Source organism: Atractosteus spatula, chromosome 4 (genome assembly GCF_055471065.1).
Source record: "Atractosteus spatula isolate fAtrSpa1 chromosome 4, fAtrSpa1.hap1, whole genome shotgun sequence".
NCBI lineage: Eukaryota > Metazoa > Chordata > Actinopteri > Semionotiformes > Lepisosteidae > Atractosteus > Atractosteus spatula.
In genome coordinates, this window is record NC_142709.1 from 56,602,169 (window position 1) to 56,746,347 (window position 144,179).

The 144,179-nt window shown below is 41.5% G+C and overlaps 1 protein-coding gene and 1 pseudogene across 2 annotated transcripts; one reads left to right on the top strand and one right to left on the bottom strand.

Annotated features, from left to right (window-relative positions):
• The first annotated feature begins 24,195 nt into the window (after positions 1–24,195).
• Positions 24,196–25,422, top strand: LOC148836636 (uncharacterized; annotated as a pseudogene).
• Positions 25,423–50,664: 25,242 nt separating this feature from the next.
• On the bottom strand, positions 50,665–114,115 carry ephb3b (eph receptor B3b). Of its 2 annotated transcripts, XM_088913836.1 has the most exons (16): positions 113,456–114,115; positions 75,365–75,429; positions 70,312–70,984; positions 67,723–67,878; positions 65,990–66,325; positions 63,857–63,981; positions 63,352–63,514; positions 62,506–62,614; positions 60,810–60,862; positions 60,135–60,257; positions 59,546–59,793; positions 56,871–57,086; positions 56,429–56,578; positions 55,982–56,175; positions 53,882–54,037; positions 50,665–52,174 (listed from the first exon to the last, which is right to left on the bottom strand). In XM_088913836.1, the coding sequence occupies exons 1-16, from the start codon at positions 113,511–113,513 to the stop codon at positions 52,066–52,068; spliced, it is 2,934 nt and encodes a 977-aa protein (XP_088769962.1). In that variant the 5' UTR covers positions 113,514–114,115; the 3' UTR covers positions 50,665–52,065. The 2 variants fall into 2 exon arrangements, with proteins under 2 accessions (XP_088769962.1, XP_088769963.1); XM_088913837.1 differs by lacking the exon at positions 53,882–54,037 and having other exon boundaries at positions 52,009–52,174.
• Between the last annotated feature and the right edge of the window lie 30,064 nt (positions 114,116–144,179).

A 144,179-nucleotide genomic window follows, 5' to 3' on the forward strand; every position in this document is an offset into this window, starting at 1 on the left:
TTTTGTCATTAAATCATCAGCTTGGACTGAAGAAAGAAAAAACTATGGCCCTATTTAACCTCTACTTTAATTGAAGGTGAGAGCTGCTATAAAGAGGAAAATTTACTTTATGTAATATATTGCTAACCTGCTGCATGTGGTTTTTGAAATTGTCATTCTGCTACTTTTACATTCTCCAGCTCAATTGCTGGGAGAAAGAAAATCGCCACAAATTACCAGCCAGTTCTGCAGAAGCTACAGTACTGCAAAGGGATTTGGTGAAGAAACAGCTCAATGTTGCAAGAAACTATGTTTGATGGGCTGCGTGGTCTATTCTCATGACAGAATTCATCTAGTACTATTATGTAACCCTGGCTGCAATAGCCTTTTAGACAAAATTCCAAGCACAATACAAATTGAGCAATACCTGGTAAAACTGTTCGGTCATAAAGTCAGGCATGCTGTCTGCCAGCTGGATACTGTAAGTCTCTCCATCCCTATCTCTTAATCTTAGTATTTCAGTATTAACTTATCCACTCCTTAAAACTGTTTCACATATTATTTCTTTCAAATAACCAGTGAATCGAAAATATGTGTCATATGTAAAGAATGTTTACACTACAATGCCCTCCCAATGAAATAGGAACAAAACATCATATAACAGAAAGATTTACAGATTAGATCATGAGTCTAGTTTAAAGGAATTCTAAAAATGTGATACCTTAATCTTAATTGCATTGCACAGAACAAATGCATATTTGTTACAAATACAGTCCTTTAAACACAAGAGTCACATTTATTTGCATGCCTGTTGTTAGTGCTCTGTTAATCCTCCTCAGGCAGGGATAATACTGAAAACATGCATTCTGTAGTGTGCTATGAGGCTCTGGCATTTTTGATGGTAGATATTTGATAGTTTCTCCTGGTAGAATTGTTCTGTGTATTTCTGAAATGGAACTTGTTTCCATTTGTGAACTGCTTTCTTGAGTATACAAAGTTTCTATTGGACTAAAGTCTGAACATTGTGTCTGTCCAGTCAGGGACATTTATTTTGTTTGCAGCTAACCACTTTTTTGATGATTTGTATCATTGTAAAGCTGGAATATCTATTTTCAGCCAAACTGGAGCTTAATGTCAGAGGGAACCAGGAGTGTTGACAAAATGTCCTGGTACTTGTTGAAGTTCATAATTTCTTATCAAAAGCTCCCAGAAACTCTACATTTAAAACAATTGTAACTGCATGATGGACTGGATTCCTGTGAAAGGTATTGTACTACAGTATGTCACCACAGAATCTCTCTATATGATCAAGAGGCTGTGAATAAGGGATGGAACTATTTCCAGGGATGGGAACTGTTAATATTGTATTGACATGAGTTTGCTTCACAGAGCTCAGCTAGTCTGGAGTACAAAGGGCAGTGAGCTGATCTCTGAGGAATCCTCATATTGTCATATTGAAACCCAGAGTGAAAACTGAGACTACGGTAGCTGGGAAAGCACTGCACTCTCACACCCTGTATTTCCACCTGAAGAGTGATATTCCCCCTGTCAGGACAAACCCACGCAGCCTGAACTGTAAGAGCATTCTGCCCTCTCTGAAAACAAAGAAAACAATGTTCTTTTTTATAGATGGCTTTCTTTTGTTTGTTTAGGCCAAACTGTTGTGCATTGTTAGGCAGCTTTCCTCACGTATCACGGGAAAAGTAGCTCACAAAGAGAAACATGAAACAGTAGGATGCACACCTGGTTTTTTATGTATCTTTCTTCAGAATGCAAAGAAAGTTAAAAGAAGGGGATATCTGTAACCTTGTTTCGACACTGAAATCAGAATGGCACACCCTTGCATACACATGCCAACAAATGCGCATGCACATAGAGATTCTCTTTATCACGAACAGGGTCAGAGAAGATAGCTCTTACAAAACTGTGACAACGACATACATCCATAGTAAAGCCCAATAGGATTGTGGTAAAGGCATGGTGGAGTGTACTAAAGTATATTGTCACAGTGGTAAAAGCACAGTAATATGTAGTAAACACAAGTGGAATTATAGATAAGGCTTAGCAGATTGTAGTAAAACCCACTGGAATTGTAGTAAAAGATTGCAGTAAAGTGAGATCATGGTAAAGCCCAATAATGCTGAATTAATGTTTGGGGCTAGCATGGTAAAGCCAAGGGGAAAGTGCAGAATGGGGACATTTACTATAGTAATCATTCATAGGCCTCTGACCCTCTGGCCTTTGTGTTTCTGTTGCCGTTCTCCATTCAGCCACTGTCAAGTTATATGCCACATCTCCACCGTGATGCTGAAGTCCAGTGAGTATTGTTGCACGTTTTGCTCAGAGGCACCATGTACGGGAGGGAAAGGAATCTCATGAATTCTTAATTGTCAAAAACAAACACTTCATACACACCCCCATCCATCACACCTGATGGGTTTTAATGAGTCCAAGAGCATTAGCACTGTGAACAAAAATAAACAGCAAAAGCAAATCGAGGGGAGGACAGCTGAAGCCAGGCTTGAGTATTTTACAGAAAATACACTGCAGTCTGAAAATCATACCTAAGAATCACAACAGAATAAAACGGAATAAACTGGGTCGAATTTTATGGCATGGGAGATCCTTACCTATCTTTATTTCACCTAACCTCAGGTCTCTTCTTTGTGTCAATAGATTGACATGATGAATAGGTTAATGGCCTCTACTACCTCAAATTTGTAGAGAGCTCTGGTTTGCAGTTGAAGACTCCAGAGTACATGTTTTTATCCACTCGCCAACAGCTATAAATGAAACTAGCCAAAATTGGTCATCTCAGGCCTTTAGACTGGACCCCCGGTTGACAATTACAAGTTCTGAATTATTTATATTTCAGTTAGACCCTTTTCCAGGTGAAGGTTATGGCACGTGAAGCCTGTCTGCTTTCCCTTGACAAGACACTTGTCCATTGTAAAGCCATGGAGAAGGGGACAATTTGGAATAGGCAATCACACCCAGCCAGAATGTCTCCCTGGAAGGCAGGAGAGAATCATAGCAGCTGAAGGAAAAGCTGACCAAAGCCAAAATCAAGCCCAGGGTTCTGAAGCTGGAAGGCAGCAGTGTTAACTGCCATGTGCCCATGTCTCCCTTTACAATCGCTTTACATTTCAACTACATGCAAGCCAGTTTGGATTGTTTTATTATACAGAATCATAAGACGATGTATCTTGAAAGGACTTGCATAAAATAAAGGTTATTAGGTTTATGTACTGACAATCTTGTCACATCAGCCTACAGCCATATTACCCTGCAACTCACAACTGACAACCCACTGAAGCTAAACAGGTGTGAACCTGGTCAGTACCTGGATGGGAGACCTCCAGGGCAAAAAAGGTTGCTACTGGAAGTGGTGTTAGTGGGATCAGTAGGAAGTGCTCACCCTGTGGTTTGTGTGGGTCCTAATGCCCCAGTATAGTGATGGGGACATTATAATGTAAAAAGCCACCATCTTTGGGATGAGAAGTAAAACCGAGGTCCTGACTCTTTGTGGTCATTTCTTGAAAAGAGTAGGGGTGTTACCCCCAACACCCTGGCCAAATAACCCATTGGCCTTTACCAATCATGGCATCCTAATAATCCCCATTTATGAATTGGCTTCATCACTCTGTGCTCCTCCCCACTAATAGCTGGTGTGTGGTGAGCGTACTGGAGCGCTATGGCTGCCATCGCATCACCCAAGAGGGTGTTGTGCATTGGTGGTGGAGAGCAGTCTACATTATCTGTAAAGTGCTTTGAGTGGAGTGTCCAGAAAAGCACTATAGAAGTGTAATGAATTCTTCTTCTTCTTCTTCTTCTTCTGCTTCTTCTTATTATTATTATGAGAAGGGGATGAGGATGCTACATGAATAGCATGTAGACAAAAGAGCTTAGCAACAGCTGATAAAAAACATAGTCGTTTATTGCAAGACAGTCACTGTAACACATCTGTACCAGCCTTTAAAGAAAAGCTTTTGCTCTTAATCAGCTCCCAAGTGCTGCTGCATGGTTCAGTATCTGACACATTCCTTCTGCTTACACATCTCAGCAACTGTGTGAGACTGTGCCAGGTATTGGCTTTGTACAGAAATATCTGGAAATATTTCCTTCATATTTACCTTACATGTTTCCATGGCTCTATTAATTTTTTGTGTTCTATCCTGGAGATATCACGCTAGAGTATCAGGATATCGGGGTAAACTAGGAAATTAGAAACTATCTCATTTATCTTTTTTTTGCAGGGTGTAAGATTTGTTTTATTAACGTCATTGAAATTTAACTTCATTTATACTCCCATACAAACATGACCTATGGTAAATTTACAAAGGTTTTCTCATGGTAGTTTCACCATAGTAGTACCATGGTTTCATGTTACTTTACTATACCGGTCCATAGAAATGCAATAGCAAATGTTGATAAAGTTTATATAAGACAAAATCATATTCCTGTGTATCAGAGTAAGAAATCATGTGAAATGTGTGAAAGCCTAATTTATCAAGGGACAGTTTCATGAGGGATGTTCCCTTTCAGACTATACACTTTAGGACTGATAGAGAAACATTGTCCAGGGAACTGTCTGGGCTAAAGGATGCAGGGAAAAGTAAAGTCCTGATAGAAAGGAACAGCAGGCAGGTGTGGATGAGCAAAGACAGTAGTTTTCTAGACTGCTGTGAACTGTATTTGTTGATGATCATGAAGAAGATGAACTATTCATTTATACTTTCCAGTTATGGATTGCACACATAATAGACACAGTATGCTGGGAGAGCAAGACTCCTTGGCATCCTTGCAGGAAGAGAGGCACAGAGCCTGCAGGGAAGAGAGGATTTTAGCATTCTTCTGTAGGCTTCCAGGCATCTTCTCTAGAATTGTTACAGTTGGACCTGTAGAATTTAAAGTATCCTCACTCCTAAACTGAAACCCGTGCTTCAGGCTAAACCCTAAAATGCTGTCTTTTACTGTGAACCATCTCTAATGCCTGCTCCTAACAAAACCCCTCCCCAAACTCTGGCAGCTTTAGCCTTTGAGAAAAATATAAAACCTGACTTAGTGTTAATCCACAAGCCCAACCCTAACCTGAGATAAGACTATTTTAAATTCAAACAGCTTAATTGGATTGACCAATGAATCACAATGTAGTCAAAGCAGAAACAAAATTCTCAAAATGCTTACACATATTTAAAATAGTAACATACTGTTAATGAGGAGGCTGACTCTCTGTTCCTCAGACTGTGACAGGAGATCACATAATAAACTGCAGCGCTGTTGAGTGTTCTTCCATCTGCTCCAGTGGGATTGATGGCTGCTCTGCTTCTGGCAGGTGTGCAGATTCTGGAATTTGATTTGATATTTTGTTAACCCTTAAATTAACCCTAATCCCTAAGATTAAACTTAAAATATCTGGCATGTACAGACTGCGGGAGCTGTAGGTATGCTGACATTTCAAGAGGAAGTTAGTGGATGGTAGAGAAGTCTTCTGGGGTTGTGCTGGACGTGTTGGGAGACGCTGTACTCTCACCTGGTGTTGTCGTCTGGAGCTGCTTCCCACCCATTTCCCCATTTCATAATTCAAAGCCTTCTGTGTCCCACGGAGGGGGAGCTGCCACGCTCCTCCAGGGACACACTCTCCTGCTCTTTGTTCTATCTAGCCTCTGAATTACTTAATTGGACTAATTATTCGCCTAATCAGGGCCAATTTAGCAGCTTAAGAGGCTGATCATTTACAGAGACCTATTGTATTAAAAATGCCCTTGAGGAATGGAGCATTTGAGGAACATTTGTATGAGGTACTAAAGCTGTTGACAGAGCTGTGTGTGAATGCATGCTGTCAGAGCTTGATATTAAAAGCATATTTTTTTAGGCAGAAAAGACACTGTTAGTGCAGTGAAATTCCTGAAGTACTGACAAATCAAGGACTCATCAGATGAGATCGAATTGAGCAAAGTGAATTCAGGGCTAATAGGTAATGCACCGCCAAAGTAAACAATGTGAAAAGGACCAAATTTTAAAAAGCCTTAAAATTAAAAAATATCAACTGTATGTAACTATTTCATTACAAGTCCTTCTGCTTCTGATTCCTTCATATAGCCGAAAAGTATACCAGGAAAGTAGACACTGCCGAAACCTTACAATGAGAGATCAGATGTGGGCAAAGAGCTGATCAGGGTTTAGCTTCCATCCCTGGGCTTTTGTATTACTGGACAAACAACTGATTACAGAGGATAAATCAAATCCTCCTATACCTGAAATATAAGATCTAGTATGCAAAAGGTCAGCACAAAAAGAAATTCATTTTACGGACACAATCTGGAACATCATCTAATTGCAGCCAAAGGTGATCTGAAGTTGTGGTGTGATGATCGCAGGGTGGTTGGGTGGTGGCTGAGTGGAGGCAGGGCAGTAAGGGCCAGATTTTCCCTCCTGTTCACATCTGTGTCGTTGTGTGTGTCTGAGGTTGCAAGACCTGGGCTGTAGCGCTAAGCCTGTTAATCATGCCGGCCAGCAAGCCCCCAGATGGCTAATCTACCCTTTGTTTTTCCATGTGCAAACAGAGCTCCCATTGGCTGTCCATTCAGATACACGTTAATTATCTCATTCTGAAAAAACTTAATCCTGTTTAGCAACACTCTCTGAGCCCTGCATGGCCTTCTCTTTCTCTTCTTTTTCATTGTTTTTAGAAATGATGTGGGAAGGACAGCTAGCAGAGGGGGTAGTTCTTATCCCTTGTCCCCTGCTGTGCACGCAGGGGTTTGGAAGTTGGGGAGGCTTTTCTGGGTGGGTCTTACCCAGCTATTAAAAACAACTAATAGAATAGAACTGTCTTCAATAATTGCACTGCCTGGTGATATTAGGTAGGGCATGTCCAGTACATCATCATGCTTCCCTGATACATTTTCGTAGCTCTGATAGTCACACTTTAGAAATCGTTTTTCTTCAGTGCAAAATGTTCTGCCTTTCGTGAGGGAGTATAGGTCTGATCCACTTATGGGGAGGCAGCATAGATGTAACCAAGGCCCTTTCTACACCCTCCCCTCTCTCCCAATCCTTCTGCTCAGACCACTAACCCACACATCCTCCCTCCCAGTCTCTCAGCTCTAACCGCTACCCACACTGCCTCACTCCATCTCTCCAAGTCTCTCAGCCCTAAGAGTTCACCCACAATGCCTCTCTCTCCAGGTCCTATCCATCAATCTATTAAGGAAGACTTTTTTCCCAGTATTGCAGAGGCATCTGCCACAGTATAATTCCAAAGGGTCCCTGTACATTCTCACTCTCTCACTCCAGGAATGTTTAAACCCACACACAGTGGACACCCTTGTTTCAACCTGAGGAATGTGAGTTGTATATTTTATGTTTGTTTTCTGTTGTTTCATTTCACTTGTCTTTTTATTACCAAATCAAAGAGTGTCCCTCATTCTATTTGCACTGTTCTGAATAAGTGGATAATGAAAGGGGAGCTGAGCTGATGGTGTTGCATGGGAACCCTTTGCTTCTGTGAAGAAAAGGACATTGTTACTCCACTGAGTCTAAGCTGTGTGGGATATATCTGGTGTTTTTGGCGAAGGGAGCTTATGCAGACACATTAATCAGCTTAGTGATTTGGTGATTTGGTTACAATTCTTCTTTTCATTTTCTTTCTTTTCATTTGGGAGGGGGTTGCAGGACATAGTGATGTGTTATTCTGCAAATCTGGTCCACCCAGGTATTGAGATGACGAACTTCAAACAGCTGCTCCTCTCTTTGAAGTCTTGCTTGAAAAGAGACACCTGCTTTCTTTAATTATTCACGGTCTCTCTGCTCCTCCAGCTCTGCTGCTGTACGGACACCTCATTCTCTCTGCTTCACATTTTTTCCATCTGCCCCTCCCTCCGCACCTTACTCACACACCTTCACTGTCCGTCAGATATCTCAGGGCTTCATGCTCCTCTCCACGTGTCCCTCTGTCTTTCTGTCCAGGTTTCTTCCTCTCGTGTCCTCTGCCATGTCACCCAATATCAACAAATCAACAGATTTGAGAAGACTTAAGCAACCTGTTTATTCAAAACCACACTCGTCTCAGAATGATCCTCAAATTAAAATTTTTTTTGTTATTCTATCAAATTTTTAATTTTGTAATTTAATGTACTTTTTGTGATTTTATGTGACTTTTATGTTTTGCTTGTATGATTTGAACTTTGGAAAAGACCAATTTCCACTGTAGTGAACATTTATTTTATGAGGCCATCTCTACAGGAATAATCAGTACTTCACTGCTGGACATTGAACTTTGAAGCTCTCCTTTAGAATCTGCCAACAAGTTTGATTATTACTTGTCACAGAGTTTCACAAACATTTGTTGAGTATTAGTATGGGAAAGCTTGTTCAGTCAGAATACTGAACCGAACAGTGTATCCTTAACTCTGCACAAAATAGGAAAACATCAATAAAAGAGCCTTTAAAACAACTCTGATTTAAGACAAGAATAGGTGTGCTGCCTGTGGCTTTTCTGCCATACATTTGTTGGTGCTCTAGCAATAAACGGAGATCCGGTGTAAATCATTGCTCTTTAAAAGTCCTTGAAAACTAATGAATTGCGCTGTGCTACTGCCCAATCTTACAGCTGTAAATATAAGCAGGCTCTGTGTAATTGGAGGCATTCATCGTTTGTGTCTGAGCACGATCGCTATGGCTCTGCTGGCTGTGATGGAGTCAGAATGTATTGCAGATACACACGTGAGGTCCAGAGACACACCTTGTTAACATGTCCACTTCCAAAAGAAAAAGACTCAGGACAGATTTCTCCATGAGTGCTTGCATCAGGCTTTCTGAACGATGCTTGAGGCTGAGCATTACCCAATCTGTCCGTGTTTGTGTTGGCTCTGTTTTATGCTAAGTGGTATGTCTCAGCTTTATTATTACTGTGTCATGACTGAACCCTTACAAAATGCATATCCAGCTGGGAAATTGTGAGCCAAAACATTTTATGGGGAGGAAAGAGAGAGGAGCCTGCATGCTGTGACAAGGGGTAGGTGGGCTTTTGTCTGATACAATGGGTCAACACAGCTGAGAAATCAGAGATTCTGTGTTAATGACACAGCTCTGCTGTGGGTATGAAATGAGCACGGTGTCCCACAGAGCACAGGCTTTACAGCAACATAAGCTTTCCTCTACAGGGTCTATCACACATACAGTATAGGGAACAACCATCAGCCTACGTCTGACACATGACATGTTTCCTTTGACTGACAACAAATATAACAAAGCCCCAGCCAGGATTGGTGATCCAGGCTGTCTTCTGTGCTTCTGTGCCAGGACTGCAGATCTGAATTTCTTCATCACTACATTTCCCTATTTGCTCAGGCCAAGAAGTCCCTTGTTTGTAAAACATCCACAGATGTGGATCAAATGAGATGTTGTGTGATTTGCTCCTGCCTTGGATTTCTCTGTAAGTAATTGTGCCTGTGTATATGTCTCTTTGTGGACATTACAATCAATGTGTTAACAGAATTTGAGTAAACATCTCTGCAGGGATAGTAACAGACAATATGGGAGATGTTCCCAGAATGGAAATGACTATATGCCATTTTTTTAAAATCTAAGAATTCCAATATTTGTTTCAGGTCTGTTTTCTGTTTTTGAAGTAGGAATTAAAAACAGAGTTAGAATGAACAAGAAGCCCCCACAAGGATACATGTCTGTGCACAAGACAGACAACAGACAACTTTGTACAAAGAGAGAACAAGACATTTATATAACTCTGAAGTTCATCACCCTCTCTAACTATTAGCTATACACTGTCCCACTTACACTAAAAAAACAATTGAATGTGAGCCTGCCTGATTGTAAAGCTTTTCACCTGATATTGTCCCAATTTGCACATTACTTCACCCTCAGCTTGTAGTAAGCAGTCTCAGCAGCCCTACAGGGAACTGCATTTTTTTAAAAAACCAGTTTGTTCCCAAAACGTTCCTGCAATGGTTTAAAGTAAGGACACTTCATCATCTAAAGACATCCACAAAGCACTAGACTGTTATTAGAATTATTAAAATGCAATTTACTGTAGATATATATAGGAGACATTCTTTAATTGTATTTATGGGGCATATTCTCCAATTATATTTGTTAATGCAGGAGGCAAAGGACCACATACATCAATCAAGTGATCAGTCATGTCTTGGAGTTTTTCCAAGGTCATCAACAAATTAGTTTGGGCCCATAATAGAATCATCCCCATCACTTAAACCCATTTATGTTTTTTCTTCCATTGCAGAAGAGAAGATGATTAAATTAGCACTTAAAGCCCAGGCTGGAAGTACAGTGTAGGTTCCTGCAGGTGAGCAAAGCTGTGCATTGCAGTGGGCACTTGTATTGTGCAGACTGGCTTCTTCATGCAGACAGACTCCTCCTTTGCAAGTTTGCAATCTCCTTTTGTTCAAATGCCCCCAAGATGCAATTTCCTCTGCCAGCAATTAGATAATGAAACCCATCCCGAAAGGTGCGTGAACTCACTTTAGCACGCTGATTGAAACCAATTTATCACTAGAGCTTCTATCTTTTCAGAATTCTGCTGAAAATCACACTGGATACTGGTGTTACATACAGACTCACCTGCTTTGTACTTCACCGAAGTTACTATGAAGAGAAGGGGCATTCTGCTGCCATAGCACATTAATACTATAGTCTTCCTATCTCTACAAAGCAGATGCCAGTTTTGTTTTCTTTTTTAATTAGGGCAATCAGTTATTTTCTGTTTTTAGCACCTTCAAGTTGGATGCACTGATTAACTTAATTAGCTTGGCTCATTGCATTGGCGTCTCATCAGTATATGTAATGCATGCATTGCATGCCCTAGAATAAAAAGCAACATTGATAATCTTTTTTTGAGTGCTCAAATATTAATTAACAGCTATACCTGTTAATCAACATGTAGTTACAGACATTGACCACATTTTACAAATTTCAATCAGATTTACCATCTTCTTGTTTCCTATTCATGCAATACTAAACATTTGCAGCTTGTTGCCTAGGTAATGCTATTCTGTGCAGGCACAGTGCAGACTTATCGTGCTGTAAACATAATACCCAAGGCATGGAACTTCAGAATTAAATAATCAATGATAGAGCAAAGCAAGCGGTGAACTCCTTGCTGCCATCTGCTGGAACTCAGATAATAAATAAGTAGGTCTAGTGATTTTCGAAAATTGCTGAAATTATCCTATTTTATTAAAACATGACTTATGATTTATGGATTTCTTTATTTTTAGCTCAACCCAATACAAGAACAATAAAGACAAAACACACATATCTTAGGCATCTCCAACAGTGAGCCAGGCAAGGGATTGATATGGTTTCTGCTGACAACGCTGCTTAGGAAACTTAGCAAACCCTCACCAACGTCAAACACATCCCCTCTTTACAGGGTTTAGTAAACACTGTTCTAACCTTTATAGAATCCCAGTCTCAGTTGGATAATGCCAAGGTCCACATTGGAGACAGAGCCCAACAGACTGGACCACCATGTCCTGTTTGTTGTCTGAGTAGAGGCAGAGGCAGAGGTTGAATTAATTGAGAATTGCTCTATTACAGTGTTTACCTTAGGTAACAATACTAACCTGGCAAAAGAGTAGATGTATTCTTCTTCAATTATAACCCTGTCAAAACCCATCTTATCTCAACTTTTCAAGTATGTGAGGAAGTTTGTCCCTACTCCAACAGAATTCCCAGTAGCAAGTGTTTCTCCCTCCTGGATACAGAGGTTGTGGTCATCTGTTTATTCCCATTATTGAGTACTGATCCACCTCCAACTCAGCATAGCCAGAGCTGATAGTAAGGTGGGGGCCACAGAGCATGGGGTTAACTTGCAGAGAATCAGAGAATCTTGGGTAAGGGCTTTAGTTCAGTGAATGCACTGTGTAGTTGAAAACAAACACAAATTCATTGTGGTTTTAAGGGACAAACAAGAAGAACTCTTCTGAAAATCAAGAATGGCCTTTCAACTTATTTTCATGTTGTATCCAAAGTGTTTTTTTATTTATTTTTGTATACCGTTTTCTATATCCCACATCAAATCCTTCTTTCGTTTCCTTTGTATTTTGAAGAGGGGTTTTTTAGCTGCTGAAGAGCAGATTAAATATCAGCATGTCCCTCAACCTTGAGGCCTGAGATTTTCCAGGTGTGTGAAACCTGTCCCCCATCGCACTACATGTAGGGGTTCACCTTCTCTGGCACTGCACAATGTCACTGAGAATTCAATAGCTCAACACCAAAGACATACACATTTTCAGAGCTATCAAGATACTGGAGAGATGATAAAAACAATGTTCTATAACATTGCATTAGGTTAATAAAGATCAAGCACTTTCAAGAGGCATGCTGTCCCAAGATAATTTTGATTCTTTATTTTGGCTGTATTGGACTATCTTCCTGTAAAACATTAGTATATCTCTGCAAATCCATATAGGAAATCCCACTGCAGACTACATTTAGGGACCTGTGGGACAGGAGGACAGCTCAGCATAAAGGTGTATTAGGAAGAGACAAAGACAGAGAGAGAGTGAGCAGATATATTATGAGGATTCCTCGCTGGCTGCACATCAGCGATTCGCTCAAATAAAAACAGACCTGACCTCGTCTCCCAGGCAGATGGCAAACTGGATTAGTAGGTAATGGGCGTAGAGTATAAAATAGAAAAAGCAAGAAATTAGCTTTCCTTAACAGCCCATTTCCATTGCACGAAAAGGCATTAACATAATCACTGCCACTCTGCTGCCAAATAAATCCAATTGCACACTATTCCAGAGTGGGCGACCTCATTACCTGCCTGTTCAAGGTGATTCAGAGAATACAGAGCCCATGGATAAACTATATGGATTTGGTAAAGGCAACAAAGTAGAGAGGCTAGAGCTGAGAAACAGAGGGAGTAGGAGAAAGGAGGAAGGCCTCATGGCCTAACGATTTGAGCTGAGGGACCAGGAGAAATAGAGTGAGATCATCTGGACTACTGCTGAGGGACTGGAGGGAGAAGGAGGCAGAGTGGGCAAGCACAGCAGAGCGATAAAGAGGGAGGGAAGCAGTGTAGGGCTTTGTTTCTATTCAGCTCTGGAAAACAAAACAAGGAGGTAAAGCAGGAAATTAAGAATAATAACAAAAACAGCAGAAAATAGAGGACATGTACATGCCAGTACTTTCTCCTGCTTTAGAAGGTTCATTTCCTGGTGAAATAATAAAAATGTCAATTACCTTGTATGAAGAACCCCACAAAATAAATTCTCCCTGTTGTGATTCTTGTGAAATATTTTTTGTAATTAAAGAATGCTAAGTGCTGAAGAGCCCTGCAAGTCTTTCCTCCTTAGTGAGCTGGGAGGCGGCAGTGTCCCCATCTTGCTCTATCGACATTTGTGGTGACATTGAGAGATGAATGTGAGAGGAGATGGAGCGGCCTGGCGGAGGCGGAGGAATGCTGGTCTTTGTGTTCTTTCTTTTCTTGTTTGCTGAAGAGATTCCCAATGTGCTTCGTTTCACCTGGGCTTTAAGTGGAGGTGGGTGGTGCAGGGGGAGAGCAGGAAGAGGAGCTTAGAGGGGAACAGAAAGAAAGGGGGTGAGTAAACGAAGGGAGAGGAAAGAAAGAGGACAGATTTTACAAGAGAAATGGACATTGAAACTCCCATCTGTGCAGCTCTCCTCTTTGCAAGAGATGCCAAAGTTGCTGTCATTAAGAATGTAATAACCTCTCTACCCCATCCCACTCAATCCCCAAAAGAATAGTCCTACCCCTCTTGGGACAGACTCCAGTCCAGCTGTGCAGGCACAAAAAGAGGTACAGCTGGACATGGAGACATCTGTGGCAGTGGACCTGTGAGGAGACAAAGGGAGAGAAGGGAGGAAGAAGGAGTGGATGAGATGTACTATGAAAGATTGATTGCAGTTTACCTGCCTGAGTTAGGAAGCACAGAAGACAGAGGCTCAGACCCTGAGAGTGCACTGACTTTAATTTTCTAAGGCAAGCAGGATCCAAGCTGGTCCCAGAAACACAGATTATCAGAGAGAAAGAGAAACATGCAGAACCTGAGACAGAGAATCAAACACAGGGGCAGACCCTCAGTCAGCGAATTAGGCAGTCTAAGGCAGACTAGAAAGGCAGACAGATTGTATTAATTGTATCTGCTTTGCCAGCACTGTAATTAATTGGTCATGCATAAAAAAGCTTTTTGAATTTGAATTGGACAGACAGCTAAAGCCTTGGACAGACAGACACAAGCAACATCTTTCACTGCTGATGATCAAGAGCACGCAGACACAGAAGCAGAGAGCTGTGCAGTGCATGTCTCTTCATGCTGTGGAGAAAGAGAGAGAGAGGAGGCTGTTGAGGAGAGACAGAGCACACACACCCACTCACACACTCCGCCCCCAGAGACTTCCAGCTCTGGTAGATTAAATTACAGCTTATTGTTTCCTATTAATAACTGGTTATGCTTCAGTGGCCCAGGTTTGCAAAATATGACTTAATTGATAAAGCGGGTCCCTAGCTGAGCTGCTACAAGGCACTGGCTGCTGCTCTGTCTCCTTGCTCCTGCACACCTGTCCAGGCTGCTGCTGTTGTTTCTTTACCTCCTGACGCAGGAGGAGCGGCACTGTTCACACGCTGAAAGACTCGCTGATCAGCCTGGTGTTAGAGCAAACCTGTTTGTACTTGGAGACAGTACATGCAAAGTGCAGTTTATAATAAAACAAGATTAAAGTACTAATAGTATTGTGCTACCAGCGTTAGTATTATTATTAACCCAACCTTGTAAACTGCTGCAAAAACAACTAACTGGTTTGGTCCATGAAAAATTGTATCTCTGATAATAGCTAGCCTGTAAATTGCAGAAATGTAAAGAAGAGCCTCAGGATTAGCGGCATTAGTAAAAGTAGTAATCGCTGTATAATGTTTATCTATTTCATGCACCTTGCTTTTGGCTCACAAGCTTTGAAGTCTATGGTGTGTAATTTTTTCATACCTCCCTTCACACTAAAATGATTTTTATCTTAAAGTGCCTGAGCTGAGCAGTTCTGTGCCTCCCGAGGATACGAGTAAGCAGTGCCTCCCCCCCAACCACAAACACACACCTGCCCAGGTCCAGCATTTAGCAGTAGCCTGAATGTGAACGTGTGGGGCGGCAGGGGAAGAATGAGAAGTTCTGTTCTCAGGGTAAAATGAAAAATAAATAACAGAGAAGAGCCTAGAGTGTCAGGGCCAGTGCAAAGGGGACCCAGGGGGTCACTCTGCTGTTGAGATCCTTCTAGAAGAGAAGGCTGTGGTCTCACTGAATGTTTGCTCAATGCAGACAGCGTCCTGTTTATGTCTGGTCTGTTTTGCTGCAAGCTGTGTTATGCATTTCTGGCAATACTTGTTCGGCTTTGGAAATCACTTATTACTACGAACCGGAGAGGAGTCATAGGCCAGTTACATGGCCAGGTTCTACAAGAAATCCTTCTCATATTATTGCAAAGACAGACAGAAAGCACTAGAGCAAGATATCTCGTGTGCCCACCGGGTTTACTCACCCTTTCTCTCTGCCTAACCCCTTTCTCCTTCTCACAGACTGACGTCAACTCCGTGCAATCCCAGCAGGCTATGCACGAGCTTGTCCCCTGTTTGACCCCTCGCTCTGCATCGCAGTGATGTCACGTCTGTCTCGAGATCGCCGTGGGCGGGGTCGTCCGGCGGTCAGGGCCGTCCACTCCATTCTCTTCATTGGCGTAGACCGGGGGGCAGGGCCTCCTCGTGTCATTTCCTATCTGGTGGACCAATAGCAATGCACAGAACCAAACAACTGGAACAAACATCCGCACACAAAGTTTTAGATGTATTTATATTCACCCACCGAGTTTCTTCGCCGAGGGACAACTGAAGAGTGACCCACTTTTGCGTTTTGCTTTTGTCTGTGTGACAATTTGTCGGCTTCCACACTGAACGCCTGGCGCTCGCGGGTCACCAACAGAAGAGGAGTTGGAGCAGAGTCATAATTGCTTCACACGTTGTCTTCCCCCAGTGTGCACACAGCTGTGGAAAGCGCAGAAATTTTAACACGGTGCCCACTCCCCGCCTTGCCCTGCTTTTGTTTGCCTGTCGCCTAAAATTAGGACTTCTAACACTCTTCTTAATCGCAGTCTCACCCTGTTCGCTATAGATTGTGCTCAACAAAGCAGACTTACTCTCTACTGTAGAATGGTGTGCAACATGAAGAGAGACAGACATTATTCATCTCAATCGTCAGTTTCGTAGGTTCTGTGTGAGCTCAAGCTCACTTAATATTTTTGATTATATTATTTTGTAAGTAGTGTTGAACTCGTTATTTTGTACGTTTGGGAAATTATCATAGGATTGCACATAAACAATCTTAGATAACAATTAATTTGTGTACTCTGTAGTCAGCTTATGTGACTGTTACTTCTGATTCAGTTGATTCATCATTTAATATAGTTTAATTATATATCTATTAATCATCTGATCTGAAGGACTGCTGCTGCCAATGAGCAAGCCTAAGAGAGTAATATATTTCAGAATATAAGGAAAACATAAGAAAGACTCAACATTTCAGCATAAACAGGCATCACCATTCATGTGGCTTTTTACAAAAATTAAGATGAAAAATGTATCTGTTCATTGGGATTGAATTTAAAATATTTCGTCACACAACAGAAAGGTTTCGAAAACATGAATGATCTGACCGTCACAATCAAGTGTCAATGAATGTGTAATGAAACACAACATTTTTGTAATAAAAAAAAAAGCTTTTCAGTGTCCTATATTCTTGGGATGCTCTCTTTCACTGGACACTGAAGACACTTTACACAGAGAGAGAGAAGGACGACATGCTACTTAACATGTTCTTAATATTAACACAGCCTGGATTAATAGTAAACAGTGTTTTATTTTTCAGTTAATGTGAGAGGAGGCAAGAGAAATGCTTTGTTAATGTAAATGATGAGCACATCCAATAGTGTGCAATAGTGAAAAGTTGGCACCTATGGAGACAGATGGAAAGACTGAGAGGAGGGAACAGGAGAAAAAGAGGACCTGAAAAAAAAGACAAGGGAGAAAAGATAAAAAGGGAGAGAACTGAGAAACAAAAGAGGAAAAGTAGAAGGAAAAAAAAGAGGCAACAGAACAAGAGAGAGAGAAAGAGATGAAAGAGGTGAAAGGAGGAGAAAAAGAGCAGAAGAAACTTGAAAGAAGAGAAGAAAAACAAAATTCTCCTTTATCTTCTCTGTAAGCATGCAGGTGTGGATCACAGTGCTTAAGATGAAATTGTCTTTGCAGAAAATTAAAATTTGTGGCATATGGCAGAATTCTGCCTGTTGGTCTGTTATGTGCTTTATGGGGAAGTAACACAGTCAGATCCTTAAACTCCATGCTGGGCCATCAGTCTGTTTAAGGAGAAGAAACAGTCTCAAAACACGGTGTAGCTGGTAGGTGACAGTGCAGGTAGGGAGGAGGGAGAATGGGCAAATGGGGACAGAAACGCAGCTTGAGGTAAATGCAGCTTTTACCTAACTTTCTTCAAACGAAATTGTAGTTATTATTATATTATAATTCCAGGCAAATTTGATAAGAGTGAGGTAATTAATATAAATGCAAGTATATATACAGTATATACATTGTTTAATAAAACAATTTAAATGGAGGCCCAGGGGCTTAGATATCTAGGTATTCATGTAGCATCGGATTGGAACATTATCCAAAATTACATGAATTGTGGACCATTAATTGATAATATTAAATTGGATATAGAGAGATGAGCTCATCTAGCTTTTGTTAATGATAGGCAGAGTAAATATAATCAAGATGTCTGTTTAACCTACATTTATGTATTTTTTTCCAGCATTACCAGTAAACTGTCAATTAAAAATGTTTACACTAATTATTAAGTTGATTTCTAAATTTATTTGGGCCCAAAGAAGGTAAGCATACAAATCTCAATGTGGCAAACTCCATTTGAAAAAGGCAACTTAAATCTTACAAATTTTATTTTATTTGGCTGATCAGCTGAGAGGTATTTGGAAAGAATTTAAACCTAACAAAGTTAATAGTTTGACTAAATTTACTCTTTTATAGGATACCTTGTTTGTTCCACACTTTCTTCTCGATGGTATTACACTGAAATGGCAGGAGAAGAGTATTATTAAATTAGGTGATTTATGTTACGTTGACACTTTTTTAGACTTTGAGGCAATAAAAATTAAATGTAATATACTCTGTGAACATTTTTTAAATTGTTTACACTTACGAGATTTGGTCGCGGGAAATTAAAAAAAGGATTTTCTATTATTACCCAAAAACCAATTGAAAAAGCAATCCAAGATATTTACTCCCTTTAATGTAATATTTCTAAATTATTTAATGCGCTGAATTCAGAAATAAAATGTGGTTTTATACTGAAAAGGGTAAAATGGGAAAAGGAGTATTGCAATGTGAGTATTCAGTAAAAGAGCCCACGTTGCAAATAAGAAAAAGACAATATGATGCATATGTTTTGGAGATGTGAAAAATAAAAAAAAATCTGGAAATGTATATCTGAATTATTATGAAAAGCACTGATAAATGGAATATCAATTGAACCATGTTTATCTGTTTTGGGTGACATACATATATTTTCTAATTTTGAAAATGAAGGTAAAATGATAATATTTTTGGCAATGACTGCAGCTAAGATGTATATAGGAATATTGGAAAACAGATATTTCATTCTCTGTAAGACAGTGGTGGAATGAGCTTCTGTCATATTGTACATTGGAAACTATCCATAATGTAAAGGGACAACCTACAAAATTTGAAAAATATATAGAGGCCAATTGTAATGAACATCAGTATAATTGAAAAGAAGATATGTACATTTTAAATTTTACTCAATTATTTTATTATTTTTTAAAGTCCGTATACATTTGTGGTATTATATTATTTTTAAATGTATTTAGTGATGTTAGAGAATTACTATTAAATGCTGCTGATGATGATGATGATTAAACTATATTGGAAATGTTAAGTATATTCATATTTAAATCTATTTACTTTTTACCATGTTCATTTCTCTCTTTGATATATAAATTGACTGACGAAGTGAAATATGTTTAACTTATTTGTCTGTCTGAACAATGGTAAGGGCTTGGGGGGATGAGAATGACACAGTAAATTGGAAAAATTAAAAAAATAAAATATTTGTGCAAAAAATAAAAAAGACTGTAGCATCATATACTACTCAGAAATCTAGGTGCACAATGACCCACGACAAGCCATTCAACATAGCACAGCTCCTCCGGGTCCAGGACTAGGTGGGCTGGTACCGTATATTGCCTAGCATCTACAGTATATGTGCTCTGTACATGTGTACACTTGTTCATTGGGCTTTAGTTCAAGGGAAAGCACTGGACAGCCTATTCAAGAGACACTAGTAAGAGGTTTCACCAGTCCAGAATGGTGGTCACCTTATGTGATCTTACATTGTCATCCACGAAGGGGAAACTGGGACAATGTTATCTGTAAAGCGGGATGGTGACATGGCGGGTAATGCTATTAAAATAGTGTTTGCCTGCAGCTGTGACCTGCGCACCAGCAAGTTCTGCCTTTCTCCCCTCCTCCCCATATATAACACTGCTCCTACTGTATTCTACTCTCTTTGAGATTTTGTTGTCCATGTATCTTTTGGCCCAACACCACCGAACACTTGTTTAGCCACCTTGGAATAACTTTTCTCAGTGAACAAATTATTTGACATCAATCCCAGCCAATTTGGTCTTGGATCCATTTCAGCCTGTCTCCCTTGTGCCCGGGAGTGTGTTCTGGCTTTGTCAGATTGAACCCGAACACATGGTGAGGAATATTGTCTGACAGCCACTCATGACTTCCTTAATTGCTGCTAATGCTGGGTTATGATGAGCCAGGCCAAAGTAAAGATCATATCTGCTTGTACTTCTAAAACAGGTGCTTTTTGATCATGCGCACTAGCTGTGTCTCTGTTGCATGCTCAGAACTGACAGATGGCAATCTAACATTCCATCCCGTTGGCTCCCAGTTTTGAACCTAGCTATGCTTACAGAGCCCTGCTCAATGGTCAATGTCTTTAGTTCTTCTAAGTTGTAGAATTTGGTGTTGCCTTGCTCAAGGGTACAAAAGCAGAGTCTTACTACTTTCGAGTTATGAATCTGTAGAATTTACTGCTACTCCAGATTGCTGCCACATACTTAACTTAATATTTTTCTCACTAATCATATTGTGATTATATTGATTGACAGTGCTGACAAGCAGAATGTGTAAACAGCAAATGTCCCCCATAAAGAAAATGGCTTATTCTTGGCATTTAATCTGGTTGATATAGTTCTTTTGTTATGCAGGGACTCCTTGAATACTAAATAATCATTCTATTTCAAATCCACTGAATTTGATTAAAACTGGTAACTGTTGGCACTCTGCTATAGGACTCAGTCATGCCATGTTGTTGAATGTACTGTAGAGTTTCCTGTGTGTGTATCCTTGTGTTTAAATGTAAACATATCACACATCCTTCAATGAGCTGCTAAACAGATGAGTCACTGTGACATCTTTGACACTGGAATGGCTAGTTCTGACCCACACTCCTGTTTTTACGATAGCATCTCTAATGTTCAAATAGCATATTACATAATAACGGATGCAATGTTATTGCTTTTCTAGTATACTTATTATAAATAACCTAATAAGGTTTTCTAAGAAAATACAAAATGCTGGTTGGTTTGGTTTCACAACACATCTACAAATCTGTAATTCAAGACAACAATAAATATACATAAATGCTGCAAATTTACACAACATATTGAGAGCCTTTGGGAGCCTTTTCTTTGTTGAATGATCCAATTCTGAATTTTAAATGTAAAACATTTGCTCCTATTATCATCTCTGAGTACACAAATGCATCTGCTTGCACTACAATGATTCTCTCTGTAGCTGCCTTTTTTTATTTTTGTTGTTGTCAAATGTTCAAAGAAACTTGTTTAGACACAATTTATTCTCAACCACCAGAACTGAATAATAACGGACCACTACAGTGTGTATACTGTTATTACACACTATTATTATTAATGTAATGCATTTATTTCAAAAGATTTTGCAACACATTTCATTTATTTTTTTCAGATTTACTTTTCCATGTTTTTTTAAGGCTGTTGTAAAAGAGGCTGCTGCCCTGTAGATGGTAGAGGATATAATTAGCGGTCGATTGCATAGACTTTGTCAGCAGACAACAGCTGTCAGACACGATTAATGTTTTTGAGATGCTAGGAAGAGTCTATCCAGTCCAGTCACCTGGGAATGAGGCTCCCATACATGTGCCTCATTCTGGATATAAAGAGCATGTTAATGTAAGAGCAAGACACTTACTATTACAATACCATTTGTGCTCTCAAATATTTCATTTGGCATTTTAATCATCATGCAAACAGGCACAGATCCAGGTGGCGGTGAACTACAGAATCTAAAGTGCTGCAGTTCTTTGGACAGTTTACTTAATCACATCTGCAGATGCAGTCAGTGCTGTGATTCTCACAGAACTGATGATTACATTAGGATAGAAAAAAGTTTACAACCAAGAGGGCACAATCCCAGCTAATTGGATCCTTAGGAACCCATCCAGCCAATATATGCTAAAAGCCTGGGTGTCAGGCTTGACAATATGGTCGAGTAGCACTCCAGCACCTCTAGGAGTGTAAGAAACTGCCTCCTAAAATCAGTTTAAAATGTTCTTCCATGTGGTTTCCCTTTCTCTCTTCTATTTCATGTTTTGCTGTTGATTCTAAGGAAATATATGGGTTCGCTTTTCTTAAAACCTTTGATGATCATGAATGTCTGATTTAGGTTCCATCGTAGCTTTCTCTGTTCACAGGTAAAAACTTTAAGATATTTTAGCCTAAGAAATGTCAGTGTAGGATTTGAGGTCTTACTAGTGCATTTTACAGTAACATTCCTTGATTTAACTTCTACACTGTTTAGCTGTATTTCCTAACATTTTGTGTGCCTTTTTTATTGCTTCCCCACAATGCCTAGAAGATGACAATGATGAGTCAACTGACAGTTACTAAATGAAGTTGATACTGTTCTGTAAAAGAGTGTTCACCCTCTTTCACATTTTGAGACTTTTTGCAACTGAATGTTATCAGTCATCCAATATCCAATGTCAGTTTGTGAAAAAGCTTCTTTAGCTCATTTTATGTTTTTCCCTTCTCCATGTAAAACTCTGCTCTTGTGTACCTTAAATTTAATCTACCATTTGTTTGCTCAGGCTTGCATTTTATCTAAAGCCTTTTGAAATGCCTTTATAGATTGCATGGAGTTTGCCAATCCTCCAACTGTATTTGATATAATTGGAGAAAATGCTTCACCAGTTTTAAGGGAGAACACTAGAGAGGCCAGATTGTACTAGCCTAGAGTGGACTTTAGCCAGGACACCAGTGTTAACAGTTAACACTTTTAAGAACAGTGTCAAAGGGATCTTTAATGACCAAGTAGTGATGACCTCAGTTTAACTTCTGATTATAAGGGTGGAAAAGAGTGAATGCTTAGATTGGGTGATCTACCTGACTACCTAATGGTTGACTACAACATTTAAAGCAGCAACCTAGTTTTTCTTAGAGGTCTACCATTACAGTACTGACAGGATACAGCCTTACGTGGCTTCTAAGATCTATGCCATAGGATCTCTAACATGCACTATATTTACAGGGTAAACCCCAAAACAATAATCAACAAGACTTGTTAATGAAAAGTACAGATCTGTGTAGTCTAAAATGGGAGCTGATACTGTATGGTGCACTGTGGATTGCATACAAAAGACAGAAAATTAGTATTTCCTATATCCCTAATAGGAAAGTAGGCATTCTTGTCCTCCAGTGATTCACAATTGTTAGTCTGTTCATTTTATAAACTGACACATTTGATGTGTTCACAAACGTATGGTGAATTTTAATTCAATCGTCTCAAGAATTCAGTCCTGAATTTGTAAATATGGATCTGAGAAATTCATTATACTATATGTAGAGGAAATTAATAAATGAACTAAATCAATCGCACCATGTCTCTCATTACTCTGGGTTTTCATCAGTGCCTCCTTTGCTCCTGTCCTACTTTGTACGCTTTCTTAGAGATATTACGAAGCTGTTTCAAGGAAACATAAAATACTTTCCTAACCCATCCACTACCTCAGTGCATTTAATATTCTGTGATCTTGTGAACATTTTCACGCTTTTGGAAGATTTATAAATATGGAAATGTGCATTTCTCCACAGGACAGCTGTGAAACAGCTTGACTGTGCACTCAAGCCTCCTGACTGTTGTATTTTCATATTTATAAATCATTCAAAAATGGGCTTCAAAGAGAGTGAAGGGATACAGAATCTTAAATCTACTTTGGCAGCTGATTAGCCAGTAATGTCATCTTATGATCCTTGAAAACATGTCTTTTTGGCCTTAAAGTAGAAATTTAAGTCTTCTTTGTGTTCCTAAATCTTCTCAGTTTCTTAAACCAACGCCAAAGACAAGGTCATTGAGAAAGTCTCTATGGTGGTGTGAGCAATATGGGCAGAATGTCTTGTCATCATCATTACATTTTATATTTATGTTCTCAAATATAAAGAATCTTTGTCGCATGGTTAATATTGTATAAAATATGGATTATCATGGCGTATTGTGGTGATAGAGACACTGAGAACCTTCCACTATTTAACTCAAGTTTCAAAGATGTTACAGAATCACTTACTGTACATAGCAGAATGACCTGTTTTCATCACAATTTTTTTTATATTCTACAACCATCAATATTTTACAGTTTTTCTCAATCTTTTACACACTAAAACTCATTCTATGAGCAAAACATCCCAAACCATTACATCAGCTATCAAAAGGAAAACTCATTTCCCAAAACCATAAACACTATTCACCTGTTTTCACACAAGTTGCAGATTTGTTGAACCTTTTGTGCAACACTCTACACACAAATCTCTTCATAAAGCACAGGTTACCCTATGTGCTCATTTTGATGAAAGCACTGACATTCAATAATGATCACAATATCATCACAACCTGAACTCAATTAAAATATAAGTATAAAAAGGGTCACAGGTGAGTTCATATGCTTTGGAACAATGGATCAAAAGTGCTCAAGAAAGTGCTCAAGTAAGTGAGGAAGAGTACAACTGAGAGGAGGTGGAAGAGGAAGAGGAAGGGCATGGGCAAGGAAACATTTGTATCTGATGAGATCCGTGCTACTGTAGTTGACCATGTCCTTGTCAATGGCATGACAATGAGGGAAGCTGGGCAAAGAGTACAGCCAAATTTGAGCCGCTTCACAGTAGCATCTATAATCTGGACCTTATAGAACAAAGCAGGTAATTTACTGCTATCTACTGTAACATTGCTGTGCTGCACTCTGCTTTCTTACCTGTTGTTTGCTGTACTGTACTGTAATACTGTGTGGAGCTGAGTAAGGAAATACATTATATTACTGTACTGTATCACATGACCTTGGGAATTGTATTCATATTTTGTACAAATGGATGACTGTAGCCCAACAGTTCTTGTTCTATTTTTGCAGAACTGAGAGACGACAAGCTCATGGAGGCAGACCATGGCTGTTTTCAGAAGAGCAAGAAACTGCAATTGTAAACATGGTCATAGCCAACAATGTCATTCATCTGCGAGAAATTCAGACCAGAATAATTGAAGATGAGGGTATATTTCAAGGAATTGGCCAAATTAGTATTTCAACCATTGACCGCATCCTTCGACACAACAGAATATGAACAAAACATGCCTACCATGTTCCTTTTGAAAGAGTCAAAGACCAGCGCTTGGAATATGTGCAAGTACGTAAGTCTTCATCCAATGTTCTGGGGTAATGTATTTCAGCAGTATATAGCGCAGGCTATATGATGGCCTATTTTTACTACAGTAATGTTTTTTAGCGATTTACTGTATTTCTACGTAATATACATAATACTTCGTAGAAATATTTGAGCTTGATGCCAAAGACACGCCACATTAGTGCATCTTCATTGATGAGGCAGGATTTAACCTCACCAAACAGAGGAGAAGAGGGCAGAACATTCATTGTGGATGTCCCTGGTGAACATGGAGGCTATGTCAAACTGTGTGCCTCCATCAGCCACTGTGGGGTCCTCCACTGCCATGCCACCCTGGGCCCATGTAACACAGCACATCTGCTGGCTTTCCTCGATGGCCTTCAGGATAACTTATTTCAACAAGAGCAGAGGGAGCCAGGGCAGCCAGAGCAGCCATGCTAAGTTATTATTTGGGAGAACGTCAGTTTCCACCGCACTGCTGTGGTGCGCAGCTGGTTCACTGACAATCCTTGATTCTCTAATCTGTTTCTTCCACCCTATTCCCCATTCCTCAACCCTATAGAGGTGTTTTTCTCGGCATGACGCTGGAAGGTATATGACAGAAATCCATATGAGCGGGAAAACCTTCTCCAGGCAACGGAGGAGGCTTGTGGGGACATTACCTTGGAGTCTTGCCAGGGGTGGGTAAGGCATACCAGGGGGTACTTCCCCACTGCCTGTCCAGGGCTAACATTGCCTGTAATGTAGATGCTATTCACTCAGAGACAGGATGCTGAGGCAGAATAAATGTGATTTTACTTTACCAACTTTTTTCTTTTCCTTATTTTACAAAGTAGAATACTTGGGACATATTTGTACTGTACTTTGCTTTTAAATTGTAAATTTTTAAGTTTACTTTTTCATCAAACTTCAGTTTACTGTACTATACATTTGAAATTGTATATTGTGTACTTTTATTTGCATACTTAATTTATGTAGATTATAGTAGCATTATGTTGCATCATTCAAAATATATAGAGGTTATTCTGAAAAAGCATATGGCTCCTGATTCATTGCAGTAACAGGTTTTTATAGTAGTGTTTTGAATAGAGTGTCTCACCAGTGTGTAATGGTATTCAGTGGTGTTTGTGTATTTGATGGCTTTTGTGTGCCATCTGAAGGCAAAGTTTGAGTTAGATTGAAGATAACATGTTTTTGAATAGAGTTTTTGATTTTGTCAAGTTTGAGGTTTGTACAGATCAGAGTGTGTTTTTGGTTTGTGTTTAGAGTTTTGGGAAAATTGAGCCTCATTTGAAGAAATGTGTCTCAGCTGTTGGGAAAAACTGTAATTTCTGTTTCTCCTTTATTTTTTCCCCTTTAACCCTGATTCGCTTCCCAGTTTTCCCCTACTGTATCCAGCCCAATACTCCCATGATCACACCTCCCTCTGTTCCTGGTCTGCTCTGTTCCTGATGGATGGAGGATTAATACAGTATGGGGCTGAATAGTTTTCACTGGGACTCTGGGATATGGTTTCACAGAATCCTAAAGGACTTGTTGTTTTTCTCCCTGGCAACAGTGGGAGCTCTGTTTGTCTTTCCCCAGCTCCAAAAGGCGGGTTTTAAGAACAGAGTGTGGCTCCAATCCTTTTAGGCCTGGATGCCCAGGATGAGTCTGGCTGGGCAGGGCTACGGTAATCTGCTGCACTTTTAGCTGGAAGAATATTCTTCCCACCCATGAACCATGGGCTGTAATCCTGCAGTCTGAGCAGCTGCACCCTAAGGTCTGAGAGCAGTGCAACAAAGCAGTGTTTGTCCAGGAAGAGGGAGACAGGGGTTTGTCGTGTGGGAAGCGGGGGGCTCCTGAAAGGATTTCTACGCCTTTGGGGGAGATGCTTAACAAAGTGAGCCCCTCCAGGCCTGTGTGCTTTCAGCACTGGGATAATCCCCCTGTGGGACAGGGTGAGACAGGGTGAGGGATGTCAACGCACAGCCTGGTGAGACACAGAAAGCAGGGGCAGGCCTGGGGAGAAAGGGCTCTTTTGTTGAGGAACCTATTGCTGATTTTACATGGAATAGTTGTACAGTAGGAAGAGCAACAGTAGCTGCATCAGCATGCGTAGGCTATAAAGGAACAAGTTAAAGATTTATTCTGTGCTGAAAAGAGAAACGTTGTGCTTCCTTTCTTCTCTCTTCAGCATGGAATATAAATCTTTAACTTGTTCCTTTGCGGTTCTACTGTATGTCTGTCAAGTATGCTACAAACATAAGTAGACTATGCGGAAAGTGATTCATATTAATATGTTAAACAAATTTTAAGCCTTCTTTCTGGAAAAGGAAATGAAAGAATGTGACTCACCTAGTGCAGCAGAAGAAAAGCATTTAATTAAAACAGTAATTAACAAGGTAAAGTACAGTAACACAATAATGGAAGCACATAGTTTTCCCAGCTGATCACCTTTAATCTCAATTCACCTAATCATTTAATGTGGCACTACATGAGTGGCACTTCCAAGGTTAAGATCACTGCGGTAAGGGTTAAGATGAACCAAGAGGGCTGTGCGATGGCACACGGATGACACTTGAACAGCTCTGATTGCTCAGGTAAAGATAACGAAATTGGTCACAGCCACCGAGAATGATGATAAGAAATCAATCTAAATAAGAGCTTCATAAGAAGGGATTTTTCATGCTGGGCTTTGTAGGCTGTACAGTTTCTATCATTTTCAGGTAGGATTACTAAACATCCTCTGTAAAAATGAATATTGAATATGATAACACTAGTTTCAAGGTCGTTTTCAAATTTTGCAGATATGTAACACTTTTAGTTTCCCTCTCTATATTTATATTTATAAAATTCACTTTATCTCCTGATCCTTTTTAAGGTTATTTTTTAATAAAGTTCTGATGGGACTTAAGAGCTGATCAGCAACAAGAAGGCATTAATAACCCACAGCCACTCTGGTTTTTAGCGCAGAGTAAGTTACTGTATCTGTTTTCTTGCTATTGGGGCAAGGATGTTGGCCTGTAGACCTCAGTTTCTGAGCTTAAACTGGGAGTTGAAACCACATTGTGTTTCCTTCTGTACCACAAGCGATGTCCTTTTCCAGGTTGAATCTGATGCCTCATTTTCTCTTCATTAGTGTATGTAGAGCAGTTCTTTCTGCAGACTGAAGAATGCATCCTGAATCACAGCATGATGTCTCTTTGCATGTCTAAGACAGAAGCCCCCGCTCCAGCTGAGCTCAGACATCAGACAAAAGGAGCTGACAAACTGAATAAAAAAAATAGATCAGGTACATAGATGATTATTTTTGTCCACATCCCAGGTCTGGTAACAGACCATTAATAGCCTAGAGAATATCAAAGGGAACAGAACATTCAATAAGAATCCCATATTTTATGCAGTTTTTCTGGAAGGGGTCAAAGGATAGATTAGGGGCAAACTGTGCCCTTTATATTGAAAAACCCATTGCACAAGAGAGTAAATAAGAACATGTGAATAGAATAGAAACAAAAGCAAGCCATTTGGATCATCTGGCATATTGGTTTGCTAATAACTATTGCATCTGAGGATATCAATTATATGCTAGCTAATACCAGGGTATCTGCTTTAACTGCATGACTGAGTATTCAGTTCCAGACTCTCACAACCCTTTGAGTAAAATCACTGCTCCTGTTCTCAGTTATAAATGCACACGTCCCCCCTTCATTTCCAATTGTGTCTTCAGGTTCATGTCTCACTTCTGGTTCTGAAGAAATCTACCGGGTTGACATTCTAAATATGTATGAAGATTTTCATAGTTTTCTACATTCAAGACTAAAAGCTTGGTTCTTTTAGCCTGTTAAAGTAGGACATCCCTTTGAGACCAAGAATGATTTTGTAATGTGGTGAGGCAAAGCTGTACCTTATATTCTTACATTGTGCAATTGTAATGTGACATCCCTTAATTTAAAAAAATACAATAAAATAACAATAACAACAACAACAACAACAACAACAATAATAATAATAATAATAATAATTATTATTATTATTATTATTATTAAATGTCTTAAATTTAAAGTTTTACTTTAATTTAATTGTAAGAACTTTTTTTAGATTTTAAGGTACAGTACGAAAAAGCATCATTTAAATTGGCTAAGAAACCTTTTATCTGAAAAAAAGGCTTGAGTTTTTATTTCTTGGTCTTCATATAGAAAAATGTACACCCTTTGGACTTCATCAGATTACATTCCTAGGAAATATGTAATTCTAAACAATGTTAGGCCCAGTGAAATTTTATAATCGTGGATTCTGTTACCCAATAAGAGTTAGATACTGTTTCCAGATATGAATAAAAATGGCATTAAGCGTTTTCATGACACGTGGGATTAACTTGCTAATGTCTTTTAAATGATAGAAACTAAAAGCATAGAAATGCTTTATCGTGTATACAGAAAATAGTATTACTGATATTACTTGTAGATGAAATCCATGCGTCTTCATAAATTGTTATTTATCTGCATCATAAAATTTCTCCTGACTTTTAAGTTTGTGAAAAAGCTTTCCTTTCAATTGATGGACGTGCTAAAGCAGACAAATGCGATTAGCAAATGGGCAGTTTGAATTCAAGACATTGAGCTGTTGTGCTCATGGATGAACCGTCATGCTATTTTCATTCTACATGACTTCAGCTGTTTAACTAGCAAGTGTTGATGAAGTTACTTACTCACAGTACGGTAACCACAGTATTAGAAGTTCTGATTTTGTCATGCTGAGTAGTATGTCAGAATGAGGACTACGATGACAGCACTAGTCGGATTACTGCCCCATTGCAGTATAGACAACATGATGCACATATGGAAAAAAAATAACTAAAATCTGTAGAGGTAAACATTCTGATACATGTTAATATCGCATTTGAGTTCTGCCTGGTCATGCACTGGTCCCGAACTGCATGCCATTACTTTATAATAATTTGCAGTGTGGATGCACTAGCAGTTTTAGTACTAAATCAGGTCTTTTTTTAAGATCTGTTTGCACAGTTGCACAAACTTTGATTACCTTCAAAACCTTCAACTTCACAACTCACTCTCAATTAGTTGTATCTTTATATATTTTAAAAAGAGCTAATAATGCACAGGTTTCTGACCTGACCAAAGGCTGCTGACCTGTTTGTTTAAGCGCAGCACCTGAGTCAGTGTTGTGTTATAAAGGCATGCAAAACCCACCTAAATTATTAACATGGGTGGCAACTGACCAACCTGCTGTTAATAATGACTGACAAGACTCTCATCATTTTAAGAGGAGTATCTCCTGGATTTAAACTGGTTTTTTTATACCACTTTTTTTGGCGGCTTTTTTTTCTTATACTGTGAGCACTTTAAGCATTTTGTTAAGTTTCACTGCAACAAAACCTACTTCAGCCTCTCCCCAGGCTATGTTAAACTTGAATTACATAAATTTGACTGATGTAACAGCCTGCCATGGGTCCCATGATAATATTTGCAAGTTACAGAAAGTTTACATTAGATACGTAAAGAGCATGTAGTGTGACAAGCTCCTTGCGTGGATGAATAGCGAATTGACCACCGGGGGCCTGTTTTACACTTCTGTCTCGCTTTGCTTTCTGGCAGTAGTGGAGCCTCTGTATATCATTTCATGCTTTTTCACTGGAAATTGTGAATATCCTGTTTTGCAATCATGTCTGGAAAGTCTTCAAGTGATGTTATTACTGATATTTATTATATATATAATTTTTTGATTAATTATTTAACAGTACAGTGTAGGGTAATTAAATTAACAGTGCAGTATATATATATTAATTCCCTAATGTTTACAGTATTTTGTGAGTGTTTGCTTTATTTGTTGTTAAATTATTCTAAATAGAGGGGTTTTGATTTATTCCCTTCATTGTTATTTCACTTCTTTGCCCTTAAATAAACAGGGAATGTTTCCTTTCTCTCTCTCAACCTCATAGATGTCTAACTCTTGCAACATTCTCTGTACCCTCCTCCATGATCAGCACACACACCTCTTAACAAGTAAAGGACAATAAACTGTGCTGAGCTTACAATTCTGCTGATCTTGTCCCTTCTTCCTGACTTGAGGACACAGTTTGGTAAAATAAGGGAGTATTAATGTTGTATTATTTAGGATCATTCTCTATGTGTTCATGCAAGGGATAAGAAAGGGTCACTTATGACTTATGTAAAATTCAAGCTACATAAAGACTTGTGAAATGGATCTCTTATGTACCCAGGGGAGTAGGAGTATTCCATTCTGATTACCTAGTGTGCTGACAATAATAGTGTCAGTGATAACCAATAGCTGGATCTATTACTACACCCCTATAGTATTAAATCATCTCTCTTCACCCTGTTTAACACTGTGATAGGCTGATGGTTTATATGCCAATGCACAAAACAGAATGTATCATTGATTGATTTCTTAGATTCTAATTGATTTAATTTAGCACATAAATCTTAAATAGATTTACATCGTCTATAACTAAACCAAAAATCACCACCGGTCCAGTGCTATTTTTACCCACTACAAACACGAAACCAGCCCATCTGGGCAGGACTCCGAAATCTGCTGGGTCTTCCAGGGGTCCATATTGACAGGGGTGTTTGATGTGCAAGTGGATGCAGCACAGTTTTTGTTGGATCAAAACCCTATATTGCTTTGATTATGTAAATAAATTCCCAAAATGGGCTGCAAAATTAGCATTTGTGGTAGAATTATCTGATTAACTAAACAAGCTTAACAGCAGCACTATGCAGAAACCAGACACTTATATTGTATAAAGGATCGGTGTGACAAAATTAAAGGATTTTCACAAGTGCGGTGAAGTACAGTGAATTTGTGAGCATGGGATTGCAACATGCATGGCTAACTGAAATTGTAAAACTGAACATTTTCAAAGTATACTTCAAAGCATGTTGTATAATGGGCACAGCTCTCCTATGGGGCTCTCACCTCTGTTTTATCTTGATTGTTTAAAAAAATTGAAATGTGAAGACCCAGTGAAATGAATTGCAGCAGTTAACTACAGAACAGGTGTCAGGTGTGAATTATGGAAGAAGAAACTACAAGCATGTTACTTAAATGGTTGTAGCACCTTGTGGCACTGTGTCATACTACATTGCTATTTTTCTTTGAACCGTGCATACATTGTAGACTTCACTTGAATTCCTTGCATATTTTGTTGAAAATGCAACTCAAATGAAAACCTACACATCCACACAAACCCATAAATGTATCTATCTTAAACTTGTAAGAAATGACACAGGTGGAGTTTAACTTGTGGTTTTGAGTTTTGCAGGCTTGGTTATGAGATTCCAGGACTGGTGTTTCCTTGGATCAAAACAAATTTAAAAAAGTCAAATGTGACCCTGGTCCACACTGGTGTTGAAAGTGGTGGCTCTTCGCAGCACTGCCATAACATCATTTTTGTTTTTATGTTTACATGAAGCACAGTTTCCCCTTCTCCCCCCTTGACAACTTAGTGTCCTGCCCAGTACTCAGTGACATACAGAGGAAACAGGCTGTCCTGCTTGTTACTGAAGAGGGCTCTGTGTTGAGGCCCTAGTATTAGAACATACAGTGCTGGTAATTAATGCCTTAAAGTAACGTATAGGAATTGGTCACAAATAGAGTTGGCTCTGCTTTGTATCAATAGCATAATTAAGGATAATAAGTGGTTGAAAATCAATGCATCAAGATCTGTATGCAGTAGCCATAATGGAAAGAAGACAGCCACCATTGATCTCCTGAGACTGAGAATAAAAATAATTTTAAAATATACTAATATATTAAAATTTAAAAACAGAAGCATATGTGTGTTTAGCTCTGTTTACTCATTTCAGTTAGAACACATGGCATTCATTCTTGTGCTTAAATTGGGACTTGTAACCACATTGTAAGCGTTTCCTTCTGTGCCACAAGCGATGTCCTTTTCCAGGTTAAATCCGGTGCCTCATTTTCTATGCATTAGTATATGTAGAGCAGTGCTTTCTGCAGACTGAAGAATGCATACAAAATCACAGCATGATGTCTCTTTGCATGTCTAAAACAGACACCCCTGGTCCAGTTGAGTCCAGCCATCAGACAAATGAAGATATCAGTGTTAGCAAACACAAATATCCACATGTATGATGTAAAAAGTAGATCTTGCTTGTCTTTGCCCACAGATTGAATAGTATGTTACTGCTAAACAGCAGTGTTGTCATGTTTAAGACCACACTATAAGCAATTGTTCTCAAAAATGTCATATTTGTACGTAATGTTAACCACTAAAATAAGCCACTAAAATGTCAGCATATTTTTGGCTTCTGCAGATGGTTTTATCTATGTAATAGCAGCAGTGATGCTGCTATTCGTCTGTGTTGCAGGACTTACACACTTGCTAGCCAATCACTGTTTGACAGAGCACAGGGTGTGTTGTGTCCTTGCAGATGACAGCCACCTCACTGGTTGGTTGGGTGTGAAATCATGAAGTCTTTGGAAATATCAATGAGTCAGAGGGATCATTAAAGGGTGATAACAGTTGAGCTTATCATCACAAACAATATAGATAGATAGATACTTTATTGATCCCGTGAGGGAAATTGCAGGGAAATTGCATAAATGAGACACATGCTCTTTAGACACAGCAGTACCAATGAGAACAAAAAAAAAAGATTAAAATAAGCAAATTAACATAAAACACAAAAGGTTACTAGGACCTGGTTTGTCTATGACTGCCCTTTGCTTAGAGAGTTGAAGCAGTACTGAACTTAAGCACTGATTCTCAGCCTTTTGTATCTTAAGCCTGCACCCTGATTGGCTGATTGACTGTCCAACGAGAAGGAGGCTTGAGTCTGCATTCTCATGCTGCTCTATCTCATCCATTACAATGCAGCTGAAAGCATTGACACAAAGGTGAATTGTGTTTCATAAGGTAAAAGTCAAGGTCCACCAGTTCTATTTTTGAGGTGATAGTTTATTAAAAATATACAACTTTCAATGTCCTTCTCTTCTTCCTTCTGTAGCTGCTTGAGCTAGAAAAACATTAAAGCCATGTTACAGAGGTGTGGTTAAAAGTAAACTAAGTTTTAGTTAGTTGCTGAATGTCTGATGGAAGGAGAAAGTCAATGATTTTCCAAATATGTTGGAGTGGAAAGCCTCTGTTACAGCCTTAATCTGTTGTCTTCAACTACTGTTGATTGTAATCAGCTTAGTCTAGGGCCATGTTTTCATTAAATGAAATAACATGCAAATAATACATGTCTAGAAATTACCTGAGAAAGAAACTGAATGGTGTTCCTAAGTCTATTGGGTTCAAGGGTTGTAAAGTATCCATGAACATTTCCTACCATGTTAAGTCAACACCAGTTGTCATCCTAATTAGAGTACAGTAAAAATTGGCCTGTTGAGCTCTGTAAAAGGATGCCAAGAGCAATTAAAAGTAAAGAGACTAAAGTTATAGCAGCAAGATGGTTACTGCTGTAACTGCTCTACTGCACAGCTGTTTCTTTAGGTGTCTGTTTGGATTTTTTTTGTTCTTCCCGTGTTCACATGGTCTGCCTCCCATGTTCCAGAGACATGCAGCTGAGCCTGATGTTCTGTTTTCCATGGTGCTGCAATGAAATGGTGTCCCTTCCAGGGAGTGTGTGTGGGGGAGCAGTTATGTGCTTTCAGTGTTGCCTTGCACCCATTTCCTCTGTGATAGGCTCTGGCTTTTCTGGGCCCTCTTAGGGATAAGCAGCTTACTGTAAATGGATGGATGGTGAGTAATGTTAGCATAGTGGAAAGCACACTGTAAATCAAATCTGTTGCTAATAAGGAAGGTTGATAGTCATACAGCCATATGAACAAACTGTACGCTAGAGATTCAATTCATGTACCTGTCAGGTTTCATTTTCTCTATAAAGTGAATTATAAGCACTGTACCATGTGCTGGGCTGATCGGTCATGTCAGATTACGGACCCGAGAAATCCGTTATACCTATTACTAGCTAAATGGGAGCTTTATCTCCAGATATCACACGGCTCCAATTATGGAACATACACCTGCTGGAATTAAAAGCAGCTGTTAAAATGAGACTGCAGGTGGTGTAGGCTTCCACCTATGTAAGAAGAACCACAGGCAATCTGGCAATGCTTGAACCATTGGCTGCACCAAAGTGAATCCTAGAAAGTGGGCCATCTGAACTAGCACAGGAACCACATGAGAGCTGAAGACAGTGTCAAAATTGTTCCTGTGTAGGCAGCTGAAAGGGTTTGATTCAGCTGGTGACTTGAGTATCTTTATTGACCAAGCTCGTAATCAAAGATTGTCATGACTGACCTGGCTGAAAATGACGCATTGGACATGGAATGATGGTGACCTCTTTTCCTCCAGTTTTTGATGAAAGACTCATCAGCTCGGCAGCTTACCGCTGCCAATATATCTTTGGAGAAAAACGCTCATTGATTCTGAATGAACAGACAGTCAGTGTATTCCCCACTGCAGCATGTGTCTTAAATTGGCATAAACTATCACCTTGTCTTGCCATCCACAACGTAAGGGAATCGACTTGAGTTATTACACTAATTACACCCCCACACTTCCTAACGACAGTGTTAATGTGGGGTTAGCATTAAATGATCACTCAGTGATTCTTTTCCCATTTTCCCAGGGTAATGGCCTTCTGGGAAGACTCTGTAGCTGTGCAGCTGATTGATGGGATAGTAATGGTGCCTCTGGTCTGGGCAATGCCTGGCAAGCCATCCTGTCCAGCCACAGAGGGAGAAAACATGCTGGCAAATGAGGCACTGGAATTTGGGTGATTTAAAATTTGTGGTGTCTGCCTGTGTCCAGTAAGACGGTTTTAAGACGGTTTCTTGGCAACTGAACATAATGTAAATTAAGTACATGTTGTAAGTTACCCTGAACAAAGGGTGTCTGCTTAGAAAATAAATATTCTTTAGCATTGATGTAACACACTGTTTTTTAATAATCTGTTGAGGATTTTGTTGGACTATGTTGCTGAGTTTCATAAAATTATGTAAGATGAGTCCTGAATCCAGTTTAATTATGTTAAAGATATTACAATTTAAGAAACTACAGGTTTAATGTTTCATCTGTTTACTGAGCAAGAACTCATCACTGTGTGTGAAACCATTGTTCTGAAAGGAACATTAGAACAGAGGGAGGTAAGATGTGAGTGTGAAATGGTGCATCATGGTTCCAGAGAATGGTTTGCTCATTTTCAACTCCCCTACTGTGGGTCAACTTGATAGCATCTGGAGCCTAGGGATCACTGGTGGGATCACTGGGGAACCCACTGAAAGAAGTCCCCATGAACAATAACACAAAATGAATCATTTGAAATCTAATAATCAAAACTATCAGTCAAGGAAAATGAATTTTAAGAAGTACCCCTAAGACCCTTGATGGTCTTGTTAGTCGTCCTGTTTTTCTGCGGTTCATCTGCCAAAGAGACCCATCCAGTGAGGTTTCACCTGTGCTAGGCTTGCTGCAGCTGGTACCCACCCCCGCACTCTCTTTATCTTTTGCTTCCTTTACTGAGACATTAGTTTTGACATCAAATGAGGTTCCCTGGCAGGGAACATCAGCCTGCAACTGCTGTACTGTTACAGTCTCTCTTCCCATATTGCTCTCAGAGCTCTGCTAATAAGGATGCAACAGATGGGCGCATTCCTGACACGTTGGGTAAATAGTGCTGAACTGCTAACATATTGCAGAGGATTCTTAACAAACAAAACTCTAGCCTTTTAAACACATTCATATTCATACACCCCAACAACATACCTTGTATACAGATTTTGGGCCAGAAATATGGAAAAATGATATTCAAATAAAGTCTTTTGTGTCCTTTCACCACTTACCAGCACAATCTAAGTCAAATCATTTAATAAAGACATTGCAAAACTAATAACAGTAATCTTTTCAACTTGGTGCCATGACATCAATTAATGCCATGATGACAACAGAGTCTGGCTTTGTGAAACCATGGCAACTGCTGTCTAATTGATACTCCAGGACTCAGAGAAGATCAGGTCACATGGCTCTTGACTTCAAAAATAAAAATGTGGATAATGTAAACCTTGTCTAAGGAGGTCTATGAGAATTTATATAGTCCTGGCCTTGTATTTTTGGAATTGAATTTCCAAACTTGGTGAAAATTCAGCAGGAATTTGAAATGCAGGTCACGATATTCCAAACAGGTCTTTTTTTGTCTGGTTATTAGGATGTGCTGTGGGTTTTTCTTGTAGAATCTATCCATGTACACTTGTCTTCTTCCATCATTGTGGAGACAAATTCAACCTTTTCATAGTTCTGTCAACACAGAAGGAGCTACATACACTTCAAATTAGTTATCAGTCTGCTGGAGCCATTATTGTATTTTAGTTCCAAGTCAAAGAGCTAAGTTAAGACAAAGGTATCTTACAAGGAACATGTTTCAGAATTATTGGTGTTTTTTTTTAAGAGCAGCCAGTCGTTATGAATTAAGGGAATGTGAATATTAAGTAGCTCTGGCTGTTTCACAGTGCTAAATAGATGGTTCTGCTTGAAAGACTTCTAATTTCACATCACATAGAGAAAGTCAAATTTAGGAGATTCATTCTTTTAAAGGAGAATGTATGAATAAAAATATCCAAGGTTTTTGTTTTGCATTTCAGAAATGAATATTGCCTTGAATTGATTAACACTATCAGTTTAAATGCATAATTTTATGTATTAATGTCAATCTGTATAGAGGCAATTTTAAATGCTTACTCTGTCTCAATGTGCTGCAGGGGATGACAGGACCATATGGTCACTCTGTCTGTCATTGAGGTCTCAGTGTGCGGTGTGTGTAGTGAATCAGGTATATATGAGGTGTGGGACTTTGAGTGTGCGATATACAGTATTAGATGCAAAAGTTTTGTATGTGAAGAGTGTCTATCAGGGACATAAAATAATACCTCGCTTAGCGCAGAGGATGTATTCCAGAGATAGGAGTGTTGTAAGGAAACAACACTAAGAGAAGCAGTTTTGCCTGGGTTCAAGGGGGATGTTTTCACAAGTGTGCTATTTCTTACATCTAAGTAAAGTATGAAGGCATCATTAGGGTACTGGTATTATTGATATGACAAAAGGTAATACTAATGCCTTTACCACAGAATCTAACTGCCGTATTGTACATTATACTGTACATGTGTATCATGCCATGCTCTCATTGGCTTATGCACTGGTTTTCATGGATATTAGCCTATGCTGAGCATCTTCTTGTTGCTTCAACCTGGTTTTGTATGTGTCACAGACATTCTGCTCATATGCGGGAGTATTTGAAGTAGTAAAAACAGTCACCAGGACAAAGAGTGCTAACAGAAACATTGCCAAGCAAGGTGTTACCATATTCTCTACAGCGAAGAAACATTTGGGCCATCCTGAGTAACAGGAGAGTGCACTGAAAGACCATCTGTTTCATATACCTCTGCTTACATCGTAAGGTCTCAATTTGTGTGTACAAATTATTATGAGTTATCCACATGCTTGTACACACAAACACAGGCCTAGACCTTAAAATCTCTCAAACTGTGAATAATTTGAGCTTTTAAAACATTTTATATAACAGGTGGCATTTTTACAGTTTATGGGAGTGTGGACCAAACTACCTAGCCATGTCTTTCAAAACAACATCCGGATGAGATCTTCAGATCAATTAGAAGGAAATGGATCTAGCTGGCCCTGCTCTCCTTTGTAAACTTTTTTCTATTAATTAGACAACACTGGAAATGACACCCTTGGCAATAACGTAATACCATTGTAATAAAAATTACAAAAAAACAAGTAATATTTGGGGCATTCAGGGCTTTGGCCCTTTTAACTGTGATCTCTCATGGAAACAGCACCAATCACCAAACTGAGAACTAGAAAAACAACACTCCAGACCCCAGCTTGAAAATCTAAAAATGAATCAATTTCAAAATTAAATAAAAACAGTCATTAACATTTCAGTGTTCTTTTTCATGATGGATGTGGATGTTTGCCCATTACGCCTTCCGGCATGTAGGGGCAGCAACATCTCATTGCTGTTTCCGTAACATTAGTTTTTTTCAGGACAGAGTTGTTAGCCTTGTGCCCAACCTCCAACATGGAGGACATGGCACTGACAGGGGCGGAGAGGTGCCTCTGTGGCTAAGGCTCTGCGCCTGTGGCTGGAAAGATGCTGGTTCAAATCCCGTGGCCAGCTGAGGAATCCTACTCCATTGGGCCCCTGAGCAAGGCCCTTAACCCCAGCTGCTTCAGGGGTGCTGTACAATGGCTGACGCTGCACTCTGATCTCAAGCTTCTCTCCCTGTCTGTGTGTCTCATGGAGAGCAAGCTGGGGTGTGTGAAAAAGACAAATTCCTAATGCAAGAAATTGTATATGGCTAATAAAGTGATCTTATCTTATGGCACCTCAGCCATAATCTCAGGACACAAACCCACTATCCTGAGATTATGAGTCTTGTGCTCTACCAACAGAGCTAGTCAGGTTCTGCTTTTTCAAAAGCTGTTTTATTAAACAGATGAGACTTTTAAGTTTAATTAGGTGCTCAATAATAAGTATCTTTCAGTGTCTCTCTTTCTCTGTATATATCTGCTACACTAATGTGTAGTTTTCCTTACTGGCTTTGTGTTTATTCCCATGCCTTTTCACTCTTCCCCTCTCATATCTCCATATTTCCCTTTTTTTGCTTTTCATCTCTTCTTCTTCCACCATACCAACTCTTTCCTCATTAGGAACTACTGCCAATTAGAGAGCTGCAGAAGAAAAGGCAGTGATTAATTCTCCTTGTCCGTGAGCTATCCTCACTTAATGAACAAAGTTTGTAGCAATGCTGTCGGAGGCTGTGAACAGTGAGCAGAGGCAGTGCCAATTAACCACACTAAGAGCCAGAAAGTATACAGGGTTGGTGATTGCAAAGTGGAAGAGTGGGTAGGAAGAGACAGAGGCAAAAGATATGGAAAGAACCATGGAGGAATGGTAACAGGGTATTCAAAGAGAATCCATCCTAAATCCAGTCTCCAGGTTATCGCATTGTAGGCTGACATTCCCAAAACATTTGGCTCACATCACATATTTCCCTGGTGCAGACATACAGAGATAATCAAGGGTCATTAACAATAGGTGTTGTCCTCCTGGTCTCTGAGAGTCAGTAACGGAATACAGTCTGAAATATGGTTCAGGTGATCAAAGTATCAACTGCACCACTAGAAGTTGTTGTTAGTATAAGCTGATGGTGGTTCCAATAAACCTTGAAGGCTTACTGAAGTGTGACTCTCAAGATCAGAATCGGCAGGCAAACTTGCTGTTAGAGATGGCCAAAGCTGTGTTGGGGACACACAGGGCACACAAACGGATAGTGGACGTCGAATGAAACTGGACAAGAGTAGGCACTGCCAACCAAGTTGTTTTACAGGTTCAAATTTCTACAGTAATTGCAGCACAGTGACATGTTTTGTGTCATATCTGCGGCCTGTTGTTTAGCTGCCTCATCAGTTTTACTGAGTAACACTTGGTCCAATCCTGCCCACCACTGGCACTCTTGAGTCCTCTGCTTTAATCCTCTACTTGTAGAATCAACATGTCTCTGTTAAAGCAACCTGCAGGATCGACTATCCTACATACCTGAGCAGTTATTCTGCTATCAGCACACTATCCAGGGAAACTTTGTAATGCCATTGCTGACTTTTTGCAGAGCATACCTGCCAAAACTGCACAAACACTTGGAAGTTTGTGTTCATGCCAAAGAAAACTGTCGGATTAGAAATTCATTTTAATTGGAGAGGGAGAGAGCACGACAGGGGAGAAATAAATAAATCATGCCTTTCTTTTTTCCTCTTTCTTATTTTTAATAAACTAGAATATGATATGTATGCTGATACACTAGAGAGAATTACACATCTATATTTATGAAGAGAATGGAAACCATACCATTTGGGAGTTTCGCTACATTGGTGTTGCATTAACTAAATGTATGGGAATGAGTCTTTTATTTAAAAAAAACACAATTCTGGTTCATTTCTTAATGCTATTTACACTCTGTGAGTTTCTGTTTCCATCCACATTATAAACCAAAAGTTTTGGCAAGAAGTATCCTTGGTAACTAGGATTTATGAGAAGGTTCATGGAGTTTATCAGTGGATAAATCAGGAATTTGCTGCCCACGTGGAAGAGGTTTCTAGAAGGAAGGCTGGATCATAGTTGACAGGTAGCAACTGATATTGTAACTGGACGTGTGGAGCTCATTGAGCCTGTTCCAGTCATGGCATTTTGCTGAGCATTTATAACATAAGAGCGTAAGAAGTACAAATCTGAAGAGAAGCCATTTGAAGTATTGTGCTCATTTTGTTTGCAGTAGCTTATTGATTCAAGGAACACATCCATCCATTTCCTGAGAGATCCTAGTAAAACAATTTCCACATCATGGTGGGTAATTTTGTTTCTGGTCCCCTCAACCCTATGTGTCAAGACATGCTTCCTCTTTTCAATCCTAAATACACTCTGTCTTAGTTTGCATATGAGATCATAGAACCTGGGTTTATTGTCAGTCCAGTAGTAGTCTTTTGGGTTAGCTTTGACATTACATTTCATGATTTTGTACATCGGGCAATTTGCTACCAGAAGAAATGCTATCATTTTAATGGTTAAACATGCACACTTGCTGTAATATAATTACACTTATGATGTTATTAATTTGACTGACTAATTTATCCAAAGCAATTTAGAGAGATTAGATTTACATGTATTGTTTTATTTCCACCTAGGTATCCTGGGGTAATTTGGGAGAAAGTAACCTACAATGATTTCACTGTCTGTTTACTCAGCATTTGCCTTAACATGCTACGGTAAGCTTTCAGGAAGGATAGCTGCTGATGTACCCTCTTGTACAGATTGAGGACTCATTCAGATTCCATAAGAGGAGGACCATTAAATGTGTAGATCGATACCCCAACTCTTCCCTCCTTCCTATGCCTCCTCCTCCCCCTGATGGTAGGCCAGTTAAGTGCCTAGAGCTATAAAAATGAAACACACCACTCTGTATTAAACTGTAAAACATTTTATAGACTGCAGAAGGTCTTAAATTTCCTTAGGCAGGGGAAGAATAAACTACCTCCTCCACAGCACTGCATAAAACAGTAAGAAAGGGAGAGAAGGTAGTAAGGCTTTCATTACAACCTTGCACAAGGCTCCCACTCAGCACCGGTGCTCTGTGGGATGTGTTCCTATTAGTTCTTATAATAGATCAATCTTTATGAAGCCCCTGTAATAGCAGCAGGTACCCAACTTTGAGGCACACAGGTATGGTGCTTGCAGACAAAAAAACAATACAATCTAAACTGATTCGACCCAGAGTTCCTGCAGTATACTGGCCCAGTCAGCTTCCATGAGACACCATAGGGTGGAGTTACACTCTTAGAGACTAATTCACAGAACTAGCAACATATTTCTTCCTCTGTCCTCTGCTCATTAGGGTGATGTAAATATACAGATATTTCTTTACTTGGTCTTTAAGTGATTGAAACATTAAAAAGGACAATGTCTTTTATTGATGGTGAGCAGTATGGACTCTCTGTAACATAGAAAGCTATGGAAACAAAGCTAGAAAGTTAGAAAACCTTAGAGGCTACCTACCGTTCCCAGTGTAAAACAAATCTTGAATTACTCTGAAATTGCAAGCAATAATTTGGCATTTCAGATTGCAGAAACACTTTATTATGGGGAGAAATGTTCAATTCTAAGTAACGTGAGGGATGATTTAGAGCAGTCACTGAAATTGAACTCAAGCCACCAAAGCAGGAAACCCAGGAAAAACCCATAAAAATACAGAGACAGAACATGCAAAATCCATACAGTTACCTCCGGCCAGATTCCAGCCTAGTCAGTCAGTCCAGTTGGTCAGTCAGTCCAGGACCGAGGCTGTGAGACAGCAGTGCTAACTACTTTGCCATTATGCTGCTCAAACTATGTTTTAGACCTTTGTGTCAATATAATTTATTAATTAAGTCACATTTTGCACCATATACAATGTGATTTTATTAGATGGAAGAAAAAAATGAGTACAGCTTTTGCCATTCACTGCAGAGGCAATACAGACACAATACAAACGTTAGAAAAGCACTGGGTCTTTGAGAGAGTCTCCTTTCTTATGGAGTGAAACAACAGCCCAGAGGACAGTCTGGAGAGGTAAATGATATCAATTTAACATCAGATGTCAGTAAGATACTGTATATTGTTTTACTATTCTGAAAAGACAGATGAAGTGAAACCAGGACCTTTAAGCAATGAATGTTACTCCTTAAAATTAAAAGAACAAAAACTAAACAGGCCAAGTGTGACTAAAGCATTTTTCCCTTTTCTTCACAATAGATACATTTATTTAGATTTATTTTAGAGGGAACAGAAAAAATATTAATCTTTCAAAAAAGAAGAACTGCACGTTCTTCAGCCACTGAAACTAAGGTTTCACATTCTTAAAAGGTATGACCAGTGACTTTGAAATGAGCACCCACAGGCATAAAGGCTCTCAGTTCTTTGCTTTTATATTGTTGGTCACTGAAGCTATTATCTGATTGACAGAACCCAATTCCAATTTTTCTTATGTCAACCCAGCGTTGAATAAGCGTCGCTCCAACATTGCCTGTGGTGCTAATCCTGCGTGGAAGGTACTGATCAAAAGTACCAGTTCTATTTATTTTATCATACTGCTACACATATTTGCTCTTTGCATGGTGTCTGGTATGAAGAGAGCTTGATACTCAAGATTAAGCTTTTGATTCAGGCCGATTTGTTCATGCACACATCCTGACTTCACGTAGACATGTCTGCAAAAGATAAATGTATTTGGCTTTGTGATGCCTTTAGGAGCTTTAGAGAAAAACATATTGAATTAATATTGTGCATTATTCAAGAAGAGTCTGGTTTCCCACTGGTGTTAAACTATAACACTGCTATTCAAGACTAGTACCTATTACTATATATAGTGTGTATCGATGGTGTTCACCCACATTTTGTGTGTGTGATTTTGTTTTTACATTGTTCTGAGTGTTAAGACTCAGCTGTCCACTACTGGATCCAGTAGCACTTTATACACTCAGATTGTAATGGAACTCAGGCACACGCACAATGCACAAGCCATCAACCGTTCCAATATGCCCACCAGTATGAAAAAACACCACTATTTTGGAAGAATAAATAAAACGTTTCTTAAATATCTTTCGCCTTTGCATTGAAAGGCTTGAGTATAACACCTAGAGGTGGCTTGTGAAGTGAGAGAGGATACTAAAGAAATTTCCCAGTACCACCCTCTTTCCCAAAACTTAGCCATGCTTTAACTTGTCAGATATCATGAGAAAAGGGAAGGAAGTTGTTGTGTATCACTGGATTGAGAACCCCTTCCTTTTCTTTCAATCACAGTTTACGTTCTGTTGTCAGTACTAGTCATTCATAAACGGAAAAGTCTTCAGACAATTGTAATCATACTGGCACATTGAACTTAATGTATTTCTTTATCGTATAATCAATAGTGGACTCCATGATGGCTTGTGTTAAATAAATTGCCTCATGCACCCAATCAACAAAGAAATTACCCATAGAAGAGTGCTGTCAAGTTCTTGGCCCCAGATTGTCAGAGGAAACAACGAATAGATTGAAAATGAAACAAAGGGCAGGCAGGGAATGTCATCTTGCAATTAATAAGATTTTAAATGGTTCAGCTTAAAATGTTTTAATTGACATCTGACATGTTAAAATGTGTTTAATACGGACAATAATGGGAAATCTTCTTATAGCAGCAAGCCGCCCCAATTCTGAACATTTTACTTTTCTTTGTTCTTCCTTCTTTCTTTCATCCTCTGCCTTTCATCTGTCTCTGCTAGACCGAAAGCTGCTCGAAAGCTGATTTATTCCAGGCTGCAGTGAATCTGTCAACTTCTCTCCAGCCAGAGCTTGTGCTGCTTCTTAACTGCCTCTGCAATTGTTTAAAGGAGCCCCACTTGATTCAACAGCAGGAGGGACATATTATGTGGACAAGTAGAGGGTTACAGAACTGGTACAAGCTGTCTTGTTGGTCAAAGAGGTCTGTTTTTTTACAATGATGATGAAATAATGCCCTGGTTTCCCTGCTCCCTCTAAGCAGCAGATTAATCACCTTCTCCATCATGCTGCCCTGCAGCGACACCCGGTTCCTCAATTATTTACCTGGCTGCGGCTCATTAGCACGTATTAGCAAAGGAGCTGCCGGATGAAAATTCCTCTAATTGAGTGGGTGGAGAGACAGATGCCAAATGCATCTATGGTAGAAACCAGATAATATAGAAGTGTGTTTTAAATGTGGCACAGTTGCATGGCAGTTCACACTGTTGCCTCATGGCTCCCAGGGTGCAAGTTTGATCAAGCGCCTTCTGAATGGACTTTGTATGTTGTCACCTGTGGCGGTGGGGGCTTTCTGCAGGTGCTTTGGTTTCCGAAGTGTTCCAAAGACATGCTGGCTAGGATAATTCCCGTCTTCAAATTGTCCCTGTGTGTTTATACTGCATGTTTTTCTCATGATAGAAGATGTGTCTGTTCCAGGGTGTATCCTGCCTTGCACCCACTGTTTGTCAGTATAGGCTCTGGCTCACCATGAGCCTGTATTGGCCTAAGTGGTCATTAAAAATAGCTTTGTTTCAACCCAGAAAAAAACCCTTTTGGAAGTATGGCGTGGTCATCTAGTTTTCCTTCTGAGTTTGAATTAACTTTACTGCTGTGATACACTGTTTTCTTTCTGTGTGCTTTGAAAAACAATAATTTAAAGGAAGCACTTTTGACCTGACTAGAAGTGTTGAAATGTTTCCAGTTAAAAGGCATTTGAGTGGGAAAGTGAGAGCATGGGATGTAACAAATGTCAGAGGTCCCTGCAAGAATTAAAGATGTCTAGCTCTGAAAGTATGGGAGTCAAGAGAGACAATCTTCTGGCACAGTGACAACACACCAATGGCCCAAACAACCAACTGCCACAATATCCAAAGCTTCCATTTCATGACGACTTTTCAAAAAGTTGAAACAAGCCTATGGAAAACTTTTATGGGTTATGTGGGTGTTGGAAATTTGGATTTATTTCAGGCTCAGATCACAACAAGCCAACAGCTATGTCATCCTGCAACTTAAAACTGGCAACTCAGCAGGTGTAAGCCTGGTCAGTACCTGGATGGAAGACCTCCTGGGAAAGCTAAGGTTGCTGCTGGAAGAGGTGTTAGTGAGACCCCACCCTGTGGTCTGTGTGGGTAATAATGTCCTGGTCTAATCCTAATAATCCCCATCTTTGAATTGGCTTCATTACTCTGTTCTCCTCCCTACTGATAGCTGATGCATGGTAAGCATACTGGCGCATACTGACTACTGTCTCATCGTCAGGTGGTGATGGTAAGGCGCTTTGAGTGGAGTGTCCAGAAAAATGCTATATAAGTGTAAGAAATTATTATTAACTTTCTCCACTGTTAAGGCAGCCAGTATGACTTATTAGTCCCAAAAGGACCCTGTGTAAATGTAACTTTGTATTCCTTGGAATGTTCTGAGATTGGACATGCGTTTTATATTTGTCCACAAACTGAAAGAAATCATTCCAAGCAAACAGGTATGTTCATGAGCTTAAAGGAATGTCCTGTACTGACAGGCAAGAAGAATTTAGCCAGTTAGTCTTGAACAGAGAGGACTAGGAAGGAGCCTGATTCAAGTATTAAAAATCCTCAAGGCACGGACTTTTACCCCAGTGGACAGCTTCAGAATCCACAGTGAAATACGAACCAGAAAACACAAGAGGAAACTAAGGAAAGTGCATTTAAAACTCTGTACAGCAGGCACATCTTCACAAAAAGGGTCATGATCAAGTCTGGATCAAGCTACTCAGCCCTGATTTTGAAACAGATAACCTTGCTTTCTTTAAGAAGTGGTTGACTGACATCCTTGGATCAAATGGCTTTTAGCAACCGAATGAGTCATATTGGTCAAGTGGGTTCCTTTGTTTGTAACATTTCCTATATACTTACACAAATTGAGAGGAGTAACCTTTACAAAATTAACATTCCTGCCCAGTTACCACCCAGCAGCACTGCAGTAAAGCAATGTTGTTTTCTATCTTTTGATAAACGTCTCGCTCTGAATATCCAAAATTACTTTGTAAAGCCCTATGACATGGTCTGTTGTGCATCAAGAAGATTATTGGTTAACTTCTGTCAATTTCGAGGCAATTTTTCAAATACCATTCAGTTGAAGAATTTGTTTCAGCATCAGCATAGAAAAGTGTGCTCTTCCGACCCTTTGTTTCCTGAAAAGCAGAAACCAAACAAGCAAAGAAACTTTCATCCAGTACCTACAGGCCTTGTGGTACCAGCAGCAATCTGACTTCCATAGGGATCACTCTTGTGCAAGATCGCAGAGGGGATAACAAGACACAGACACGCCAGCAAAGTATCATAAACTTCTTAAATAATTTAATTGCAAAAGGGTTTTGTTTTTTAAAAATATTTCTACAAGAATGCATCGTTTTTTTCTTCTTTTCACCATTAAATACATCTCAATGTTTTCAAAAAGAAAAAAAAGCCTGCAGTTTTTTTTTATCATACAGGTACAGTACATTTTTTTTCTTTTTTTTTGTATCCTTTTAAAGTAATTTCAAAAAGTGACTAGAAGACAGGCGTTTCTGAGTGAGTCTGTTAAAATAACTTTTCAAAATGTTAAAGGAGAGCCAGTGAAGAGGAGAGAGGAGAGGAGCTCTGTCCTTGGCAGGAGCAGACAGGAAGAAGAAACTGGGAAGAGAAGGGGGAGAAACTGGGAAAAGGAGAGAAGTGGAAGTACAAAATCCCACAGCACTAAGGGACAGAAATTGGCACGGAAGAGTGAGTACAAACTCTGATCCCTTCAGAGAATTGGCTTAGGATCAAGTCCTGTTAATAGCACCTTAGGACATCTCAACCTCCACTCAGGCAGCTGCGTATGGGAAGAGTCTCTATAAAGGCAGTTGAAAATCGGTGTGTGTTTATATTTATTTTAAACACAGACATGCAGAAGGCGCAGCGCAGGTGGAAATGTTCTGTGTAGCTTGTCATTTGTACATCTGTTACAACAGGACTGAGGCCCAGGTTCAAACAAAATTTCCCATCCACCACCACCTCTACCACCTGCAAATTAACTATAAATTTCACAAACAAGTATTTAATGGCAGCTTTCTGTCTCTAAGTACACTACTGCCTCTACACTAATCTGGACCAATTAGGCCAATTATCCGTCTTAATTAAATGACCCAGTGCTCAGGGAAAATCTCTTCCGGATCCCAGTTAGACGCCACTGGGGTCGATGCCAGGGGCCTGTTGGAAATGGACAGCTGCCATCCAGTGATGCCTCTGAAATCTGCCATTGGTTAGCAGGTTGAAACTTTGATTTGAGCCAGGGCCTGAAGCTCACTGCCAGGGCTACATCATCATCACTAATTCGTCCAGTGCTGTGCACTGTCCATACAAGGACAGCCCACCTCAGCACACAGGCCAAGTGAGACACAAAGACATAGACTAAAGCAAGGAAACCAGCAGAAAATCTGCACAATGAAATTGAATTCTGTTCTGTCCAGGGATTCCCAAATTAAAACTTTCTAAACCTAATAATGAATGGCCCCTAGACTGCAATTAATAAAGAAATGGCATTCTCTCTGCAGGTGTTTCCCCTGTGCACCTCTGCTGTTTCATTATTTGCTATCTCATTATTACTATTTCTACTCTTTCTATTTACAATTATTATTCTGGGTTAAAGAAGCCCTTATCTATCTGATATTTTTTTGAGGTTGGGGGAGTTTTGTCAAAATTATTAAAAAGGGAAAGAAAAAGTAAGAAAATAGAACTTTGCAACTTTCCTTCATGGCTGTGAGTTAAGGTGAGGGTTGGGGTCTAGTAGCATTGGTTAATAGCTGCTAGTGTGCATAATAAAAAAGGTATTATTGACTCCAGAAATTAAAATAAATGCCAGGGCACATTTACTAACTATGTCTTATGGTTAAATCATACAGTCATGGAAGCTAGATGGGACAAAATGGTTTCTACTTTGTCTTCATTCATTGTTTAAGTTCTGCTATTTATAATTTCCCTCATAATTCATATAATTCATAATTTTTTTAACTTTCTCTGCCCTGTAGTTCACTGGGTTGCTAGGCTATATGGCCTTATAGTCTTTCTTGGACTCCCATGCTAAGAGTTTGGGGACAGCTGTCATTTTTTAATGTGTCTACTGGGTTGCTAACAAGTGCCCCGATTAGAGTGAGAGACTGGTTGCAGTTGGTGATAAGAGGAAAGAGAGATGATCACTGGGAGCTATCTGTCTCTGGCAGTAAATGTATTCATGAGAAACAGCAGATTGTAACCGGCCTTAATCACTCTGACAGGCTCAGGACCAGAGGGCCGTGTCTTCCATTTGTCCAACAATAGTGTGTAGTTAGACAATAGATTGGCTATTAAATACATACACATAGAAGGATAGATCTCAGCCCCGGGTTTCCGTGAGGGCATGCTGCATTTCAGCTCACTGACGGAGCTCTGTGGCAAGACTCAGTGGTAGAGGTGCACTTGGGACTCTACTGAAATCTGTGATTTGGGACTGCGATGTAACTGTGCATTTGGACTAAGGTACAGAGCCAGCCAGCTTCAGCTGCACTGTATGGACATGACAAGATTGAAAGGCCTTTTACAGTATGGCTGACTCAGACCTCTTCCTTGAAACTCCTTCAGTTCTCCCTGACCTCTGCACCTCACGGCCAGCCTCCCATTGCTGGCAGATTGAGATCTGCATATGATTTGTGTGTGATGTAATTTATACATTCACAACATACACATATTTACATAGCAGAGGCTGAGTGCCGACGTGCAAGAGCTCAGGTGTGTCCTCTATGTTCACACATGGCCCAGTGGCCACGAGTCTGAGGTCTGTAGAGCATTGCTTTGGCCCAGCAGTGGGCAGCTCTAACATGGGAGTTTTCTAAAAAAATTCGGGAGTCTTAATGCATTTAGACAGTCTCAGTTTTAGTGTACATTGTTGACGAAATCTTGTTCAGAAAAGATTTGTAGTATGTATTTTTAAGGTAAATGAGCTCCAATTATTTATACTTTCTTAACATTATTTTGAATTTGTGTAATCAAAATGTGAGTCTATCAATAGAGTCTATCACATGCTTAAAACAATAAGCTATAGAGAGGTCTTTTAACACAGGTATGAATAATGCAGCATGAGCCTCTGCCATCACATCCTATGTCATTTCTAGCTATGAAGAAAGCACAGAGGGGGCTTCACTGTGGGCTGGGGGGCTACAGCCTGTCTCCCTTTCTGAACTGGCACAGCCTTCAGAGACAGATACATGTGAGGAGAGGAGCTGCAAGGCTCTGTTGATGTGAACTGTGCAGTAATAGAGACACATGGGGAATAAAAAATATTTTCTTGCCAAGGCTCATTTCTTTAGACCTCAGCGGCAATCAACAGAAGATAAAATTCAAGGAGAATAAAAGAAAATGGTAGCCATAGAGCTAGGCTGGCAATTGGCTGTGCTTTGAGAGACATTGATTGCAGGAGACAACTTCCAGCTCCTACACATCACCATGTCATTGTCCCATAATATCATAGCTCAGAACAAAACAGGTGTAATGCTCTGTACCATGGCCGGGGGCAACCCTGAGGAGATGGGATTGAAGCCCCCCTCCCTAGCCTGCCTTTCGTCCTCTCACTCTAGAACAGGAGCTGTCCCACCCTCTCCCCTCCCAGTCTTCGGGTCTTGCCAGGCTGTTGGAGTACGCACCATGAAGGCACCTCAGAACAACCCTTCTACACATTTTTGTTGCATCATTTTAGTTGGGTTTATGGGGGAGGGGGCAGTTAGGAAATATACAGGCTGTTTAGAACAACAACAAGAGAAAACAAAAACAAATCAGTATTCAACAGTCTCGCACCGAGTCTGTAATGATTATCGCTCCGTGTGTGCATCTCGTGTCCACAGCGATTGATTTATTTATTCCACAGTTCAGATGGCCTCTAGTCTGGGGATTGGAAGAAATAAATAGATCCATGAAAAAGAAAACAAAGGAAAACAACGTTTTCTTCAAAGCTGTGTAGAAAAGAAAAGGCAGAAATCCACTTTTGCACTTTCCTTTCTTTTCAGATGATGCATATTTTTTGTTTGGATCCCATAAAAAATACATAACAGTTTTCCATAGCCTAAAAACTGTTCCTTATATTGATATATTGCACGCCTGCTTTTCCTCTGTGTTGCACGAGAGACAGCTGTGTGTGTGAAATCCCGCTCTCTCAGATAAGCGCGCAGATCCCAGACCATGTCCTGTCTTGACCAGACCTGCCACCTAGCAACAGTTTCAGAGGCCCAGACGGTCCTGCTGATGTCCTTCAGCCACGAGAAGATGGCAGCCTCTGAACATAGAATAGGAAGAGAAAATCGTCTGAGAAAAATAGAACCAGAGTTGAGACGTGGCAAAGGAGCTTTTGGTCCTTTCCAAATTTGCCTGTCCTCTTTCTCCTTGTTTTTCAAAAATAACGTTCTTGTCTGGACAACTGAAAAATCCAAGCCTTTGCTGTTTGTCCCAATGTCCGGTGAGGAAGTCATTCTTTAGGGATCAAGGGGATTAACATCGCCATCTCGGCACTGGCGGTCGCCGACCACTCTGCACGGAGCCCTCCCCTCTCTTTCTGTAAATTAACCATCTTCAATATGAAGATGGGGAAAGATCACGCAAAAAAACCCCATCAAAGGACAGGAGATCAACATTTTCTAGCCTCTTCCTGGCTTGTAGTTGTTTTTTTCCTTTCCCTTGATTAGCTCCAGTTCATTTCAGACTCCTTCTGAAGTTCAGCTGGTCTCCCTGTCCATATTCAATCCATCCCCTGGGTCCGTGCTTTTGCTGTGCTGGACAGAGGCGGGTGCTCAGGAGAGGAAGCCCCAGCTTGTTAATTCAGTCCATAAAAATGTGCAAAGTCCCAGTCTGCCGCCACACAAACACACGCACGCATGCATGCAAAACACACGTGGGCAAACGCGCTTTTATCAGAAAAAGAAAAAAACCTTAAAAAAGTAATAGTAATAATCATATTAATAAAGTGGAAACACAGTAATAACATGGAAAGGGGAGGGTGTCTGAGGCACTGCAAGCCAGTTTCTGATTGGCAGAGAATGTCAGGCAGCTGGGGTTTGATTGGCTCTGTCTGGCGCAGTCCCTCCTTCTCAGACCTGGACAGGCAGCGTTTGGTTCATCTGTAGACGCATATCCTGAATGCTCCCCAAAATCTTCTTCTGGTGCCCTGCTAGCGTCACCCCTATCCGTAGCAGGTCCCTGCAGACATAGGAAAGAAGAAGAAGGGGGTCAAATACATGAAGGCCAGCTAGCTGTTTGGGCTAAGACATTTTGGAGTAGATGCACATCACTCTTCAGCAGCTAGAGCCAACAGACACACACAACGTCTATACACAGTACTGGGGAGTAACAAATTCATATCAAAGTGCTATTATAATCTTAATTAATACATGTGATTAGCAACGTAAACTAGTTACAATATTCTTTGAGCAAACTGTAAATATAATGGATTTCAAGGTAATCTTACCAAGCATTTCTAATAATGCTTATTAAAAAAACATGTAAGAAACACAATTGGAGTGACATGCTATGCTACCCAGGTAGACAGTTTAGAGATCATATAGGAGGCCCATCAGACAAGAGGCCTTTTTGCTGCACCCATCTGCATTCATATGATGGCAGGTCTCACTGGGACTAGCAGATGCCAGTTATTACAAGAAATGGCTGACAGCAGGCAGAGTCCCTGGTGCTGTGCAGAGATCACTTCCACCCCTTCTGTGACTGGAGGACAGGCTATTGACATGGGATGTTTACACACACAGTCTTTAAAGCATACAGTTTATAGCTCTCCTCTGTTCCCAGGGAAAGGTCAAGTGCACAAACTGCTGTGTTCCTACTTATTGTTAAGATGAAACGACTTTCCCAAATGCCACAGACTTGCTTGGATGAAAGTGCCAGAGATGTACAGACAAGTGTGGAGAGGAGAAATCACCAGCGATTAACCCCTAGTCTTTGATTACCAGGTGTAAATCTAGGCTGGTGCCATGGTTCAACCACTGAACACCAGGAAGCAAACGGCAACTGTTCAGACCTGTAACGTGATTATTCCCCAAGCCAGTGTGCAAGCAATCAGTGCCTCATTTCCCCACGTTCCTCCCTCATCAGAGCCACTCTGCACAAATTAATTGTATTTTTTCCCTATCACTGAGCTCACGATAATGGCGGCAATGGAGGATAAAATGAGAATAAATGAAAACCATTAAGTGAATTACTGTGCATTAAGAACAAAAAAAAATCACTGTTTTGTGCAACTGCCAAGGAGCCAAACTGAAATAGATTATCTCTTCCCTGCCCCATGCCTCCAAAAACCTCCAGTCCCCAGCCTCCCTCCTCCTTCCCTGGCTAGCCTGGTCAATTTCATTCTCATTATTATCCTTATTAATTTATTTTATCATAATTGCACAATTAATCTTCTCAGGTATTGTTTCCTGTTATAAACACAGGGGAAGTGTATACAGAAAGGCTGGCTTCCTCTGGCTGTTTTAATTTGTGAAGACTCACTGAACCATGGGTCCATTAACAATCTGTTGGCCTCTGCTCCCTGGTATTAGGGTTAACCCAACACACTGGGCTTGCCCATGCAGCCTTCCACAGACACTCCCTGCCTCCTTCTCCCTCTCCTTGTCTGCGTTCCACTACCTCTCTCTGCCCCACTTATTCTCTTTTTCAGCCCGTTTTCATTGTCTCTCCTTCACTGTGCTGCTACATCTCTTTCCTTATTCCCCCTTATCTCTCTCCCTGAACCTCTTCTCACCTCTTTCCCACCTCTCTCCATCCCCATGTCCTATACCCTTTATCTCTTCCTCTCCTTTCTCTCCATCTTCCCCTCTACCTCTCCCTGTCTCTCAATTTTTTTCTTATTTTCTCTCCCTCTCTTCTTCTTCCCCTCCTCCTTCTCTCACTCACTCTGCAGTCATCTGTGCAACCAGGTCAAAGGAAGAGAAGCCTGCGTTGACGAAGTTATCTCTGTAGCGGTTCATCTTGATGGCATCCAGCCAGTCCCCCACAGTGGTGAAAGTGGTGTAGTCAGGGACGCAGCGGTCCAGGAGGGGCTGGGATGCCCTGCAGGACAGAGAGAGAGACACCTGCATCAGTCTGCGCCTCACCTCCCCTGACACACTCACCCTCCCGCCCTGCAGGGGTCCCCACACTGCCCAGCCAGCAGCACATCCCTGATCCCTCCTAGGCTACTGTCACCCAAACAACACCACCCCTACTCACTGCAGGAACGTGCAGAGTGAATAGACAAAGAGGGGGACATGGACTGGCAAACTCTGCCTCCACAAACCTAATTGGTATGTATCTGTGTACCTGGTACCAAACAGAGATCTCTGGGATCCCTTTCTGCCAGCTCCCTTTTCTATACAATGCCACATGTGTTTCAATTATTTTAATTTTCTAATAAACCATGGTAATTTATCCTGTATTTTCACAGCCACATATAAAATGTCATTAAAATGACCATCTTAAAAAAAACCGTGCAAAGCTGTGACATAAATTCAGCAGAGTAAATTATGGAAAGAAGAACAGAAATGCAATGCAAAGGTACTAAGTTTGATGCTTCTGATCATCTACATCAGTCCCTGCATACTACACCAGGCTGAACTGTCACTGTCAAAGGATGTGCTTGACATTGCTCCTCACAGACTCTAAGTCTTGGGTTCTTCTTTGATTTGCAACCAATTAAGCAACAGCAGAGAAACATGAAGCCATTCTGCAGTCAATATGGTGTGTGAAAGAGACAGTTTCAAAACTACACAGAAGAGCAGCCCTCTGTGGAGTCACAAAGCACAAAGTGTGCTAAACGACAGGGCATGAAAGACATGGAAACAGCGAGAGAGAAGGAAAGAGAAAGGGCACTACTGTCTACTGCTCTTGGGAGACATATCATCTTTTGATGGCTTTAAATTAATTAACAATTTAAAAAAAAGAGAAGCTAATAATGCTGTATAGAGGCTCTATTGAGGAGCAGGGTGCAGACAGCTGGGAGGGCAGCAATGTTAATAAGCTTGTGCTGGGACTGAGGAGAGTCGCCTCCCTCCGCTCCTTAATGGCCCTTTGTTGCAGTTTAATTTCAAGGAGTAAATTACTTTGCCAGCGACCGTTGTTGTGCCAACAGGCTCCCCAGACCCAACATCCGGAGTTGCCCCCCGCCCTTTGACTTCAGTGAGAAAGGTCAGAAATATTATCATTTTCTTCCACTCATCAGCTGACTCTGAAGAGGTGAAAGGCTACGTAGACCAGTTCCAGGTGCCAACAAAGACATCCTCAGATGCTCTCCATCACACACACATGCACACACACGCCAGGACTCCTGACCGCAAATGCTCAGGATCTCTCTTACACGTATTGTCAGATGCATGCAGGGAGCCAGCCTTGGTTTGTTTGCATTAGAGGTGGACAGACAGATGGGCAGTCTTTGCCACTGTATTCACGCTCAAGTTTCAGTTATAGTGTCTCTCTCATAAGGAGTCATTCAGCAAGATACTGAGGCAAGACTGTCATTGGGAAGATTTTGAATATCAGTGCTCTTATTCGCCAGTGCTCCTGTCAGTCTTCACTTTCTCCTGACAATCCACTGCTCTCTCTAGTCCTGCAATATGTGCAGGGGTCCAGCAGCACTCTGCTCTCATTAAGGCCCTGAGGGGACCGCCTCTCCACTGGTCTGTTTAAAATCTCATTAGTAAACTAATTAAAACCATTCCCTTTACTAGCCCCTTAATCTCTCTAATTACTCCCATTCAATCTTTCCAACAATCACCTTAGCAGCAACTCTGCCTGCCCTCTGTGTCCTCACCCTATCCCCTATCTTTTAATCTCTAAATTCTGTCACTCTAACTCCCTTTTTCTCTGTATTTCTCTCTTTATCCTCTCTTTCCCACTATGCTCTATGCTGGTGTTCCCTCTGCTCTGTCTCTTTACCCTCTCTCTGACTTGTCTGTCTCTTCCAGCAAGCACACCAACACCCACACACCATCTCTGTCTCTCAGTCTGTGGGCTGCTTACCCTGAGTGCGTGCTAGACACAACTTTCAGGCTGGCAGCATTGCGGATAAGTTTGTCGAGTGTATTGACAATCTGGGCAAACTTGGGCCGCAGGTTGCGTTCCTTCACCCAGCAGTCCAACATCAGTTGGTGCAGAGCAGTGGGGCAGTCCATGGGCGGAGGGAGTCTGTAATCCTGTTCCACTGCATTGATCACCTGCACAGAGACGAAATGTTTTATTGTTTATGATTTAGATTCATCCTGTTCTGTGAGCCTTAATTCTTCATTTATTTCTGCCAATGATACCTATTGCGTAATTTCTGTTGTAGCTCTTAATTGCTTGTCATGCTAGCAAGTATGTGTTTCTTGTTAATTGTCATGTGTTACTGTAAGTGTTTAGAATGAGAGTAACACAAACAGCAAGTGCAATTGAGAAAGAGTAACATGAGTTCTCACGCTCCACACTCACATCCTGGTTGCTCATGTCCCAGTATGGCCGCTCTCCGTATGACATCACCTCCCACATCACAATCCCATAGCTCCACACATCACTGGCAGAAGTGAACTTCCTGTATGCAATGGCCTCTGGGGCTGTCCAGCGGATAGGGATCTTTCCTCCCTGTGGAGAGACACAAGGACAAACTATCAGGTACACATACTCTATCAGATGTAAGTACATACTGCTGGACACAGACACCACTCTTCTGCTCACTACTCTACAACTATTCACTAGTGATTCTATATCACTAGTACGTTAGGATATACTGTCAGGCACATAGACTGACAGTCATATGGACTTCGGATGAATGACAGTTACACAGCACATACAGTAGACACATAAATGTTATGTCAGACACTATAAAACAAGGATACATCCACTTGTAGTAAGACAGTAATACACAAAGACTTACCAGTGAACTGGTATAGGTGGGGTCTGTAGGATCATCCTCCAGGAAGCGGGACAGCCCAAAGTCGGACACTTTGCAGACCAGGTTGCTGTTGACCAGGATGTTGCGGGCAGCGAGGTCACGGTGAACATAGTTCATGTCTGAGAGGTACTTCATCCCCGCTGCAATTCCTCGGAGCATCCCAACCAGCTGGATCACTGTGAACTGACCATCATTGAGCTGTAGCATGGAGAAAGGGAGAAAGACAGAGCAGGTCAGTACTAAAGAAACAATGTGGGAGAGCAGAGGTTTTCCTGGGCCTGAGACATACATTAGGTGAGCCCCATGTGATAACTACTTTTTATAGCAATTCTGCCCTTTTGTTGCATAATCTTACGCATCCTTGGCAATATCTTCTTGTTCAACTTGTTACGCCAACGAAGTATTTGAACTTGGAATCAAAGGAAAAAGAGAAGGAGGGAGAGAGCGGGGCCGAAGTTGTACTTCTCCCTCTCTTTGGCTTTCTCCAGCTCTCCTGCTCCGTCTCAGCACAGCAGTAGTGCAAAGGGAACAGGGCTTCAGATGCACTTTGAAATGTATGAGGCATCTTTGCCGAACTGCCAAGGAGTGGGGGAGGGGTTAGGGGAGCGAGGGGTTGCTGAGCATGAGGGAAGCAAGTGGAAACGTGGAGAGGGGTGAGGGAGAGAGATCTGTCTGATCTTTATCTTTCCCGTCATCAAAGCAGCAGCATTCTCCATTACAAGCAGATTACAGACTGCAGCGCCAGGCCGAATTAGGGTTAATGAAGATCATTATGGGGTTTTTCAGATTTCAACAGTACTGTCAAAACTCAGGGGATAGTGTAGTGATGCTGCTGCAAACGGAGAGCGGGCTAGAACTGCAGCTGCGGTGGTCAGTTCGTTACACCATCTCATAACATGCTCCGGGGCAGTGGAACATCACCAGGACCATATTCATTTGCCTTAAGGCTGCCTGGGTAGTTTGGTTCTTTGGAGCTTGGTACTGGTAACCACTTTGGTTTGGGTGTCCCTTCTTTACCAAAGAAAATTGAATCGTTAATCTCTTGAATCTCTTAAAAATTACACTACCATGGAAACCACAGTATGGATGTTGCTGTTGCATGAAGTTTCACTTTGCATTGATTGGGCTAGAAAAATGTTTAGCTCTCATGGGCTTGGTACAGGTTCTGCCTAATTCTCCTTCTGTGACTCTCAGACTGTGCTTTCTCCTTGAACAGAATGTTATCAGTATCTCATGGATTCCAATTGTATCCTGCTGTGAATTACAGATCTGCCATGTATGTTAAGCTTTTATGTTTGACGAACTCTCCTTTGATCATCAAGGATGTCTCAGGCATCAGGAAGTCTTGAGCACCAATTAATATATATTGGATGACTGTCTATAATCTTTTGGATTGGATTGACTCCCTGCTCATGTTTTGGCATTTATCTTTGTTCTCAAGTGACTCCCATCTGTCCCCTGCCAGTGTTTAACTAGGAAAAAATAAATAGCATTACATTTCTCTTTTCCTTAAATTAGGTTATATCTTATTGTTTGCGATGCAATCAGATCAGAAGGACCACTATGCAATAATATTTTTCATTTGGTAACATTTGGAGCTTATGTTTCCTTCAAAGAAGTGCACTGAACTTAGCACAGCTGCCATGCTTTAAGAAAATCATCACAGGAACAGCAAGAGCTGCCTTCTACTCCCTTTATTTTAGACAACCATAGGATTAACAATAAGATAAGGACATAGTAATACAGAAGGGTATTAAGAAAAGAAGGCATTTTTTTGTAGTGGTAGGTGTCTATCAAGCCCATCATCCTTGTTTTTCAAAATGGAATTTACCGATTGTTTGAAGTAATGGATGGATTTGCACTGCTTGGCTACAAGTAATCAAGTATGCAAGATGTGTCGAGTGGCCCCATCTCATTTATAACCTTTCTTATATTCTTACATTCTACATCTTCTGACGAATGAAAGGCAAGGTTCATAAAGATTAATTTTGCATGCTATTGCTTTTTTCCTTCCTCATTCTCACTCCCCCTTGTCCCTGTCTCGCCCTGTCCCTTTCTCCCTCTGTGTCTCTAGGTGTTTAATATTCCTTCACTGTAGTGATTCATTGCTGGCTGCGTTCTGTCCAAATGTCAGCAAAAAGGGGGGCCACCGAGGGGTGTCGGTACATTATTTGTCACAGAATCTACAGCAATGAGGTTAAGACCTTTCTTTATGAAAAAGAAAGGAAGCCAAAAAGATTATAACAGACAGATTAGGTTTGTTATGATAGGAAGCTGCCAGTGTTGCAGTACATGTCTGGACTGAGCCCAGGATCTGCAACAGAATTAAGGTTTACCCCAGTATTTTTGTGACTTTCATGTATGTTTCTTTTGCTTTGCCTTTACATTTTCAGCAATTTATCTCATTCACTTAATTTTTAATGGGGAATGCCATTGTAAACCTTTATAATGTAAGAGGCAATTCTGTTTTTGGTCATAAGGCTGGCTCTGAATATGAATAAGTTAGACTGACTGTCACACTTAAATTGAGCAAATGGCTTAATTAAATTTTTCTGAGCTTATTTCAGTACTTAAAAGCATTGGGCAAAGAGGTATTTGCTCTGTGTGCAGAGCTGCCAGAGTCTGTATGACAGTGTAAAGTTGTACTGCTCTCTTACCCTCAGGAAGGAGTCCAGTGCTCCATTCTCCATGAACTCTGTGACGATCATGACTGGTCGGCTCTTGGTTACTACACCCTCCAAGCGGATAATGTTGGGGTGGTCAAACTGGCCCATGATGCTTGCTTCGCTCAGGAAATCCCGCCTCTGCCTTTCTGTGTACCCCGCCTTCAATGTCTTGATGGCCACGATGATCTCCCGCCTGCCAGGCAGTTTTAGGCGCCCACGACACACCTCCCCAAACTCACCTGAGAGAAAAAAAAGGAAGGGGGTGAAGGAGAGGGAAAGAGGGAGAGGGACAGTTAATGGTGAGAACTGAGGATCCAGGAGAGAAGGTAGTGCAGGGAAGAAGTTAATTGAGGTAGAGGGAATGAGGGAGGGAGAGAGGGCTAATGCTTGGAGAGAACGGAGGGTGGGAGAGGGGAAAGAGAGAAGGACGGAGGAAGAGTAGAGGGTTTGCGTCGTGGGCCTGATAAAGAGGGGAGGACAGTGGGGGATTTGTCAGTAGAGGTGAGGTTGGGAAGCAATGGGACCTAACAAATGTAAGAAATTTTCTTTAAAAAATTTTAATCGACTGCCTCTACTATACCTGCCCCGATGACCTCCTCAATCTTCACGCAGGAGATGTCAATTTCTTTGGCAAATTCGCGGACAGCCTCATTAGGGTCCTCATAGGTGAAAGGGTCAATATAGACCTTCATCCCTGGGGTGACTGTGGAGTACAGTCAGAAATTAGAGAAAGTCAGGTGCAATCAGATTCTTCAAACAGGATTGTGGCACAGCAGCTCTGTAAGTGATTAGTTGATAATATGTCTATATAAATGTTCTGTCCTAGAAGAGATTCAGAATAAGCAGAGATCTCAGTCGCGTTCATGCACTTGAACTGAAAAGACTTTTTTCCCCTAAAGATCAGGGGTGATCCACATAATTACATACCAGAGAAAACAATTGCACAAGCATACAAAAACATTATGTTGAATACACGTGTGAAGAAAATATTTTCTATTGAATTCTGAAGGTCTTTTTTGAATCTGTGCAACTATGGGCTGTATTCATCCCCCTATGCTGAGATTACTGCACCATTGGAAAAAAAAAACTGCCAGTGCCACACTATGGAATAGCAGCTGCCTATGGAGACTCCTACACCAGCTTTCTGAAAGAGGTTGTGACATTTAACAACTTCTGCTGTTTGCAGAATTTAATTGTGATGGTCTAAAGGATGTGGTCCCTCTCTCTGTCTTGCAGCCTAGGAAGTGGTACTCACTGTACTGCTGCAGCTTCTCTGTGTATTCGGATTCTGATCCATTCCGCTGTTTCCTGTGAATTAAACACAAGTCAGTGTCACCCCACATGGACACAGCTGACAATTTCATCTAATGTGGATTGGAAGAAAAAATTTTGTTCTAATTTACAGTTTTACTTTATTTTACAGCACCGCCTCAAACTAGCAACTCTGGAACTTGTGTGGTGAAGATTAATTGCACCCTAGCAATTTTGTATTGGTATGGCAGGAGGCGTCACTATTGCATAGCCAGATAACTTGGCACGAATCACTGCTTAGAACTCAGGGCGCTATTAGCACCGATTTATACATCCCAAAAAATAATTACAACAGTCATCAAGCATTGATTATAGTCCCCAGACACATAACCAGATATAAACAAAAGATAACTGAAAAGGAAACAATAAAAAGCTTTTGATGCTCTGCAACCGTTTGTGTTTCTTTTAATTAAAGCTTTCAAAACACAAGCTCTGACCTTACTGACCTGGCGGCTTTTTGAATTACGGTTAGCAGCTTTGTTCAAACATTTTGCTAGAAATAAGTGTAAGTGTTAAGACAGTGCAGAAAACTGCTTGGTTGTGAATGTTGTCTTCTTCACATTCAATCCTTTCCTTTCATATAACATTTTTTAGCGTCAGTTTCAGTCCATTATTGTGGGAGAATGGGGGGAGGACTTCAAAATTAGATGTTAATTTGTTTCTTTGTTGCCTAACCAGTAACCAGGGCAATGATACCCTCTGGTGATTTACATCTCATTTCCAATTCGAATGAGGGATGCAGAGATCTGTTGCAGAGACCCTGCGTGAGACATTCAAGATAAGGGGACACTGCACAGCAATGAACAGTGCTATAAAAGGGGAGGAAAATAATGTTAAATATTCTGTCACGCAGGAAAAGGAAAATAGATTTCACTTCAATGTGGCACACACTGGGACACCAGGACAATGTAATTTTCAAAGCCTTAGTACTCACAAACTACCCATCTACAGGTGGACCACAATTAACCAAGGTGCCCAATGAATTACTTGGACAATTAGCAGACACATGTGTACAAGCCCTGTGATTCGCAATCATTACCATGGGAAGAGTGTTGCAGTGGGACAAGAAGACAAGCTCAGCTCACCTTTCCAATTAGCAAACAATATCTGCTATGATGGGAGTACTGGGTCTCCTGTACACCAGCCCCTCCCTTCAACATCAGATATCAGGCTGTTAACAGTCTTTGCAAAGCAAGATATCTAACAGGATGGAGAATGAAAGCAGAAACATTTGGAAACACTGTATTTTAGTGTTCTTATTTGGCCTAAATATCATTTAGGCCAATTAATTTCAAGAATGGTGAAGCAGGAAGCAAGGACAGAAAAGCAACCTTAAAATCTATTTTTTTTTCTGCACAGAGGATTATTAATCTGAAGATCAGTCTAACCTGGGATCTAATAGAAGTGTTGAGTGCTCAGAAGTGTTGTGAAAAGGAAAACTGGCATTTTGTGTTGGAAGATGGCATTGGTGGATAAGGGTACTTGAGTAAGTGTCAAAGTGTATCAGGATATCTGCAGGATAGTGTATCAGTATAACAGAGTATTGGGTTGTTAGTGTATCAGAGTCTTTTGGTATCACAGTGTCAATGAAATAGTGTGTCAGTGTGTCAGTTACTGATGGGTTAAAGGGGAAGACTCACCTGAGACAGACTATAGCAATGACCACTACAGCGATGATGAAGACGAGGCCGGCTGTGGCTGAGCCCACAATCAAAGGCAGCTGCTCCTGCAGGGACTTCTCAGGGTCATCTGTTGTGGGGCGGGGGGGGGGGGACAGGGACAGTGTCACAAATGTAAACAGGGCGTGCCCTCAGAGGCTGCTTCATTCCCAAACACACTGTTCCTTCTTTTATATAAATGAATTAGTAAAGCAAAGTTAACTCAAGACTCGTGAACACAATAAATGCAGACTGCAGTTATGCAAGTTATATAAGCATGCAGATTCACACTTTGCCCATAAGGCAGGCTGCCAATCTGTCCACTTAAAAAGCTTCTCTAGGGGTATTCATTTCTTCATTGATTTAATTTCCTGGCTTGTCTTTTCCTGCCCTAAGGGTAACAGCAGATCTCTCAGTGGATTACAGTGACTTGGGTGTTAGGGTGAGCGACAGAGTAAATTGTGGCAGACTCTCCAGCAAACAGGTTAAGTAGCAGAATGAAGAGAGTGCACCTGTAAATCCTGACCACAGTTTATTCTGAAAGAGTAAACTGGAGTGTAAAGTAAAATGAAGGCCAGTTGTAGTGGTTAAGATAGAGGTCCTGTGAGCAGAGACTTTCCAGGTCAAGTCCAGGCTCTGTCCCTGATTCACTGTGTCACTGCATTGCACTGAGGTCCCTTTTGAGCCATCCAGTCTCTGCAAGTCATTTCAGATAAAAGCATCTGCTAAATTAGTTACCATATAACGAGTAAGTCTCCTAGTGCATTAGATGGAGACATGCAGGCAGCAAGCTAACTGGGAAAGTCTGAGCAGGTGGCATGGACTTACTCTGCAGGTTGGTGCTGAAATCCGCCGGGCTGCTGTAGCGGCCGTACCCCGCCACGGTCCGTGCTCGCACCTGCACCACATAGGGGGTCCCCGGCTTCAGCCCTTCGACCCGCGCGCTGCTGTGCTGAGCCGTCATTGTGTGAGCAATCGCCCCACCTTGGCCCTGAGAGAGTTGAGGGGGAGATGATAAAGAAAAGGGCAAAAAAGAGTAGTAAGTTCACTTATATGTTTTCTGTATTTTTGGTTATGAATTCATATATAACAACAAAAAACAATGTATGCCAGTATAAACCCATATATAACTAGTAAGATGTAAAAAAATTGCGAGGGTGGCAGGGGATTTTCTGAGCTTCAGAGTTTTGGCATCTGAATATAGCATCCCCAAAATGTGACAACACACGCTGACATCTTCACTGTTTAAATTTACTTTTATGTGGCAAGGACGCTTCCTTCTGTGTGTTTGGATCTGCTGGGGTACACAGGCTCACTGGCAAACACCCCTCACCTTCTCATGGTATTTGATCTCGTAGTCCAGGATGATGCCGTTGGGTCTCTCAGGGGGCAGCCAGGACAGGCTCATGGTGCTCGCCGTCGCCCCCATCAGGTGAATCGTAGGCACAGCAGATGGGGCTGTAGTGGGGGAAGCAGGAAATTTGTTATATATTGGGAAAACCATGAAGCAGTCCCCCAGCTCACTTGATTTTATACTCTCTCAACCATCCATCCCAGTTCTGTTCTTGGACTCAACTTATATAGTTATAGTTTTATTTCTTGGTACCCTGTTCAACTCAGACTAGTCTCTTCCAGATTAATTCACAAGCTTACATTTTTTAGTATTTCAATTAGTAGTATAGAGTACATGTAGAGTAAAAGAGCAAGTATATTTTATGTTGTCGTAGTAAGTCTCTATAAATATGGACACCTGCTTCAAAAATACCCACGGAATGTGTTTTTATGGAGCTGCAGAAATATAATACACATCTACAAGCTTAGAGTTCAATATGTTCCTTCACTAGAAATCTTAATTAGCACTTCCTTGGACAAATGTGTGTTTGCTGAACCTAGAAGAAATCTCACAGCACAAGATGAGTGTAATTTTCAAACAACATGTATTACACTTAATACGAATAAGACAACACTATGTAGAGCATAAATATCATTTAGAGTTGTGTAGTTTTCCAGTTTGGCTGCCTGTTATTTAAGACTTATTTCTTTTATACTGTTTCTTTGATACTGTTATTCTGTTTGAATCATACATTTGAAATTGAAATATCTTTTATTCAATGTTTAAGCTATGATATAAAATGAAAAGTTTGAGTAGGGAAAGATACCTGACTATACTTATGTCCCACTGCGGACTGTCCAGCTGTCTCAGCAGCTGTGTGCCATGATGCCTCCTCAGACAATAGGTCCTAATTGTGCTGTGACAGGAGATTCAGCTGTCTGATCACACACTGCACCCTGCACCATACGCACTGCCTCAGGCTCTTCTGCTCTCTCTCCTTCTCCTTCACTCTGGAGCAGTTTCACAGGCTGCCTCCCATTGGTAGCCATCTCTACCATCTCTTCACCTGTCTGTCGCTCCATTTCTTCATTTCCCATCCTTCTTTGTCATCCCTTGTCTTCCTCTCTCCCATTCTGTCACTCTCTCCATCTCCCTGTCACCTATTATTACAAGTTCGTCTATTTCTCTCCCACTCATGGTTGCCCCTTTTCTGTTCTCATCTCATATCAGCTTCCATCTTCCTTTCACTTCTGTGGCTCTTTAGTCTTCCAAACTGCTCTTCTCCTCTAGCTTTCCTCTTTTCATTTCATTTTCTTACTTTTCAATTTCTGTTTGTCATCTCTCCTTCTCTGTCCTCCCCCTCTCCTTTTCCTGCTCCTCCTGCATTCTCCCTCCCCTGATTTGTTAAGGGATTTTCAAGCCATAAGTCCGGTTCTTTGATCCTTCTTCTTGTCTTTCTTGATCTCCATCCTCTCCCCATCCCCCGTTTTTTACTCCCCAGGCCTCCCCACCTCTGGTTTTATAACAGCCACCCCCTACCTCAAGGACAATGCTCCCTGGGCAGATTCCCCAGTAACTTGAGCCCCAGGATTAGGGGGCCTCCCCATGCTGAGACACTGGGTAACCATGACTACCTGAGGCTTATACCCTTATTTATTTTTTTTCTTAAAAGGTAAATGAATATGCAGGACACCCTGGGAGAAAGAGCCAGATAATCTGATGATGGAACAGCCGTGGTCCCCATGTCTTAGCATGTGTATGTGGGGGGCTTTCTCACCCCCGCAGTGACCCAAACACAAGAATCGCAGATACTGGGTCCGTTGCCCCAAGAGCAAACAGGGGCTCGAAATCCCTTTGTCCTGAAACAGAAAGCCTAGGAAACAGAGAGATGGAGCGGGATAATCCCTCTACTGTCAGTACCATTGGATGGGAGAGGTTCCCCCACGCACACATAAACACACACGCATACTCGCACAGAAACACACTCAGACATACAAAAAGGCCTTTGCCACTTGGGGAACCTGGGAGGACAGTATTTTCTACAATGCGTGAAAGAATAAAATGATGCCACATTTAATGACAGTAGCAGTTTCAGTCTGAACCTCAAGAAAAAAGATGAGGGTGCTGCCTTACCGGCCTGGTTGGTGGTGATATTGACGATGGCATACTGCGGGGAGTAGGGACTCTTGCTGGAGACACCGTTGACAGCCTGGATCTCGAAGCTGTACTGTGTGTGGGCCTGCAGGTTGCGCACAGCGACCCGGCGCTCCGTCAGCCCCAGGTGGCGCGGCGAGATGTCCACGTTGTCGTCGCAGCGGGAGCACGTGCCGCGGTCCGCCTGGCACTTCTTGCAGATGACGTTGTAGAAGAGGTCGTCGCGGCCACCGGAATCCCGCGGCTCGCTCCACTCCAGGACCAGAGAAGTCTCATTCACGTTGGAGATCACGTTGCGAGGGGCAGAAGGCACGGCTGGGGCGGGTGAGGAGGAGAGGGAAAGGGTTAATCATTATCATTTGCCAAAGCACATCTTGAGAATCAGATCCATGCTCTTGCCAAACGATATCCTTGAGAGAAACGGTTTAGAAACAGAGACTGCAGGAGAAAGGGAGGAAAAGTTAATACACATGCCAAACAACAGCCATGAGAGAGGGAGTGAGGCCGGGAAATGGAGATGGAGTTAAGACACTTGCCAAAACTCATCCCAGAAAAACAGATCATCTGTTCTCCAAACTGCAGACTGTACAACCGAGGGACAGAGAGATGGGGTTAATACCCTGGATTTACCTCTCCCACTGTGGAACACATTCACCAAGTGCAGATGGGCTTTAGAATAACACGTCCAAGATTTATTTAAAATTGGCACTAGGTTTGCAATATAAATTATGCATATTTCATGAATACGTAGTTGTTATAGACGGGATGGGATTTATTCGTTTCTCAAGCAGGGAGGACAGCGGGATTAAGAGTCTAAGTTGCGTTGTTTCCTGCAGGACTGCGGAGAGATTACTCTGGGCAGTGCAAGCAGCAGCCCAGTGGCTGTCTTTATCCAATTACTAAAGCCTTATCTCTCTCCGTGCTGTGGGAGAGTCAAACAAACCCAGACAAACCATCAGCAGCAGGCTGGAATTCAGGTTTCTCTGTTTCGTCCATGCTGTAGATAAACGTCTAGGCTTCAACATCGAGGTACTGCCGTGTGGTATTTTCTTCAGTTGCATCTCATACAGAGAAGCCGACTGATAAAAGTTTAACTGCGGTGCTAATTGTGGAGCTAAGTGAGAACTGATGGTGCCAGCGCAGTGTGCCTTTCCAGACAGGGAGATGGAAAACTCTGAAAAGAGCCAGGAAGCTGAAGTGTCGTCGTCGTCCTTGAGGTTGAGTTTTTTTCAATCTGCTTTTAGACAACTCCCCCCACCTCTCTCCCCCACCCACACTCTGTTAAAAAGAGGCCTGTGCTGCCAAGGGTCTGTACAGCCAACACTCGTGTCTACAGCCCAGGGAATTTGTGAGACAGGGAGTGTCTGTATGAGAGGTGGAGGGGCGTATTTTGGAGAGTGTGTGTGTGTCAGAGGGTGGGAATGTTCCCATTGGATTTCATGTGTGTATAGATCTTAATGCATGTGTGAGTTAGTGCATATATTTGTGTATATGTTAGTGTTTAATTATCTGTACATGTCAATGTGTTGGCTGGTGGCTGTGTGCTCCTCAGTTTGTCAAGAAATCTTTGTGTGCTTTTACTTGTCGGTGCATTGGTCTGTGTTTGTGTCTGTTTATCGGTCTATGCCTTTGTGCGTGTCAGTGTGCCAGTCCCTGTGGGTGTCCGTGTGCTGGTTGCCAGCGTGGTCCCGGCCTCAGTGGTCGGTACTCACTGCTGCAGGCTGCATCGGGCGTGTCGCTGTCTGCACGGTAGTAGCCATTGCGGCAGGAGCACACGGTGGAGGCGCCGGAGCTGGTACGGCTGTTGGGGGGACAGGGAGAACAGAGTCCCTCTCCCTGGCGGGACTTAAAGGTTCCAGGACCACAGGCTGGGGAGAAAGACAGAACTGGTTAGAGCTGGGTGATCTAAAGAATATACTGTATGTCTAAAGAACCTCGATCAAGAACACAGCTGCTGGGGAGTTTGATATGCAGTTCTTTCAGCATCACTACAGTCAGGCTGTATCTGGACCTACGGAGATGTCCACCACTGTCCTGTGTGTCCTCATTTGCTGTGCAGAGTATGCATTGTGTTGTCTGTAGCATACCTTTAGTTTGGTGACTGTTACTGTAACACAGGAGTGATCTATATCCAGAAGAGCAGGTCAGATAAAGCTGGGAAGAGAGCACAGGTGCAATGCAGCCCTGCTGCGGGTAGAGCAAGGACATTGTGGTCTTTCACTCCGGCTAGCCCACAAGGAAGAGGAAGAGGAAGGCATGAGGGGGGGATATTCCCATTTAGAAAGAGAGAGCACTTCTGAAGGAGGGAAAGTGCTGATCACTGGTTTCCAGGCATTTATAGTCAGGCTTTTTGAATCTATTCCCCTTTCAACTGATTGAGAAGGAGGTAAAATAAAAAGGGAAAAATGCAAATCCTGCAGGCGTTTGACAAGCGTAGTCCAGCTCTCTCTCTCTCTCTCTCTTTACTCCATCCTCTCATGCAGCAAAGGCAACAGCAGCTTAAAAAACTGATTAAAATTTTAGCTGGAATTGAAAGTTTGAAAAAATGGAAATGGAAGGGGGGGGGTGGGCCCTGTACTGATTAATATTCATGCGGGTGTCCTCTTTGCTCTGACTGGGTATTAATGAGCGAAACGGCCTTCGGATTAGCGCAGTTTGAGGCGCAGGAGAGCCACGGTAGGAAGATTTATCCCTCGCCGCTTCCGGGCCCTTGATTAGAGGGCTGTTTTTTATCAGGCACAGTCACCAGGGTTTTAACCTTGAGCCGTTGAGAGCAAACAAATGAGTTTTTAAACGCAAAGCGATGGGATTTACAGCCCAATGTGACACCGCCCCTCGACCCTCTCCTTTGCACATCACACTCGTGTCTCCATGAAAGAAGGGCGAGGGGAAAGATTCTGATCCTCATCAGTTGCATACATGATGGGCAGGGACAAGTTAAGGATCACAGAGAGGAGAGGGGGTTTCAGGCAGGAAGAGCTTGGAAACAGAGCCTTAGAAAAAGAGTGAGACCATGACAGAGCCCCTCAGATCATTTCTGATCACCTACAGTTACAGAGCCTGCCTTCACCTGATCCTACACTTCACTGAGCATTGACCTCAGCAAGCTCTGACAGGACTTCCACCATGGAAAAACAAAACAAAAAAGAAAGACTAATATATGCCAGATTTTCAAACAAGCCCCACATTCAGCACGACAGAATAATGTCAGAATAAGAATACTGGTCATTAAGTTCTCCGTTAATAAAGACTTTCCAAGAGATGCTAATATATTACATTTAGGTGGTTTTGACAGATTAATACTCTGAATTAGTAATACATGCAGTTTCTCTTATTAAAAATGCTGAGCTAAATCTTGTGCTTTTGATTTTTTTATGTTTCTTTTTCCTTCTCTATGCAAAACACAATTCTATTGCAATTGTCCACTGAAATTTGAACCATTTTATTTAAAGATAACAATAAATCTTAATACCTTTTCTGTGGTCCAAAAGTGACCCTTTCGCTTTCTGGATGTAGGGTGTGGAACAAATTATGTTAATGACAAGGAATAGCTGACAATGAGTCAATTGGATGTGATTGGTAGATTGGTAAATGTGATGGATTAACTACTATAATACTTCATACTGGCTTCTCGTAGTATACTTCACCTTGAGCTGTTGTGTGCAATTAGACATTGCTGAACAATTAAATTGATATCCTCTCACTCAGAGTTTTTATGATTCCAGAAAATACTAGTAGAGGCTTTGAATGAATTGTTCATGCTTATACAAATATACCATAACTCCTGTTAAGCTTTGCATATGTTACACCACCAAGCAGACACAACAAATTATATGTATATACAGGTGAGAGGAGAGGAGAATCCTAAATGACACTTATTTGCTTTCCTTGATAATTGATAAAAAACATATTATTTCTTACTGCCATATATGTGAATGCAATAGCAAACATAGTGGGAATAAATAATACTTTCTTATCAAATGCCCTTTTCCTCCACAACCAGGCTCCTCCAAGTTCCAAATATTGAGGAAATAACCTTAGAGATATGCACCCAAGAGCTCCCATGTTTTTCATCACTTCAGTTAAGATATTTGCAAGAAAATAATTGCCAGGACCAAATATCCATAATCTTGGATTTAACCTTCAAAGTTGGGTTTTGGAAAAACAATTCAGGTTTGACCATGGTGAACCACAAATGCTAGCTAAATGGTGGCCTAGCTTGGCGAATGCTAGCTAGACCCCCGACCCTGCCACCTCAATAAGGCAACCCCCGTCAAGAGTAGCATCTAGCAGGCACTCACCCTGGCACTGTGTGTCCTTCATGGCAGGCTCAAAACCAGCTGCACAGGTGCAGGATCCCACTGGAACCATCCATTCCCCATCACCATTGCAGTACAGCTTCAGGGGGACGGACACCTCCAGCGCATTGGGCACGCAGGTCCCTGGAGCAATGACCAGTGAGGTGGCCTCAGCGCCCGTGGCCGTTTCAGGAAACACGGCGAAGTTGGCAATGGTCATGGAGCACTTCTTGTAGAAGACGCGCACAGAGATTAGTGACATGCAGGCGCCCAGGTCTTGGAAGGCTAGGTAAAATCCATTCCGGGACAGGGGCCCGAAACTGCGCACCTTGGTGTTGACACGCCCCGAGTCCAGCTTGGAAAAGCTCTCATCCGGTGCGATGGTGTCCACTTTGATGTAGGGGTTCTCCATCCAAAAGGGACTGTTGGCAGTGGCAGAGTCCGTGTCAGACTCGTAGTAGAAGAGGTTGAAGGTCTCCTTGCAGGAGCCCGGAATGTTGGGGATGCTATTACAGTCACGAACGGTGAACTTCATCTCTACGTAGACGCGCAGCACGTCCTTGCGTAGAATGTAGTCACTGCGCAGCCAGTTGTTCTGGTTCAGCTCGCGCACGTTGCACACCTGGTAGGTCCGTATTGGGTTCATGGCCTCATCGTAGCCGCTCACCTCTTCCCACTGTGCACAGATACAATCAGGCAAAAGAGACAGACAAAACTGAGCCCTTTGTAATTCTGTCTGAGCAGGTCATACACTGAAATAAAGTGGGTTATGTTGCAGTCTGATTTGATAGTGCCTTTTTACTCTTTTTTACAGGACCTGTGGCACCTGTGACCAATTCAGGCACCAAATGGAATCAAATATGAAGTGATCTCTCAACATAATACACTTTTACACCTGCCCTAAATTACACTGATCAACAGCAATCCATTTGGAAGGACTTCAAGCTACATTTATTAGACAGACCTTTTGTGATTGCCACTGGTGCCAGTGAGAGCTGGTAAGTGGGTACAAGGGCTCTGGAAGCATTAGAGAAAGTGAGACTTTTTACATGTGCAACTTTGTTTCGCAGTACAGCAGTCTTGGGCCGGTACAGATGAAACCAGTGATCTCTTGCCCTTGGTTTTGGAAGGTGTTCTAGATTTCACGTCACCTGGAATGAATTATTGACTTAAATAAACTAAATTAGCAGTCCTTCGCCCTTCAGAGGATTTTCAATTTAAAGGCTCTTTAAAGCCTGTAGCTGTCACGAGACAGGTGTCAATAGCACTGGACCAAAGACTATTTTGACCTTTTGCCATGCCTTTCATGCTTCACCTGCTCTACCTGTGCCCAGGGCTGAAACAGAGAGAGGAAGTGGTCAGACTGTATTCTGTACTGAACAGGAAACCAAAACACTATAGGCAAAGAGAAAGAACAGAAACACACTAAAGCTAAAAATAAATTAATAAATTAGACCCCATTTACTCCTGTATAATCAATAACACTCCATTCAGTGTCATTAAGTCAAGTGTTATTCCATGTAATCCAGCCTATCATTTCTGTTTAAAATGATGATGAATCAAACTAAAATAGCCAATTTATCACAATTATCATAAAGTGTCAGCAGTATCAGTCACTGTGAATTATGAGTGGATGTTTACCCCATTCTGCTTCAACAAGAGATGCATCGCTTCACAAGCAATTACATTTCAATTACTGACATTATTACACTGTGACTGTATCGTTCTCTCCAGCAAGCAGAACAATAATCTCGATGCATGTTTAGCCTGTTATTGGCGACAATTAATACAATGCATTAAACTGCTTAAAAAATTATTACTGAAGCAAAATAAAATAAAAATGTGCACAGCATTGTTACTTTGTCAAGAAACACATTCCATTATGATTATTCTTTATGTCTTCCACCATTTTCCTACAGTAAGGAGATTGCCTGTCAGACAGTGCCATGAGAATAGTGATCATTCCTTTGTCTAGGACTGCCTGTCTCTCTTTGGAGATATCCCTCTCTCTCCTGATCTCAGCTGAGCATTATGTGTTATTTTGCATCACTACTGGAAACCCCAAGTACTTTGCAGACATAAGAAAACCTCTTTTAGCATTTTGTCTCTTCCTGGGTTCTCTGCTGCTTCATCCTGGCTGTCCATCTCTTTGTGCATCCAGTTCAAGAATCCCTGCTTAACCAGCCTTTCTCCATAACTACAGCCCCCACATCTCCCTATATCCCATCTCATCCTCTCCCCTCTTGTTGGCCTGCTGCAATTTCAACTCACAATGGACATCACCACTGGACCATCACAGACCAGCATCCTTCTTCTCCTCTCACCTGTCAAAATTGCACCGCCTGCTATATCAGACCATAGCATGTTTTCCTGAGCTTGTTCCCGTACTGCAGGCTCACCGTTCAATAATTCTGTCCACTAACCCTGCATCTTGTTGAAATGCTACTCACCTTATAACTTGCACAGCTATTTCTCTTTGCTGTACTGGATTTATCACCCAATTTTTTTTCTGCCTCTTTACTTAACACTACATTATACAACTGTGCTATAGCTATTTATTAGCTTGTAATAACCCCATATATATATATAAATGACACGTTTTATTAACTGAACCCTGCCTTGGCTAAAGACATCAGCCAAAATAAATGAAGAAATGTCACCCAGGTTCAGGTGACTGGTAGCTTATTGATCCCAGAACCTCAGCAGGCTGTTTTTTGACATTCCTACTAGATCACTTTCCATAATGTGGATCGTCAGTTTGATTGTCCGAAAGACTCCAGCTGATCTAACAGCTGTAAGTTGCTGTTTCAGGTTCAATACACTATGTAACAACCAGGCCTCGTTAAAGTAGGCCATTGCTTTCAATTGCCAGGGGTTTCAATTAACAAAGAAATGCAGGCACGAATGAGCCAGGCTTATTTATGCCACCATTCCTCTGTGGAGAGCAGATGCCAATTCTTAATTTGAGCCTTTGCTATGAAGCCATTTTAATATTGGAACCAATCAAGGATAGGGAATGCAGATCAATAATCTCAGAGCACGTAGGTAAGCATGAGGGAAGCAGCAGTAGCTAAGAGCTGTCAATAACCAGCTACGCTTAGTCTTTGCATCCACTTCAAATGCTCAGTTATCTGTCTTAAAGCCTTCAGGACAGCTAATTTTCCACTCAGACTTGATATTCATAACTGATGAAAGGTGAAAGGGTTCCAGAGTGCCCAGAGGCAGGGCTGAGGTCAACCCTGTTTTTCATCTTGAAATCAGACCTTGATTTTCATTTTAATTTCCTGCTTTAAATATCTTTTTCTTCAGTGATTCCATACTTGGGTTATATTCCACATCCGCCCCCCCTTAACACATGAGCTGACCCAAGCTACATCAGCTGTAGATGTGTTTGTGACTGCTCTGTTTGGTGTTCGGTGTTGTATCGCAGCTGTATTTTCTTTATGTCAAAGCAGCTTATGTTAACAGCAGCAGTGCCCTGTGAATCCCATCCAGCAGAACAAAAGGAATGGTGGTTTCTGAGGCTCAATAATCTCAGAACATTTTATCACAAAAAAGAGATGAATGAGGGAAAGGGCAAGAATATCTGGGAACGACAGATTCCGGGACAAGTTCCCATTTTTAATTATTATTATTTCAAGCGTGTTGATCCTTTTTACTTCCCTCACAAATTGTCATTCTCTCAAAATACTGCTTAAACCAGTGAGCTGGAGTGTACAGCAGCCAAAAAACCCCAAAAAACAGAAACAGGAGGAGGTGTGCCAATTAGGACAACGAGACAGGGAGAGGCGGGGGGGACAGCTGATATTTTCAACAGAACAGCAAACAAAGCAAAAATCAGAACCGAAACATTTGAAGAGATTCCCAGATTCCACTTCAAGCCAATAAATAACCTTAACTGCGCTGTGTTTTCTCCCCCCCCCCATTCATAAATCCAGCCTTGCATGCTTCTGTTTAAAAGGACAAAGCTCCCTGCATCTACAGTAATGAAGGATTAACACAGAGGGACAGGGACCTGAATGAGAGCATCTGCTGAGGAATCAAGGGTTTTTAATGTCATGGCCTGAACCGGTGGCTCGCTTGGTGTTTAACGATGGGAGAAACAACAGAGGGAGGGAGAATAAGGAGAGAAAGGGAGAAGTGTGGCTGCACAAATGCCCTGGTGGGCTGGGGCTGGGGTCAGAGCTGTCAACCTCAGGACTGGCGCTAAATTGCTCAGAAGTAAAGAGGGCTTGTGAACAGCTGGGGCAGGCTCTGGAGGATGGGTGGGGAGCTGGGGGGGGGGGGTAGGGTTTGAGGAGAATCTGGCTGTGGGGGACAGCACCCACAGTCAGGGTGAGGAGGAGGCACGTCCCAAGGGTAAGACACAAACCCAGGACTGGAGGGGGCACTTGGATGTGGGGCTGCTGAGGGGAACACACTATGTGTGTGTGGGGGGGGTGAAGTGCAATTGGTGCAGAGGACTGCTCTTTATCCGACACCCTGAATGTCTTTGAATAGAGTTGACTTATCAAGGGAGAATGTCGTAGGCTGAGTGCTCTCGTGATTTCTAAACAGAGGGCAGTAGGGGAATGTGTGTGCACATGGCTGTTCATGCACATAGTTGTTTTGTCTTTATGTTTAGAATTTAGATTTATGTTCAGAAAATGTTTACAATGTGGGAATGTGGTGTCAGTTTTTGGATTACTTTCAAGCAAACTTTTACATTGCTGCACAAAGAAGGGCTGGGTTCTCAACCTTTTGGTTTTTTTGCCTAGTATTTGTAAAAATCTCATACAGACTACAAATGCAACCCTGTTTACAAATTGCTCATTTCATCCAAAGAGCTAGATACGAGCTGAATGACAATTTTTTTTTCATTTCAGTTTATTATTCTTTAATGTATTTGTCCTTCACCAGCTATAACAGAATAAGGAAGGGGAGAGTCATGCTGGTCTCTTGGGCCATTTCTCTTCTCACTCTCACACTCTCAGTCAACCCAATCTCACTCTACCTCATTCATTCATTCTAGTCTCCAGCTCACATTCACCTCAGTCTCCCTTTCACACTCACTTACGCCAGTCTCTGGATGTGCAGTCCAGGCCAGCTCTGATGTCGCCCACTTGGTGTCCATTAGTGTTTCTGAAAAAGAACCAGAGAGACACAACACTCAGTGGAAGGAGCACAGAAAGAGGATGAGACATAGATGAGAGTACATAGTGGCACAAACAGAATTTCCGAGCAATACACAGAGTCCACACCCCTCTGAGCTCTCAGCTTCACTCGGCATCGAGTGATTTGATCTCAGCGTCAAGCTGAAATGTGCAAAAACCCCAGCATATCAGCTCCCGCACCATGGCCGTGCAATTTATTCCATGCATTTGTAACACTCAGTGTTAAAAATAAAATAAAAATGGTTTCCAATATCTGTGCTGAAGCTGCTCTTAGCAAGTCAAAATTGATGCCCTTGAGTTCTGAGCTTATTCTGAGAGAAGACCACTCAGCCCGTCACACTCATCAGGGCTGTCAGTCGCTTAATGAAACCAGAGTCACATTAAGATTCTGTTTCAATAACTCTCCCACTCCCCCCCCCCCATGTTTCCCAGTATGGCCAGTCAGCGCATAAACAGGGTTTCCTCTATTTGACTCAGTGGAAAAGCCATGATCACTGCAGAATGCTGGATTATTAAATTGTGCTGAGTCCAAGGGCATTTTAACACTCAGAGGATAAAAGCAAGCGAGTTGCCTTTTCTGGGAAGCATCAGGAAAACACCAAAAACGTCTGAGAACAGAACAGGACGTTAGGTGATTCAAATGAGAGGTGGCCATTTGGCCTATTTCACAAGTATGGTTTCCAGTTATTTAATGACCTAAGAGTTTATGAAATCCTTTTTTTAAAGGCTTACTAGGCATCTTCTTCAGACACATGACATGAGAGCTCATTCCAGACTTTTAAAACCTTTTGTATGAGACATGTCTCCTATTGTCCATCTGCTGTTTCGTTTCTCACTAGAGTTTCCACCTGGGTCCCCAGGTCCTTGTACTGCTGCAGAATGTGTCCTGAGCTGTCTAGGTCAATGCCTCTCAGTAAGTTCTATACCTGAATTAGTCCGCACATCTTTTTTCTCTGTTCTAGGCTGACAAGATTCATTTCCTTTAGTCTATCTTGAGTGTGACACTCCCTTCAGACCAGAAACTAGAGCTGCCTCCAGAGCTGCAGTATTTCCTATAGCTGTATGATCAAGACTACACATAATCTAAATGAGATTTAACTGGAGAATTGACTTCCCTTTATATATCCAAGCATTTTGTTGATGTTTTTTATTGCTTCCGCGCACTGTGTAATTGCAGAAAGTGATGAGTCAACATAAATCTCCTAGGTCTTTCTCGTATATTGCTTCTTCTATTTCAATACCACTCTTTTCGATATTTGAACATTTGAAATTTTTTGCTTTCCACATGTAATACCTTACACTACTTATCCATGTCAAATTGCATCTGCTTGGTGTCTACCCTGTCTTGAACTTTTGAGTCCTGAGTTCTTGTATTATCTAGAGTAGTTCCTTCCTCCTTATGTTATTCTTCAGTAACCTTTTAAACCACTTAGGCCAACATTTTCTAGACTGCGATTTGCTTACCTTTAATATGAATTTGGCCTTAGGCTCCAGTGCCATGTTTTAGGAGTGGAGCCATGCCCTCTTTACTGCTTCCTGGGCTAATGTGTCCCACTCCTTTGACATAATGCAAAACGCAGTGTCAAGACATGGAATTGAGAAGCCTCTTTGGAAGGAAGCAGTGATGCTGCAGCACCCTGAGGAGCAATCTGGGGTGTATCACCTGATGTGTTGTGCACTTAAAAACACCCATGAGCCACTATAGGCTGGGTCATGGTGAAATGGTTAAGGCAACTGTTAGGGTTAAATTTGTGTTCAGATGTTACTGTGAATAATGAAGAAAAACATGCCCATTCTGTATGTTTCCTAGAATCACAGGAACTAGTAGCATAGTAATGAGATTATTTAGAACTTTTTTTAATTATTATTGTTCTCAGGAGGCCAGCTTGCATAGTTGTGGTTACAGTCTGGATAATAACAGCTTTTTGAAATGTTGCGAGCTTCAATTCTAAAGCTTTTCTTTAAGGCAAAGGTGGAAATGAACTCCTACATTAAAGCTAAATGTAAAGCATAAATCTGTATTAACATCAATGATAACGCTTTTCTCAAGACTGTAATGATACAGTAAAAGCAATCCATCGTGTGCTACAGGAAAGCTCCCCAGCTCTCACTGCCACCAACTTGCCAAGTTCAGTTTGATAACTTATTTTCCATCTACAAGAACAACTTTCGTGTCCTGTAGTATAAACATCAGCCTTCTGAGTGATAGTCTGCATCAGGCCCTACATAAAGCACAAGCCCATGCTATTACGAATACCGCTGTGTCCAGGAGTGCTCTGTTTTGTGCAAACTGCCTTTCTAATTTGTTTTCTCTTTTGTCCCTTTGGATCCCTATGAAAATAAAAACTACTTGAGCAGGTGCTTATTTTCTAGGGTCGTTGCAGATTACAGGCCTCACTCTGCCCCTGGTCATGCTGCTAACTAGAAACTGAAGAGGACAGATAAGGAAAAGTTCTGAAAAGAAAAGGGCAGACAGACGCTGTGGGTGATCTCTGAGGGGACAACCCTCATGCTCTCTTGGTAAAGACTTATTAAATTGCCCGTTAAGAGATTTAATTAGGAGCGTTATTACTGTCTGGGGCACGGCTGCGAGTGTGTGTGCCACTGAGCATCCCTCCACACCCCACAGAAATAGGATCGCGGTGACAATAGAGCAGCTAAGCCAGTGGTGCAGACCTGTGTATATTCAGTCTGTGTGCTCTTCTTTTCTGCCCCTTGTCTCCATCCCTCTCTTTCTTTTCCCTTCCCACTCTCTCAATTTGTATTAATACTGGTGTGAGGTAGTGCTGGGTACAGTTCAGTTCAGACGGTAATACAGTCTGCTGTATCAGCAATACAGTCAGCTATATCAGCAATACATAGCGAACTGTTAGTAATGCAGTAGGCAGTGTAATGCAGTGTTAATAATGGAGCGGCCAATATCAGTAATACAGTGAGCCGTTAAACACTGCAAGCTATGCAACACAGCGAGCAGTGGCAGCAACACAGTGAGTGAGGAGAATCTCTAATGGTCAGGATGCTCTCTCCCTGTCTGGCTGCTCCTGCGCTCAGCTGCTCTGTTAATTAAACTCCACTTCAAAGCTCTGCTGAAACTGCCTCTCCGCTCCACTTCCCTCGCTGTGATTCAGGTCTTTGTTCTGAGATTTTTTTTACTTTTTTTTTAAGTGGTTCAGGTGAAATGACTACAGATAGGAATGTGGAAATAAAAGGAATCCTGTTCTTGCAGGAATCAGCCAGAACAAGGGACTTACAACTGCTGGACTATCCACAGTTGAGGACCAATACTTTACACACCCACCTGCTAAATCAAGCACACACAAACATACACTTGTTGACCAAACACAGTTCAGACAGAAAGCTCTGACTCAGTGGATCGGGGAGAAGGTTCAGGAGTGAAAACCAGCCTGTGGTGGCTGTGCATTATCTGCAGTGGCATTAAAAAGGCCAAAGCCACTCTTTGTATATACTGCCCATGTTTTAGATGAGAAAGCAGTCCTGCCTGAATGAGAGAGGGGCAGAGAAGGGTAACACTGTCCCCTCCCCATACCCAGGACCCCTCAATCTCTCCGCCCATAATAGGCCCAGTGAAGAGGTGGTGATAGAAATAAAAGGTTAGTTAGTACAATGCTTACAAAGTGGGAGCTGTATTCTCTTTTTCTGGTGCCTTTGAGAGCTAAATTAAAGCATTTGGGAGCAAAACGAAAATAACATTATTGTTTCTCAATGTGGCTAAACCTGAATGACGGGTATGAAATAGTGATAAGAAAAGAAAACAGTTCTTTCTAGCAGCACTCCTACAGAGACTGGGAGCTCAAACACAATACCCGACTTACCCTCTGCACACTTTTAGCACCGCAATTACAACAGTTTACATTCAGAGGCTGTCACAAATAAGCTTTTTGCTTGTGGCTACAGCTTTGGCTAATCATCCTATGATTTTCCCTCCCTCTCTCTCCCTCTCTTAATTTCTGCCTCTCTCTCTATATATCTCTCCCTCTAATTTCCCTTGTCTCAGTGCACCTCGTTCTCTTTCGGCATCTCCCTTTTCTGTTTCTTTCTGACCCTCTCTCACTCTCCCTTCCCTTCCTTCTCTCTCTCAGTGTCACACACACATGGTGGCACACACAGGCAGAGACACACCCAGACACGCACACACTCACTGCCACAGTCCGTCCCATCATGCCTGTGCTCCTAATCCCATAATGACAGAGTTGGGGTAATAACAGAGCGGGCATGGAGACGAACAACCCCAGCCTGTCCGAAACACACTTCGATTACACAACGCAGCCCGCAGCCTGGGGGGGGACTGCTCAGCCCCCACCCCCACATAATCCATTTACAAGCTTTAACTACATTTTTCTGTCCAAGCGAAGCTTAATCGTGAAGAGACATGCATGTCAAAGGGAAGAAAGGAGCAGGACCAGTATGGCTGTCCAGGAATGTCTGTGTTTAAAATCCTGCAAGAGAGGACTGGAAAGGGGGAAGACTGCCAATTACATTATGACTGTCTTGATTTTGGAAATGACTTTATTTTTTATCAGCGGCGGCTCTTCTCTTTGAGCCCCCATTCCGCACGTTCAGCAAGATGAATGGAAGAGACTACAGAGAAAATAGCCCCTTCTAGTTGGAACAGCAGAAAACAAGCTGCTACGTCACTACAGCACTGAGAGTCCCTTAGCAGAGGGGAGCATGGCAAGCTCCGACGGGCTGAATGGTCCATTCTTTTGGGGGAGCTCCGAGACCCTCAGGTCCTCGACTCAAACACAAGCACGCTCTTAGCAAAAGAGGCTTCTGTGCCTTCCCACACAGCACCGCTGCTTTGTTTTGGAAAAGACAAAAAAAAAGACGTGTCTGTGGCAGAGCAACACTGTCTTTCCGAGAGTCTTATTAGGGCTATTAGGGCGATTGCTGGGCTTTTGTTGTTCAGTCTATTAGCCCTGGGAGAAAAGGACAGAAAGGGAGAGAGAAAGTGAAAAAAAATCCCATTTAAATTCAAATTGTGCAGCCAGCCTCCTTTTGTGCAGCCTATAAGCCCAGTAATTAGAATCTGGTGGCTGTGGAGCAGGAGTGAGCAATAGGAAATCAGGACTAGCTGTGGTGTCCTCCTTCTGTGAGCAGTCTTGATTCACTGTCTCTGTTCAGCGTGCTGCATGCATTAACATCCCAATGACCAGGGCTGGGCAGCACTCAGCTCTCCTTGCTGTTGTATTGTTATAGAAGGTCACTCTACAAAGTCTACTGTAAAATCCAAGCTCTCCAGTTCAGTTCCATGAGGCCTATCACTGAAACACTGTAACAGATGATGGACCACAAAGGAAATCAGGTCTTTTAATCATCAACAGTAAGAGAACATGAGGCAATATGTACAGAACTCCACCCATCAGTCCAGCAATTAGAAGAAATCACTTAGTCCCAATAAGAGTCATTAAAGGCACTCGGAACACCCTAATGATCAGGATCAAGATCAGGTGAGAAATTATTTCATCGGTTAAATAAAGATTGAAATTTCCATTGCATATCCAGGGGACGTATCTATTGCTTACCTACCTTACCTACCTTGACTACCTTAAATACAGATTAATTCCTTTTTTTTGACAGGGAGTGGAAATAATTTGATGGTGTCTGGGCATTTTCTATCCTTTCTCTTTTCAAAGATGTGAACTAAGGATAAAGAGTGCAAGAGACAAAGTAGTTGTAGAAAAGGTAAATTAAAAGAATCCATATGCCCTCTCTTGCTTCGGAAAATTAATTAGAATTGATGTAATATAACAAGCATTTTGCCCTGAAGGAAAAGAGAACAGTTTCTGGAAATATAAGAGAAGTTACAAATGAGAAAGGCCATTCAACTCCTCTTGTAAATTGCACAGGTGCCTAAAGGTGTTGTGACTTACTGCACTGCATGGCAGGGGGTCTTGTGTTGTGCAACAGGAAACTTCCTGACTGGGAATGATCATATCAAGGTGCAGAAACTTGAACTCCTCCTGCTACAGACAGAACTGCGGTTGAACAAGGACTTGGTTTCCTCTCTCAGATTGAAATATAGATTTAATAAGAGAGTGCAGTCGATTTGCCTTCAGTCCCCAGCCTGGGAGTGTGCTGTGCCGAGCCCTGGCAGCCTGAGGAATGCCTGTGAACTCCAGTTCTCATGGCTGTTTTGTCGGTGTGGAGCCTGTAATTACACAGGCCGGCACATCAGACAGGCAAGTGTGCCTTGGGGGGTGAGCTCTGCACAGCCAGGTGGGGAAGAGAGGGGGGAACAGGTAATGCAATAAATGACCCCCCCTCCCCATTTCTTTTGATATTTGCACTTGCAGCCTACAGTGTTGACACAGGGTAGTTCCACAGGGAAAACATCAGGAGTATCACAAAATTCTACTGTCCGGAGTTTTGTAGAGCTCTATTAGGAGTGATCCAAGAACAGGAACCCCAATAAAAATATCAGCAAGTGGAAACATTTTGGTGCTCTTTCAAGCCTAATTTAACATTTTTCAAAAGGGGGCTGGCTGGGAGGCTATCTAATACATCTATTGATACCCCTAATTGTACTTATGATACATTTGAGTAGCACTGTACTGGACTATATTATGCAACTCTGCACCGTAACATCATTGTAATACAGTGCTGTTTTACACAGTATTTGATTTTACTGAGCTAGTTGTTTTCCACTTAAGAAAACACACTGATACTCTTCTAAGTGTAGTATTGTAATGGTAAAATGCTGTCTTTCCCTAGATAAAACAAACCAATAAAGTAAAATACAGAGGTAGTTTTTGCTTCTGTTTCACATTGTAGAGATGGAGACTCTCTAGGGAACAGGCTTTTACTTTAAAACTTTACCAATTAAGAAGGAAAAGGCATTATTTTTGGGCAGAGCAGTGGGAGAAAAACACTTGTTTCCCTTAGGAAAGTGAATACAGGCAGCCAGCAGCAAGAGTTCGACTGACAGACTCACAGCACAGCAGGGACTGGCAGACACTGCACTAAAGAGGCCAGCAATCCACCACCTGGTCCACACACTGCAACACAACACACAACAGGAACAGAACCACACTGCTCAGCAACACAATATAACAACAGACTCCCCTGCCTGCTCCACACACTGCAACACAACACATTACAAACAAAAACACCAACAATAAGGCACTGCTCAACAACATAATACAACAAGACACAACTGCACTCTCACTGTACACAACCCCAAAACAATAACACACTGCTCATCAACACAACGGAAGACACATTCACCCTCTTTGTACACTACAACATGACATACAAAACCAACATAATCTTCTTCTCTTCCATCCTCCATCTTTCAAGTAAGGATTCAACTAATATCTTAAGTGTATTGTTTTGTGACAAAGCCATGCTAAATAACTGTATGCTTGTATCATAAATCATACATTTACAGAGTGTTTGTTCTGTATGGTCTTCTGTGGAGAGAGTGTGCTGTGTGTGGGATGTGGATTTAAGTACCTTGCTGATGCATATGCAGTTCTGATACAGGACTGCAGTCAGCAAAGCTTCTCCTCTCTCAGAGGACACTACAGTGACCCTGGGGTGTCGATGAGGCCGGGCAAGCTGAGTGCCAGCCCTGCTGTGCTCTGCAGTCTGCCTTTGCAGCTCTTCCAACACATACACACAACTGCCATATTAAAGCAAGCACCATGAACACACTGAAAGCACAACTGCAGCACACCATCAAGCACAAAACAAAACAGGTAAAATCACATCCCTGTCACTGCTACACATTGTATCTTAATTATTAGACTGCTGTTAGCTCCATTCTCCTGAGTACAAAGATCCTGTGTGGGATCAGCTTTGAGACAAGAGAGTGCACTGGGTGAATTTAAAGCAACTTGAATAATTTCACGAATTCCCCTCCTAGATTTGACTGTTTAGAGTTGAGTAATGTTGGCAGTGTAATTAATAATGTCATTACCTGTAAGATTAGGTTATTGGCATTGCTAAAGAAATGCTGTGGTAAACACCAGTCCTGTCCTGAAGCTTTACACCAGTACTGTTGTAAACTTTTATACCCACAGAGCCTTGCCGGTAAACACGCCTCTTCCATCTGTGCGGCTGCAGTCTCTTTACGACCTCAGCTGTGGTTAGCGAAAGGAAGAGCCTTTGAAATATTGCGCTTTGTTCAGTTTAATCCTGGAAACCACAGTTTCAATGCAATGTGCCAGCCACATGACTCCACACTGGAACAACAAACTGGTATCAAACAAGCCCACTGTTGTCCATACTGACTGCTCCACCTGGGGTATTCACAGCACTTCACCCTGGTACAGCAGTGTAGTATCTCTCTGATGACCTGACAGTGACTGTGAAAGGGTATTGACAACTGTAATGAGTACAAACACTCTCCCGTTCAGTCCACCTCAGGTGTGACCACCTATTGTCTCTCATACACATTGCACTGAAGAGACCAAAAAGCAGCGTATTTAATATAACATTAAGTTCACCATTGTGGGTCTGAACATGTGTTCACAATGAGGCAACAGGCTTGAAAGGCCTGCCACTTGGAGCTGGGTAGCTTATAATCAGGTCTGCAAATTCCGAAAACCATGGGAGGATCAAACTGCTGTTCAATGTGAACCTAGTCTGTTTTCAAGACTGATCATTATAAATGTTTAAAATGTTTAAAAGGCCTGTTAAATATCACTTTATCAGCACATACTATGATAAACCACAGTATTTACAAAGCCTTGTATACAAAGGCTCAGCAAAAGAATAGTGAAACCATAGGAAGGCACAGTGAGAACGATGTCTGTTCTTGTAAAATGTGTACGGTCATCTGATTTAAAGGCCAATCCTTGACAGAGGACAGAGCAGACATTTGTGGGATCATTTACAGCTACAGCAGACACCAGCCCTCCCAGTTCCCGCTGTGCACTAGCTATTCCTGCAGCCCCACGCTGGAGATAACATCCTCCCTGAGTGATGCTCTTGATCCCTATCACTGTGATTCATACACATCAATCTGCAGTCTTCATGAACGCTAAAATGATTTTCTTATCACTCAGAAATGAACTCAAGAGACTTGGGGAAGTAAATCTCAGCAGCAATTTCATCTCCGAGATCAGGAAATGTGGGCACAGCTGTCAAGAGTTTGTTTCTAATCGCTGGCCCACAGTACTTCATTCCGCTAGCCCCCATTACCTCACAAGACCCTTGGTTTGAAATGCTACTGTAAAATACAGTCACTTCATCTCTCCACTGGACAGAGGGGCCTTCCTACTGTTCGCTTTTATCATATCTAACCCCTAGCCCACACCGCCTCCCTGTCTCCTAACCCCTGGGCTCTAACCTTCATCTGACATTCTTTCTCTTCCAAACTGTCAGCTCTTAGCAAAGCTTCTGAACAATGTTCCATTAGTCAACTTTACTGTTTATATTTTAAAATACTAATAACTGCAGTAATGGGCAGATTATCCAGGGCCAGGACTGGTTCATCTGAAAATGGCAGTGTGCTTGCATTCCATCAGCGCGCAGCTCTGTGGGCGAGTTTGTCAGTGTCAGTGTGTACGATACAGGTGGGTCTCCTTCAGCACCCTGAATCCAGGCTACAGCTGCTCTGTACTCACAGCTGAGAAGAGCTCCCAAGATCCCTCTGAGCTGATGAGTAACTTGGCAATGAAAGACATACAACCACACACAGAGGTGCGCACACACACACAGTTTACCAACACACGGACTTTCCAGACGGATGAATTCTTTTGTTAACGAAATGCTCTCTCAGAAACACAGCAATTAAATCTCCCAGATCTGGCTGCCCTGGATGAACTAGACATGAGTCACAAAACCACACACACTCACACTTATTAGAGAAGCTGAAACACAAAGATAATGAAAAACCAGGTTACACTTTTCTTCACACAGTGCCTATGTACATTTACAAAACAATCAGGAAGCACATAACACGAGTTGACACATATATTTCACTTCCTCTTAATTGTCTGTTAACAGATAATGAACTACATATTATGAGGTTTGCACATAGCTTTTGAATGTTTGCAATTATTATTATGCACGGACAAATACAACTATATTACATACTTCTATATGTGTCATTTGGCATATTTATGTCATATTTAATACAGAGCATATATGTGTTGGTTCCCAGACAAATTAACGTAAAAAATAACATATACTACGTATATCAACATATTCAGTGCCATATGCCCTTATGATAAACTTAAAAAACGTCCAAGAAAACTAATAAATCTCCTCAATACCTTTTGTAAATTATTGACGGACTGAGCAGCAGTTTCTCCACATCAAGATCACTAATGTAACTAATGTAGGAGGACAGTGCAGAAAAGTGGAGGGGGCTCTGGACCTGTTAGCAGAGGGCTGTGAGTTTGTGTACTCCACTCATACACTGCTGCTACATATACAAGAAGCGCACTTTACTTCAGTTGCCCCAGTCAGCTCCCCTCTATGTAAAGGGGTAAGAGCAATGAAGCAAAGGCATCCTATGATGGACTAAAGCACCAGCCAGGGGGAATTCCAGTGCTCAGTCTGCTCAGCTCTACCAATCTAGGAGAAGTGCTGGGCCTACCAGACACTAAGGCTTATGAACGACTTTAGGAAGATTTCACGCAAAGATCATTATATCCACTGGAATTTGCAAAAGGTCATGTTACTTATTGGTGTTTTTCAACTCATTCCCATAAGGTAAAGAAGAAAAAATTAACCTCGTCTGTATATTTGTTTTGCCGTATAACATAGGCTATTAAAGGGTCTGTGGGTTTGACACGCAAGGAGGCCTAATGTGCTAATGTGGCTGACCTGCAAATAAGAACAACACAATTTTCTGCAAGTGTTTCAACACATTTTCAATTAAAAGTGCAAAGGAAAACATAGTTGGGAACAATAAAGCCAGGGGAGAATGTTCTCACAAGCTTACAACAGCTTCCTTGGAGGTTTGGACATGTAATCTCTCACTGAAAGAACTAGGGCTTATCTAGGAAACACTACACAGTGCAGCCAGAGGTTCCAGGTTCCATCATTTCCACACCTATTGAAGCAATAACACCAATGCCTGGGATATTGTCAGGAGCTGACGCTGGCTTCAGATTAATTCAGTGTCAAAATGAATAGAAAAGCTCGCTCTTCAGAAACAATGCATCCCACACACACAGACATGCACTCTCGCACAAATGCAAAACAGTACATTAAATATTTAAAACACACAGCCAGCTGAGCAAACGGACAAACACAGATTCGCTCAGCTCGGCATAAGGTAGAGTCACAGACATGTTCATGCAAACTTTCAATAACCTTGCAGCCTTCCTAGGAAGGAAGACAGAAAAGTGAGATGGGCAGTCATGCATGTTTTGCAAATGTCTGTCATTTTTTCGTTATCATCCAGCGTTTTTAAAATCTGATCTGAGACAGCATGGATATGTAACCCCTTTAACACTTGCACAAGAATGCTGATGCCAACCAAGCAACATGATAACAAATGGCTTAATGGCCAGTTGTTTCACTGGACAGCCATCCTTCAACAGCAGTAGCAGTGCAAGATGTAGAAAGAGAAGTAAAAGAGAAGAAAAGAATATATAGAAAAGGAGGAAGACTGAAGTTAGGGCCCAACCCTATGTGTCTGGGAGTCCCAGGTTACACAACAGCCTCAGGTCAAGCAGGTAAGATCCCATTTACCTCATACCAAGTTCTCATACCACAGCCTCATTAGCATAGAGCTCTTTAATGCATAGCTGCCCCCTCATTGGGATTCAGGTCAGGAATTGAAACACAGGGAACAGTTAGAGAGTAACAAGCAGGAATGTGGCCCTGCACTGTACTTACTGCCTCACTGAAAGTGCATCATTATCCTGTTAACTTAGTATCCCAATTCTTTGCTTTCTCTCTCTCTCTGGCTCACTGCCTTGCTGACCAGCTAAATCAATATCTTTCTAGCTCAAACTGTAAGAATGATATTTCACAAATTCTAAAGACATTGCATGTATTTTCCTTGACACAGGTCAGACCACCTCTTGACCCCCCCCCCCCAACTAATGGCAACTAGAAAGGTTTTGATCCTAAACCTTGATGTCACTGAAGCGTACATCAACAAGGTCATAGGGCTTGTGTTCCATCATTTCTGACTTAACATTTTCTCAGAAAACAGAACTTGAATGGTCCCTCACAAGTGTCAGAATTGCACCACTTGATAAGTAGGTTAATTCGAAAAGTTGGTCTTGTTACTGAATTGGACCTTAAACAGACAAAGGAAGGGAATTGCATTTTGTGCTCTTCCTTATACAGGAAACTCAGCAGTTCTACCAGAACACACTTCTATTGAGGCAAGCAAACAAAAATAAAAGCACTTTAAAACCTTCAGCACTGTCAGAGCTTGTCTCTATTTTTCTATCAGAGTGCTTCATATGTAACAATGTATGCTTGAGTGACAACAAGGTTTAGGATCAAAAGCGCACCTATTTTAATCTCAGCTAGAGTTCTCCAAAGTTATATGGAAGTGGTGGAATAATACGTTTCCCGGCCTGTTGCTGTATGTTCTTTGTTCAAAGTACGGAGAAGAGCTGCAATGACCTCTAATGACCTCCGATGACAAACAGCTGTGAGGCTGCACTTTTTTTATGGATTGGTCTAATTAGTTTGTAAGCAGACAGTTACTGTGCTTGCTATCTGGCTTCATTAACCTGTAAGTGAGAGGAGGAGTTTTTTAGACTAAAAGAGAGTTCACCAATTCCTGTGATACCAATCTTCAACATGATCAGCATTCCCACACAAACTATTATGCTTCTGTTTTCAAAACCCCATGATGTGCTGCTGTTGACCAATACAAAGTCATTTGAATTGTTTGTATTACTGCTTGTCAACATGCTTTAATAGAACTACTATGTGACAGCAGTTTTTATCACCTTCTATTCTGATTTTGTCAAATTGCTGGGTCTGGTCAACACTGAAATGGAAGACCTCTACAGAAAAGTAGATTACTGCTGTAAGTGGTTTTGGTGTACCAGTATGTAACTCCCTCTTTGTACTAAAGCTTCCAAACAATGCTCTGGTATGGTGAGAGGGGACTCATGTGCGGCATGAAAGTGCTGTTATTAAACGACGTTCCATGTTATTAAAAATCCCATGAAATACTGTTTGTAAGATAAGATCACTTTATTGGCCATATACAATTTCTTGTATGAGGAATTTGTCTTTTCACATACCCCAACTTGGTCTCCATGAGACACACAGACAGGGAATGAAACTTGGGGTCAGAGCACAGGGTCAGCCATTTATACAGCGTCCCTGGAGCAGTTGGGGTTACGGGCCTTGATCAGGGGCTCAACAGAGTAGGATTCCTCTGCCGGCCATGGGATATGAACCAGCAACCGTCCAGCCACAGGTACAGATCCTTAGCCACAGAGCTACCGCACTGTGTAAAGAGGGTCAACCCAAGTATTACAAAGAAATTCCTCTTTGGGCTTTCACAATCCTAAATTTCTCTCTCATTTCATCTGGCAAAGCAATTTCTTACTTCTCCACTTGATCTGCCGAGTACTGTCTCTGCTGGCACATCATGGCTGCTTATGAGCCCCAGATCAGTTTAGTACTTCGGTGAGAGAAGAGTGGATTCCATCTGATATTTAAAGCACTACATACAGACAATTGGAGACTAGTAATACTATTAATGATGATATCCTTGCCTGAACATCTTGCCTGAACATGATATTAAAACTACAGTTGACACCAGAAAAAAGCATGGAAAATATGTGCTGGGAATACAAGGCAAATTACAGTATGTGAAAACAAACAGGAAGAGTGCCATCACTGTAAGAGTGGAGACGATAAAAGTACAATGGGCTGGATACATCAAAAGAGAGTGGACCTTCCCAGGGATAAAGGAAATACCAAGAAACAAAACTGATCAATGTGATCTCTTGCAAGATAGTAAGATGAAATCAGGTCATTTGCAAGAACCAGGAAGATGAGAAGAGCAGAAGGCAGCATCTGGAGGAAGAATCTTTGGGAAGCCTTCATTGAGGTTATGTTCTAATTTTCTTAAGTATAATAAATACTGTGTTAAGCTACACCTACTTACCATTGATTCCTCTTCTAGGGTCATGGAATATTTATACCTCCCAGTGAGCAGGAGTTAGGAAATTCCATTGAATTATGTCATTGGAAACACATGCCAATATCGATGTTTACACAACTCTTCTCTTACAATGTGGCCCAGTACAAAATAGACTGAGACAGACTGCTGTGCCATGAAAAGACATCTCTGAATGCTTAAAATCAATTCAGTGGTTGAGCCTTCATAGTAAATGGTCCCATCTGGACAATGGTTTGGGCTGTTCCTGACCTCACAGATACAGGTCTTTCAACATGCTCTGAGGCACAGCAGAGTCCTGGGCCAGGGGCGAAGACTCAGGGGGTGATGTCACTAGGCTTAAACATTCCCCTTCCCAGGCAGCGCTTTCCTGCCAGCAGAGCATGTGCTAATGTATTCTTCACCCTTTATTCATGTGTAACTAAAGCCTCTCAATAAACTGCCATTTACGCTACTGAGAGTCCTCTAGCACTCTGGACTGAATTTATCTTCTGACACAGAGCTTTGAGGAAAGAGGAGACAGCCTTCATCCAGTAGCACCTCGGGGTAAGAGCAGAGTAAGGAGCGATATAGTAGCATTAAGGCGAAACGTGTCAGAGCACAGAACAGCAGAAGGATGTGTGATGGGATGAAGCAAACTGTCTGAAAGCACATCGAGAAAAACCAAGGAGAACTCGGGAAGGGCTGGAGGCAGAATCTCTTTGCTTGTATGAGACTACGAACCAGCTGTGAAACAGAGAGAGAGGGAGTTCAGACAGGAGAGGAGAAACAAGGCATAAAAGGAAGAGAACACAGGAAGGCAAAAGACGGAGGGAGAAGTTGAGGGGTGAAAGTGATGTAGAGAGGGAGACACTGAAAGCAGAAAGGAGAACAGAAGGTTGTGGAATGGGTTGAGACAGGAAGTGTGGAGTGGAGAACTTTTCTCCTTCACCAAGAGACTCGACTTCTATCATGTATTTCATGGGCAGGGCAACACATTCTAGTCACTACTTTTATTTTTTTCTCTTTCATTGCTAGCATAAATTTAAACTGGACATTGCATATTAATTTCAAGCTGGTTAATGCTGCTCAAGTCCACTTGAAACAGTTCAGACTGACACAAAACAAAAGGTCTTCCAGTCATTCTCCTTTGCTTAGTCAGGATCTATTACACTTTACCAACAGACGTCCCTCCATGCTGCCTGTGGTTTTACTGAAGCTCAGCAGAGCTTTCACAGGAACTGCCTGAACTGTCTGTGAGCTTATAGAGCAAAGAGCTTCTACATCTGCACTAGCTGTTCTTGTAATATTTCTTTCTGTAGTTAACTCTCTGATATGCTTCTTTTTTACAGAAAAAGGCTGAAGTCAATCTCATTGTCTCTAAAAGACGCCTCCTCTCCTCTCATAGTCCTGACATCTGTCAAATGGCTATGACCTTTGGCCTTCATCGAAAGACCTTTTTAAAAAAAAAGCACTACAGTGAAGGCTATTGAAGGTGATTACTGCTGACTTGCCTGAACTGGTAACACAGCAATAATGAGCCTATGGTGTCACAGAGAACATAAAAGCCAAAGAACCTCTTATGAGATATTTAAAAGGTTTATTTCTGGAAGGGGTCAGAGGGCACACCAAAGCTGCTTGCCACACCCTAAATGGCAAAACACCACCAAACACACAGGAGACAGGCTTTGAACTATTGAAATTAAAATTATAGGTCTGTCTTAAACAGCTTTGGCAACATGTGGAGAAGTATAACACTATTTTTCAGAGCTACTCTTTAACAAGTGTTGAGCCATTTCCCTCTGCCCTGTCTTGACCCTAGGCTCCCTAAGGGTGTCAACAGGAAGGGGAACAGAGAGCAGCTCTTGAGCGCAGTGTAATTATTACCTCCTGCAGCGATTAGAGTTGCATTTCTGCACGCAGGTGTCAGGTAAGAATGTGACAGGACACCCCAGTGATCCCCCTCTGTGTGTGAGGAGCTTTTGTGAGAAATTCTCACACCACAGTGTGTGGCCTGAGTTTGAATGGGCCATGATGACACTGTATACCTCCAGCCTGGACTACCGCTTCCTTCAGGAAGATCAGGAAAGTAAGTATATCTCACCCTCTGTATAGTACTGCATGAATAAGATACAGTTTAGATCCAATACAGTGTCACAAGTGAAGTATCTACAGACCAGGGTGTGTTTAGTACTGGGTATCTATAGTATAGTGTGTGTAGAGTGTTGTGTATGTGTATGCACTTTACAGTTTAAGCAGTGTGATGTGTGTTCAGGACAGTGTTTCTATATTATAGAGCATATTATAGTGCAGTGTCTACAGTGAAATATGTATATACTTCAACATATTAAGTACAATGTGCTGGAATGTCTATATTGCAGTAAACACAGTGTGCCAGTGTGTCTACACTGCAGTGAGTACAGTGTGCCGGGGTATCTACACAATAGTGAATACGGTGTGCCAGTGTGTCTATACTGTAGTGAATACAGTGAGCCAAGAGTGTCTACAGTGCAGCCAGAACCCTAAATTCCAATTGACAGCTTCATCTAGAGTTTTTGAAACTTTGCCTGCTCTGTACGTGGGAAAAGGTTAAACAGATTCAGGTTGGTGAATGACTAACTCATGATTACATCACAAGCTTAGAGAGGTAGATGTGAAGATATGTACGAAATAACCTTCATTGGATAAAATGTACATGGTGTGTCAGTGCACAGTATCTACAGTGCAGTCTGCCAATGAATATAGTGTATGGAGTATATTACACCCTAATAAGTGAATTAATAGCATCACTCTCTATCACCTGTATTGTTAGTTTGTATGCTTTGCTTTGAGAAATGAGACAAAAAAGTATTATTGTATCATAACAAATGAATCAATTGGTTTACTGTGATGAGATAAAATGTTTGTGAATGTTAACATATTTGGTATTTGTTATGTTTATATCCTCCCACAGACTGTCGTAAGAGGCCCACATGAAGCCTACTGCTGGTGTCCAGTGCCTGGAACCCCCTCCACACAGCTGACCTCTCGTACACCTGAGGGTAGGAAGGAGATAGGGTGTGAAGTGACTGCCTTTGAAAACACTGTCTCCTCTGACTTGGTAAAAGATGGATTAAGTGGATTTTGTGATAATTAATGGTTTAGCGATGAAGAACACATGGTGACAAACGAACCCAGGCACACACATGCGCACTTACACTTGCACAGCAATACCCGTACATACAGAGACACACACTCGCACAAAGACACACTTGTCTACACAGTCAAACACACACAAAGATGCATACATACACAAAATTGGCTGGTCACAGCTCACTGCCTCACAGAGCAAATTACAGACCCCCCCAACCGCTCCTGGCCTGGTCATGCCCACTAGTGGCCTGTTCCCTGTTCCTAAATTAACCCTTTAGTACTCCACGTAGCACAGCCCAATGGCAGGCCTTCAGACAGATCTAAAGCTATAGCACCTAGCAACACAAAATTGAGGGTCACCACAAGCAGTACAGTCAAGTCCAGAGCCCTTCCTTCTGCACCAAGATCTGCTAGATGGCTGACGCATGCAGCAGAAAAGGCTCATAGTGTGCACAAAACGCAGTAAAGGTTTGCTGCTGGAAATCAGGAACAATGCTGATTCCTCCCCTCTGTCTCTGAGAGTGTACCGAGAAGCCTTTTGTGTTGGTGTACTCAGGTGTACATGTTGTATTCAAAGCCAACAACTAGGCATCCTTCCGTCATTTGAGAGTCAAATGTCAAGGTGGGGGATGCACTAACTGGCAAGGTGAACTGCCCTTTACAGACACTACCTAGCATTCACTGCATGCTTGCTGCTGATACTCATTTTACTGAACCCCAATACTGTATGCAATATTCCTATGCATATGTATACAATCCATAGGAAACACACCTGATTCCTGTTGCACAGCCAGTTAGATCCATTAGGTTGTAGTAGGTTAACTGCATGCTGAAGGCTCTTTCCTAAGTCAACATCAAGTGGAGGATATTCTAAGCCTACTACCTCAGTTTAAGTAAACTGGCACAGACAAATGGGTGAGGTCAATCAAATATTATTTTTTACATCTCATCAGTACCGTGTGCAGCTGTTAAAACATGAAATGGATCAGATGCCTGTGCAACAGGAGTCTGACATCATTCCAATTTACCTTGAAATGCTTGTTTGCTTCATTTTAAAAAAATTACTACACATCACTAATCCTGCACTTTAGACCACTCTGCTGAACACAACACTGCACACCTTTGTTGTGGATATCTGCGAATTTATAACATGTAATTATATAGAATACAATGGTATTATTTATGTCACCTTGAACAAATGTGTCATCTAAATAAATGAAGTTAATAATAAGCATTGTCTTTCTAGTGCTGCTTTCCAAAGATACATTGGTACCACACAGAAACTTCCATTTTAAGCATTCAGAAGCAGACACGTTTCTTTTGAAAAAAATTGAATGTTTGCAGTTTTGTTTCAAATGCAGTCTGATTTTGAATCCTTAAGAAACTCATTAAACTATTTGCGATCGTACTTGGACCACGGGTTGTGACAGTGGGGCCCTGGTGAATCTAGCCTCCCCTAACAGAACAATTAGTGGTCAGCTTTCTTGACAATGTGACCTGGGCTCCAGGTTCATCCTCATTAGTCTACTGGGAGCCTGTTCAGCAGTATTCTCACACAGCACAGTCTGCTCATAGGTTGCATTTTTTTTTACTACGTCATGCACATTGCTACTTTCAGCCTTCCAAACCTGAGCTCCGTTCTGCTGAATCACAAGCACTGTTCCCCACAGCAATGACAGGGGGGCAATCAAAAAACTGTTTACCTAAACAATGTTAATAGCTCTACTCAGTTTGCTGAGAGAGAAGGGCAAAACTACACTTGCAAATTTTAAACAGTACGGAAAAAAATTAAATCTGCTTACGAACCTCTTAATGCAAATGCATGTCATTTTTTTCCATATGCAAGCCCTGCATTATGTTGGTGTTTTCCACTCACCTAAAAATCAGATTTCTTTACTTTGGGCCCTTCCTCTTCACAGCTCACTGAAGAGGCATGTGTTCTAAATATCTATCGAACAGGTGCAAGTGTTAATCTCCTCACTGTGAGCTCTTTATACCCTGTGTAAAGGTATGATTTGATCAATTTTGTGTCATATAGTAAAGAACCATACAGCTTGAGTTTCTCCCCCTGAAGTCATATATTTCTTAAATCTCAGTGCTAAACAAATATTTTGATAACTGCAAAAAGATCAGCTTTGAGCATTAGAATCAAAGGGCTGTTTCTTGGTGCTCAGTGTTAGGCTAGTTTAAAACACAGGACAAAATTTCAAGCACGACTCATACTACATTGCTGTGTTAACATAATAGTCAGCCTTATTGATATGAATTACCAAGTATAAACTAACAAAAATGGTCCCAATGGTGCATAATTAAGATGAACCCGAGTACAGCTATGATGAAGTACCATACCTTTGTTTAAATGTATTTTTAAATCAAGCTGAATCTTGCAGATAAGGTTAGTGCTACTGCTGGACAAATAGAAAGGTACTTTAAAACAGGGGGTTAGCTGAATTTTTATAATGACATGAGTGGTAAAGACAGTCTGGTGCCATAATAGAGTTTAAACAGCAAGGATCATCTTACACAGTGGCAGTGAGATCTGCACACTGTGATGGCCCAGCAAGCCACGGGGGCTGGCTTTAGCTGTGATAAATATCCCCACAATCAATAGTGGGCTTGGGGACAGTGCCACTTCTAGGATAGAAGGAGGGCATGCTTTGTTGATTTATTAATGATACCATCCCCACCCCTGAGACCCCCCCGACACTCAGCCAATCTCAGGGGACTTTCTCCTCTCTTGTTCAGCTGCCTTCTCTTTCTCTCCATCAGATTGATTGATCGAAAGGTAAATTGAATCTGTGTTTGATCCAATCCTTTTAGCCACAAGCACCCAGGCAGGGGATGGGTGGGAGTGAATGGGCAGGAGAGAGGTCACATGCCATAAGAGGTCAAGAGGCCACAACATCTCTACACGCAGCTGTATAAATATCAGCTTTAAGCATCTGTGTCAGGCCCTGCGTAATACTAGTGGGCATGTGTCTGCAGCTTAGCACAAGGTTTAACAATACCACTCTCTGTGTGGTTGAAGGAGCAGTGGGGAAGGGTGCCAGCTTTGATCAGGTAGAAAGGTGACACTTCTCACCTCAGGAAAGTAAGGTCTGTGATTGTGTCTTGCATCAGACAAACAGTGGCCTTCACAAGCAGTAAATAGCTGTGTCATGCAATGGGCATAGCAGGAATTTATGAGGGCAAGGAGATAACAGCTCAGGAATATAATACAGTAATTAGGGTGCAGCTCTGGTAACAGCTGCTGGAGCAGTGTGAACTCAGATAGCAAGTTACCTGATACAAAGGCAAGAGGGGGGAAGCAAGAGAGGAAAAGAGATAGAAATAACAGTTGAAGAGAAAGAATAGGTGACAAAGCCACCACACTTGCAACAAAGGCCAAGCAGACCTGTTCTTATCTACAAACATTTATGTGATCCAGTTATAATTATGTGGAGAGAAGACTCCACATGAGCATCGTGGAGCAAGATCCATAGAGTGATACATACAGTGCAGCTGGTTCCCCAGTCTCCACCAGGACACAGTGCCATCTCCTGCCATCCAGCAGACAGATGTCTTTAAACTGGAGGTGTTTAATTAAGAAGCTCTGAGTGCAGGGGCTGGCCTTGGCACTGGACATTGGCACAGAGAATGCCCAATAATGTGGGCTCCTCACTCCCTTTATCTTCTTCTCCCTCTCCCTCTTTTTCCCCTCTCCTGATACTCAGCCAAAGGTCCCGTCTTGAAGCTTTAGTACAATGTTGCCATTGATATCTCCAGGACTGGTAGTCAGTTTCATTAAGAAACTGCAGATTCCTTCCAGGTTGCGTCATAGTTGCAGTTTTTCGTCGGGAGAAGGAGACAAGAGAGAGAAAGAAGGGTGGTTTGTCTGAGCGGCGATGTGTAGAGAGATACCTGACTGGGAGAGATTCCAGGATGGGATATTAAATCGCACTCTTGTCATCTACCCCCCTCTCTTCCTCAGCCTGTCTCCCACCCCCATGGCTCAGAAACGACCTCAGGAAGAGCTGTCTAGCAGGCCAGGGAAAAGTGAGCGACAGAGACTCGTCCCGGATCACTGCATTCATGCCATCGGCTCTCTCAACCCCTTTCAAATAAACCACCGATATTAAAATGCAGCTAATGTGATGTGCCTTTTTAATAGTAAGCCTCCCTCTGTCTCGTTCACTTTTGAAATACTTTATCAGCTTGACAGGCTGAGCCAGGTTTGCCAAAGTTGCAGTATGTTAATCTCTCTCAGTCTCAGATATGGCAGGTTGCTGCACAATCCTTCCCACACAAAACGTCTTTGCGCTTTAATTAATCTCAAAGCTAAATTAAAGTTCCTCTGACCCGTCTCCAGGTATAAACCAGTAAGTGTGGCTCACTGACCCTGTCACTGAAATATGCCATTACTACTGATGACCAAGGATGGGGACAACATCACGAGCAGTTTCCTGAGGCTCTGTTCTCAATGTCGGCAGTGACATATGGGGAAAGAGAGAGAAAGGTCAATCAGCTCTGATTTCCAGCAATGGAAGGGTCAATCACTGTGCATGGTCATCCAGGTCACTTTCCGGGACTGAGCACCACAACATGATGAGTGACAGGCAGGAGAGTGGACAGGACAAAACAAGGGAAACAAAAGAAAGAAGCATAACGGATACAAACGAGAGCAAAAGAGAGCGATCAAGAGGGAAGTGAAGGCGGGGTGAAAGCAGTGAAGCTCCCTCAGAAGGTGCCTGCTGTCTAGGCTGAACCCTCTGCTTGTTGCCTTTCTGCTCAACTCGAGCGCAGTTGCTGTGATGCTGGAGGGAGGGCTGCCCTCACTCTCACTCTCACCAAGCTCCCTTTGAATTGCCTTTTTTAATTGAAAGACAAAAATGGAGCCAATTCTGCTCTAGAGCAAAAGGCCTTGGCATTCAGTCAGTGAGCGTATCTCTCTAGGAGTAACACATAGACACATGGAGAGTCGCTCTGGAATTTCCTAACACCTCGGCCAGCACAGCTGAAAAATTCTCCCATCTCTCTGACTTTTTTTCTTCCTAATTTTAACACCCTTGTGTCTCCTCTTTTCTCAGACTCCCTGCTCTTCCTGGAGCTGTGCCCTCACAGTCACACTCAAAGCAACACAGCCTCAGCTGAGCAGCTACAGATCACTCACTCGGACTGCTTCATTCATTTTTTAACATCACCAGCAAGAATTCTCTAAGCTGTGGTTTGATTTGTGTAAGAGCAGTGTGTGTTCAGTTTGACGCCTGTGACCCTGACATGCTGAGACAGAGTGTGTGTGTGCAGCTGGGCTCACACACAAAAATAACAAAGTACATAATTCCCGCACATAAGTCCTCCTTATGAATATTGACAAGTAGAGCTTCCCGGAATCTCCTTTTTTTCCATTGAGTACTGTGCAGTGCAGGCTCTTTCCTCAGAATTCCTCTAGAGGTCCAGCAGGATATGTACAGGAATCCATTTGGCTTTTAACTGCAATGCCCTGTGCATGTGTTTTGCTTTTCCAATAATGTGGACATGTGTGTGCTGGTGGAGACAGAGTGCGAAAGATGAAACAACCCTAGCTCACTCAAAGAAATTCCACTTTGCCGACAGAACTGATTGATGAGGTCAACTCAGGACTGTCCTCAGTGCTGGGGGAGCCAGAGTTCAGGCCATATTGAAGAGGAGCCGTGACACGGAGGTGACAGGTAGACGGAGCAATATCCAGTGCATTACACTAGTAGGCACAAACCAGCTGTGTCTAGGCACAGAGAGATGAGGAATGTCACACCTAAGCCAATCCATTTCCTGTGTCCCCCCACCCTTTTCCAAATGTCAAAATATAAGCAATTGTAAAGAAACAGGGAGCCAAAAGGCAGCACAAAACAACGAACATTGTAGGTTAACCCCCTCCCCTCAGTGGGCATCGTTTCAGTTGTTTTGGCTGGTTCTCTCTCTGGAAGAGGTGTTAAGAGAACCGATTGCCTTGGGTTTTTGGTCACTTTGTAAAAAAAAAGGCAACAAAAAATACAGAGGTGAGATGGAATGTCTTACAAATACAGTACCTGGAACTATGAAGGTTTCAGGACATTTGAAGAAATTGAACAGGTGGTTTTTGACTTAATGGAATCTACAACTATTTCTAATAGTAAAAATAATTTGGATGGAATTTTGTTCTGGGCAATTTGTCTGGAGTAAACTAGGGTTTTCATGCTGTATTTTTAGACATGGGAGAACACATTTAGTTAAGAAAAAATGGTTTTAATGATTGGAGAGAGCATGCCATGGAGCGGAGAGGGGAGCTGAATCACCCTTGATTAAACAGGTCACGATGCCCCGCCGTGCCCCTGTATTTGAAGTGTGTGGATTAGAAGCAGGTGTTCCTGTTTCACTGCTGTTCAGAGAGAAGAGGGCAGCGCCTGCAGGACACACTGGCTGAGCACATGGCCAGATAGTCCAGCCTTTAACCAGTTCCGTCTCAACCCTTCTAAAAAATATCTATGGAATTTCAGTGAACGTTTTCAAGGAAGCAGCCCTGTGGAGCCAGTCTGAGGACGATTCGTGATGCAAAAATGTAAAACATTTTTTTTAGAAAGGACACCTTGTTCAGGCTCACCTGAGTAAAAGCTGTGTGATAATGTTGCACTGTTTTTTTTCTACAGTATATCCTTACACCCTTCTCCCTCCTCTGTTCTCCTGAAAGGAGTCATTTAACTGAAACTGATCCTCACTGTGTACTACACTGACAATGCAATGCCACTGCTCAACCACAGAAAACTGGGTTCTGCTGGGATTTTCCATAGGAGGCATTTCCAACGGCCAGGACAACAGGCCCGCGCACACTCCCAGCCTTTGAAGAGCGCATATAATTCAGCAATTACTGGGCTACTGTTGATAAGGAAAGAGAGGGCTGCTGTTAAACTGTATTAAGTGCTGTTAAAACTGTCCAATTGCTGTCTAACCACTGAGATATTCCTATAACCCTGTTAGTCATCTCTCCAGCGCATGCCTGTCTTGTGTGAACAGGCACTGGCCTTGAGTCGTTCTTACACATTTTGCCCATGACTGTTTGTGCTGGCACTGCCGGATTTTATCAATCCTGCCTCACACAGCACATTCTCGCATTTCCTTTTGTTCTCATTTTTTAAATTCATACTATTCCTTTTGTTTCCGTTCTCATTCTACAGACAGAACACTGCCCAAGGGGTTTCTCTATATCCACGAATTGTTAATCACTAACAGACAAGCCCAGAAATAGCCATTGTAAATAAAATCAGGGCTCTCATACCTCACCAGCCTTGGGAAAGGAAAGCCAGATACCCCTTGCATAGCAGTATGATCCACTTCAGGTTTTACCAGTTGTAGGCTTTTGTACTGCTGAACAACAAAGTCATATATTTGCTTTCATTCCATGTGCTTGTGAGTGCAAATACATTGCCATATGTTTGTCTGTGTTAATTTACACAGAATAAGTTACTGAGTTTCAAAAATCCTGCATCTGGCATTGGTTTATATATTTCTTTGCAAGACCCTTACCGCCTGTAAAATCAGAAATGGATTAAACTGCTGAGCAATGTGATTCCAATCTGTTTTCCAGCAGGTTCCCAGGACTGGGGCAGAAAAGCAGCAGGGCTGACTGTAGGCAGACTTGCTGCGCCACAGTGGCAGTGAAACGCAATCCCTTTTCCACTCCAGTGGGCAAAACACGAGTAGGAGCGTCTTCTTCCAGCTACTAAAATCGAATCCAGGCTTAACACTGAACACTCCTTAACACTCCCAAAAAGACTTTAAAAAAGGTCTTTCCTGACTGTTTTTCTGAATTTCTGACCTTGCTCTCTGACCCAGGCTCTTAAACGACACTGATACTTCAGTGAGCTCACGAAGTTTTAGTGAGCCCCCGAAAACGTGTTTAGTTGTTTTCGTTTTACAGGTAAAACGTTATAAATAAGTGCGAGCAAAGCCTCCTGAATACAAACGTTAACACTTGAAAATTTGCCTCGAGTTTAGAAGTGATCGTTACATATTTTAAGATAGAATGGAAGAGTTTTCTAATTATTCAGAAGCTATGAAAAGTGTGAAATACTGGTTTAAGAACTGTTACAATAGTAAGTTACTATTACAACATACGTAAGCTTACATGATAATACACATAGGACTAATACAATACCACGTTATTTAAGTGCTATATTGAACGGTTCCATGTGTAACTGTAAATGACCGACTGAGCTGAAACGGGATTTCAAGAACAGAAAATTAAGACTTTTCTATATGACATAACCAATAATAATAATAACAATAATAATATTAATAATGATGATGATTATTATTATTATTATTATTATTATTATTATTTGGAGTTATATTTGTTTTTCCAAAATATCTTGCATTGTTCTTTTCTAGCCCGATCTGAATACCTCCCTGTGATTTTCTTCCGTTGCTGGTTTAATCACTCACAGGTTTAGTTCAGCAAACAGCGCACAGCCCCGCGCGGAGGAGCTGGGCGGCTCTACCTCTCTGGTTTGCCGATTTTTTCGGCTTTTTCTGCGAACGCGTAGATAATCCTGGCGTAGGGCTCCACTCCTCTCTCTCACACCGGCTTCCCTCTAAACCACTTGCCTCCGCTCAAAGACTAAAATCCGTATGCAGCCCAAAAAGATTTTTTTTTTTTGTCGAATCCGATAATTGGTGAAGAACAAACAACCTCGTTCAAAAACAACACGAAAAAAGAAAATTAACCCATCAACCACGATACTAGTAATGGTACAAAAAGCGGTTTCCTTGCGATCCTTTCATATAATACAAAAAATAATAAGTATTATTAGAAGTAGTATTGTTGTTGTTATATTATTATTATCCCATGTTGTGCCTACATTAAAGACAACTTTCACGTTTATTAATAAAATGAAGAAACAAAAGTTTGTTTTCAAGAATGTGTTATACCCCTCGCTTTAAATTTATTTTTTTATTTTAGACTGACAGCACCTGCACTGATCCTCAAGATAGCCCGAATGGCCTCTCGTGTGTGCGCAGTGCTTGGCGTTCATAAAGGGACGGCATAGTCAATATACACATGATAAAAACTCTTTTAAAAAAAAAGTAATGTGTTGTAAGTCGTGTCTTAACGGCCACTTCGTGTTGCCAGTTATTATTATTAATACAAATGGTGCTGTTCTTTATTGAACACCAGATTGTTTTACTCAGTGTGCTTTATATATTATAGACCCAAAGTTAATTAATGTGACGTGAATGCCTTTGGCATTACTGTATTTATGCTCGCGTGTTTTGCTCCCGACTGGGCTTTTCTGTTCAATAAAAATGTGTTCCGGCATCTGTGCCCTATTGCACAAGGTGAGATTAAATTATCCTAAATCTTACTCTTTGGAAAGTGGTGGAATATTTCTAACGAATTTCTTTCCGTTGGCCAAAGAAATTAATATAGGCTGGGGGAAATTTATAGCCTACATAGTTAACATTTTCCGTTGCGTTAAAGTATATTTGCTTTGTATGAGCCCTGTCGTACTGTACTAAAAACATTTGGTCGTCTTGTCTTTAACAGCTCCAGCCAACGCACAGTTCTCCCTGCTCTTTTATGATGAACAGAAAAACCCCACTCGTTGGTGAAGCCTGCGCCGCGCGTCAGCCAGCAAGCCTACAGGACAAGGCCGCGTTTACAGTAACGACATTAAACTGCTACAGGCACTTCAAAGAGATCCTGTTAGTCCTTACAGCCAGGCAAACAGCGGAGATCAGACGCCACCGATTTCATCGCCCTCCCGACGGACAGCGCCACGGATGAAGTGCTGCCTGCCACAGTAGTGAGGTAGGGAGGGAGAGAGCTGTCAAGGGAGATCAGATCGATGTTTCCCTCACAGCTACCAGAAGAAACGTAAGGAATCTCTGAATAATTATTGAACAAATAGTTCAAACTGTTCTGTAGAATTTTCTAGTTGTTTCACTTGATTTCAAAAAAGGAAATTAACCAACATGTACAGTCTTGGCACATTAATAATAATAATAATAATAATAATAATGTCTTGAGCTTTTTGAAGTGAATGTTTTCATTTACAAAAATTAAAGAGCTGCATGGACAACTAAACCACGAAAAGCTACTCACTGGCACACTGGTTTCTAAATTGTTTTGTCTGATCCTCACTTTATCTTTTCGCTGTTTGCGCCCAGTCCCAAGGAAGTGTGCCAATCAACATGCCGCTAAGCCAGGCGCACTGAATGATCCCAGACAACCCTCTCTCCCGTGTGTTTCGGTGCGATGACCCCTGCTGTTACAATATTCAAGCTTTCAAGCACTAATTCTCTACATTACGAGCCTGACTGTATTTAAATCAAACCCTGGAAGAAAGATTGTTCCTCATTGCCGCGTATTTCACTTAACTTCAAGCTTGAACTTTCTTAACTTCTTCTACTGAAGTAGAACAAAAGTTTTTCAGACTGTTAAAACTGCTTTTTTCCCCCCCGTCGGCTGTGTAGTAGGGGTCACTGGTATGGTGTATACATACACGCTCTTTCTTGAGTTCTTTAAAATGAATTGGGACTCCTTTCTTTCAAAACGTCATTGTTCTTTTGATTGAATTTCTCTTTTGGGGATAAACGCATACAATTAACGATTATTATTATTAATTATTATTGTTGTTGTTGTTGTTGTTGTTGTAAATAATATAAAGTAAAATGTAATATAGTAATAACAACGAGAATACTATCTTCCTTCATTGTTCCTTGGAACAACACCCGCCACAGTTCAGAGCAACAATAGGCCTCTTCATTTCATAAGAAAATCAGCTGAGATTGCGTTCGTTTCTCTATTCTCTCAAATGGTTTGGGAAATTAAAACTATAAGCAAGAGCATAAATACCGCAAACAAAACTGCTCACGAAAAACGAAGCGCTGTTTTTTTTTTCACGACAGCAAACCGCATTTGTTTCCTGTGGTTGTGCCAATTAAATGCCAATTAAATATAATACTTGCCTAGAGCTAAAATGTTTTTTTTATTCTGTCTCTAATTCATCTCAACCACTAACACACATACATACACAAAAATAAGTGAACCAACCGAGATCTGTCTTATTTCCTTATGGCAAACCAGGCTACTGCTAAACGTGTCGTTGGTTATGTATTTATTATACCTAGGTAGTTAGCATAGATCTTTTATGTTGCTGAGCAAAACAAACCGGTTTAATGAAACACCGACCAACCCACACACAGCAGGATTTGGGCGCAGTTACACATGAGCATTATTTTCAGAGCAGTTTGTACCAAAGATCTGCTCCTGGTTAAGTATTAAGGCTCAACTATTCCCTGCGCGCTGTCTGAATCCCGGGAAAGCAATCTCTCCCGATTGCCGCATTGATCTCTCTGAGGCCACAAAAGCACACTCGGATATCTCCGATCGATTAGACCTAATCGATTGGGCCATCCAAGCTGCATCGCGGAGTTTACAGAATTAACACTTTCACTAATGCGCGAAACCTGCAGCTCCGGCTAACTGCTGACAGCCTGAACTATAATAGGAAGCAACGCGGCCGATAGGTGAGGTTTGTTGAAATTCATTCCGCTGGTCCCTCAGGCATTCCGATAACTGGGAAAAGCAATAGGGGGTCTTTTCAAGAGGCCGTGGCAGTCATAAATTTCTTGTACCTTAATTGTGCATAGCGCTGTTGTTCTTGTACTTTCTTATGCACTACTTAAATACCTACCCTGCAAGCAGAAAGCGAAATTTGTGAACTGATTACAAAGAAAGTGTATCCAACACCAATAGCAATTATTATTCATAATGACGATGAAAGAAGAAGAATGCTATCACGTTCTGCGCAAAGCCACGTAAAGCAATGTAATTCGAGCACTACTTTCTAAACTGAATACCCTTCCACCGTGTAATTCCCACAGGACTGAGACAGCCCTGGAGTGGAGAGCTTCTTCTCCCCAGCGGCAGCAGCTAGACGGGCGGTACAGAGACCTCAGACCCCTGATAATAACTTAATGATATGCCAATTATGTAATTAATATCAAAGATGGAAATAACACAAAAAACGATATCTAAAGATATATGCGACACGTTCGATACCCTAATTCGTTTAAGACGTACATAACGTATCTGTGACACAATTCCTGTGAACAAACAATAGACTTTATAGTACTTTATAGTGACATTAGTATTTATTAGGGTGTTATTATATTTTGGAGAGCTTTCCTATTTGGAAATGTATAATTCACTTACGAAGTGAAATCCCGTAAATCTGAATTTTTAGTTCGGCACCTTTACAATGCACGAACTGGTCATGGTTTTTAGTGGCCTTTAGTGGTAAAACATTACGAAGATAATGTTAGCTGCAATTGTAATTTTTAACGCGATTTTAAAAGAAAAGGTTTGATTTATTCAATTCCTTTTGAGATGCTGAAGCAACAGACAGAATCGACTGGTGATTCTGATATATGGTAATACTGTCAGTCGTAGCAGGACAACGCTAAAAAATAAATAAAAATACGCTGGACACTATACTTGTAAAAGCAATTATAGATTTTTAAGACAGAATGTCATTTACCTTGTTTGCTTTTAGGGCTTACCCATCTATTAAACTGCTTTGTATTCTCTTGGGTCCCTGTGTAATGGTTACACGATTTGTCTGGTTCCTGTGCAAAGTAGGTTCTGTATTTCTAAAAGGGATAATTTAAAGAACCTTTTGTTTTTCCAAATTATTGTATTCCCCCTCTTACATTATCAACACGATAGTCAGGTGGTAGAAATCGGGTAAAGGTGTTACAATGCTTAACATTTTTTATTATTTTTAATATGTGAGAGTTTCAGTTGAAAAGCAGGAGAAAAAATATTTCCAGTTTATGTGTTACTCAAGGTCAGTGTTCTCAGAACGGTTTGGATTCCCTATTTCCCAGCGCAAGCCGATCACCGCGGCTCGCCCGAACAGTGCACCTCTGTCCAGTTGATCAAAGTCCTGCATTCTGATTCCGAAGGCCAACAGCCGGCCTTCCCCGCTCCACTGACCCGCAGAAGGGCTCTCAGTCCCGGGCTGAGCCGTGCGCTGCTCCTCTGCAAGATCTCATCTACATGAGAATACTGGTGAAGGGGGAGGCAGAGTCGTTTTCCCCCCAGTCTCCACAGTCCTTAACTGCGCCGCTGGGCCACCCATCAGCGCATTCTTCACTGCTGCGCAGTTCATTTGTAATCAAAGGTCATTATTGCCCTTTTGGGGTCACGAATGGACGTTCTCGTACTTTGTGTCTCGTTCTTTATTGCCATCCTAAATAACAGCGTCCTCAATATTCATACTGCAGCAACGGTGAGCGGGTTCAGTCACTCCGGGCCCTAATTAGTCGCTTTATTGCGGTTCTTTCCCCCAGTCGGAGCTGACCTATTTGTGCCTGATACAGATTAACTCGAGATGCAGGGCAAGGAGCATCTCCAGGCGCAGTACCGTCAGATGTCCCAGGCTCTAGGCCAGCCACACCGCTGATGAACTGACACACCGGAGAACAATCAAAAAGAGCTACAGCGCACTTGGCTCCGGCAGAAGCGTTACTTTATATAGGAAAATGCACACCACGCAGGTAATGCAAGAGTACTGTATATATACATACTCGTTACACATGTAGGTATGGGGGAAAAAAAGTGTTTTTTCTACTTTATAGATATTTGGACTAATAAATTAGTTAATTCTCTTCAGTATGGTGAGTGAAATATCCTTGTTACTTCCTAATTGATCTGCTATGTTTGGAAACATAAAATAAATGCAATAATAAAAATGTTAATCCCTAATTCTAGCAAGCATTATCTTGGTCAGGCTTAAAAGACAGTATTTCTTACACCTTCTAAAATAAATACCTTCTTTCAGATCCAGTCTTTCAATTCAGAGCTGCAGATGTTGTTGTTCACACTTACTTGTGGTGGTGGTGTGGTGGTAATGTTTTATTTTTTCTCAAAAGCATGCTTATTGTACTTCCATTTAAACAGGTACAGGAACTGAGGAAGGCAAGCCTTCTGAGTCTATGAATAATTCTGGGGTAAGTTAGTTGATTCTCTATATCCCGTACAGCCTCCTTCTTTTCATAGCCAATGGCAGTCTAATGAGGCTGAGCTTAGAGTCTGCCAGAACACCATCAATGTGTGCAGGACAAAATGGCTCCTGCTGCTTTTCAATGGGTTAAGTAATAACAATAATAATGATTCCTCATCCAGTGGAGAGGGGGATTAAAACCAGGCCAGACACACAGAACACTACACATTATAAAACACACAGGAAGAGGCCTGCTGAGGTGTGATTCCATTCACTAGAGAAAGAACTAAAATCTCAGAGATGGTTACAGTTCAATCTCAGCTTCCTAAGGGGAAGGCTGAGAAGAGTGTGTTTGCTCCAGTCAGAGGAGATTAGATCTCTCTATGGGGAGATTGCTCTGGGACCTGGGATCCTTTAGAACGCAAGTACAACACGTACTAAAGAACAATTAAACAGAGCCAAATATAAACGGAAATGTAGATCTATTCCAATGGGCCAGGCGACAGGAGCTTGTTTTGAATTTTTACTTTTAAGAATGACGTTAATTGGCAGATGTTTTTGTGTGCTTTTATATTTCTATAAAAACTGAGATGTCAGTTCAGAAATAACGCAGAGCATGAAAGATGAGGAGCTGTCTGAGAGCTGAGGAGGAGATTACACTGCCGAGCCATGACCTCTGCCCTCTCACTCTTTGTCATGGTTTCCACTGTGTGCAAATTTTTCTAAATCCAACTTGAATACCAGGGTAAATCCACACTCATATGGGTTTATAGTAGAGCCCTCGACTGCCACACCTAAATTCCAACCTTCAGTGAGAAACTTGGATCATAAGCCAGCCGTGTGAAGCAGTAGGGGGAGTAGGATCTCTGATATCAAGGTATTAGGGGTCCTCAGAAACACTGCAGGACCCCCAGAAAAGATTTTTACTGTAAAATCTAGCCAGAGCTGCTAGAACCTTTATTCTCCTTTTATTTTCTGGGAGGAGATAGAGAGAGCAGCAGCTCTATGAGAATTTATCTACCAATTTGCCTGGGTTGTGCTTTTGAGATTATTCCACTTATGCTATCAAAAGGCAATTACTATTTGAATTTTACATTTGTTTAACATTTACCAGGACCAGCAAGTGAAACCTGAAAACCTGGTTACATGTGAAGAATGTCTTTTGTCTCTTGAGAGACAAATCCGATTCTCTCATTTATTTCCAGTGTGCTGACTAATCCAGACAATCCTGGCAGCCCTTCCTTGATTTTAATCATTTATCAGTGTCACTCGAACCCCTTCCAGGAAAACAGATTTCGGGGAGCCAAATTTTGGCTTTGTGCAGCTGGTCCGGTATTGTAAACAAAAATTTAAACAGCCAAGTCAGAAACATTTTAGCTCTTGTCCTGTGATTTTTTGCACCTGGAACAAATATGGATCCTAGTTTTCTTAGGATCACTGGAAATGTACAAAAAATAAAATATGGTAAGGGACAATACAGAAAAAATCACAGACACGTGGTTTTTTTTTATTTAAACACATTTGAGAAATTAATTATTCAGGAGATTACACAGATCAGATTTTTCACTTCAGCAAAAAGCAGAAGTTTTCCTTGGAGAAGTTTAAATTTATACCTGAAGCTCTCCTAGAAAGTAGGGATAGGGGGAGCTCAGATTATCTGGACAGATTACATACATGACCACATTTCCTCTACATTGAGGTATACAGCACTGAAGTGTCAAAATCTGCAGGGCGCTGAGATGTGTTTATGTTTTACTGGGCTTGGAATACATGACTGTGGTCGATTTTGGTTTCAGTAGCTCCGAAGGACAGTAAAATGAGCTGGAATTAATGTTGCCAAAAGCATGCAGAACAGAAGGGTGAAAGACTACAAGTAAAATAAAAACAGGTATCTTTGTGGTAAATGCAATTTCAGTTTGGCCACAAACATTGATCGATAGCACTGTGTGGTATGTACAGTTCATCTTCCCTCTGTCATACATATAACTCACAATGGGAATAGATTAGCTAATCCGTTTGTGCATTGTAATGTCATTAGTATCATTTATTAAAAAATAGCCACATGCTTTCAGCCTCTGGATAATCCATATCACTTGAATGACAAGGTTGTGTTTATTTCAATGACTGTAAATTGGAAACACATTTTCCTCTTGTATGCACACTGGAGTAAATCACTCTGAGAAACAGAACATGCAGTATCTCACCGACCTGTTCTGCGGATAGATCTTACACTCTGTTTCACTGTAAAATATCTTGAACTACAGCGCTACCGACATCAGGGACTCGGCAAATGGATTTGCAAGCTGTATACTAATCTACACTAAGCACGCCAGGGAACGGAGGTTTGTGTTGACTGCTCTGAAACTTTGAGAGATAACTTTTTTGGGGTAAATTGGATTTGTGTATTTTTTAAATAATCCCTCCTCTGCAAAGGTTATATTTTGATCTGTCAGAGCATAGCAATTCCTAGATCTCTAAAGTTGACTCATGAAAAACGTCTCGAATTCTCTCTATGTTCCCTTATAATATGAGAATTCACTTTGATACTAAAATCAGAAGGCACATTTTTACGGAAAGGGTTGTGGCTGTCTGGAACTACCCCCGCCATGTTGTCGAAGTGGATGCCCTGGTCTTTTAAGATGTAGCTTAACTACTTGCAAACAAGCAAGTGAGATGGTTTGAGGAGAGATGGCTCCTTTCATTTGAAACTTTTAATGTGTTTTTATAAGAAGACTCACTGAAGCATTGAAAGTCCTAGAGATCTATTTAGAATACCATACTTTATACAAAATATGAGATATGATTTATTATGAAATATAGAACACACAATACAAGGACATTATTGGACGTCAGATTTACAATTCATGTCAGTGGAAAAAAAGGGCTTTTTTCCTCCTCTGGTGTCTTACCGGAAATCTGCCTTTATCGATAAATACTTTCCGTTTGATATATTTTTACGCATCGAGTAACGTGTTAAGAGACCACTATCATTGCATTTAATCACTGACACGGGGCACACCAGTGCACGGAACTCACTAGGAGCAAATGAGCCGCATTCCATTTAAAACACAGAAACGCAAACATGTGAAACTCTCCTGTTCTGCCGTTCTCAGTGCTGCGTTTTAGCGCAGACAGCAAACATTTGCACAGGGAGACTCTATCCCTAGTAACAAACAATGAGCCATTAAACCTTCGCATTGAGCAAGTTATATAAAAATCTTGAACAAACAACTTTGCACAACGAACCATTTGTCATTACTAAATTATTTTTAAGCCTAGCTTCTCTAATTTATATTTTATGGTATGTTTTATTAGTTCAAAGTGGGTTTCATTAAATTTCTTCCAGAAAAAAGGTGAATGGCAGGACTCGACCGTGATTTTGCCTCACCTCTCGCAAGTTTTAAATATTTATTTAATCACGTCAAACGAGTTTTCGCGGTGTAGTTTGTATCATTCACGTGTGAGCACATACACGCTTTATCAACGTATTTTTAAGCATCGTGAAAAAAAAAATAATTTAAAGATGTGTAAACTTCGTATTTCCCGTCCTCCTACGCGACGACTGAAACACAGCCCCTGTCTCTGGGGAAACAGACTGGACCTGTAGTTGGTATAATTTCATACAAAATCGTTGGCTTTCATCTTCCAGGTCAGACCGACGCGGTGTTTGTAAAGGAGGTAGAATTTAGTCGGGTAAATCACTCTCAATACTTTAGGACGCGACCAGCATATATATGTGTATTATATATATGCAAAATATGTATATTTTACCTTTCAAAATAGATCACCATCATTCGGCACAACACAACAGGACCGGTACAATTTTTTTATGCTCAACTTAAACACAAAAGTATTTAATAGATAAGAATGTGATCAATAGCAACAATAAAAATGTTTCGTGTTGCTAGACCAGAATGGTATATATTTTACACGCTCACACACGTTAACAAAGACCCTTCTAGCACGAATTGCATGTAGGAAGGGCCTTTACAAACACAAAATCCGTAATACAGCACCCACCATAAACACAATAGTAAGTGAAATGTACAGTATTTGTAGAGCACCGTTTGCCCTCGCAGTGGAGGGACAGTCTTCACAGTTCAGCAACAGGGTCTGTTGGAGTGTCTGTCTGCCTATGCTTTAGCGCTCCAGCCGCGGGCCGAGCATTAGTCCTGGTCGCTCCTCGAAAGCCGGAGAGGAGGCCATAAATCACACAGCCATATTAAAAGCTTAGCTAAATCCTGAACCAGGTCAGCGCTGAAATTTATGGCATCACTTAAGGTGGAAATAGATTGCTTTAACAAAATATATCAACTTCAGTACAGCCTGCCTGCCTCCCCGTGAAAGTGCTTTAGCTGGTTCTATAGACCCCCAGGAGCCTGTGGTCTTTCATGCTGATCTGCGGTACATTCTACCATTTGAACATTGCCCTCTCTGCAGATAAAAATACACATTCGTTTGTAAATGTGCTTTTTAAAATGCCAGTGATGTGTGACCCAGGGCCCAGTCATCTATAATACATTTGCAAGAAAGGAAACACGAATTGCCCATTATGTTGTTTTGTAATTAAACAAACCCCGCATTTATGTAAAACGTGAAAGCAACATCAATTAAGCTGTCTTGCACTTGACAACCAAAAAAATGCTAGCCATTAGAATTTTGGTCCATACACCTTTAACTTTTCTCAAAGATGAGGGTACCAAAAAGGGAATTAAAAGTTGGGTTTATTTTCCTAAGAGCAAGAGCAGTCAGGACTGCGTCACTCTTTTGTCGAAGCTTCCGCGATCGCGGTTTAAGCGGTGCAAGTTACCTTTAGCCGTTTTATCAACATTTGGCTCAGAGCCTCGGTGCTTTCAATCTAACCAGCAGACCAGCGACTCATAGAACTGTGAAATGAGAGAAGAAAAGACACGTTTCGTGGAAATGCCGCGCGGTGCCAACACGCGATTATCTCGGTGGTCATCGTGAAGTGGTTGAAGCTCAAACGGACGAACAGCCCGTTTCCACAAAGGGTACGGTATGTACTGTTGTGTCTATATATCATAAAGTAACTGCTAACGCTGCCTTACTGTAAAGGACCAACATAGGGAAAACACCACATCAACCAGAACTTTCGATTATTTTTGTATTATTATACACAAAGACCAACGCCCTGTCGTAACCTCCGCTTTATAATCATAATTATTGTATGCGACATTAAATGGGTTTTGATTTTCAATCGGATACGTCTGAGGAATGTTTAAGGACAACGCAGTGCGATTAAATAATTGGTCTTCAAAGATTATAATGTGACTTGCATTATTGAAATTTGTGCCACTTTTATTTAAATTAAATGTTTACCATAGTGCAAACGCGTTTCTAGATTTAATTCAAATGGGTTGAAAATTATTTTCCAGGAAACAACGATTTAAGGAGCACCTTAACGTATATGAATACTATGATACGTCTTGACTGCGTTGCAATTCCTTCACCGAAGGTTTAGGTTTACACAGAGAGTAGCCGAGGTGCCCAAAGGTCGCCTATTGACCGCCGCTGAGCAGAGCGCCGGTGCGCGTCAGCGAGCCGAACTCCGCCGCTGGAGAGATCAGAGGGTAACGCGGCTTTCCTTGCAAACATTTTCTTTGGAGCAACACAAAACCTCATTCTACAAACAGTTCTCCTTTTTAAATAGGGGTCGCATTTGTTTCTTAACGTCTTTCCTTACAATTCTGACCAATTTGGGTTTATTTGACCAAAATGTTTACATTTGGTTTATAGCCGTGACAAAGTAATTTGTTACACTTTCTTCTTAAGGCTTTTCTTCCCATTTTGAACAGCGCAGAAAGCCGATTCCCGGGACTGGCGAAGAATTTCCACCACAAACATATTTATATATTTTTACATCCATAACACAAAAAAGAGGAAGGAATAAACGATCAAATATATCAATACAGACATAAATAAATGGTTTATAAATCGTTAAGCAAGGGTTTCCAGCAATTAAGCAAAACGTAAGATTTGAAAAGGTTTTATTGACAGCCCGCATCCCTTCAAGACGCCGATCAGTAGAGGTGATAAGAACTGTTTGCCCGGCATTGGAAACATTTCAAACACGGACTTGTTACTTTGACACAGTCTATGCACGGATGAAAACCCCCCTGGTAGGATATGCATCGCACTTAGCCAGACTTGGTAACAGCGAGAGGTGGCCCGGGCACCTCTTCTGTCTCAGCGCGGGGCGTGCGGAGAGTCCGCAGGGCCGGGGGCAGGGTACGGGGGGGCTCCCCGGTGTGAGACCGTGTTGCGCTAATTTCCTCGGAGGCTCGAGTACAAAGACAAGGTTGCGTGGACAGTAAGAGGTCCTTTTAACAGGAATACACAAGGAGCAAGGGACGCTTATTCTCAGCCTCACAAACGCGTATTAAACAGAGTGGTTGCATACCGGGCTGTGTACTATCACCCCCTCCACCCCTTCAAAAAATAGAGACCTTGATACTTTAAAGCTACATGAAAACTTAAAACAATCTACCCATTTCCAGCAACTACGGCATTTAACAAGACTGAAAAAAGTCTACAATATACGTGCATGTGCGAAAATCGTTAAAACAGAACGGACAATCAAATGAGCACAGATACAGAGCGCAAACAGAATTTGATAAACTTTTCGCTGTATTCTAGTAATAGCCACGCAGATTAAAGCCTGGAAAGACCTCGTCGGTTAACCTTAAATCGTTTTACAAATAATAATTCCTGATTTTTGTTTTACAAGAAAGGGTAACATTTTCCACAATTTAAAACTAAAATGTGGAAAATGTTTGACTTACCTTCAACAGCTGAAGCCACGGGCAGCAGAAGGCTGCACAGAAAGACCCAATAATCCATTGTCACAGACCCAAGAACTCGGACATGTAAAGTCACAGGGAAACGGAACAAAATTCCAACGTGGTGATCGGTCCAGTATACTCCGATCCCCCGCTCTCAAGAACGAGTACTGCCTCCAATCCAAAAGCCCAACTCCCCACACAGTGCTCCCGTCGTGCTGTTTCCGACACCGGGACAGTCTTCGTTTCTCCAGGCGATCAGAACCTGACAACAGCCTCGCTCCTCGTACCTCGCATTGAGGTGTTTATCCCTGAAGTTGAGTGGGTAGAATCACCCCCTGTTTATAATCGCGAGCGATGAATGAAAACGGTGTTATATTTACTAGATTCAAGCCGTGCTAGTTCCACAGGGAGAGTCAAGACGGTCGGGCAGGTTCCGGTGTCGGATGAAGGTTCGGAAAAGAACAGATAGCCCCGCTCGCTGGCTACGCTCTCTCCATACCACAGTAGTCCAACCATGTACGACCTTTACAAGCATGTACATATATACACGTCTGCGTGTAAAGAACTCCAGTAAAAGCGCCGCGGTAACACTATAATTCCCTGAGCTACTCTCGGCACGGCTGCTCGCTGTTGCTACCTCTCAGTTCGCTCTCCGTGTGCGTGTTGGAATGAGCGAGTCTATAGCAAGAGCGTGGAGAGACGGGGAGGGGAGGAGTTACAGCGGCTGTCTGTCTTTTCCTAATGGGCACACCCCCGCAACTCATTCTCAAAGCTTGGCGGGGCTGCGCTTTACTACTATACGCCGATCGCTTCTCTCTGTGATACCCTGGGACTGTGGGGCTTCAGATCAAACGGGGACATTTAACCAGAAGGCTTACAGCGGTGACGCAGCGCCCCCTGCGGGACAAATATTAATTGTAGTAATGTTGCATTATAGTACAGACTAAAAAATTGCAAAGAATTGCAAACATAATCTATTTATGGTCCTCGTTATCCATTATTATATAAGGATAAACTACTTTTTGATTGTTTGAGGGTGAGTATAGAACTGCGAAAAACTGAGGCCGTTTGCGTGTATCTATTTAGTTCTGATTTCGTAAGTTTTGCAATTACATTTGTAATAGGGGCAATTACGAACATTGCCATGCAGCAGATTGTCAAGCATTCCAGATGATACTTTTTGTTTTTTTTTACATAATTACTATTTGCCCTCTCAAAAGTCCCTCTCATGAGCTCAGAGAGGAAAGAATCGAGCCGATTAAACCTGGACGAAAACTAAAACAATCTACCCATTAGCGCGCCGTATTTCCCCGTGGATACAGAAGAAACAGAGTCCTGCTTTTGACTGTTAAGAAAAATCTCCACGTCTGCGTTGCACTCGCAGTATTATTCACCAGTCCTTGCGCACAACAAACGTTTACGAAGACATAGTCATTGGCTTTGCTAATGACAGCACTTACCTGCGCATTACTAATACACAAAACTGGTCCCGAACAGAACTGAATCTCAATAAGTACATTTTTGCCAGCTGAAAATAGTTACTTTATTATTTCATAGGCAAGGACAGTGTCTGTAAAAATAAGAATAAAAAGGCGAGCTCACTGGAAAGCACGTTAAAAATGTAAAAAGTCAAAGGAATTGTAATAAATGTGTATTCATGTCATTTACGTATTTTTATTAAAACATGTTGAAATGCTCAGGAGGAAAACTTTGTGCGCAAAATAATTAACAATAATACGAAAATGTACTCATTAAATATCACTGCGTGATTGTTTATAATTTGGTTATGTGGTTATTTCAAAGCATTTGTTCAACACATTATGCATCTGTATTTTTTTTTCTTTTTAGAAGTCACCTTAAACTGCCCTTTACAAAGCTGGAACTCACACAAAACCCGACTGAGAGAGGAAATGAAGCTGAGTACAGAAACGACTCTCCACGGCTGCAGTTAAGATATGCCTGGATTGCGGCGAGTTAGTAATTTAAAATAAATCCTTTGTATATCTATATAACGAGGAGTGTTCTAAATTAGGATAACCGTTGGAAATAATAGGCAACAACAACAATAGGTCATGGAGTGCCTACGATCGCCAGGCGGATGTGCGGTGCGAGTGACACCGGGACAACCCCATCGCTCTCTCCGCGCTCAAGCTGCCGAGTCACCGAGACAAACCAGCTTAACCAGAACTAAGGCCGCGCGAAATACTGCTGAAACTTGTTTTTTATCTTTAAATATAAGAAAGTGTTGATTAACAAATAATTGCCTGCAATTTCCAATTTGCATTGTTTATTAGAAGTAGTAGTATTGTACACAGTATGTAATTACTATTAATTATTATTAAAAGTGAAATATAATTTAAATCAGGAATAAAAGAGTCTCACAAAAAGCTACAACACACAAGATTTAAATAAGATAAACAAGAGAATGCTAAACTGGCCTAAATATAGCAATTCTTCTGAAATTGAGAAAGGTTTATAATGATTACTAAAAGTTACAATCGATAGGAGACAATTTTGCCCATCTAGACCGTTATAAGTAGCCTGTTGAGCAGAGAATGTAATCTCGAGGCATAATTAGCTATTTTTGCAGTAGAAGTATTTTTTTAATAATTTAAATCAATATTTAATTATATAATATTTAAACTAATTCTGACATAATTTAATTATTTTAAACCCTTAGAATTGTGTACATGCTACACGTCATTTAATAAATATAGCAACGTCTCTTCTAAACAGAAGTCATCCACTCAGAAGTCATCGTTCGTGTGACACAACAGCGAAAGACAACAAAGAGTAAACAGGGATTTTTATAGGAGGAAACATTTTCGACATTCACCCCGAAAAAAAGTGAAAGCTTATGCTAGTTGATAAATATTAAGTTCTTAAAATACAAATGTTGCTTTGACGTTATTTTCTACACATACCTCCATTAGAATATTTTCTGAGTTTTGGGAAAGTATCCTTTGTAATTATTTAACCGGATCTTGACTTAATTTGCTGGTGCTGGGATTTTCTGACATGATAGGGAAATTATGGCAGGGTGAATTACGCTGTTCTTGACCTTACAAACAACTTTACAAACTCTAGAATAGTGTACTTTATCAATTTAATTATCGATTATAATAATGCGATGATGATAATGGTATACTTAGGGCATTTGATGGTCATGATTTCATTAATAGGACGTTAATATGTTTTAACTGCGATATAAATGCGTCACCATTCTACCGCTCCCGGCGATTGAGCACAACACCGTCTTTGGTGCAAGTTGATAAGTATTTTAAACTGCGAAACCCTCTCACAGTTTCACAGTTCAAGACCCACCGGGGCTCTGCCGTTTTAAATGCGGCGCCGTGTAATTTCTTCTTCTGGTTAAAGCCTGTTTTATTATTACATACAGAATTTAAAATGTGGACTGAAAAGGGATCCAAAATAAACAGTTCCCTGACAGTGTAGATTACTTCTACTAATAAAAATGGTTTAGCAATAGAAAGGCAGTACGGGAGATGACCTATAGCACGAGACTGATGTACATCGACTCTGCATGTCAACGCCCAGTCGGACATATCTATGGACACGCAGGAGCCTTGTGAGATACCAGACAGGTGAATCAGACACAGGTGAGAAAAAGGATATGCGCTCACACTGCCCGTGAACTGAACGTACTTGAAGAGGGGGGAAAAAGCGCTTTACTTTCGAACCGTGCGGTGACTCACTCAGCATGTGAAGAGAACGCTGACTTCACAGTGATTATAATCATAATGATCTGGTAACACTGAACTGAAAGCGTCTACACGGCTCTGCGAACCGGCGCTGACTCGCCCGCTTTCTTCGTTAAACCAGAGCTCTGTAAAAAAACAAAGCAATGGCCTTTAGTTTAACAAGAGGCAAACCCATAAAGTTTAAAATTACACGAAGTGTCGACATTACAGCCGTAGGCAGTTTTGGTCGAAGTGTTTCATATTCCACTCTGCGTATAAAGATTCCTAATCTTGTTCAGCTGTGCACGAAAAAGTAAAAAGCATATCTTTGTTTTGTACTATCATGACATATAATAATAATAATAATAATAATAATAATAATAATAATAATTGTTCTTATTATTATCATCAATAATAATAATAATGTTTTTGATGGACATCGTGGTATTTTTAATGTTAGTAGCACTCCGTTGGCTATAAGAATTAAATTAAGCTATAGCTCCACATAAGCTTTCATCATTGTTATCAAATACTACAGATTTTACATATGGGAACTGTAAACGCAGAATAAATAATACCCCTTTTACTCCCTAATCCATCTAGAGTATTGATTGATTGATCCGTGCTGTCGTTGACGTGGTTCTACAGTAAGACCTCTGGCAGTTGCAGTGTTTATGAACCAGAGTGAAGACTGGGATTGTGCTCTTCTGAACCTTTTCGCCCGGGTGAGTAAAGGCCGACCGTCGGTTTAATTTCCGTTCTCTGAGGGAAACAAGCCTTCAGCCCGGATTGCCTGAAAGAACCCGGCTGGGCACAGACCCACACGCTCTGATAGTGGGGAAAAGCTTTTTCATTCTTAAACCCAAGGTGTGAACTCGGACAACAGCTACCCTAAGGCAGTTAATTAATGAGTAACTCGACAGGGTAGTAGCGCGTACAAACTCATTCTTTGACCGAAATGTCAGTTTAGTCAAATATTGTGAATGCACAGTGCTTCCTGTATTGGTAACTTATGAATACAGAAAATACTAATTAATATATTTTTTATTCACACGTCATGTATGATTTCTACATAATCATTAATATTTTTACATGTGTAAAAAAGAAGTAGTCATTTTGTGAAAACCTCCATCGCAATCTGCTATTTTAAACAAATAAAACAAATGGAAATACAAATCGCTTCATGGGTAGTTCCTGTTCCCTAAACTGGTCCAAGACTGATTGCAAAGTTATACAGCCGATTCTTCACTCACTGCTGAAGTATTTTATATTCAACGAACAGCAACAATAATCTTATGTATTCAAAATATTACTAAACTGCCAAATGATAATGGAGAACCTGCAACAAAAAATATTATTAATTGTTTAATAATCATTGCTGACAATAGTGATGACGACGCTATTACAGTAACAGGCAAGTTATTAACGTTTTATATGTGGTTTATACTCTGTAACTTGGTTGTAAAATAACACTTGCAAAAAATCATATTCATCCATACCATGAACCGAGACGGCACACATTAATTTACAGGTTCCTAAAACCCCACTCAGTGTCTGAATATTAGATTTCAAGATGAAAGAATTTAGTAATTGCTCATTGCTCTACTTTTTCGCGTTTTGCTGCTATTTTGTAACTTTGTGCATGGGTTTTAAGATTCGACAAAAATACCACAGAGAACAAAATAAAATAGTTGCACGAAGAGACTGAAAAGCTTTTTCAAGCCTTTCAATGTTTTGAATGTCAACCCAGCGCACGAAATATGAAACAAAGGGGCTGTATCTTTCTGCACTTGTAGAAACAGAGGCGCATATGATATAATGTAGACGCTGATTAAATAATATACTACAGCTTAGATGTTTCGCGGCGTGAAAAAGAAATCCATGCAACGTGGTTCTCGGGGTGGGCAGGGTCCGTTCGTCACTCTTATGTTCTCGGGGAGAGACGCCATAAATCCTTTAATGAGCGTGTCTCCTGTAGCTGGGCTGGCTCTGGTGCGGGTTTCTGCTGCTCCGGGAGGTGTGAGTGGGATGAAAGGCCGGCCGGCGCGTACTGTGCTTTTGCCGGCTCTGTGCTTATGTCGTGTCAGCGTGTTTACGCCAACACGCCGAGGTTAAGCAAGGGTAATCCCTGGGTTCACCCCCCAGCACAGGGCTCTGTGAGTCCCGAGCAGTCCGCCCGAGAATACCTGTCGAACGGTTCCACGACACCAAACCTCTCTAGTTCAACAGGTTCGGCTACAATTCACTATGTGTAACTGTTGGGATTTTTTTTTTTAGCAGACGCCAGATGCATCTTAAATCACCGTGATGTTTACAACGAAGAAACGATTTCTTAGTCATCTGTAACTGCGGTACATAGTTCGGGAAGCAGAGTAATACAGTAATATTAAAAAAATAACGTGAATGGAAGAAATGTAAAGAAGATTTGATTTGTTCCGTTTCAAAGAGGTGTTTTTTTTCTCAGCATCTGCTTTCGAAGTGTCCGATTGTTCTTAGAATATGTTAACATTATTTGTGCAGAAAGACACACTACTCACCTGAAGCCAGTCTCTTTGCGGGAAAGTTACAGAATGATTTTACAAGCTGCAAGGTCACACATTGCCGTGATCAGTAAAGTCGCATCGACAGTAGCCTGGTTTCGTACCGAACACGGATTTGCCTCCCGCACGATGAATTTGAAAGGAGTCCCGAACTTCCCTTCGCGTACGGAAGAGAAAAATGGGGCGAGTGGCTGTGGGCTTACGTTTGCAACCGGGCCAGGGTGTAAGCATTAATGAATGTGTATTTTACTCTTTTGGCGCTTTAATTTTGATCTGATTATCGTACATAAAATCATTATAATAATAATTCATAGGACATACACTGTCTCATTCCCTCAGGAAAAAAAAACAATAAATACCATGCATTAGTCATATCAGTTCCTTTAACAGTAATTTTTAAGCGTTCTTTCTGTAATGTTTGGGCATCGTCAGGATTGTGTTTGTTTCCAATTGCTGTGCTGAAAGACAATTAACTAACTAGTCGGTATTATACACTGGCAACTGCAGAAGACCCACTCCAGATAAGTGTCAACTACACTGAAGACAAACACCCAGGGACTTGCCCTGAGGAGCAGTGTAAATTAGGACCATCAAACCCAACCCTACAGTTATCGAAGGTAAGTGCTTTGCTCAGCCCTGTGCTTACTGTTTGTTAGTCTGCTGTTATGGGAAGGGCCGAGCAAATCCCAAGCAAAAAATGAGCTTTTAAAAGAAAAGCAGTTTAATGAAACACCTACATCTGTGTTAGTGGTAAACAAGTCCAGGCTGGATGTTCTAAACTAGAACATCTTTGAAGCTGAAATGAGGGGGGAAAGAAAGTGCGTTTAAGTACAAATCCAGGAGTTGACCAGCCAGGGCAAATAAGTTTTCATATTTAATACAATCTTTTAAGTTGTGGATCTTACACATTCCGCATACTTTTTCCAGCCTTTTGAGAGCTTGACTTTCCCTGTGACATCCCCTAAATATCGTTCTGTTACCTGGCATGAGTTTCTTTTTTTATCTTGGAGATAAAAGAAACATTGAGAGAGGGAGAGTGTGAGGTGGGGGGACAGACAGTGCACTCTTCTCCGGCTTGGTGACTTTGAGGTTAGTTTAAAAGACGTTTTCTCAGCTTGGTGGAAGCAGGTCTGAGCAGTGGTGAAGGCAGGGCTGGGGGTTTCAGTTCCACACCTGGTGCACATTAGAAATTCAATAAGTAAAGTGGCAGACATTTTATTGCCATCTGGAAGTTTCTCTTGACCCCCCCTCCCCTCAGCTCGAGCATCCCTGGCTACCTAATAGCGCTAATGCAGTGTGGACATGGCTGTATCACCTTCCTTGTGTGTGTTGGGGGGGCACTGTGAACTGGGGTCTGGAGAAGCTCAAAGGGCTTTGAGGCAAATTCCAGGCCGGGACAGACAAGTGAAGTTTTCACAGCCTCTAATCCCCAGCACTCCCAGGGCGCTGCAGCACTTAGACAAGATCACAGACAGGCCGCTGCTCCCAGCCTGCAGTCTCACGTGCTCTAATAAATCAACCCCCGCCATGCCACTCGTCAGTGCTGCTTCTGCCTGATTTCCTCTCACTGTGTCTCTCCTCTGTCCCTCCCTCCTCCTTCTCTGTCTCTCTTTCCGCACGCCCTCCCTCCCTCTCTCCCCTGCAGTATGTCTGTCTTCAGATGGTACGTGCTGGAGACACATGTCACCCCCGGTTGCTCCTGGGCAGGGCTACGCTGCAGTCTGCTGTTCTGGGAGAGTAATGGTGAAACATCGCCCAGGCAAAAGCATAAATCTTAAATGTGAATGCTTGGCCCCGTGCTTCTGTGAAAAACAGCAGGTATATTGTGACTTTGTTTTGATCTGCAGGAATATATCAGAAAGCATTAGCATCAGTTCTACACTGGGATTAAGCCAGTCATCAGTGTCTGGTGTCTTTCACTGCTCTGAGAGCCTCTGAGAACTATTGTCCGGCTTTGGGCTGACCAGTGCAGACCACCCATGCAGCTGGAGATAATGGACTTCATACTTGAGTGTTTCAGCAATCACTGCTACCATATGGACATGGTCTGTTTCTGAATTCATTTTCCCTCCATTCAGAATGCAGTGTTTTAGTGTCAGCGTAGAGTATCAGAGTTATGAGCAGGAGCTGAGAGAGGTGAGCAGGTTAGTTCAATTTCTTTGGGTCTGCCACTGTCAAACTTTGCTGCAGAACCAATTGCGGTAGAACACGCAGATGTCATTGTAAGTAATAGTGAGGCAAGATGTATATTGTGAAGGGCTGTGGTAATACAAAATTATCTTATGGATAAGCATGGTAAGTCAGTGCTAGAACGAATGGAAATGCACTGCAGAATTTTTAGAGTGCCGACATCACTGATCTCTGACGATCCCTGCCCATTCACTTGGTCAAGAGCGGGGAAGAGCAGGTTGAGAATCAAATACATTTAGAATGAGTGTAAAAACACAGACACTGCAATGAGCAAGGAGAGTAAAGCAATTTAGGATCTGGCAAAAAATATGCTGAGAAAGGAGAGTGGAGCTCTTCACCTGAGTGGTGGTGTAGTGTGTACAACTTGTGGGTTCCACACGGTAAGTACAGACACACAACCACACTGAGAGCTGGAGGATTCGAACTGGAGCCAAGATCCTACCGACACGAACACAACTCCTGGCCAAGACTTTGCAGAGCCCAGAGAAGAATAGTGCTCTCTGTTTACCCAGCTTAGGTGCTGAGGCATGAATTGACAGGTAATGCCTGATCAAGACAGAAAGATTTATTGCAAACAAATTGATAGGAAACATAATGAGACAATAAAGCTGTCTACAGGCCCACTCTGGCAGTGTGCCTGGGCATCTGTCAGTCAGTCTGTCTTTCATGTTATACGCCATCCTCTTTTTTTCCCTTGAAAACTCTTGTTTTCATTTGTTTTCCTTCTTTGCCTAACACGTAAAACACAAAACATGTTCAAAAGCAGTCCAAACTTTTTGGCAAGTTTTCTCGCTCTTCCGTGCGGTTTGGATGGGAGTAACTGAGTGCGGTCAATTTCGTGATGCTGTAGCAGAGAAACAAATTAGACTCCTATCACAATTTAATCCACGTCAGATTTTTATGAGTTGCAGGGTCTTCTATAGCACTAGTTGCTGGATGTTTCTAGCCTCTTTCCTTGATTTTCACTAAATATGTCTAGGCAAGTAGGTCAAGTTAAAATAATATTAAACCTACAGCCTTTCTGTGTTATCAGCACACCTCACACTAGATCCTGCAGATCATAAAAGCTGAATAGTTCTAGCTGTTTATCAGTGTTAAATGTCACCTCAGATGTGTAGGTCTTTTCCCTGTGTCTTTCTGTCCAGGAGGGTAGGGTATAGAGTTTTGGGTCAGGATTCAGCCTAATCTGGCTGTAGGGACCCCTTCCTAAACAGAAAATTAATGAAATCCACACAGATGCCTCTGGCCAGAGTTTGTCCTGGTTTCAACAGCGTTAAGTATACTAAAAGTATACTAAAAGTAGCCTGGTGCCAGAGTGTTGGTTTTACACAGTGGCAGATTTGGGGTATAAAGCTTTAATGTTTTGCTGCTGGGCTTCTCCTGAAAGACTCTTCTGACTCCCCTAGTTAAGAAGCATTGCCTCTAGTTAAATTTACCTGGAGATGTTCCAGTTAATTTAGTGGAATGCAAAGTTGTGCATTTTTTGTATTTGGATTCAAAATCATAGTGGTTTTCAGTTTAAGTTTATTGAGAGATGCACGGATACATTCTTCTCTTCCCTTTTCTTACCCCCTCTCCCCTCCCTCTTTCTCTCACCTGGCAGGCTTGTTTTGTCTGTGTCCACGGTAATCGTATCCAGCAGGATTAATGAGGGCTCCATTGTTTAAATTTCAGTTTGAAGGACCTCTCTTGCTGTGTCTAAAATGCTCCTTAGCTGCAGGCTTGTTCAGAATGTATTCAGACACATCTCATAACGCTGGGTACTACATTGCCACCTAGAGCCACCATTAGCCACATTATGTCAGAGTTTAAATTGAACTTAACCTAGAGTTCATTCTCGGGTGAAGAAAATGTTATAGAGAAACCAGAAAAACTACCATTACAACAAAAATGAATCAGGTTTATAATTCAATACAATACACAGACAAAGTGAGGAGTGACACTGAGACAGACACAGGCTACCATACAATAAAGGTATCCAAAACAAGGTCTTCTGTGAACATAAGGTCAATATAGTTGTTTGGTTGCTTGTTTTATTGTTTGTGGAGTTAAAACCTGCCACAATCTACACCTCACCCCCATCTGCTACCACACCTCCACTTATATCTCCCATCACCCATCGTTAACATTGGCACCGGGTGGTTGAGACACTTGCAGAACGATGCTGAAGACATTTAGCTCTTGTTTCTGTGTGCATTCCACAACATTGATGCTGCCAAGTAAACACTGTTCGTCTCTCAGCAGCTATTAACTGCTTCCTGCCCCCATCCAGTGCAAATGAGCCCTGCTCCATGTGTTCTCAGCACAGTTACGCCAATGTGTCAAAGAGCCATCTCCTAGTGTCGCCGCTGCCAGCACATTCCAGGAAAACCGGTTCATTGGCAACCCTGGAGAGTGTGTGGGGTCCCATTAGTGATGGACACATGTCTGCAGGAGAAGCAGAGCTCAAACCAGGCTGATGAACAGACTTCTTCCTCTGAGTCATTCAACTGTGTCTTTTTCTCCTGGCTGAGAGCTGGAAAACCGCTCAGTTTGTATCTGGAGAAATATGACTGAGAATGTGTTCCAACATAAATTACTGGGGTTAAAACATGCCTTGCAGAATGCAGCCCAAAACTAACATAGAGCTAGCTGATGATCTCAGTATAGACCAGAACTCTAGCATTGTACTGCTGAGCAATGCAGTCCAACACCGTATTAAACTGACACTGCAAATTGTGTTCACTAATACTAAAATACTGAAAACATTGCCTCATTCAACAATGAGCTACCAAAAAATTGTGTTCACTAATACTAAAATACTGAAAACATGGACTCATTCAACAATGAGCTACCAAACAAGTAGAGGGACCCTAAAACTAAGCTGCTAAAAAGAGATGCAGCATAGCATCATAACACAGGGCTACTAGACACAGCAATAATGTGGATCTACTGAACAGAATGCATCCTAGCATTCTAAAATTGAGCTCCTGAAAACTGTGGCCCTAACTCAGACACTGTACTGCTGTAATACTAAGCTACTGTATGGAACATACCGCCCTGGACACAGCTTATCTCTCTGTCTGCTGTCATACTAAGTGCAGGTTTGTAGCACTAGGAGTTTGTAGTTAAAGACAGTGATGGTCCGTGAATCCCATGAGGAACAACAGCAAAAAGTGGCAGCCCGCACTGTCCTCAGTATGAAGGTCACAACACATCAGCCTCCCTCTCCTTTTATTTTATTAAACTCTTGTGCAAAAGTCAGTTTTGTAGAACGGAACCTCATCTGCAGTACAGAGTAAAGCTCAGAAAATATAGACTGCAGAATCCAAAACCATTATTTTAAGCAGATCAATGCTCATCTGCCTCTTCTTTTTCCATTATTATTATTATTATTATTATTATTATTAATTTGCCTAGCGAATGCTCTTGTCTAGGACAACTTACATTACTAGAACAAATACGAGATACATTAGAGCAATAATTGAACAGATTCCTTTAAAAATCCTCACGGGCTCTGACAAAGTCAAGACTATGGACATCAGAATCAACGTTGAAGTGCAACCCAGAGAATACATGGAAACCATAAAATCATTAAGCACTTTTTTGCATATAAGTTTGTGGGAGTCTGGAACAAGAGCTACCCAACCATTTTGGTGAAACTGATACTATTATTTCAAGAAATGGCTGGATCAGATCCATGGATTAATTAGCATGTGAAAGCCAACAAATGAGATGAAAGCTACAATGAAAAATCAAGTGTTTGAAGTTAACAAATCATTTTCCTCTTCTATATAATGTGAAGAAGTAATATAAAAGGCAAACAGAATGTTTAACTACACAGGACTTACATTTAAAGGATTTTAATCAAGGAATGTTATGTTAAATGCACTAAGACATATTGTAAGACTTTATTTAGAATATTGTGTATAATGTTGGCCCCACATTTAAAAAAGATAATGCTGCTCTGGAACTCTTACACAAACAAGTACATCAGCAGTATAGTATAATGACAGTATAATACAGGGTGTAGTCTCAAACTGCACCCTGTGTTTCCTGGATCGGCTCTGGTTTGCTGTAATCCTTACCATAAAATAATATATAGAGCATCTTTCTGATAATACCTGGATATAAAAATTAGATTTGGCATTTCTATTTCGTTTTTATACCCCACCCACCTTTCCATCATTAAATCATTGTTCATTGCTTGGCTCAGCTCTACAGCCCTTCTGTTAGAGAGGTGTAAACTACACCTATACATCCTCTAAATACACGGCAGGGAAGCCACCTTCTTTCAACCTGAAGGTTTGAAACCCTCTTTATGTGACCGTTGCTCAGTTAGCCACCCTCCCTAGACAGCACACAGCCCAAAACACTTTGGGAATCTGATTCACACATCCTCAGCCCTCACTGGAACCTGTGCCTTGTGACCAAAAAAGACATCAGAATAGCCTTTGATCATATCTTCTGCACAGATTTGTACCATGGTAAACGTGTATCATATTTTGACAATTAAACCCAGATTAGGGCATGCATGTACTATAAAACTTACTATAGTATTTGTGTATAATATACCATGCTTTCTTATAGCACTTATAGCTGTGTTAACTGTGTTAAGCTGCTGTTGCGGGATCAATAAAGTATCTATCTTAATGTGTTTGCCATGCCTCCCTATACATTATATTGCTTTTACCGTAATTCTTCTGTCTATTCCAAAGTGTTTTTATCTTCTAACACCAGTCTGGCCTGCAGGATCTCACACTTGCCTGTGAGCTCTGTCTCCCTGAATTCTACCTCTTTTATATGCTCATTTCGGTTGTCCTGTTTCTTGGCTGTTTTTCTTTTGTGTCACTCTTCCACTGTAGGGCCGACAGTAAAAAATCACAGGTGTGGGCGCTGGGTGAAGGTGTCCTCCACCAGGATGCGGTATTCAGATTGGCACATCCACAGTAACCCCTCTTCCCAGACTCAGCATGTGCTGAATTGTGTGAGGTCAGGCCCTAGACTCAAGGCACAGTTTCTCATGCAGCTCTGAGCACTTGACCCTCTCCATCCAGACAAACACAAGTGATGTGTCCACTTGTCTACATCATTTACATTGCCAAAGGCCAGCCCCTTAGGACAGGAGGTTTGAGCACTTTTTAGGTTCTTGGGCAGCTATGTCATTGGTACGATACCTGTTGAGCTTCTGAGAAGCTATGTCTTACATTACAAGACCTGTTGAGCTCGTCAACCTCAGGGTAATATTCCCATTAAATCAAAGCATGAAGCCTTTCATACCCTTAGGCAACATTCCATTAAGTGGACTTTGCTTTCAAGAATGCTAAAAGCAACGTAAGTGAATTCACTTGCTATTCACTTACAGTATTTATGAAGTGTAATAAATACCAGTAGTGGAACTGTGTTTACTGTTGATACCTGTTCTGAGTGTATTGAATACACATTCACAATACACATAGCAAGTAATAGTTAAGAGGTTCCAGTGCAATGGTTTTAAAATTATGGGTCATGACCCCAAAGAGGCAGTGGATTCATTTTAGTGCAGTTACCTGGACGTATTTAATTTAACTTAGTAAATCAAAAGTCTTCAGATAAGCTTCATAATAATAGTAATAAAAGCAGTTCCATTAAATTACAGCTGTTTTATTTTATAATACTTCACTTGCCTTACACAGACACACCTTTGTCAAGAATTGTCTGAAGTGGTTACTTAGCAACTGTCTCAGCATGTTGTGGTTTAAGACAGCAAAGTTCCTGTAAAAATGATTTTAGGAACAGACCATTTTTGGGAGGAAAAGTGGTGAAAATGGGAGTGATGAAGGAGAATTGATTGTTACCTGCAGCAAAAGAAGATTGGACACAAAATATTTGAAGAGTGAGAAAAAAATAAACTGTAAGGGTAAATCAAAATAAAATACCTGGAATTGTGGTTTACATAGACTGGTTCAAGGTCTTCATGTGTGTTGCAGTTTTGGCAAAGGAGAGTTCAGAATGTTACTCTGAGCCTCACAGATCTCCACTCACAGGGTCCCATTTCACAGGTGAACTTTGTTTTCTAATGTCGGATATCAAGATTTATTATTAAATCTAACAAATAAAGTGACTACTTTTTGAGGATATTGCAATTACATTGTGTTGTAAAATATAGTATTGCATTGTAAAATCCCATAGTGATTTTTATTTAAAATATGAGGTTTTCTGGAGTAATGCAGGGAACTGGGTGTTAGTACTTAGATTTGAAAAGGTAGAAACAGGATCAGCACATCTCTTGATTTCAGAATAGATTAATTCTAGCTTTAACATAAGCACATGAGGAAGGTTATGACTGAGATGTGACTTTTGCGTATCTTGTTCATTTGGCAATTAATTAATTATCCATTTTCAAACTTTTTCTTGAAGAATCCCAGAATGTGTAAACAGCATGTTTTAAGTAACTAATTGTCTCCTTTACATATCACCTACCCCCACAAACACAGGTAGCTAGTGGTAAACTCTTCTTCATAGAAGTATTACTCTTCTTAGACAGGTTCTAAGAGAGCTTGAAATTGTTTGCAATTGTAAGAATGAATAATTGCCATTCTTAGCATTGTGCTTTGCATCCCAAAAGATTCCTAAGCGCTTCACACATAAGAGGGGGACTGACATCATCTCAGACAGAAGGTCTGCACCCTCCTGAGTGACATGTGCCAGGAGTTCCACTACACAGTACAGCTGCTCTGCTCTATTATTATCGACAATCCATTTATCCATCCTTCTTCAGAAAACCACTTCTTCCTGGTAAGTGTCACAGCAGTCCAGAACACAGACATATCCCAGATGCACAGAGCGCAAGGTCTGCATACAGGGTGGGACATGAGTTCAACACAGGGGTACACAAACATACAAACATATCTTTGGATGGTGAGAGGAAACTGAAGCACCATCAAAAACCCACACGGACATTAGGAGACTATGAAGACACACACAAGGCACACACCGGTCCAGAATCAAACCCAGGACCAAAAAGGCAGCAGCACTTATCTCCACTCCATCATGTGGCCCTCTTGTACAATGCAGTCATAATGCAGACCACAATACAGGATAGATTTACACAGCCTGTTAGGCCACATGTGCATCTCATAGGACTCACAAATGTACCAACCAATTTAGACTCCTGTTTGGAGGGCATTTTGAATAGTCTACAGATTGATGATTACACTTTTCAGCTATGGTGATATCTATTACTGTGATGATATATGTGTTGTGATTGTTTCTATATCAACTATGGTTGTTTTTGACTGTATGATTATGAGCAAGATTCCCAAGCGGCAGTAATTTGTTGAGTGGTGAGAGTCATAATTGCTGGGGTAAGGGATTAGGGATAAGGAATAGTAATTAGTGACTCTGTTTATTTATTTTAGTAACAAGTTGGCATAAAAGAAGAAATGCACCTCAGTCACACATCCTGAGGGATTTTCTTTCCTTATCGTTGTGGGCACTTTGATGTGCTTCTGGTGATGGATCCATAACAGGGAACCTTTTTCAGTGCTCTCTGTTTTGGTTTGCTGTCAGTGCGTCCTGCATGCAGCTGGGTCTGTCTGTCCTGCAAAGCCAGCATTCCCTCCCTTGCTGCATCTGCCCTAGCCCTCCTCACTCCCCCTCCGGCATCACGCTCATTAAGGACAGAATAACAGATTAATGAGCTCTCCTCTCGTCGCTCGTTCACAGGGCCGATTCTGTTCAGGTGGCGAGGCAGCCCTCTCGATGAAACCTGATTAGAGCGAGACGGGGGAGTAGAAACAAATTAAGTGAAACGAAATGGGCTTATTGGCAGCTCTGGCAACAGAAAGCTGAGTTCATTAGCTTAACGAGATTGGGGAGAGGAGAGAGAAGCACCAAGGCAGAGGGGAGTGGGGGGGGGGAGGCACTTCACTTTCTTAACCCACTGGGATGCTCTTAGCGTTTATCTTCCACATCGGAAAGGCTGGCTCTAAAGAGTTAAAGTTGCACTCTATTTAGGCTCATGAAATGAAAATGAAACTGAATTTTCATTTCCCTCTTCCCAAGAGCTCCCTTCATCTCCTTTACAGCCTTCAACCCGAGACTCCTCTCCTGATCTCATTTGTGCTAGTGTCACAATGCAGTTGAGAGGAGCATGTGTCTCTTACCAAAGAAGAGGTGAACAGGGAGCCCTGCTTTTTATTCAATCACTGAGATTTTATTTCCACCTTTAGAGCTAGACCTCTGCATGGCATGTCCAGTGAAGCATTTGGTATCAATTAATAAGCCCATCACCAGGAGCCTGACCTGATGCAAAGCTTTGGTGAGGACAGACAGGGCAGTGCTGCAGGCCATACAAAGCCATCTTGGAGTTGGAGAGGGTAAACAAGATGGGCTCTGTCATAGCTAGAGACTGGAAAATAAGCATCACTGATGAAAGAGCTGAGCAGATAGAAAAGTATAATAAGAGTGATTAGAATAATTAGCCATTTACTGCTGTTTTTAGCCAAAGGAATATACAGAGAGTGCAAATAAGAAAGTTTGAAAACAAAAGAGAAAACTTATAATTGAAGGGAAGCCACTCATAAGATCACTTTATTAGCTACATACAATTTCTTGCATTAGGAATTTGTCTTTTCGCATACCCCAACTTGCTCTCCATGAGACACATAGACACACAGACAGGGAGAAGAGCTTGGGGTCAGAGCGCAGGGTCAGCCATTGTACAGCACCCCTGGAGCATTTGGGGTTAAGGGTCTTGCTCAGGGGCCCAACGGAGTAGGATTCCTCTGCTGGCTGCTGGATTTTGAATCGTCAGCCTTCCAGCCACGGGCACAGATCCTTAGCCACAGAGCTACCGCTACGCCACTCAAATAGATTATTTGGCTTTGAGTAGTTAATTGATCCAAGGAACCCATCCTGCCAATGTATTTGCTGCTGCAGATTAATGGAGAATAGGACCTCAGGTGTCCTTGTCTGAGGGACAGAAGCACAAGGAGGTTTAGTAACTGGTTTAGGGAGACACAATATGTACCAGGGCTCCAGCTGGGAACACCTTGGTAATGAATCCTGTACCTTTCCAAGTGTACAACCTAGCTTCCTGTAACAAACAGCCATATAGGGTAGCAGGAATGCAGCTGTTCTGAATTGCATTAATAAAATCTGCCTTGTTTTATTTTAGTCATGGCTGTGGTTGAATTGATGGGAAGTGTAGTGTCATGTTTTTGTAGGGGCTAATTCACCATTTTGACCACCAAATCAACCAAGCGAAACGGGCACACATTTTTTGCTCACTAAAATGCAGAAATATTTTTTTGAGCAACCACAACAGTGACTTCATATCCAGACTGAAACTATTGACCTTTTCAGATGATTAGGATACAAGAATGACTTCATTAGAAACACAGACTGAGATTAGTCCAAAATCCCACAACACTTTCATCAACCTGACTGTAGACCATGACTAAAATACAGAAAATGTAAACTGAGGGAATATTGCCCACCTTGAGCAGGGAAGAGAAGGACACTCAGAGCCTAGGCTGACTACAGTAGGATAGAGCTCAAGATGTGTCATCACAGCACAGTCATTCCTGACAGGCATCTCTTTTTACACAAGGTGTAGGCAACCATTACAGGAAACGGTGGCAGGCATTGGTGTGACAGGAACAAGAGACAAGCGTCATGCACCTTCCTTGGCCAGAGTGACCTACATATCTCAGTCCTACTGAAAACTGGGGAATGTGCTTATTCTCTTATTTTTTCTACAGATCTTATTTTCATGTGGCTACCTGATTTCTTGTGTACCTCACTGCCCAGTCCAGGTATACTAGTTGCCTGTTACATTCGAATTGATGACTGGTTCTTTAGTCATCTTTTGCTGTCTGCACTGAAAACACTTTCTGTAGTGTTCCATGTAAGCATGGTTTGAAGAGGAAGTAAAACTGATTGTAAGACATCAGTATATAAGTGTGCAAAGAGAAATGTATTTTAAAAAGTGCAGCAAGAAATAGTTATTATAGTTTGGTGAGTCAGCTATTACAAGTATCATTGGTGTGATCAAATCTGTGCTCCTTTTTCTAGGTTTGACAGGTCAATAGAAGCTCAGGAATTTACCAAATATTTAATCAAAATTATAATTTAGTGTTTGGTTGTTTGTTATTGCCTTACGTTTTGAAGAGGCTATGATAAAATTTAAAGTTTCTAGGATCAAAACTATCTTTGCACCTAAACAATAGACAATTTGCATGCATGTGAAGTTATTTACAGTTTGTCTTATACAATAAATTTCTGGATGTTTAGATAATGTACATCTTAATTCACATTTTTTCATAATCAGACTCCCCATGTTAACCAGATCAGTCTGTGCTGCTTATTAAAGATAGAAGCATGGTTCTTGGTTGTGAAAATCCAAACAATAATATTCAGATAAGTGGGTTTCTGCAAATGACAAAAGTTACAAAAGCTATAGTGCTGCAGGCACGGCAGTCTTATAGAGATTTGTACAGGACATACGGGGCTGCTGACAACATTCAGAACTACAGTACAGGTAAACTGACTCTCTTCTCATTGTCTGTTCTACTCATAGAAGGGTGATGGAGAGACTCAGGCTGACATCTAGAGTCTGTCTAGGGAAGTACATTCTTCACCTGTCCTGCTCAGCACACCTGTGCATTCCACTATTTAGTATGGGAGCTGACTGGGTCTGTCAGACTAAAAAAATGAGAATCACACAGACAACGTACAAAAGAGCTTGTTAAGAGCAGGCTCTGCCTTATAATAGGAAATAATTTCTTTTATATAGATAATTATTAATGCATGCAATACACAACATCATAAGGCCACATTGTGCTGGCTGTTTTGCTGGGATCTTTCAAGATTCAGTTGGATATTTAATTTAGAGTGTCTCAGCTAGTAAATACATCTGTTTGGAGCAGAGAGTGGAGCAGTCCAGAGATCACTGGTTCCAATTTGGAGACTCTCTTATTAGTTGACTATGACAGTGATTTCCTGGAGTATGGCATACAACTAGTGGAGTGTTACATAAGCTGGGAAGGTTTGATGCTGGCCAGGGGTTTCCTTGGTTGCCACACCACAGCAATCTCCATGGTCTGCCAGGAGCCTGAGAGCTAGCAGATTTATTGTTTGGAGCTCCCTCAGTCCTCCACGCAATGCCTTGTCTCTATGGGCAGCAAGGGGCTTTCAGAGTGAAGAAGAAGCCAATGGCCTGTCAGCACACACTCAGTAGGACATGTGCACGCTCTTTTCATCTCTTGCATGCCTTCACATAACTGATCATCAATTGCCAAACCTAGATGAGGTATTCTTTCTTAAAAATAGGAGACTACAGACCTCTGGCAGGTCAAACTTGCTGATCTTGTTGTAAAATCTTAGAATATAAGAAAACAGAGTCCGATCAAGGTGTTAAGATCAGGGGTTCTGTAATGCTAATTCCGAATGTATCTTCCCTTACAGACTCATGTCAGTTATCACTGCAAATGGGGAGGAACCTGTTGCTTTTGTTGTTAACCTTGTTCATGGTCAGTCTGCATGTTGTTTTCAGGGACAGTCACTGATAGCAGAAGACAGGCTCTTTCTGACCATCAGAAACATGCACACATCACGAGAAAGGCTTCATTTTGTGTTTGTGATAAATACTCTTGGCACTTATTTGTACTTCTACACAGCCCATGGGGGGATTAGATGGCTGTCTGGTCTGAAATATGTTGATGTCATGTCAGGCCCACGAACTCAATATATGGTGTCAGGAATTACAGCTGCAAATCTTTCCCTTCTAACTTTGAACACCATCTTGGTACATTGTTTGGCCATTGTTCTTCCAGATTTGCTCGAGCTCTCCCAATTTGCTGGGGCATGACTTATACGCCGGCTGTTTTTAAATATTTCCACAAATTATCGAGAGGATTATAGTCAGAACTTTTTCTGGGCCACTCAAAGGTATTCACTTTCTTACACGTAAACCACTCCAGTGTAGTCTCAGCCTTGTGCTTTGGATCATCGTCTTGCTGAAAGGTGACATTTTTGCCAGTTTGAGGTCTGAAGCAAGTTTTGCTTTAAGATTTGCCGGTACTTTTGCTCCATCTATATTCACATCAGTACTGACAAGTCCGGTCCCTGCTGATAAGAAGCTGAGCTCTTATATAATACGGCCACCACCATGCTTTGTAGTAGAAACGGTGTTGACTGATGCACTATGTTGGGTTTACGTCAGATGTAACATTTTGCATCTAGACCAAAAGACCACAATACCCTTTTCCAAGTTTGTAATATCATTGGGTACTTTATTGCAAACCCCATCTGGAATTAAATATGCTTTTTTCAGTTCTGTATAAGCCCCTTTTGTAGATTGACTGGGATTTTGTCACCCCATGGACATTTTCTCTCACCTCAGTTAATGAACTCTGTAACTCTTTCAAAGTCAACACTGGTCTCACAGTGACATATAACCTCCATGTCAGGCTGCTCAGTTTGTGGGGACTGATCTAGTGATCTAGACAGCGTCTGGGTGATCTAGACAGCGTCTGGGCACGTTCCACTTCTTAATGATTGACTCTGTAATGCTCACATCAAAAGGATATTATTGTTTTTATGGACTTCTCCTGATCTGTGTGCTGCTTTCGACACTGTTTACCATGATATCTTGCTTTCTCATCTTGAGACTAGGTTTGGAGTTTCTGAGATTGCTCTAAAATGGTCCAGATCTTACCTTACTGATCGCCATCTCTTTGTCTCTCCTGGCGGTTTTAGATGTGAAAATTGAATCGTTAAGTCTGATGTTCCTCAGCGATCGATACTGGGTCCTCTACTTGTTCCCACTTGGTCAACGTTTAAGATCAAATGGTCTAAATGATCATTTCTATGCTGATCATACTTAAATCTATGTCCATTCTAAACCTGACACTGATGTGGCTGTCTCTGCTTTCTCTAATTGCATCTCTGAAATAAAAACTTCCTTCATCTCAATTGTGACAAGATTGAAATTATGCACCCCAGTTGGCACATCCGACCAACTATGTAAAGCCCATGCTGTAGTCAGTGGATGGTAATGTACATGAGCTTCAGTCACAATTTAAGAACCTAGGGGTGATATTTGATCCAGGCTTGACATTTGACCCACATGTGTAACATATTGTTATAATTTACATAATTCTTCCACTTCAGTAAAATTGTCAAACTACGGCCTATGTTGTTGTTAACTGTTGCTGAAAAGTTGGTCAACACTGTCATCTTTTCCCAAATTGGCTACTGTAATGCTCATTGGGGTATCAAAATCCACATTGAACAAACTACAGGATGTCCAGAATTCAGCAGGCAGAATCCTGAGCAGGTCCAGCACAAGTGAATACATTACTCGTATCCTGGAGTCACTAGTTCTGTGTTTTCCTTTGCTCCTCCTCCTCCTAATAATAATAATTGCTGTTTTTGTTAGTATTAATAGTATCATTATTGCTGTTTTTATTATTATTGTTATTATTATTACCTGTTATACAGCTTTAACATTGAGTTGTTTTGAAAGCTTCTTGGTCTTCATGGTGAATGTTTACTTGAAATTCACTGCCTGATGGAGAGACCTCACAGAGACATATGTATTTATTCTGAAATCATGTGAACCTCTTTTACTGCACACAGACTAACTGTGTGGCTTGCTAAGGTAATTCTGTGAATTTAGATTTGTTACAGCAAAGGGTTTGAATAATTATGCAATCATGACTTTTCTGTATTGCTTTCATATTAATTATCTGTTTCCTTTTTTTTGCTTTGAACGTGTGGTGTGGAGTAGGTTGTGCATCTAGCAAATATAATCGCTGCTTCAAAGTGTCATGACTGCAAGTTTTAGAGCAACAAAAATGTGAAAACTGTGCAAGGCTCTGAATACCTTTGCAAGGCTACAAATTCAGCGGAGATATTAAGCTTACAAAAATGTTCTGTCAAGTTGCATCATTCAGGCTGTCAGAAGATGCTTTCTCCCTTGCCCACCACTCGTGGTGAAACAAGTGGACTGAAAATGATGGAGAAGACAGGAGATATAATCAATCGATTCTTCTCCTTTTGATTTATGTCAGCCGAATCACGAACTGCACCATATAAAATAAAATTATTTTTAAAAATAGGTCTGATGGGGGACATTACACAGAAACCAAATATGCATGTTTCTCAATTTGTAAACCACCACTGATCACTGTTACAAATGAGGGCAGGTCTTTAGCTTGTCTTTGCCATTAGTTGCTCACTGCTAATGGATCCCCAGCCCATTCTCTGTTCATCTGTCTCGCCCACCACGCAGCTCAGAAGGTCCAGAACCCCAGGCTGCGGATTATAACAACCCTCCATGACGCGAGCTAGTGAGCAGCTGCAGGCCCCTCCCTCCCCTTGGCTCTGAAGGGAGCTGAGTGCATTTCTTTCCCATTTTATATGTGAATACTCTGACCTTTCGAAAGCAGCAGTCAATAATATAAACTGCTTTACGATTTCCTGGTTTGAAATGAAAAGGGCCAAGCGACTCACGGTATAAAAACTCGTAAACCCTCCTCCCATAAAAATTAAAGTGAAACAGATTTGGGGTTCTGGGATTCAAAAGACTCTATGTTGAGGACTGCGTTTGTTATGTTTGCTTTACTAAAACTAGCAAACTCCAGCCTTAAAGTTGCAGCCATGGCTGTGGTTTCAGCAAACAATCAGTTACTTTCAGCGTATCTCCCAGCGCTGCTCCTTGCCCAGCAGTTTACAGCCTTTACAACATCTGACAAAACGGCCTTCAACAACATCCACAGTGGCAGCAAAATCTAGGAATGTGTGGAAACAACTCCTGTTTTCTGGCATCTTCCCAGAAAATTGTTTTGAGTAGGATTGAATTTTCTGGATGTTGCGTGATGTTAAATCAATTTAGTTTCAAACCCCATGATAGACATTATTAAAACAGGATTTTAGCCTTCCAACAGGGAGCATGTCAGTCACTACCCTCTATCCACTTTGCTCTTCCATGTGAAAACATTTTTTAAGAAATATGTACACTCAACTGATGAGTGCCTGTTTTAAAATGTGCAGTTGTTTGCTTACAAAGAATTTGTAGCCATATGCTCTAAAGCCTGCTTCCAGACCTGCAGTTAGTTTATCGCACCGTTTGGCGTCAGGAGCTGGGTAACGGGCTGCAGATGAGAGCATTTTGTGTGAAAATGATTCTGTAGCACGCCACACAACTCTGGCAGAGAACCAGACAACTGGAAGAATTGATTCACGATTGCAGGACAAGTCGGCTGTTTGTCTGGGGTCTGTCCAGCTGTGACCATGCCAGAGAAATATAGCAGGGTCAGTTCAGCTGTGTGTGTGGTCCCATCTTCTACTCCTGGCCCATCATCGTACACAATGATGGTACAGCTGATGGACACCATGGCGCCTAGGCACCAGCAGTTCATTTGCTATTTGCACTGACTTTGTCACTGTTTCTAGTTATGGATCATTACAGACTGGACTATCCAAGCAATTCACTTCCCATTTCTTTGCAATTTAATTTTAATACAAGCTCGACTGGGTGGAACCTTTCAAAACTGTTAGATGAGACAGTGTGCTGTTATTAAGCATCATTTGGAAACTCTTATCGAGCATTTGAAAATTCAGTACTTAAGAATGGCTTCTCAATGATCATAAGGAACCCTCAGAGTTAAAAGTACATTTTCTTGGAAAAAAGCAACATTTATTTCACAGATTCCAGGCCTGACTCTTGACCTCCATCCCCCTTTCCTCTGGATCCTTTATTGGTGTGTTGTTGAGAACAGGTCAATTGCCTTTCCCAAAGAGAGCACTGGGGGCTTTTACATTAAAGCCCAATTCTCTCTTGACAGCCCTCACCTCCAGGTTGTAGACAAATAGCTCCTGTGAGTTTCTGCTCCTATAAATCCAAAGGTGCTTGTGATTAAATTCACAGACTTCCAGAACTCCCCGGCCTAATCTGTCTCTCTCTCTGCAGTGTGCAGGCATGCACTGCTAATCCTCACACACAGCAGTGTGGGCTGTATAGAGAATTCAGCCCCCCTGCCCTCTGACAAATTGATCCTTGTCACTCCCACGCACACCCCCAGAGCCTACCCACCTCCCCAAGGCCTATTGTCCCTCTAGAGTTTGACCTGTCATTCCCACCCGGGATGCTGCCTGCCCCTGCTCCCACATTCCTGCACCACTTATCCCACTATTGCACCCCACCAAGCCCCAGTGCTGAGCTTGTGCCAGTCCAAGTGGCGTCCCAGCAGGGCTCCATCAGGAAAGACAATCAGTCAGTGATGGAGTGCTCTGTCCCCTGTCCCACTGCCAGCAGACTGCACTCACAGCAACTCTGATATAGCACAGTGTAGGAGGACAGCAGGACTCCCTGCTGGACGGCCATTTGTATCTACTTAAATGCAATGTGCAATTGCTACAAAAATAAAGGCTTAAAGTCATGGTTACACATCATTAACAGCATGTTTTACAAGAAGCACAAAGCTAGCATCAACTTATTTAAGGCAAAGGGTTAAATTCCTTTACTTAATTGTCAGCATCTCCAAATGGTTTAATTTAGGTTTGCTCATTTCCAAAAAAGTGGATTTTGGAGGACAAATTAAAAGATTTTGGAAACATAAACACATTCCTGTCAATACAGAGATCAAAACTCTGCTTGCTCTTCCTGAGTGGACCAAACATAACCTTGATATGAAAGTCTGTTCAGCGGTCAAGCAAACAGTAGAGCAAGAAAGGGAAAACCACTGTGTTAAAGCCCTTGTGTACAGAGCGGTGCTTTGCTGTTGTTCCTTGTTTTCGGCATTAGAAAGCATTTTTTATCTATTGCGTTTTGACAGGAGCTCAGTTTCAGATTTACTATTTGTCCTGTCAATTAATGACTCTTTAATTCCACACACTAACAATGATTGGAATTAAAAATATTGTTATGGTTTCGGTGGTTTAAAGAACGTTGATCAGCATTGCTTACCTGTGGGGGAAACTGTTTTTCATGGTATTTTGGTCTATTATTATTATATCTCCTGGTAGTATAATTAAAAACAGCCAAGATTGGATATTCAATTTGTGTGTGAATTTCTATGAGTTTAGAAGTGAGTTAAAATAAGCATTTCTAAGGAATGACAGATTGCTGGAATGAGTTTCTAAGTTCTTGAGAGCTGGGAAGACGAACAGAAGTTACGGGGGGGTGGCAGTTTTGGGGGAAGGGTCACAGGTAGAGGCAGGAAGGGGGGAGCAGGTGCGTTGAGACAGTTCCTGTGGGCTCCCTTTGAACTCCTTCACACAGGATACAGGAGCAGTCAACTGGCTCACTGTGTGTTAATTGCAACACCCCCCCCCCCCCCAGCTTCTCTCTCCTCAGTTTAAAACTAAAAGATAAAGTAGCTGTTGTCCCCATTGTAAACTATACTGCCAGTCATCTGAGAAGTCTTGTTAACAACCACAGGATAGACATGTAAAGGTTTCTGTCTTTTCTTGTATTTAAGGTTACACTTAAAAGCAACACCAAACCTCTAAAAGTACTGATAATGTACAATGCCAGGCTGAAAGACCCCACACTTTTTCATTGCAGATCATAGATGATGTTTTTGTGTTTAATTCATTATTTTTATATTAAAAGATGGGTCAATTTTGATCTGCAATGACAACCTGGAGATGCATTTATACAAAAGTATTTATACGAAATTGTTACATTGTATAAATGTACATTTATACAATTATTATTATTATTATTATTATTATTATTATTATTATTATTATTATTATTTTTAAAGGGGTCTTTCCAGAACTACATTGCTCAAGAGTAAAAAAACAGAGTCCAAGGGATTCACATAACCTTTAAGAGTCCTAACCACTACTCCACACTACTGTAACTACCCTTCTACTCCACTCTGCTGTAACCAGTACTCCGCACTACTGAGTCCTAACCACTACTCCACTTCGTACATGCCTTACACTGCCTGAATGGACTTGCCCCATTCACATCAAGCAGCTCAAAGGTTCTTTTGCCTTTGCTTTTCCATCTAATTTACTTTTTACATCTCCTTTCTTGTCAGCTTTGTACTTCCTTCAGGAGTATAGACATACTGCCCCCTGAGAAAACAGACTTTGATTAGCATTGTCCTAGTTGTATTCACAGTAGTTCCTGGCCAGGATAAATAGATATATCCTTCTGAGCAGACATTGCATCAAAAATGTATAGTATGTGGTGCTACATACTTTTTCAATATCTGTAAAAAAGACTGAATTATCTATTAGGAAAATATACCAATGAATATGAGAATTGGGCAGAATCAAGTAAAACTTTGTTTTTGTTAAGGGGGTTTCAATATACATAAGCACAAACTACAGCACTATATATGTTTTATGTGCAATTCTTGCACCTCTTTTTATTTTATCACACTTTCTTATGTGGTGTGTACCATTTCAAATAGCTTTACAGGGTCAGAATTCAGTAGGGCATGAAGAAAAGTGCAATACAAATGACCAAAAGTAAGCTAACAGAAACAAAACTAACAGCCAAAGATAAAGGGCTCAGGTCAGTGTATTTTAAATATCAATACATCATCAAAGGGTTTCTAAAGGACCCTCTTCTGAGTTCACCATGGTGAAATTGCATGGTACATTCACACTTAAACCATGTAATATTTTTTATAGGTAATAAATTGTGTTCCCACACTTTACATCAATCATTCCCATTTATCTGTTTTCACTGTTAATTGACTATATTCTCCATATGTGACTCTCTTTTTTAATGTTTAATGAGTGCTATTGTGTACTTTCTATGCAGGACACAGAAAGCTTTGGAAATTAAACAGCTTTTGAAAACTTAGGCTGGCTCATGAGAATGGAAAGGGTGGTGACCTGGAATAAACACGAGCTAAACCGTGAGCTGAGTGTTGTGGAGTTGTAATGTAGTTTTGTGGAGCAGTCAGCAGGTAAATGTGGCTGGGCAGGAGTCTCCACAGAGGCAGCTGTCACAGCCACTGTCGGGGGGAGGGGAGAGGGGAAGGGTGTGGGGTGTGTTAGCGTAGGGCAGGGACTCCTAAGAACTGCCACCCCCCACCAGCATCACTTCCCCCAACAAGCACACACACACCTCAAGAGGTGTGTAAAAGCCAGAGGAGTGAGAATGGCAGCAGGATGAAGGTGTCACTTCCAAGAAACGCCGCATTATTTCAGAGAAGTGCAAACGGTCCGTTTCAGAAGGGGGATCTGTGCTTTGAGAAGATCACTGCATTACACACTCAGACCAAGGAGAAAAAGAGAACCATAAACCCCAAGTAGGCTGAATTGACTCCGACTCTTAGCCACCCTCACCTCTATCTGCTTTTAAAGAAACTAGGCTTTACACTCAATTCGGCTCTGTGCTCTGTGTTTGTGCTAGGGCACTTGCGCTCAGTGCTGGCAGAGACCAGTTATTGGAGCCAGTGATACAGGAAAAGATTAATCGGGAATGAAAGGGAGCAGACAGGGCAGCCCGATACTGAGTCACACCTGCGCACCCATGAGTCTGCCACATGCACACCAGCCAGCACCAGCAGAAACCAGGAGCGTGCCAGCAGCACTAATAATACTCAGCCCAGTGTGCAGGCCCACAGTCTCCTGCATGGCCCTGCCGCAGCAGGGATGAATTACAGTTTCTGGTATTTTAAGCTACAATTGTACATTTCTTTTTTTTCTTCATTGAAGCTACTTCTTAAAGTAGTTATAGCTGGAGGAGTCAAATGATTCTGTATAATTATTTGACCTCTTTCTGGGGATGGTTATGATGTTGTATTTTTGTGAGGGACGGCTCAGTGACCACAACCTGGCCATAGAAACTGGGCGACACAGGCAGACCTGGCTGTCCAGAGAGGACAGGCTGTGCTCCCACTGCCAGCGGGGAGAAATAGAGACAGAGGTGCACTTCCTACTGCACTGTGACAGATACTCTGGGATTAGAGAAACATTCTTCCCGAAATTCAGAAATCTAATCCCAGAGTTCCCACACCTGCCAGAATCACAACGGGTCCCAATCCTACTGGGAGAGGGAGGAGGGAACTCAGTTGAACTGGCAGCCCAGTATGTGATCTCCTGTCACAGCCTGAGGAACAGTGAGTCTGTCTCCCAATAATGCTCCAGCCGCCTACAGAATATGTCAATATTGTATAATATGTCTTTGTTGTAAATGTCTGTAATATGTCTGTAGATTTTATTTTACTTCTATTTTTGTTTTGTTTCATGTAAATATCATTACTTTCATTTGCTTTGGCAACACTGATTGTACCCATCGGTCATGCTAATAAAGCACCTTGAATTGAATTGAATTGACTGCTGCAAATTAAATCTCCCCACAAGTGGAAAATAATGAATAACCGCTGTAATAAATAATTAAAATAATGGCCAAGCTTGGGTGTAAAACAAACACCTCCAGGCCACTCCCTCTGCCTCAGTAGATCACATTCATGGGGAGGAATGAGTGCTTGTCAGTTTCACAGGGACTGTAGCTCCCCAATCTCCAGGACATCACACACTCCGTGGGAAACTCCAACAGGAACCCACAGGTGAGAATTCACACCACTATTTACTGCAAAGTGTTAAAATCACAGGCTTTATTTATTATTTTACTTGAAAATGTTAGTTTTTTTTACAAGAAAACCACAGACCACTCTCCAGGGAAATGGGCTGTATTTGTCATTTGAAAACAAACCCAAAATCCATAGCAAAAGGGAATACGACTGTTGGGTGTTTTTGTTTTTGGGGTGGGGAAGGTAAATCTCTCCAGTTGAAATAAAATACAAAATAAAACAAATACAACTGGAAACAACAGAATGGGCTTTTGAGCTGAAAGAGAGAGGGGAATAATCAAAAGAGGAGTCTGGCCTCAGGTTGTTTCTCACCTCTCAAATTCTTTATTTGGTTTTGTTATACAAAACCTTTTTTTTTAATTCTCCATACACACACAGACATATAGCAGTGCTTGTGACAAGATTGATGTGAATGTTCTCTCTGTAGTTAGAAACAGACTCGGAGGGGCCTCTTGCACAGGGTATCCTTTATTCAAGCATGGAAAGTGGACATTAGAGAGGGTAGGGATCATGTTATCAACAACTGGCCATTGGTGACAAACTGTCCAGATGAAGAAATGGGCAATAAGCAAGTCTGCTGTTATTATTAGAGGAATGAGAGATGACTGCTCTTATACAAGCCTTGTCACAGTGCAGGCTTCACTTACACAGTTCTAGTATGCTAGAACTACAGTATTTTGTACTTAAATGTCATCATGTGACTACTGTTAGTTCACAGTTACATAGTTCAGGATCTCACACTAGAATAACTCCAAACTCTGCTTTGATCCCAGTTGGACAGTAGCATGTGTATTAATATACAAATGTTATATTTTCATAATGTCTACCTGTGCCACAAATTTCACAACCCCACTGTGGTGAACATGTTGTTTGCTTGAGGCCCGAAAGCAAAAAAGAAATTGAAATTGAATCAGTCAAACTAAAAAGAAGTTCAATTAAGCTAGTAGGTCCTGGAGCGTGCCCTGGGCTGCAGTAATGTAACAGCCAAGTCTAAGCAATGGAAGGTGTCTGCTGTGAATCCACAGGGCCCCACACCTGCCTGTGAGACCTGTTTCTGTAAAGTGTCCGGCAGGAGACAGGTGGGAGTGTGAGTGTTACAGGGTAATAATAATGTTTCTTTATTAGCCCTATACAATTTCTTGCATTAGGAATTTGTCTTTTCACATACCCCAGCTTTTCTCCATGAGACACAGACAGGGAGAGAAGCTTGGGGTCAGAGCACAGGGTCAGCCATTGTACAGCACCCCTGGAGCAGTTAGAGTTAAGCGCCTTGCTCAGAGGGTCCAACAGAGTAGGATTCCTCTGCTGGCCATGGGATTTGAACCAGCAACCTTCCAGTTACAGGCACAGATCCTTAGCCACAGAGCCACTGCTCCACCCTAGAAGAGTGGTTAGAACAGTGGTGCTGCTTTGTGGTTTGCAGCCTCTGTGTGCTGTCTTTGAATTGTGCAGTATCTTCCCTAATTTAAAGTGAGAACTATTAGTTTTATAGCCTGCAACAGGAATTGAGCCCCTCAACATCCTTCTTCCTGCAGAAAGAGAAAAGCATGTAGAATGCAGAATATTTTCTTTCTGATGTTTATTATTGAGCTGTGAGGTTTACATTGGTCTTGGAAATAAAAAGACTGATCTATAAGCCCTCCCATTAGATTAACTAATTTCACAAACTGGGTGTAAACTGAGATGGGGAAGTGCCTAGATTTTTACTATTATAAGTTGACAATCTTGCTTAACCATCATTCAGCAGCCTTTCCACACA

Bases quoted from the DNA above. Each gene is read 5' to 3' on its own strand.
- ephb3b (XM_088913836.1), bottom strand. From the start codon at position 113,513: ATGGATTATTGGGTCTTTCTGTGCAGCCTTCTGCTGCCCGTGGCTTCA. The intron at 60,258-60,809 runs GTGAGTACCACT...TGTACTCCACAG, and splicing joins AGAGAAGCTGCAGCAGTACA to TCACCCCAGGGATGAAGGTC. The intron at 56,176-56,428 runs GTGAGTGTGGAG...GTCTCTGTGCAG, and splicing joins GGGACATGAGCAACCAGGAT to GTGATCAATGCAGTGGAACA.